We start from the raw sequence: 144179 nt of genomic DNA, 5'->3' as shown, positions 1-144179 counted from the left end.
AACATTGACGATTGCTCTGACCTGGCAGAAGACAACTTTCTATGAACTGATACTAAATTCACTCATGGAGGGTCTGAGGTTTGGTGTACTCCTGTCTGCTGAGAGCCGATCACATTCTGTTCTGTCCTACAGGTAGCCTCAGTGGCTATAGAAGTGCCTTTTCCCACCTGTGGCTGGTTTGACACCTATGGCTATTCCTGGGACTTGGCTAGATTGGTAAAGAAAAAGCAATTTATATGAGTTGTAACACTGTGCCACCAGATGGCGCTGTAGATTCCCATTTTTCTCTACCGGATTTACCTGTTTAAATTTACAACGCATTTAAATGAAAGGCTTCTTTGATGTGTCCAGATCCAGCTCGGGGCTGTGAAAGCCTTGCCATGCTAGTTCATGCACTGGTTGCTTCAAGATCGGATTACTGCAATGTGGTCTTTGTGGGGCTTCCCTCGCCCTCAATCTGGAGGCTGCAGTTAGTCCAGAATGCTGCAGCACGATTGCTGACGGGAGTGAGGCCTTGTTAGCACAAAACACACATGCTCAGAGAACTGTGCTGGTTGTCAATTTGCTACCGGGCCCATTTCAAGGTGTCACTACTGCCATATAAAGCCCTTGTCACCTTGGGACCAGTTTACCTACAGCATCACTTAACCCCACATGTGCCCACTTGACCCCTTCGAATTGGATCCACAACTACAAGTGTCATATAATACCCGGGGCACATTTGTAAGAACTCAATCATTTAGTGTGGCAGTGCCTAAACTTTGGAACTCCCTGCCTATTGAGATCAAGAAGGCACCATCGCTGTACACTTTTCGGCACCTGCTAATAACATTCTTGTTTAGACAAATCTACCCAGATGCTTAGAAAATCAGGGTGATTTTAATCTGTTTTAGCATTTTAACTTCTTTCTGTTTTAAAATATGGTTGTGAATAACTTTTATTCCAAAAAAAAAAAAAAAACCAGAAGCTTTTAGGGACAGAATTTAGGGAATTATAGGGGCAGAACTACCTAAATTTTATAGAAATTTATTTATGTATGCTACTACAGCAGCAAGAATGTTACTTGCCTAAAATGAGAAAGAAGCAGAAGTCCCAGTATAGGAAGAATGGGTATGAAAACTTGTGGAATATGCAGAAATGGCGAAACTTGCCGGAAGAATAAGAAATCAAGAGAACAAACTTTTTATAAAAGAATGGAAATGGTTTGTGGAATATTTACAGATAAATTGTAAACAGATAAAAAACATTAGCAGGATTATTGTAATAACCTTCAGTCTTATAAGAGTACAGTATATTCTGGCGTATAAGACTACTTTTTAATCCAGGAAAATCTTCTCAAAAGTCGGGGGTCGTCTTATACGCCGGGTGGAAAATCTGTGGTTGAGTATATCTCAAACTCTATATTTTAACTGGAAAAGTTGGGGGTCGTCTTATACGCCCAGTCGTCTTATACGCCGCAATATACGGTATATATTTACAGTAGATAATCAAATGAGTAAGTGAAATGAATTTGGATATGCAGAAGATATTAAAAAAAATAATTTAAGGAACCGCAGAAAGAGGGGGGAGGAAGTCAAATTTTGAAATGTTAAATTGATCGTAAAACTAATGAAAATGTATGAATTTGAAAAGTATAAATAAAAAAACTTCTTTAAAAAAAGTTTTTGTTTTTGTTTTACAATCGAGAGTTGTATACACCCTATGAAATCAATCAATCAAAAAATGGCAGCAGCAATTAGAAATATTTCGAAACAAAAAATTATAGGAGAATGGAAATATGTGGAGGAATATTTGAAGAAAGAAGGAGTAGAAACAAAATTGGTGATCTGCTTGGAATGACTGACATACAGGGAAAGGTAATTATGGATAACGAGGGATAAGTATATAAAGATATTTTGTAACAAACTTGATTTATTAAATAAAGCATAGACAAGAACTTTAGAAGGAGACACGAAGACGAACTTTAGGAACTCATTTTAACTTTTTTTTCTCTTTTTTTCCTTTTTTTCTTTTTTTGAGTTCTATTTTTACTTGATTGTGTAATTGTATGTAATGATGTGGTTGTGTAATTGTCTTTTGTAATTGTGTAATTGTCTTTTGTAATTGTGTTTGTATTATTATTTGTATTATCTTAAAGAAATTTCAATAAAAACTTGTTTTAAAAATTAAAAAAGAAATCAATCAATCAAAGCTCTGACCTAGTCATCCTGGCACTAACAGTGATAGGAGACCTGGCACCTCCCTGCCGCCAATCTCATTGTATGGAAGGACAAAGATTTCCTGAGCTTGTTCCTGACTGGTTCTTGGGGTGTCTGGAATGTCTGGGATCTAAGCTGAGCCTGAACACCACCCTACCAGTGAGTTCCTTCAAAAAACAACAACACCCCAACAACTATGCAACACTTTAACCTGGATGCTGGGGAGCAGACAATGGTATGTGAAATAAATCTTGCGAAATAAATAAATCTCATGTCTGATCCTTGCATTTACCAGCAAAGCCTCTTCTCCTTCTGCCTGTCGTATTCCTCACCCACCCTCTTTTTAAAATGTATTTCTAGACTTCGGGGAAAGGACTCGTAGCGATGGGTTTGTTTTTTATTTGCAAAAAATATATATATACTGGCAACATTTTTAAAAAACACACATAAAAATCAACATGGTGGTGAATTCCATAAAATCCACAATGAGTCAGAAATCACCAAATCTGATTAGTACATCAAAATAGCTAGATCATCTCCAGCCAAAGCCAGGATGAAGAGGTAAATCATAAATGTTAAGCAGGTTGAAGGAGCTGGGTACATTTAGCCTGGAACAGAGACTAGGAGGAGATATAATTGATATAATTATTCAATAATTATTATTGAATTATTATTATTATTATTATTATTATTATTATTATTCAAATACCTACAGGGATGTCACATGGAAGAAGAAGAAGAAGAGGAGGAGGAGGAGGAGGAGGAGGAGGAGTTTGGGTTTGATATCCCGCTTTTCACTACCCGAAGGAGTCTCAAAGCGGCTAACATTCTCCTTTCCCTTCCTCCCCCACAACAAACACTCTGTGAGGTGAGTGGGGCTGAGAGACTTCAGAGAAGTGTGACTAGCCCAAGTTCACCCAGCAGCTGCATGTGGAGGAGTGGATACGCGAACCCGGTTCCCCGGATAACGAGTCTACCGCTCTTAACCACTACACCACACTGGCTCTCCATGGAAGATGGAGCAAGCTTATTTTCACCTGCTCCGGAGGGTAGGACTTGAACCAATGGATTCAAGTTACAAGAAAGGAGAGTGCAACTAAACATGTGGAAGAAGTTTCTGAAAGTAGGAGCTGTTTGGCAGTGGAACGGACTCCCTTGGAAGGTGCTGGACTCTCCTTCCTTTGGGGTTTTTAAGCAGAGGTTGGATGGCCATCTGACATGTATGCTCTTAGTTGAGATTCTTGCCTTGTAGGAGGTTGGACTAGATGACCCTTGGGATCCTTTCCAACTCTACAATTCTATGATTCTATTTTTCTATGAACTACTGAAGCCGCATGGCCTACAGTGGCAAAGATGGGTCCAGTCCTCAGTGTAAGTGGCAGAGCATCAGTGCTGTTTGTGGACACCCAGAGGCTCTGGCTGCTATTTAATGCAGCCTCTGTTTTGCACAAAGGCAGTCCTCCCCACTCTCCTGAAAAGCAGTGAGTCAAGGTGAAATATACTCAGAGTTGAGTGTTGATTTCATGCTCTTTATTTCAGCCCATGGTAAACAGTGAGTGAGTGCTTTCCCCAAAAACCTCTGGCTATATAGACATTATTTACACAAAGGTGTGATTGGCTGATTCAACTCCCCTCCTGTAGCCTGATTGGACTGTTCCTGCAGGCCAATCAGGTTGCTGATTCACTTCCTCCTGGAGCCTTATTGGGCTGTTCCTGCAGGCCAATCAGGTTGCTGATTCACTTCCTCCTGGAGCCAGATTGGGCGGCTCCTGCAGACCAATCAGGTTGCTGCCTTCTATGATCCTACTTGCTTATTGTTCTAGGATCCTAGCTCAGTACATAACACAAGGAAATGCAGCTATGGGAGGCCCATGATTCCAGCGGCCGATTCATTTCCGATTCATAAAAAATAAACAGATAGCAAGACATATGTCTAAGCTGAGCCGCATTTACACTGTGGGAACACAGAGATGCAATAACACGCTTCAACAAGGTCAAACAACATTAGCCCCTTGATTTGTCATTATTAGTGTCACTAATTCTAGTTTCACGAGCATCGGTCAAAATATATGGAAAGCACAAAAGGGGGGGGGGATAAAAGTATCCAACTGGCATTATGTGAAAATGGCCATCTGTCTTTCCAGAAGTAAAAAAACAGCCCTGGCAAGAATTACTGGAGATCAGAACACACACACACACACACACAGGTTTTTTGTTTTTGTTTTTCATATTTTTTTTTAAAAAAACAACTTTTTATTCATTAAAAGCTGGTTATGGTTTGAAAATGGGCTTGGGAATAAATGACCGCTCATTAGAGTTGCACTTATCTGCTCCCATTTGTCTTCTACCAGGACACATCAGAGAATTACTGGCAATTACAATGATTTGATGATGCTCTTATTAATACATTTCGCTGCCGGCTGCAGTGCGGGGAAAATGTTGGCCCTGCACTTTAAGGGGAAATGGAGCAACGGGGGGGGGGGCACCAAAGGGAAGGGGTTGTGCCAGCTGAGAGACAGGAGGGCATCTGCTTTAAAGGCAGGCTATGAGCTGGTGCTAATGCCAGGTAAGTCTGCCATGAGTGTTGGTAGAGAAATGTTGGGCAACCATATCCCCAAAGCTTGGGGATTGCCCACTGACGGCAGTGAAGCCTAACAGAAAATAGCTTGCGGGGAGATTTGTTTCTTTGTGAAAAGTATTGCTATCTTACTCTTCAGCTGGAAAGACTCCTAGAGTGACTAACATATCAATAATAATAGAAATAATACTAATAAAAAGTAGCACAGTCCCTGCCCTCAAGCTTACAAGCAAAGACATGACACAAAAGGAAAAAAGGGATGAGGAGGGGAGAGGGAAACACACACACATGAGCACAAAATTCTTAATGCCACAAGGTTCTTGAAATAACCTGTTGACATAGAAACGGGCTGTGTGTGTGTGTGTGTGTGTGTGTGTGTGTGTTGGCAACCAGACCGTCCTAGGATTTGCTAACCTTACAGTACGCATCTTAGGACTTCTGGAGACTAGCTGGAATCTGCCAGCTTCTTGACCATAGTGGCAGGCAGGTTCACTGGAACTGGTGAAAGCCACGCTCAGCTCAGTTTCTATGAATTCTGATGTGAACAAGGTGGCCTTGCGTCATACCTCACAGAGGGCAGTCCTCTATTTGAAAGGTCCCTCTATTTTGAGGTACGTCTCTGAATACCAGTTGCTGGGAATCACAAGTGAGAAGAGCGCTGTTGCACTCAGATATGGCTTTCTGGCTGGGGCCACTGTGAAAACCAAATGCTGGACTAAATGTTCCATCAGCCAGCTCTTCCTACACTCACGTGTATTTGTATGCTGATGCCCCAAACAGAACTTGACTGCAACCAAGGACATGCCCTCCAACATTTCTCTGATGAAAATAAGGACATCTGATTCAACAATAGCAATAACAATTTTATAATTTATACCCACGCCCATCTGACTAGGTTTCCCCAGCCACTCTGCAAGGCTTCCTACATATATAAAAACATAACTGAACCTTAAAACTTCCCCATACAGTGCTGCCTTCAGGTGTCTTTTAAAGGTTGTATAATTGCTTATCTCCTTGGTTCGGGTGTTGCATAACTCCATGTTGTTCAGTCGTTCAGTCGTGTCCGACTCTTGAGAGTCCCATGAACTGCAAAAAGATCAAACTTATCCATCCTTAAAGAAATCAGCCCTGAGTGCTCGCTGGAAGGACAGATCCTGAAGTTGAGGCTCCAGTACTTTGGCCACCTCGTGAGAAGAGAAGACTCCCTAGAAAAGACCCTGATGTTGGGAAAGATGGAGGGCACAAGGAGAAGGGGACGACAGAGGATGAGATGGTTGGACAGTGTTCTCGAAGCATTAGTTTGGCCAAACTTTGGGAGGCAGTGAAAGATAGGCATGCCTGGCGTGCTCTGGTGCATGGGGTCACGAAGAGTCGGACACAACTGAACGACTGAACAACAACAAAAGGAAAAGCAGGACATTATGGGATCAAATAAAAAACCAGGACTGCATCTGTAAATCTGGGACTGTCTGGAAAACAGGGACACTTGGAGGATTGTAAGAATTTTATGTTTTAAAAAATTAGCACCAGCCACCATTTGAACAGATGCAAGTCCTCAGTAAATGACCCTCACAGACTGCCATGCTAGAAAAAGGTAGGCTGGAGAAGACACTTAGGGATGCTCTTGTTAATGTTCCATGAAAAGAGGTATCAGCCAGGACACTTAAGATGCACAGAGACTATCTGTACAGCACATACATTTGCAGATTAATGCAGAACAGTCTCTTCTTATTTCTCAAGAACTAGGTTTCGCTTTTGTTTCTGTGGGTGGCGTGGGATGGAGTGCAAACCCTAGCCCCAAAGAGGAACTCACATTTATTTGTTAAACCTGTGCATCGACCCTTATGTTAATTCTTCTGCAGACTGGATTTAGGCTGGCTTTTCCTGTAACTCTTTGACTGTATTAGTAGGACAGTTTGTAGACACCATCTGCATCCCCTCCTGTTTTCTCAGATAAGATTTCACCTTTGGATGTCTGATTGGAGTCCAACCGGCTGTCTGGATATGCTTGGTGCTTATGGCTCTGTGCCTAGTGAAATCAAAGGGAGCTGATAGGAGATCTCAGTCTGAAATTCAGAATTCAAACAGATTCAGATGATGGGCTGGGGGGGAATCAGTAAGAGTTGTGTGTCAATCAGTCAGTTTCCTTGATTGGTTTTGGGATTGGGGAAGGGAGAAAAGTTACCATAATTTGCATATGTGCAAGTTTTTATGAGTTTGTCAAAGAAGGAACTATAGGAGGGAAGGGAAGAGGGAAGGCAATAGAGAGCTTCTCTCAGTGGAAATCTGAAATGGCGCTGGATATTTATTTCAGACACAATAGGACGGAGACACAAGAGGACAATAAGGGACGTGGGTGGCACTGTGGTCTAAACCACAGAGCTAAGGGCTTGCCAATCAGAAGGTCAGAGGTTTGAATCCCCGCGAAGGGGTGAGCTCCCGTTGTTCGGTCCCTGCTCCTGCCAACCTAGCAGTTTGAAAGCACGTCGAAGTGCAAGTAGATAAATAGGTACCGCTCCGGCAGGAAGGTAAACGGCATTTCCACGTGCTGCTCTGGTTCGCCAGAAGCAGCTTAGTCATGCTGGCCACATGACGCGGAAGCTGGAGGCCAGCTCCCTTGGCCAGTAATGCGAGATGAGCGCCGCAACCCCAGAGTCATCCATGACTGGACCTAATGGTCAGGGGTCCCTTTACTTTTTAGATCCTCATGCCTGTCTAAGACTGCCCAGTGCCCATGCTCTGTGCATAGACCTTAAAGGGACACGGCAAAACACAAACCATGACCAGGTCAGCTCAGGGAGAAAGGAAATAGAAAACAGGGGGGACTTGTTTATTGCAGCTGAATACCATTTTTCTCCAAAGAACTCAGAGTGGTGTTCATGAGGTTATTTTATTTGTTTGTTTGTTTGTTTGTTTATGCATGCCCCACCCATTTGGCTGGGTTTCCCCAGCCACTCTGAGCGGCTCCCAACAGAACATTAAAAACACGATAAAAGATCAAACATTAAAAACTTCCCTAAACAGGGCTGCTTTCAGATGTCTTCTAAAAGTCATGATGGTTTATTTCCTTGACATCTGATGGGAGGGTGTTCCACAGGGCAGACACCACTACCAAGAAGGCCCTCTGCCTGATTCCCTGTAACTTCACTTCTTGCAGTGAGGGAACTGCCAGAAGGCCCTCGGAGCTGGACCTCAGTGTCCGGGCTGAACGCTGGGGGTGGAGACGCTCCTTCAGGTATACAGGACCAAGGCCATTTAGGGCTTTAAAGGTCAACACCAACACTTTGAATTGTGCTCGGAAATGTACTGGGAGCCAATGTAGATCTTTCAGCAGCAGTGTTATATGGTCTCAGCGGCCACTCCCAGTCACCAGTTATATCCTATATCCTCCCAGTTACCATTGGTTCACAAGCTAGGTGATACACAGGAAGCCCACAAACAGGATCTCCTATGGGTTTAACTGTTAATAGCTAGCAATAAATTACTACACTTAGGACTGCAGTGCAACTGGATGGTCAGCTGAAATCTACCTATAGGGTTGAGGGAGGGTGTGAAACCAGCCTGCCCAGTCTAAACTGGCGTGTCTGTCAGGACTCAGGGCCCCTCCAGACTGGTGGGTTTTTCCCCCATGGTGTATCCTGCACCATATCATTGATACACTCTCATACTGCATTAGTGGCAGATTTATACTGATCGGTCCACACATCATTCTGTTTGTTGTTCTGCAATGCTTCCTCACCATTATCTTGGCTATGAGTCCTGGAAGATCTGCTCCCTGCCTTGCAGACCTTTTTTTCACCTGGCCTGGGAGGGTGGAGCCTGGACTGACTCCAGCTACAAAAGCTGAAGCTACTGAACAGACTCTTAGGGTGACGTATTGCTGCTGGCGTTTTTTGTATCTTCATTTTAGATCTTCCTGTGATTTATGTGGAAATTGTTCAGATGGTTGCGTATCGTTTAATGTTTTCTTTATGTACTACTTTTGTTATGTTGTAGTTACATATGGTTTGAACTGTGAAAAAGTCACATGCAAGCTACATACAAATAAAATTACGTCTATTGTGTATGTAGGGATGATGTGCAGGATTTCAGCAGGAGGTTATGAGACCTGCACTGATTAGAAATTGAACATTATGTAGCAGGGATGGCTGGGATAGCTCAGTTAGTAAAGCATAAGACTCTTAATCTCAAGGTTGTGGGTTTGAGCCCCACATTGGCCAAAAGATTCCTGCATCGCAGGGGCTTGGACTCAATGACCCTCGTGGTCCCTTCCAGCTCTCCTCTGTTTCCATCTCCACCCCAAAGCCTTTGCAGGCACAAATGGTATTGTAAGTAGGATCACGTGTAACTCCCCCAATACCATCATGAGCACAAACCATCATGAATGCACTATAAAGAGAACATCTGAAGGGGCCACTAGAAAGTTCTGCATTCTAGGGCTGGCTGAAAAGTTGTCGAGAGGTTTCTGGCAGACAGAAGGCAGCTTTTGTGAATTTTGAGATGCTGATGTTGCTTCACGTTATGCATTGTCTGCTGAGGGCCTGCTTCTATTCCCGTTGGTATTTGCTCGATTGTACTTGTGTGAATAAAAAGAATATTACAGAGCTCAACAAGCCTCCAGTACCAAAAAGAGATTTGACCCTGTGAGAGTGCTCAAAACATCCCACTGCTCAGGGGACAGGAGAGCACAAAACAATACAGTCTGGAACTGCTGACTCATTCTTCTGAGATGACTGCATAGGGTTTTTTTTTTCTTTTTGCAAGAGATGGGGAATTTCTGCAGCAAAATAAGTAGAATGTAAGCATCCCAAAGTTATGTTAAACATCGCTGTTGGTGGTGTTTAATCCCACCAGATTTACTTAGCTCTGCTGTTTTCTCAGTTTCTCTCCCACCTTCGGCATCGTTGGCAGTTTCTGCTCAGGCAAGAGGGTCACGTCTATGCTAGTCAGCAGACTGTCTGAATCACAATTTCAGCCCTCAAAAGGATGGTCTTTCTAGGTCACAGCTAAATATACCAACCTTAAGGATGAGGATGGGAAGCTGTGTTTTTTTTTCCCCACTTCGAAAATTGCCCACAGGATGCTTGTCTTGAATTTTTAGAGAGAACAATGGTTCTCCATCTCTCTTTTTAAAAAGATGTGTTAAATGGATACTCCAGGTGCCCTGCTCTGCCAGCATGGAATATTGAAGAAGAGTTGGGGAGAACTTCAAAAGTATATACTCATTATTTAACCAGAAGGATGATCAAACCTCTGCCCAAGGTCTTGTGTCTGAAAGTGGTGTCATATTCTTTAACTCAGCACTGCCTTTCATGGTTATGGCTGGATTAAAATATATATCAAAACTGAGCCCCCATACTGAGCGAGATCTCAGATCCCATGAGCAGAATGATTGATCACACGCCACAGTGCATGCACACCATTTGAATGGCAATGCCCAACGAATATTTTATTGGGGGGGGGGGGCAAAAACCCCACGGCCGCTAGAAGTTGGCTCCTATGGATGAGATAGAGTGTGTTGGGTCAAGCCAGAAGGTCAGAAGCTGAGACAGAGTGGGACTGCTGAACTAAAGCTTAGGTCAGGGTCCATCCAAGTGCCAAGCAAACCAGGTGTAGAATTTGGACAACAATTTGCTGCCCGGGCGGAGAGAAATTCCATTGAACAAACAGTGGGCAGTATTCAAGTTTTACTCAATGAAATCAATGAACATGACTCAATGAAATCAATGAACATGACTAAGTTAGGTCCACTGATTTCAATAGTTATATTCTGACTAAAACTTGGTTGACTGCAACCCAATATCCCCAGGAGTCTGGTCAATGGGATCAAATGTTGGAGGTGGGGTTTGCTTGGGACCAGAAAGGATGTGAATCTGCAGAGCATCATGTTACAGATCTTTACCACAGGGAAAACACTGAAACCCAGAGGCCAACAGTTCAAGGTCTTCCATGGCCTCAACCATACATAAATGTCTATCTTGTTGAGAATCCAGGAAAGGTTTATTTTTTTAACCATCTACCAGTTTTTCTTTAGTCCTATGCAAATACCCCAATGCTGGCCATAACTCCTGACAACTACAGGGCATTCTCCACCCTGCAGTAGCAGTGTACAATATATGCGTCAGGCTTCCCAGTATGCGTGGAGGAACTCTGTGACCCTTTCAGGCTCCTTCAGGCATGCATGGTGCAAGGTGTGATCCTGCACCTTCTCACCCATTGTCAGGACTAATCTGAGGTGAGTTGGGAGCCAGGAGGCAGGGACCATGCGAAGAGGCCAGTGGTCAGGACTGAAGAGTAGGTCAGAACCAAATGCCAAACCAGGAGGTGGGATTGAGAAGCATGCCAAAGGTCAGGTGACCAAAGGACAACCAAGAATACAGCAACACACCAGTCCAGAATTCAGGAAGGCCTTATTGGTCCAACAAGACTTAAGTGGAACAGGAAGTCCTCTTATTGTCCTTCCTGTTCAGAAGGAGCCAACAAGCATCCTAGCTGGGCATGGTCATTGAGAACAGAAAGTTGTTCCAAAATGTAGTTCAACAGTGCCCCACATGGGCCAGGCACACCCAGGCCCCAAAGTGCCCATTTTGAGCCTCAGCACCTCTGCCCTGACCTGCATTCGCTAAACATGTAGAGAAGGTTGCCTGCGTACAAGTTCATAGGAATTCCGACAACCTCACTGATCAAATACAGTCCTCCACCAAGCTTCAGCTCCTGCATAGTGGAAACGAATGATGAGGGGTTGGCCTGGAGAATTATTCAGCACTGGGTGGCTCCTGGCCTTACAGAAGATAGATGTGGCCAAGTTAAGCGGGGCAGAAACAGGGAGAGACTGGGAAAGTGACGGGGCTCCCTCCTGCCCTGCTACTAGCCAGAATAGCCTCCGCTGGTGGAGGAAGAATGCTTCTGGGAACGTGTGGCCCTGCATGTGTTGTTTGACACCAGGTCCCATCATCCCCATCCAGCATGGCCAATGGTCAGGGATGATGGGTGTTGTGGTCCAACCACATCTGAGAAACACTAGGTTCCCCGCCTCTGGCATAGATGCTACTGAGTGTGATAAGCTAATGATCTGACTCAGTGTAAAAAAACACTTTCTACTACTGATGTTTGCTAAGCTACTTTCTAGCATGGCTTCACTTTTTATACATACATACATACCGGTACATACATACATACCGGTACATACATACATACATACATACATACATACATACATAACGAGGCTCTAGGTTCTGTTTAGAACATTCCCAGAGAAACGAAAGGCTGAGCCAAGCTAGAAGGCAGGAGTTGCTTCTAATGGAGTCAGTCAACACAAGCAACGGGAGCAGAACAGCCTTACTTCCCTGACATTTCCCAGGGAAACAAACCTGTCGAGGAGAGAACAATTTTTAATTAAAGTCCATATATCTCGTGTGTCAAGGAACGTGAGCAAACTTCTTGGTGGCTCCACGTCAGACTCCAAAGTACACACCGGTTTCACTCTCCACAAATAGACTGGAACCAGGAGGTGAGCGGCACAGACGGGTGGGTTGCTAAAAATGTGCCTGAAGTGGGAAAAAAAGTGGTTTTGCCAGTCCTCTATTGATATATGTCTCTTTCTGTGCCAAGCACAACAAACGCAGCAGAAGCAGCCGAACAGTGTGGCAAAAAACTCTTGGCATTGGCATGAACATGTATGGAGCTTTTGAGAGTTGAGGTGGCCAGTGGCTAAGAGCACAAGGCACTCTGGGAAGTCATAGCACCGGGGGGGGCAGGGAACCTGTTTCAACCTGGGGCAACCTTCCCAGGGGGCACATGCCATTGGTGGGCACAGCCAGAGACAAAACTGGGCAGGGCAGTGAATGCAAATTCTACCTTTTTACAGCATGCTAGTTTCTGTACGGATGCATGCGGCCAACTCTATCTTCCATCCAAACAAGAGGCATTACCACGTTTTCTAGGAAAGATTATTCCAGACAGGTAAAAGCACCTGGGGAGGCTGCAAAGCTGAAGCAGTGAGGGGTGTGGCCTAGGGAGAGGGTTGTGGCTTGGGGAGAGTGTCAAGGGTCACAGAGAGGCCTGGGTTTGAGGTTCCCCACCCCGATGTAGTGGTAGCGCTCATCCAATTTGCAGATGACATCTAACTGGGAGGGGTAGCTAGCAGAATAGGGATTCAAGAAGACCTTAACAGATTGGAGAACTGGGCCAAAACTAACAAAATGCATTTCAATAGGGACAATTGTAAGGTTTTACACTTAGGCAAGGAGAACCTGCTGCACAAATATAAGATCAGGGACACTTGCCTTGTCCGTAGCATGTGTGAACAGGATCTAGGGGTCTTGGTGGGCCATAAGCTTAACATGAATCAACAGTGTGGTACAGATGGGCAAGCTTGTTTTCTTCTGCTCTGGATGGTAGGGCCCAAACCAATGGCTTCAAGTTGCAAGCAATGAGATTCTGACTACATATCCAGAAGAACTTTCTGACAGTAAGAGCTGTTCAACAGTGGAATGGAATTTCCATGGGAGGTGGTGGATTCTCCTTCCCGGAATGTTTTTAAGCAGAGGTTGGTAAAAGGTAAAGGTAAAGGACCCTTCGATGGTTAAGTCCAGTCAAAGGTGACTATGGGGTGCATCGCTCATCTGGCTTTCAGGCCGAAGGAGCCATCAGCTTTCCGGGGGTTCATATAGCCAGCATGACTAAACCGCTACTGGCACAATGGGACACTGCAATGGAAGCCAGAGAGCACGGAAACACCATTTACCTTCCCGCCGCAGTGGTACATATTTATCTCCTTGCACTGGTGTGCTTTCAAACTGCTAGGTTGGCAGGAGCTGGGGCAGAGCAATGGGAGCTCACCCCATTGTGCAGATTTGAACCGCCGACTTTCTGATCAGCAAGCAGTGGTGGAGCAAGATTCCAACATGCCTGGGTGGGCACCCGCCCTCGGAAGGGGGTAGGGCAAGCGGCAGAGAACAAAGGCATCGCGCAGCCAACCCCCACCACCGCTGGTGCAACCCTCGCCTCTAGCAGAGGCTGCTGCGCCCTTCTGGCACCCCCCTCCCCAGATCTGAGCCTTCCAAGGCTGCTTGGTGTGGGGACGTGGAGCAAACAAAAGTCACCTGGCTCGGTTGCTTAACTTGTGTTTTGAAAGACACTCGCTGCTGCAGGGCACCTGTTTGTGCATGTTGTGTTTTCCTGTGGAAGGTTCCGCTTCCAACCCCCCCCCATCTCCAGTGGGAAGGAGTCATGCTTTGCCCCCCCTCCCCACGGCTCCCCAAGCCGGTGCCACCCGCCCCCCCAGTTCAGGATGCTAGTGCGGGGAGGCGGGTACACAGCACACTTGGAGCCAAGCACTGGCACGGGAGAAGCAGCCCGCCCGTCTCCCAGCTGGTTGGCCATTTTGTCACCCCCCTCATTGATGACACCCGGGGTGACCCGCACCCCCCACACCCCGCTTCCTATGCCGCTGTCAGCAAGCCCAAGAGGTTCAGTGGTTTGGATGCTTTACTGGAGATTCCTGCATTGCAGGGGGTTGGACCAGATGATTCCAACTCTACAGTTCTATGATTCTATGAATCTTCATTGGGGCCACACCAGGGGAGAAAAATGTTAAACCTCCCCTTCCTACACACTGCAGACATGACAAAAACCCATGTCCATTATCCTCCCCACCACACTGCCCAATGTAGTTTTAAGAGGTGTGTTTTGTGTCAATCCTGTCAGAGGGTGAACATATAAAGCAGAGGGCCTTCTGTGCTTGTGGAGGCTCCTGGCATCTTTTTTGAACCCTGCAAATGTACAAGAGAAGTTCTCCAGTTCATACCTGCAGCTGTCAGAGAGAGACGGACTTCCTCTTTCAATCTCTCTCCGTAAGCCAAATTTCCAAACTTTAGGCTCAAATTATGCTCAGTACTTACAGAGTCCTTGTTTTGAATCCAAATTGAGGGAAAGGAAAGCACTCGAAATCCGACAGTAGCCGCTGCTTCGTGTCTTCGGGCAAGTGGTAGATCTTCAGTGCCGCGCTGGAGCCCCGCTCGCTCAAGCAGACCTTACTAGGTCTACTCGAGAGCCGGGACGGCACGTCTGGCACCCGCTAGATCTCAGTCCTCAGGACGCTCCTCCTGAGGTTTTAACGGAGCCTGCAGCGCGGTTGTGGTCGCTCCAGACCCGAAAACACCGGAGCCCCCTCGGACCTGAGAGAGCTCCCGACTGCACGGAATAGCGCTTCACCAGAAGTTTTGGCATCGTTTTTGAACCCTGCAAATGTACAAGAGAAGTTCTCCGGTTCATACCTGCAGCTCACAGAGAGCAATGCAAAAGGCGACAAGGCGGGAGGAGTGAGCATGCTCACCCACCAGCCCTTGCCTATTAAGTGAACTTGCACTGAGAAAACCTGAAGAATATTTAAGTCACGAGCAGAAAGCCTTTTACTTGGGTCACTTCCACTTATAGCACTTCTATACCCATTTACAACACAGGCCTTCACCCAAAAAATCGTGGGAGCTGTAGTTTGTTAAGCTGGTGCAGCGAAACGGTTAGAGTGTTGGACTATGACCTGGGAGTCCAGGGTTCGAATCCTCACTCGGTCATGGAGCTCATTGGGTGACCTTGGGCCAGTGGCCATCGCTTTGCCTAACCTACTTCACAGGGTTGTTGTGAGGATGAAATAGGGAAGAAGAGGAGAGCCATGTGCAACACCACCTTGAGCTCCTTAGAAGATAAAAGGTATTAAAGGTAAAGGTAAAGGGACCCCTGACCATTAGGTCCAGTCGTGTCCGACTCTGGAGTTGCAGAGCTCATCTCGCATTAATGGCCGAGGGAGCCGGCATACAGCTTCCAGGTCATGTGGCCATCATGACAGAGCTGCTTCTGGCGAACCGGAGCAGCGCATGGAAACGCCATTTACCTTCCCGCTGGAGCGGTACCTATTTATCTACTTGCACTTTGACATGCTTTCGAACTGCTAGGTTGGCAGGAGCTGGGACCGAGCAACGGGAGCTCACTCCGTCGCAGGGAATCGAACCGCCGACTTTCTGATCAGCAAGCTCCATGCTCTGTGGTTTAACCCACAGTGCCACCCGCGTCCCTAAAGGTGGTATATAAATGTAATAAATAAACAGTAAATAATTAAGGGTGCTGGGAATTGTAACTCTGTCAGGGGTAAACATCAGTCTCCAGGATTCTTTGGGAGGAAGCTGTGAGCTTCTAAAATGCTTTACATGTAATCTGCAGATGGGAGACCTACAACATTTGAAGGGCCACTGGATTGTAGCCTTTGCCTTTTGAGCTGAGCTTTCGTTTCCCTCCTGAATCAAACAGCACCATGTTTCAAGATCACATTCGTTCCTCCTTGCCCTTCCTCCTATTTAATTTTTTTCTTTTAATTCCCAGTTGCTTGGCTGTTTGGTTAGAGATTTCCTCTCTCTCTCCGCCGCCCCCCCCCCCTTTCATTTCTTTATGGCAGATGAAAGTTAAAGAGTCCCAATTACTAACATTTTATGATAGCCTAGATTATTATGAAAGCTCTTAAGAGGTTATTAACACCTTCCCTGAACCTCATTATTTAAAAGCCTGACATGCTTAATCATTTTAACACCATTAAATTGGCATTAACAACAACCCCACGACTTGCCTTCCCCCCCAAATAAAAAACCCTGCCCAAAATGCCACACATTCGACAACAAGGTGGTGGTAATAAAATATCTCAGATAAAACCTGCAGGCACCAGGTGAATTGTAAAGCTTCCCCTTGCTCTCAAAATGGCAATTTCTGACTGCCTTCCAATAGAGAACTTTATAAACAGGGTTAAAGAAAAACTCGTGTGCCCTTTTAAAAACAATTCCCCCACCATGGTTCTTTTTCAAGAGCTACAGTGCCTGAGGAAACAGGCAGGTAGGTATCTGGCTTCAAGGAAGGAGACACAGCTTAGTGGTGGAACATATCCTTGGACTGCAGAAGGTCCCTGGTTGTACTCCAAACATATCCCACTGCAGTCAGTGAGTGAGGTGATTCTAATTGGGACCACAGCATCCTTAAAGAGTAAAAGCCCACCCCCTCTCCCCACAAACCATGGTTCTGATCCGAATCCCCCCATCATCCCCAGGGCCTGCGCGTCCATTTAGGCGAACTAGGCAATTGCCTAGGGTGCCAAAATGGAGGGGGCGCTGGCCAGGCTTGGGTGGGACGGGCTGGCCAGCCTCGTCTCGTCCACTGGGGCTGGCGGCGCGGTGCGCCAGGGCACCGACCCCCCCAGGGGCGCCCCCGCGAGCCCACCAGCATACCGGGCCCCCACGCGCCGGCGGCACATCCGCGGCCGCCCATGCTGCTCCCAGGTGGGCTGCGAGCCAGCCGCCCAGCCCCGTCTTCGAGTGCAGCGAGCGGGGGGAGCCCAGCAGCCCCGCTGGCGGCCTCCCCCCCCCACCCCCACGGGCGGGCGGGTGCTTGCACCACCCGCCCTCTCCCACGGACGCCCCAGACGCATGGGGGTGCCGGAAGGATCACCGTGCCATGGCGGCAGATGTGCCTGAGACGGCCCTGGGGCTAGGAGCAGCTTCTCTGCTGTAGCGGAGAGGTGCTGCTTGCCCCCTACACCACCACCCCGGCTCCCGCTAAAGCAGGCTTGGGCGGGCGGTGGGACGGGTGAGCAGCAGCTTCTCCGCTACAGTGGAGAAACTGCTGCTTGCCTCTCCACCACCCCCACCTCCCGCTAAAGCAGGCTTTGGCGGGGGGGGGCAGAAGGTGGTTCGCCTAGGGCATAAGAAGCCCTAGCGCCGGTCCTGATCATCCCATTCTTGATGGCTCTTTGTTGGGGTTGGGTCCACGGCTCCCTTGACCAACTACATTCTTTCTGCAGCACCCCTGTGGGGCTCAGGAACCCAGTTATGTCACCCCTTTGCCTGCAGAGCTGGCAGCCTCTCACCCTTTTCTGAACACCTGGCAACCAGCTCCTGGCAACCAGCACGCCCTGGCCATTCCCAGAGGCACCATTCGCCTGGGGAGTTTGTAGCCAGGGCTGCTGCAACAAACAGCCATGCAAGCCTTTGGGAGGCAAGAGGGCATCAGAGGAGGGAGGGAAGGAAGGAAAGAGGGACAGAGGCCAGTGTTGCCCATGGCACCCTGACCACCATTCAAGGCACGCCAGGTGCCATGGCACACTGGTTGAAAACCACTGTCCTATACTGTTCCTGATGAAAATCCCCACTGCCTTTGAGAGGAAAACTGCCTTTAGACATGCCATGGACCACTTGAACGAAATGCATAGGCCACCACTGGTTTGTGGAACCACAGTGTGCTTGAAATGTATGCTATGGGTGTGGCCCGTGCCACTGTGCAGTTCCAGTGTGCAATTTTTGTTTTGCTAAAATAAAAATGGCAGCCAGCAGCAGCTAAGGTTCACCTATGAACATTACTCCACCTCCCTACAAAAAGGACTCCCACCCCAAAGGGTAAAAATTGACACACACACACACACACAAACTGGGTCAAACTTTCAGCGTAATCTGGGATATGCAGCTATTAATCAAGCCTTCTTCCAGTAACTTTCATTCTTTTCCTGTTTGCAATGGCTCTCAATGTACACGGCTTCCTTTTGGCTTATAGGAGTGCTCAGTTGGCAAGGGACGCTGTGAATCACTTGTGATCCTACTGCAGGGTAGAAGAAGACATTCCTCAAAACGCAGGCCTGCTACTGAAAAATAGTATCTGCATGTACCTTTTTTTTTTCCTGGGACACTAGCTTTTGCAAGTAGAATGTGACAAGGCGGTACAGGGTCCAGACCAGACATCAGCAGGTGGCATCCTTGGGCAGTTGCAAAGGGTCCCGGGACCCTGGCAGGGCCAGCTAGGATCAGCAGTGTGTGAGTGACGAGCTCAGAGAACCTCGCTTAAAAGCTTGACACATGATTTCGCCAGGGAGATGACACAGTAATGGAAGTAGCTCCAGGACCGCCAGCTGGTAGCCACAGATAAATTGGCTGTTATATGTAAAGACAGAAGAGCTTGATTCCAAAAACAGGTAATCAAACATGCCTGATTGGCCCTTCATCCCCACTTAATTCTGCATCATGTCGCTTTTGGAAAGAGAAAGGCTTGGTAAAAAGCTCAGAGAGTTCACAAAGGAGGCGGCCAGATTGTTATGAAATATTCACAAGACATTTAGTTTAACTCAGTGCTAATTGAAGAACGCTGAGAGCATACGTTACTCCCACCTGCAGCAATTGTCTATCATGTCTGGGTGAGTGCCAGTCCCGCCCCGCCCCCCCCCCCCCCGGCAACTTTCCATACTTTCAAAGGAGTAGCTTGAAAACTAAATGCTGCTAAAGATCTGGAAATGCCTGGACAGAGAGTATGGAGGAATGGACACGGTTTTAGTAATGATAGGTATTGTTACAAGCACTGCTCTTTGGGCCTCACTAGAATCTAGAGCTATTCACACATTACTCATGTGTAGTGGATTCCTAGGGTGCAGCAGGAGTGGGGCCCGATGCCACATGCCAAGGCAAACACTACCTTCCATCACCCACACATTGAGTGTGGTCGTCTGCAAAGAAACAAGAGCCGTTGCTTGTACACCTGGTTTTCTTCACAGACGACTACGCCAGCATGCTCATGGCCAGAGATGGGATGCTGAAGATCAAGGCCTCATTCCAGACAGTCCTGAGTGAGAGGGGCTCAGTACAAGGCAACTCCCTGAGTTCCAGTGAGCGCAGCTGCTATCTCCCAGCTTCTATGCAGCTCTGTAGCTGAAGGTGCGTGCAAAACGACATTAGAAAGCTAGGCAAGGTCAAACAGCATCCTTCTGTGTGAGCACTGAAACTCTGAAGTCGTTGTCTTTCCATGTCCCCCTGCCCTCTGAAATAAGGTGGATGGTGGTCAGTGCAAGAGCCTTTTTGGTTTTGGCCCCTCCATTTCTCTCCAGCGATGTTCACCAGCTTTGATGTAATTTCACTGCCCAGCTAAAAACGTTTTTTTATATATGCCCAGCCATTTTATATATATATGCCCAGACATTTCAATGGTTTTTATCCATTCTGTGGAATTGTCTGAATGCCTTTAAGCAGCCACTTCTGCTGTTTTATTATTATAGTGTCTTATACATTTGCTGATTTTTATTGCTTTATTGTATGCCACTTAGGGCACTCAAAGGGTCGGGTGGGTCCAGGCTTAGTCATGCTTAAAGAAGAAATCAATGGCATTTAAGTTAGACATGTCCAACTTAAGTCCCCATTGATTTCAATGGTTCTTCTTTAAGCATGGCTAAGCCTGAGGGCCGGGGTGCAGGTGGCGCTGTGGGTTAAACCACAGAGCCTAGGGCTTGCTGATCAGAAGGTTGGCGATTCGAATCCCCACGATGGGGTGAGCTCCCATTGTTCGGTCCCTGCTCCTGCCAACCTAGCAGTTTGAAAGCACAAAGTGGAAGTAGATAGATAAATAGGTACCGCTCCGGCGGTAAGGTAAACGGCGTTTCCGTGCACTGCTCTGGTTCGCCAGAAGCGGCTGAGTCATGCTGGCCACATGACCCAGAAAAACTATCTGTGGACAAACGCTTGCTCCCTCGGCCAGTAAAGCGAGATGAGCACTACAACCCCAGAGTCGTCTGTGACTGGACTTAATGGTCAGGGGTCCGTTTACCTTTACCTTTAAGCCTGAGGGCCATGTTTTTTAAAACCGCTTCGAGGTGGCTGTTCTCACGATCAAGCAGCATATACATTTTATGAAATACAGATAATAAATAAATGCCGTTAGCAGCTATGAGGACTCCGGTTGAAAAGCAGGATATAAATCTACGAAACAAACAAGGCTACAGGTGCCACCAGAGGGATGTCTCAGTCCGTAGTAGAGCATGCAACTCTTAATCTCAGGGTTGTGGGTTCAAGCCCCATGCCGGGCAAAAGAATTCCTGCACTGTGAGGGGTTGGACTAGATGGCCCTCGTGGTCCCTTCCAACTCTGCGATTCTACGATTCTACGATTCTACTCATGGTCCTAGCAATGCTCTCCACATCATCACAACCCATGAGAAAGAGACACTGGAATAAGGAAGGTGGAAGAAAAGACATCTCTGGAATTGTTGGAATCACCTCCTTGTCAAGAAAGTGGCCTCCCATAGGAGGCTTGCAAGCATCTACCCTTGCGCATGGGATTCAGGCCACAGAAGCCACAATGGCCATGACCGTGCAGCAGAGCTAAGTATGCTGGACGAAAGCCAATGCCTTGAAGAGATTTATAAATATGCTTCTTAAACTGGGGTTTCAAGAACCAGCTATATAAATTGCCCTCTTAACAAAATTCCAGTTCAGCCGTATTCATCTGTGGAAATTTCCTGGCTTCCTTCCCTCTTGTGATTACAGGATAGCGAGTAACAGAAACTTAACCTTGGACACGCTGCCATGGCTGCTCCTTAATGAGCCTCAGGAATTGTTCAGGCTCCTCTCTCTTTATTGGGCCTGGAGGCAAACAAAAAAAGGAATTAGAAGGGATTCCACTGACAAAGTGGTCCCCCAGCGCCCCCCAAAAGGAGAATGTACCAGAAGATAACACGCTAGGAAATTGTGGCATATTTCAAAATCTTTGTAGCTAAACATTCTGCTTTGGGTTTCTTGCCAGGTATCTTGTGGTGCCAATGCAAATGTGATACAGATGTTTGCTTGATGGGATGGCAGGCACGCTGTAATTCATGTCTGCAGCAAATTATAGGACACCTCGACTTGTGTGCATGCTCTCTCTCTCTCTCTCTCCCTCTCACCCCACCTCTAACATTTATCAGTAATAACAGCATTGAGCCTCACACTCTGCTTGAACAAGGTCAGAAATATGGGACAGCAAGGGAAAAACAGCCCAATCGTAGTTTAAAGAAGAGGCAGGAATTGAAACAGCGCTGGCTCCCTGATATAAGAGGCTAAGGTATAATAATAAAATCATAGAAACAAAAAAAAGAATCGTAGAGTTGGAAGGGATCCCAAGGGTCATCAAGTCCAACCTTCTGCAATGCAGGAATCTCAGCTACAGCATCCAGGACAGATGGCCATCCAACCTCTGCTTAAACTTGCGAGGGAGACTGTTCCAGTGGAACAAATGTTTAATTGTTTTTTCCCTATGTCTTTAGCTGTTCTTATTTTTATCTGTAAGGTGTCTTGAGTCCCTGTGGGGGGTATGTGGACAACAACAACAACAACAACAACAACAACAACAACAACAACAACAACAACCTTTGAGAAGAAGCCATAGTGGGTGGTTCCCTAAACCAAATGGATGGAAGGCAGCCTGCTTTTGATGGGGTTATTCCCACTCTGAAGGAGCAGATACGCAGACTGGGAGTACTTCTGGACCCTTTGCTGCTGCTTTAGGCTCAGGGGGCCTCTGTGGCATGGTATGTCTTCCATCAGCTTCAGCTGGTGGCCCAGCTGCACAGGCGTAGCAAGCCCAAGTGGTACCCGGTGCGGAATTGTTTTTGTCACACACCCCACGCCGCCGGCAAACCCCGCAAGCAAGCTACGAAGCGAGGGGGTAACACTCTGGGTGCCCCCCCCCGCTTCACAAACCTGCTTGCCGCTCTTCCTCCCCCCCCCCACGCCGTCGCCGAAGCTGCTGCCAGCGCACTCCACTTTTGTGGGGTGGCTTTGGCGGCAGGGGGGGGAGAGGCACCCAGAGTGTCACCCCCTCCAGGGTGGCAATGGAGCCAGCAAGCACCCATCGCCCCCACCTTGCTACGCCACTGCCCAGCTGCGCCCTTATCTGAACAGGAATAGCCTAACGTTTGCTTCTATGCTCTGGTAACCTCTAGGTTAGATTAAAGTGGTACCCCGGGTTACGTACGTGATGCGTTCTGGGTCACGGTACATAAAGCGGGCGTGTGTATCATGAACGCACACAAAAAAAAACGGAAGAAGTGCGATTTGAGCATTTCTGCACATGCGCGAAGTGCGCAGAACACTTCTGCGCATCCGGGAGTTGCGCACGCTCCAGAAACACTTCCGGGTTGCGGGCGTTCGCAACTCAAACGTCCGCAACACGGGGGGTGCATAACCCGGGGTACCACTGTACTCTCTGAAGACGATTCAGAAATTTCAGCTGGTGCAGAATTCGGTGACCAGGTTGCTCACTGGGGAAAGATGGTTTGAGCACATTACACTGATCCTGACCTGACTCCACTGGCTGTCAATTAGTTTCCAGATCCAATAGTGGAGGTAAAACATAGGCATCATAGCTAGTAGCCGTTGTCCATATCCTTTCATGGAGTGCAGTGTCCAGAACCTGAACATAGTACTGCAGGTGGGGTTTGACTGGGGCAGGAGAAGGTGGAACTGTCACTCCTGGGAGACCAGGATTCAAGACTCACTCAGTCATGAAGATCACTGGGTGACCTTAAGCTATTTCTGCCCTCCCTTCCACAAGTGGGCGGGGTTTGTGGCACTGAGCAGGGGTTACCTGGGCGGATGCCACCCACCTGCTTAGGTTGGCCTCTGACCCACCCTCGGACAGGTAGGACAATGGACAGTTGGCCGGAGGTGGGGTCAAGGGCCAAAAAAAAGAGGCTGAGCCTTTCAGCCAGGCCTCTTTTGGTCTTTCTTCCTTCCAGGATCAGACTAACCTACCGCATAGGGTTGTTGTTGTTGTGAGGATAGACTGGGGAGAAGAACTCAGTTGAACTTCATTTCTTCATGCCTAGAAGCATTCTCTCTTCTCATGGAAAAGGATCAAAACTCTTTTGGTTTGGAGAATCTAGTAGGCACCTTGTCAAGCATGGTCATTCACCCCTTTGACATGCAAAGTTTCCTTAAACTGCTTTGCAAAATAGGCAGACTCACCTGAATCCAGAAGCAGATCAGATCAGGATGTAACCATTAACAAGGTTTCTCCTGTACTCACTTGCAGTTGTAACTATTGTGTCATTCATTTGCAAATTGATAGCAACAGGATAGCCAACCAGACAAAACATATATTCTATAATATAGAATATGATTAATAACCTTCAGAATGGCAAAGAGTGATTCTACAGATTATATTTCTGTAACCATGAAGACTAATACAACCTGTTTAGGATTACATAATCTAATCCATCAAATGCCACAATATACCCCACAGGTCTGCCCCCCTTGCAAGCACTGCCAACAGATAAGTTTGATGATCTGCTGGAACTTCTATACTTGGCCCAAGTTGCATTGCTCAATAGGATGCTCCAATGCTGGTCCAATTCACCCATTTGTACAGTGAAACCACCTCTCTTTCCATCACAATGCATAATTGTAAATTTGCCATCTTGCTGAAGACATGAGCAAGACTTCATAGACACTGCACGTCAATGATACATAGTGTGATAGAGCTTTATTGCATTGTATCCTCAAGGGCCGCGTTACTGTTTTTGTTGTTGTTGTTAATAATACAAACAGCACTCATTTGCAATTGGTGATAAAGGTGCAAAAAAGAATTCTGTGTGAACCCTAAAGAGCATGAAGAAAAGAGATAATATTTGTAAAAGCTCCTGTTGGAGAAGCAACCTGCTCCACTGAGTGTGGTTCATTGCTATCAAACAGGGAAAGAGAATCTCCTGTAATCCCTGACCATTGGCCAAGGTATGGGACTGATAGGAACTGGAGCCCAGCAACATCTGAAGGGCCACAAATTCCCCATTCTTTAATAATAATAATAATAATAATAATAATAATAATAATAATAAACTTTATTCATCTTAAAAATTGCACAATTACACAAAAATACAACAAATAAAAAATAAAAATAAGATTCCAACATTTCATATTCCAAACAAGAAAAAAAGAACAAATATAAAAGATAAAGAAAGAAAGTAGGTATATAAATTAGCTTACAGTGTAAGGATCTAAGAATCAATTCTATAAATACATTATCCACATTGCTCAATATTGCTATATTTCTTTGCATTATTACTTACATTGTTTCCTTGCTTTTTACTTTTTTTTACTGTCTGTAAGTCATATATCAAGGCAAAAGAAAAGAAATAAAGACTTCCACCTACCAAGCAGCACTCGCTTTTAATCCTCTACCTTAATCCATTTTTTTATCCATTCCCGCCAGAGTCTAGCAATGGCCAATGCCTGCCAGACATGATTTAGACCTACAGCAAGTCCAGGACCTGGAGGCAGGGATCCCACAGAGCTCTGGAACTGCAAGCCACACTCCCTCCTGAGCACCAAGTTAGGTTCAGGATTAGAATAACATGTACATGTTCATATAACATGTTCATCTAACATGATACTTGTGTAAATATAGGTAAAGGGACGATTGATGGAAGGGCTAACACAAAATCACAGCTAGAAGAAGTCAGAAGCCACAAAGTAAGCAGAAGTGATGTTTGGTTTGGCACATATTTAGAAGCAAACATACTTAGGTCAGACCATTAAATAAAGAAGTGATGGAGACAGGAGGTTGGTTTTTCCCTCTCAAACATCGCAGTCTGACAAATGTCTAAGCTAAAGTGCTGCGAATATGATGTCCTGGGTTCTTGCTGGGGAAATAAAGCAATAGCAAGGAAAGAGGTATCACTGGGAGAAGGCAAGATTTATGGAGTCAATCAGAAAAGACACTCCAGTTGGAATGGGTTAAAGTCAGTGGATCAATGGCTGTGGTCCAAATTAGGTAGGGTGGTATTTTTCAGCTGGAGCAACCGGCAGGGGCCACATGCAAATGGTGTGTGTGTGTGTGTGTGTAGCAAACAATGCTCAGAGCAGCAGGTGTGATTCCAGTAGGCATGCAAATGTCAGAGCTTTCTGCACAGTCACACCTACCTACCCCAGTGAAAATGCCTCTTGGGCACCTGGATGGAGGATGGGCTGTCTGTAGAAACTCATGACTTTTGCATGGCTGAAACATTTGATGTTTTACTGTGGTTTCATAACTTGTTGGAAGCCGCCCAGAGTGGCTAGGGCGGGGGTCAGCAACCTGCGGCTCCGGAGCCGCATGCGGCTCTTTTACACGGCTGCCGCGGCTCCGGGGCGGATACGCCCGCCCACTTCTCCAGCTGGCAGCGACCGCCCTCCAGCTGGCTGGCGGCCTGCCCTCCGGAGGCTGAGGGCGCTGCTCAGGGGCGTACCCAGGATCACCTGGCCTTGAACAGCGGGGCAGCGGGGCTCGGAGGCGGTGGGGGCGCAGTAGAGGTGGCGCAGCTCAGCCGAGGGCTCTGGCGGGGAGCACGCCTGAGGCGCGCACGCTCCTTCGGGAAGAGATGGAGCTGGGCGAGCGGGAGGGGGAACTTTGAAGACCCCGCCTCCGCCTCCGAAGCAGGCGCCCATGGGAGAGGCCGCCCCCCGAGCCTGCCTGGCGGGACCAACCCTGCCCAGCTCCGGGAGTCTTCCTAGCGTGGGAGGCGGCCTTGGGGCGGACAGGGGAGCTCCGGGGTCAGCGGGTATGTGGGACCCTGCGGCATCCAGAGGCAGCTGGGAGGCGGGATGGGATGGGGGCAGGAAGGGGGCCTTCAGACGCGTCCCCGCACGGGCACTGGAGGCCAGGACTCCTCGGCTGGGTCGTGGGACCACAGGGGAGGGCTGGCCGCGGTTCCTCTCGGAAGGCTGCTGGCTGCTGCGTCGAGGCGACAACGAGGTAAGCAGCTGCGGGCTGGGCCAGGGGCGGCGGGTGGCGGGCAAGGGGGGAAGCCCTCTTTTTAAAAATGGTCGAGGAAGCGGTGCCTGTTTCCCTGCCACTGCCTCCTTCGCTCCTGGTTCCGCTTGCAGCCTCAGACCGCGCTCTCGCGGGCGCGCGTCTCTCTCCGCCCCGGAGCAAGGCCGGGACGTTTTGCAGTTTTTCCTCTGTCCTGAGTGTGTGTTAGGGGAGCCTTGACAAAGCACCTGTTGGCGTGGAAGAGAGGAGTCCTAACTTGGATCTGTGTTCATGTGCAAAATCTATCGCCATTGTCATTAAGGGGGCAGGGAACTCCCCTAAAAAGGTTTGAACACTTCGAACTACTACAGCCACCTGTATGCAAGTCAGCACAAACATCACAGGCTTCTCTGGTGCAATTCTGTGCTTTATTTAGCAAGAGAGGAGGTTGGAAGAGGTGAACATAGCCTCTGGTCTGGAATATTAAGGGTAAAAGACACTAAGATTATTGTAAAAGCCAGCAGTCTTCAATTAGACATGGGACAAACATTTAACACAAGTGTGCAGTTGAGGACTCATTTTTTTTAAAAAACAACAACAAATCAAATATTTGTATGCTGTTGCAACCCACCTTGGATCAGGCTGTGACCCAGGGTGGATAAAAATGAATGATTTTTTTTTAATGGATTTTTAAAAAATTTAAATCGGATTTTTTTTTTTATTTAAATCGGATTTTTTTAAATTTAAATCGGATTTTTAAAAATAAAATGCAGTGTTATATTTGTTTTAAATGTCGCAATGGTTTTGCGGCTCCCAGTTTTTTTTTCCCTTCGGAAACGGGTCCAAGTGGCTCTTTTGGTCTTAAAGGTTGCAGACCCCTGGGCTAGGGCAACCCAGTCAGATGGGCTGCATGTTGTTGTTGTGACAACCCGGAAGGCTGCTCTTAAGGGAATGCAGCTCTCAGAGTGAAAAAGTTCCCCCACGTCCATTTGAATTTCCCACCTCCCAATTGCAATCAGTCATTTGCAGAGCACAAAGTAGCTAGAGGGAGCTGCTCTGTCTCCATAGCTCTATGACGCCGTGCCCCATTTGCTTGGCATTAATAGTTATGCTATGCACGGCGGCACTCCATTTGCCGACATCCTCCAGCGCCGGAGCACCATTCGTACTTGACTCTTTGGCTGTTTCCCCTACTCAGATGGAAAAAAAGATGTTGCAGGAACTGTCCTCCAATAAAGTTGCAATTTTAAGTAGCATATTGAGGAGGATTGTGGCCCCATAAGAAGAGTGTGTGATTCAGAAAAAGCCATTTGTTTATAGTGGGGGGTGGGGGTGGGAAGCAGAACTCTGCATTCACCCCTCAGTTTCTCACGGGGGAAATGAGACCAGCAGTGAACCAATATTATGACGCTATTGCAAGAAAATAAAACGCTGTACGTTAAAAGCGCCACACAGGAGGACAATCAATATTACAGAGATACAGATGAACACATGCTCAGATAAATCATAAACAGTTAATTAGGGTTAAAGTTAATTCATTTGGGAAACTCAAGTAACTAGGAATGTTGTATCTTTGTGGTTTAGGGCTGCACTGCATGCTTATGTTAAGTACGTTGTTTTTGGTTTTACATGATTGATGTGATGAATTTAAATAGCAGCCATGAAGTTGCAGGGGGTAAGGATCAGGACCACAGCATGGAGGGAGGGGATTCATAATCTCTCCCCCTCCTCCTGCATTGTGGTCCTGACAAAATTGTCTGACCCCCCATCCCCGCAGGAAGAACGCTGTCGTTTGCACCAATAGTTGCTGGAGAGAGAGGCTTGAGCAAAATTGCCTAATCTCATGTGATCACAGCATTCCTTATAGCTGACTGTCCAGCCTCTCTTTGAAAGCCCCTAACTATCCCAGGCAGTCAGCTCCACTACTCAACAGCTCTGTCATGAAAAAGTTCTTCCAAATATGCCAACAAAATCCCATTTTCTGGCAATCACTCCAGAGCATTTTCTCCATCATCTGTGTCTGGGGTGGGGAAACTTTGACCCTCCAGATGTCGCTGAACTACAACTCCCATCATCCCTAGCTACTTGCCTGGGGCTGATAGGAGTCACAGTTCAGCAACATCTGGGCAGCCAAAGGTCCTCCATCCCTGGCCTATGTGATAAACCTTCTTTAGATCCTAGGAGAGCTATCGTGTCACCTCTTAACTCTTCCTAACAGGCCATTCACCATCTTCGTCACCCTTGTCTGGGCACATTTCCTACAAAGGCTGCCCTGGACTTTCGACTGCTTAGGAGAGGGAAAGTGAAGCACTCGTCTAAGTTGCAACTATGTCCATTCCACATTCAGAACTGGATCATCAGTATGGGGTGTAAATGCAACATTCCTTATTTCCCTGAGGTGGGCACATACAGGGGGACATCCAGTCAGTGTAACTTCCTGTTCCACTGGTCTGGAGCTTCCTCCCCCTGCATGTGACCTGGGAGATGGACATGGCTCTGGCTGACACCTTAAAAGAGCCAAGTCATGCAGTCATTTTCTCAGTTCGACTGTTTTGTCTTTCTATCGTCTTGTTCTGTCTTCTGCTGCCATGCTGCTCTCCTGCAGCCATTTTGTTCTAGTAATGTAATTTTTCTGTCTGCTGGCTCTCAGCCAGCAGCACGAGTTCAGTCTCCCTATGAGATAAACACACTCTTTCTTTGTGTAACTATTAAGTAAAGCCTGCCTTTCAGAGATCATACCGTGAACTGAAATGTGAGTAAACTTTTTGTTACTTTACTCAGAGAGACTCTCGTGTTTTTACTCTTTTAAGAGGGATTAAAGGGGACACCAGGAAATAACCTTAACTAAGACATTCAAATGAATCTGCAAACTAGCTTCCAGCTATATTAGGGGGAATCTGCTTTGCTACATCACTTACTAGTGTGAGTGAAGGAAGGATAATATTTATTCAACATATCCTTTCATACTATCCTTAACATTCCTACAATCAGCACCGGTCCACCCACTAGACAAGGTGAAACCTTGGCCTCAGGCGGTGGATAAGAAGGAGTGGCACCCCCAGGCGTGTCCACTGCTGCCTCTCACCTGCAGAACTGCCCATTGTCTTTTTTCTGGATGGATGAGTGGCTGCTACCGGCCAACTAGCCACCACGCCCAGCCTAGCAGCACCTCCCCAGGCCTCCAGGAGCATCATGGCTCCTTTGCTAGAGCAGCAAAGTGGCAGCTGTGCTCCTAAAGAGCTGTCTTCAGCAGTTAACTCTGCTCTCAAGAAGAGCACTTCCTCAGAGAGAGGCATTGAGGGGACTTGCTTAAAACTTTGCAGTTCTCCAAGGCCACCTTGCCTTGCAGCAAAGAAGGATCTCTTGTTGCTCAGAGCAAAATGGCCCCAAAGGCAGCAGGTGGCAGAAGAGGCCAGGAGGAAGAGGAGGAAGGAAGAGGAAGTCAAGGAAGATGCTGCACAGATGGCGAGAGGTCTTCTGCCAGCCCTGCGGGTCACACATGCATGGGCAGAACTTCATGTGTGCCTGTTTAGTGTACCCTTGATGAATGGCAGCTGAATGCATGAGCTGAATCTGCTGGGGGGGGGGGAGAGAAAGAGATACCGCGAGTCAAACGCTTTGTGAGTGCATTGGTCCACTCCCACGTGCAAGTCATCACTTAAGATGGCAAGTGAAGAGGCTGAAAGGTCTTGTCACACTTCAGACTTATTTTAGGGGAAAGACTGACAGTTTTCAGAGGGGGAGAGAGGTTGAGTTCTTCCTTGTCAATGAAGAAGGATTTGGGTTTTTTTTTAAGTATTCAAGGTTTGCGGCTGCTGATCAGCACAGAATATATGCATAAAATACTGACAACGTGATAGAATACCACGTGTTCTTTGAGGAAACAGATTTAGCGAATACTGACAGGCTGCGATTGCCCCACATATGTTACATTTTCCATATTCTCCTCCTTTTACCCCCCCTCCACCTCCTCTCCTCCCCCTTCCCGCTATCACACACACACACACACACACACACACACACACACATGTTCACTGCTGGGATGAAGCTGCGTGTTTTCTGAAAACAGTCTCCAGTGCAGATGTGTTTTTGCAGCATCTACTTTGGATGATCAAGTAGTCTTGTGACAGCATAATAGCACTGGTGAAATGTCAGGCACGCTTGTGATGGGCCAATATGAAAGTCATGTTACATACACAAATCAAAATGGAAACTGGATACGATTCTTACATTCAGCATTCCTAAAATTGTAGAGTTGGGAGGGACCCCCAGGGTCATCTAGTCCAGCCCCCTGCAATTCATGACTTAAATTTTCACAGGAACACAGGAATGGACGGCTTGTTCATCTCACCTCTTATTACATTTGTTTGTTTGCATTTTTACCCCACCCGTTTCTCCAAGGACCTCAGGGCAGTGGGCATGGTTCTCCCCCTCCTCATTTAACCCCAGCAAAAACAACCCTGTGAGGTAGGTTAGGCTGAGAGGCAGTGACCTGCCCAAGGTCACCAAATTGTGCTTCATGACCCAGCGGGGATTTGAACCCTGGTCTCCCAGGTCCTCGTCCGTCTCTTTAACCACTACACCACGCTGGCTCTCTGACTGGCAGCAGTTTTCTGGAGTCTCAAGCAGAGGACTTTCCCCTCACCTGATTGTTTTAACTGTACATTTCAGGGATTGAAACTGGGAGTTGACATGAGCTGTAGTCTCTCACAGCACCACTCAGAACTATTTAGACATCTCTGAAGATACTGTCACCCAATTTGGTGTGATGGTCCCTGAGATCAAGAAGCAGGCTTTGGTCTATATTTGGATACCATTGGGTGCCATTTTGAATCAAGATGTCAGGCTTCAGGGAATCGGATTCCACACACACACACCCCGCCCCTTGGCAGTAGATAAGCAGAACAAAGGGAAAGGAGTGTTCTTACCAGTTAGAAACTTTAATGATCACAGCGAGAGAAGAAAGAATCTCTTCTTAGGAATGGGGGTGCTCCCAATTAAGAGTTCCACCCACTTCCTCCCTAGTCACCCATGTCACTACTGCATCTTGTAACCTGAGCTCATAATCCATGTGCTTTCTGTTCCACCACCTTATCAGTTCTGCTTATCCTTGGGCTGGGTGGAGGAATGCTTTCCAGAGACAGTGAATCTGTTAACCCTCTCTCCCCCAGTGTTTCTTCTCCTAGCTGTTCCCCATCCAGTATTTCCCAGCTTCTGCCTTCTGAACTATGTACCTCTGCAAACCACTGTTCCAAATCTATACTTTCCTCCTGCTCCTGGGAAGATTCGGGATCCTGATCATGAGCGGGGGTGGGGAGGCTCCCACCATTCCTCCTCAGTGCAGCCCTCCTGAGCACGGTCCCTGACACAAGGTTGTGGACTGAACCTCTCAAGTCAGAGCTGGCTGTGTACCAGATTCAGCCAAAGTCCGAATCCCAAACTGAATCACAGCAATTTAGGTTTATCCAGGGTTGAGAAAACCCTGGTTGGGTCACCTGTAGCCCTTCTACAAAGACTAGAAAGCTCAGAATATGGGGCTTTCTGCTGATCCTGGGCTTATCTGAAGCAGAGTCCCTATGGCTGTTGGACGACACCTTGTACGCCTCCTTCCGACAACTCCTGTAGCCAAGCTGGTGCCTAGGCTTGCTCCTCAGTGAGGTCACCTAAGTGCTGCAAACAGCAAAAACAAAGGCAGGAGGCAGCAGTTAGGATCTCCTCTACCTGCTCCCTTGGAAGGCTTGAATGCAACCACCTGTCCGTGTGTTATAATAAAGCCCTGTGTTTGCCCACTGTTGTCTGTTCTAACTTGTAGCAGCTTTTTATTTAAGTTGGCTCCCCCTACCTCCCTGACTCTGACCTGGGATTTATTGTTCATGGAGATGCCAGGGATTGAACCTGGGATCTTGTGCCCGGGCTCTTCCCAGTACATTTCCCACCACAGACCCCACCCCGATACCAACGTTCATACAATTCTGCTCTTTGTTGGAATTCCAAATAAGACTACCTTGGTTAATTCCACAAGTGCTCTCTCTGAAGTCGGGTCTGCGATGGAAACACTTCGTTCTTTTTGCTTACATCCATCATCCCACTGCTCCAGGCAATACAGTAGTTGGACAGCATTTGTTGTTCATTAGAAAGATTTTCTCTTTCTTGTCTGATGCAGGCCCACTGCTGCACATTCATTAGGGGACTGGAATGTAGTCCAAATATTTCACCGCACTGGTGAGGCAGATGGTTGAAAAGAATTTTGCAAACTGCATTCCCAAAAGGAGAAGGGGGGGAAACCCCAGGTACCTTCAGTATGATGTATTTCATTCCTTTAATATCCCTTTTGGAGTTTTAACTTCACAGCTGGAGCAGATGTAACAATGATGTCCCCTGGGGGGGGAGGGGAGAAGGCATCTGTTAGAAATCATCCCATCACAGCCTGGCTTGCACTACCAAAAAGAGAAACAAGGTCCTCGAGAAGACGGTTCTCTCCTGTAGTAGCTCTCCCAGGTAAAGCATCTAGATCAAGGGAAGTAATAGTACCACTGTATTCCGCTCTGGTCAGACCTCACCTGGAATACTGTGTCCAGTTCTGGGCACCTCAGTTCAAGAAGGATACTGACAAGCTGGAACGTGTCCAGAGGAGGGCAACCAAAATGGTCAAAGGCCTGGAAACGATGCCTTATGAGGAACGGCTTAGGGAACTGGGTATGTTTAGCCTGGAGAAGAGAAGGTTAAGGGGTGATATGATAGCCATGTTCAAATATATCAAAGGATGTCATATAGAGGAGGGTGAAAGGTTGTTTTCTGCTGCTCCAGAGAAGCGGACACGGGGCAATGGATTCAAACTACAAGAAAGAAGATTCCACCTAAACATTAGGAAGAACTTCCTGACAGTAAGAGCTGTCCGACAGTGGAATTTGCTGCCAAGGAGTGTGGTGGAGTCTCCTTCTTTGGAGGTCTTTAAGCGGAGGCTTGACAGCCATCTGTCAGGAATGCTTTGATGGTGTTTCCTGCTTGGCAGGGGGTTGGACTGGATGGCCCTTGTGGTCTCTTCCAACTCTATGATTCTATGATTCTAAAGCAAAATCAGGGCTTCCAGACTACCTGTTGACCATTGATCCTGAAATGTTTGCAACGAAGTTCACTGTAAATAGCACCAGCTGTTTACTGAAAAGCCATTCTGATCTGTTTGCATGGAGGTTATATGATGATATGATGTCACATCAAATTATGGTTATCCCACACTTTCAGGTACATTTTCCCCATCACTTTCCTTCCCACCAATAGTCTAAAAGGAGGTAGGAGCAGGTTTCCTTTGCAAGAGCCCAAATCCACTTTAATTGTGCCACCTGAATTGGGCAATGTGTATTGAATCACACCCAGTCCGGAAGCGCCTTGCATTGCTACAAATTTGCCCTGTACTAACTTTCCCCTGGATTATTCATCTCGCTGGAACATGATCAAACGTTTTCAACAAGAGACCTCAGAAAGATTGTAGCTTCAGCACAGCGGCTTTTGAGAATGGAGACGCTCATGCACAGTGTGTATCCAGCAGTGGGCCTGTGATTTCACTGTATACTGTTGACTTGCAGGCAACCACCTGCCTACATCATAAACAGGTACAGGTGCAACTGGTGCAGTTGCAGCCACTTCCGATATATACAAGAAAACAGGTTGAATTAAGATCGCTGCCTTTCACCACATCTTGCCCTTCTATTTTTGTGCTAATTACGTGAAACCACACCACAGGCTTGCACGCGCACACACCCCAAAAGCCAGAGGTGGGAGAATTCAGGCCTGGGACCAAATGCAGCCCTCCAGGCTTCTCTCTCTGGACCTCAGAACTCTTCCCAGTCCATATCCCTCACTGGGCTGAGTCTTCTTGCCTGACTAGGGGTGTCCTTTGAACTGTGATGAAGACTTCCCCTTGCCCGGATAGTAAATAGAGAGGGGTGAGAGACTGTGTGTAGAAATTAGCTGCATGCAGAAAGGGGGGGATCTTCTTCGTATTCTTCTTTTTTTGCTCTACTCAATTTTGCCCCTGCACACCAATGACATGTGGTCCTTAGAAGCCTGCCCAAAATTAAATGTGGCCCTCTGGATGAAAATGGTTCTCCATCCCTGCCAGAAGCACTTCCCTGCCCAGGTCCTACATCACTTTGCCATTTTTGCATTCTCCTGCAAGCACCAGAAACAGGTATGTTGTTGTTCAGTCGTTCAGTCGTGTCCGACTCTTTGTGACCCCATGGACCAGAGCACGCCAGGCACACCTATCCTTCACTGCCTCCCACAGTCTGGCCAAACTCATGCTAGTAGTTCGAGAACACTGTCCAACCATCTCATCCTCTGTCGTCCCCTTCTCCTTGTGCCCTCAATCTTTCCCAACATCAGGGTCTTTTCTAGGGAGTCTTCTCTTCTCATGAGGTGGCCAAAGTACTGGAGCCTCAACTTCAGGATCTGTCCTTCCAGTGAGCACTCAGGGCTGATTTCTTTAAGGATGGATAAGTTTGATCTTTCTGCAGTTCATGAGACTCTTGAGAGTCCCGTGGACTGCAAAAAGATCAAACTTATCCACCCTTAAAGAAAAACAGGTATATTCAGTCCCAAATGGGCTACAGTACATGGGTGCTAGGCTGGGCTTAGTAAGGATGTTTGTAAGTTGAGTCAGACCAATCTATGTGTGCACCAAACATCTCACTAATATTTCTGCTGTGAATAATTTAGACCAGTGGTTTTAAACCTTTTTTTGTCATGGATCCCTTTGAGAATCTTTAAAGACAGACAGACAGACAGATAGATAGAGTGCTTTTTTCTGGGGGGCTATGGGGGTACGCATACCCCTAAACATTTTGTGAATCTTTGTACTTTTTCCCATTTACTGTATTTATTTTCCCCAAATTGAACTATAAAATGGTGATTTTCTTAAGTCAAAATAAGAGTATCTCTAAACATTTTTTAAAGGGGGGGCACTGGATACATACTTATTCATAGCTATACAAAAATACAAATCCATTACAAAGTATCTTTTTAATAATAAAAACTAAGATAAAACAGCTCCTTAGTCTAAAAAAGAGAACAAAGTAAGAAAGAAGAAGAGACCAGAAAAAGAGAGACCGAAAAAGAGAGAAGGAGAGAAGAGGGAAATAAAGGAAGAACTAAAGAAAAACAGAAAAGAGTAAAAGGGCTTCCAGTTCTCTGTTCTGCAGCTACATATAATATTCATTCCTTAAAATCCAACCATTCTATCATCTATAAACCAGTATCATTTCAGTCTTCAAATCCTGATATTGCCGGTTCATTTTCTTTTGTGCAAAAAGTCCATTTAAAAATTCCAATCCTTAACAAATGTCAGTAATGATTTATCTCTAATTAAACATGTTGGGAAAATCCTTTGAGAACCAGTGTGGTGTAGTGGTTAAGAGCGGTAGACTCATAATCTGGGGAACTGGGTTCACGTCTCCACTCCTCCACATGCAGCTGCTGGGTGAACTTGGGCTAGTCACACTTCTCTGAAGTCTCTCAGCCCCACTCACCTCACAGAGTGTTTGTTGTAGGGAAAGGAGAATGTTAGCCGCTTTGAGACTCCTTCGGGTAGTGAAAAGCGGGATATCAAATCCAAATCCAAACTCCTGATGGATGCTATGGGACCCCCTTACCAGATTTTTTGTCACAATTTTCAAAGTAAGAGGAAGATGTGAGTGTGTGTTTGTGTCCACAGTTCACAGACCCCCCTGATGCCTGTCCGTGGTTAAGAACCACCCGTTTAAGACATATTTTACCCACATCAGTAGAGCAGGAGACTCTTAATCTCAGGGTTGTGAGTTTGAGCCCCATGTTGGCAAAAAGATTATTGCATTGCAGAGGGCTGGACTAGATGACCCTTGGGGGTCCCTTCCAACTCTACAGTTCTACAGTTCTATGATTTAGTCACCCATTTATATCTCAGCATGAGCAAATGGCTGAGTAATATGAGCAAATGAATAATAGATATAACAGATTTATCACAATTATTTCATATCGAGACTACCCCCCCCCCCCCACCCCCCAATTGCTTGGGGAAATAGATTTTACATTATAATCAAGTGCTGGCCTCAGGTTCACCCTGTGAGGTGAATGGTGCAATTCTAGGTAAAGGTAAAGGTGCCCCTGACCATTAGGTCCAGTCGTGTCCGACTCTGGGGTTGCGGTGCTCATCTCGCTCTATAGGCCGAGGGAGCCGGCGTTTGTCCACAGACAGCTTCCGGGTCATGTGGCCAGCATGACTAAGGCGCTTCTGGCGAACCAGAGCAGCACACGGAAACGCCGTTTACCTTCCCGCCGGAGCGGTCCCTATTTATCTACTTGCACTTGACGTGCTTTCGAACTGCTAGGTGCAATTCTAGCATGTGTTTATAAACAAACAATAAATAAATTGTCAGGATTGTTATGTTAATTACATGTATTCTGAAATCTCCCCTCCCCCCCCCCAAAAAAAACAGAACTCGGGATTAAGTTCTGAATTGTTTTAACATTGGCTCTGAGAGAGTGTAGGAACATATTCGTTTCCTTGGAAACATTGGCAATGTATTAGCTGTATCAAATATACAAAAAGAGATTTCCAGAAGTAAAGCCTTCTGGCCTCAGACAATGCTATATTTTTTTATTTTTTATTTTGAAAACCAGATGAATGTGTACCTTCTGAAACGAAGTCACTATCCCCCTCCACTCGGTGAGCTCTCCTCATCCTTGAAAAACAATCACTTGTTATTTGAAGATGATTTAAACAAAACAAAAGCCAGAAAGAAAAGAAAAGAAGAAGTTCTAAGAAATGGTGGGGTGGGGCCTTCAACCCAAGTCCTTGATTCCAAAAGTTTATTGCAATGTGACTTTGAAAAGATTTGAAAATGCTCAAGATATTTTGCTGCCCGAGAAAAGGCAGTGCTCTCCACCTGCTGCACCCCAATTCCACATACAGACGTTCCCCAGACTGACAGTACAGTAGAGTCTTTGTTGTTGTTCAGTTGTTCAGTCGTGTCCGACTCTTTGTGACCCCATGGACCAGAGCACGCCAGGCACGCCTATCCTTCACTGCCTCCCGCAGTTTGGCCAAACTCATGTTAGTAGCTTCGAGAACACTGTCCAACCATCTCATCCTCTGTCCGTCCCCTTCTCCTTGTGCCATCAATCTTTCCCAACATCAGGGTTTTTTCTAGAAGTCTTCACTTCTCATGAGGTGGCCAAAGTCCTGGAGCCTCAACTTCAGGATCTGAAGAGTCGTACTTCCACATTGGTGATGGGACAGTGTTTTCCACCCACCAACCCAAGAGAGCGGCAGATTAAATTATTGTGTGGCAGGGCACCCCAGATGGAATTGGCACCCACAGCTCTTTGCTGCAACTCCTTGCCCTCCGGCTCCACCATGCAAGGTGGTCCCCTCTACTCTATGATACTGTCCTCTCTAAAAAGATGACTTTTATCCTTGCTGTAGCATCCCCACAATCCAGCCTGAGGTTGCCGGTAAATTACCTATATTTAGTTCAAGTCCATAAGACATTGCCTCTTTTATTACATCCTAAAAGCACCTGTTTTGGAATGATGAGAACTGCATTATTTACAATAAGGATTTGCTGATATCCTGAAAACCACTTTGATTCAGCAGAGCTATTTGTAGTTTTAATACGGTACATATGCTTATATACAATGCAATGCTTGTTCCCCACTCCCCCAAGCTTGACATTTCGGTCATTTCATCCTACACAACCAGTAAAAATTAAAGACAAGTTATTTATCTCTGGATGTTTCTGAGAAAATGGCAAAGCACATTAACCAAATGTTCCCAATGAAATATTAGGCTTTTTTCCCTGTCTCCCAAAACCAGCAGGATGAAAGATTTATGGCAGCAGCTTGGCCTGATGTTTAGTGAGGGAATCATATGCTGCTAATTCTACTTCTCTTCGTAGAAAAATATTTAAATATTGGATTTAAATATTAGAAAGTGCATACCAAAGAACAGCAGACAAGGTTGCCAGGGCAAGCCTTTGCATCCAATACACATGGCACACTCTGGCAGGAAATGTACAGGTGCAAGCAAGGGGGAAGGAAGGAAGGCTAGATAATTTAAAGGACGAGGGGGAAGCAACAGAAAAGATGGGGAGGTGGCCACTGGGTGAGGGATTGGGGCATAATATTCAGCTTTCAGATTGGGAAAGGTATAAAATGTATACAACAAGTACAAATACCTGCTGGAAATGTAAAGAAAAAGAAAGTACCCTTTATCATATGTGGTGGTCGTGTAAGGTAATAAAAGTCTTCTGGGAAATGATATATAATGAATTGAAAAAGATGTTTAAAATAACTTTTGTAAAAACAAAACAAAACAGAAGCCTTTTTATTAGGAATTGTTGGTACCAGACATCCCAAAGGAACAGAAAAGACTTTTTATGTATGAGACAACAGCCGCACAGATGCTACTAATCCCGAGATGGGAAAGAAGGAAGAGTCCCTACCAAAGAGGAATAGCAAACCAAGCTGTTGGGACTACACCAGAAAGCTCAGGAACCCAAGAAGACAAAAACTGTAAGGAAGAATGGGGAAAAAAATTATTATTTATTTAGGAGACCACCGTAAGCAGGATGAAAACATTAGCAGGATTCTAATAACACTTGTAATGTAACAAACACTATGGACAGATACAAAATATAGATTATGAAATAATATGCAGTTGAAAATGTTGACAATAGGACCCAGGAAGGGGATGGTGGGAAGTCCTGAAATTCAGAGAAATCTCTTTAAATGGATATGTATTTGGTATTGTTATAACTCAGGCTTCCTCAAACTCGTCCCTCCAGATGTTTTGGGGCTCCAACTCCCATGATCCCTAGCTAGCAGGACCAGTGGTGAGGGATAATGGGAACTGTCGTCTCAAAAAATCTGGAGGGCCGAATACTTTACACTTGTAAAATAAAAAAAGAAAGATGGGAAGGTGGGCATCAGAGAATGGCTGTGTTCACATGTCACACCAAACCAAATGAAGGCTTAGCACAACACACTGGCCTCCAATGAGATTTCAGCTGCTTTGCTCCTTCCTCAGGCTTCTTAGGCCAGCGTGGCAGCCAGGGCTGGCCAACTCCATGCAGCCATGTGAGGCAGCGGCCTCAGGGCAGCAGGCTCCGGACATCTGGGAGGGGCAGCAGATCCAGCGTCTGAGGAATGCGCTGCTCGCCACTTCCTGTGCTTGTCGGACGCCTCCTCCTTGTCTGCTGTGCATTTGCCCACCACTGTGTACCCACCACCACCACCACTGGGTGGCAAATGCACATGCAGCAGATGCATGGGCACGCAATGGAGGATGGTGGCGGCATTTCCCTGTTTTCCCTCCAGCAGCAAAACATCCTGGGCTGGCCCCTGGTGGCAGCTAAGCCACAGCTTGGTGCAGCCTGTCGTCCATAACCCAGGGACACAGTTCAGGTCTTAACCATGCTCTGCAGCCAAGGTTTGTCCTGTGGCTATAGGTCATGTTTAAGCAGCAGAGGATCCTGGGTTCAGATGACACTCCAAGGCAATTTTGGCTTAGCCGTCTTCTCTCGTCAACTCCAGTCCACCCAATCTTCCACTTGGTGGATTTCAATATCACCCGCCAGTCTGTTGGTGTCAGGCTTAAGTGAAGATGGAGAGGGGTGGTGGTAGTGGAGCAGTGACTATCACTGTGAGCCGGGCGTGGTGGATCCAAGGGAAGGGATGTTGCTCAGTGGCAGAGAAGCTGCTTCGCCTGTACAGGGTCCCCGGTTCCATCCCTGGCACTTCCACATACAAGGAAGAATGCCAATGAAATAAAGATATACCCCACGTGGGGCCAGTTATTATAACTACTTAATTCCTGAATCTAGGTCACAGGTCACAGGCTCACACCCTGTTCATATCTTGAATGTGCCCTTAAGACAGGATTTGTGAGGAAAGAGACACTGGGGAGGTTTCCCACTTTGACCTTGCAGAGAAATATTTGAGGTCAATTTGTTCAGGACCTAATCTGTGGGGTTTCAGACATGTGGTTTATATATACAGTTATGTGTGTATATATATATATATATATATATATATATATATATATGACCTTAAAATTCTTATAACACTAAAATTGTAGAGTTGCTAGGGACCCCAAGGGTCTTCTAATCCAACCCCCTGCAATACAGTAATCTCACCTAAAGCATCCATGACAGATGGCCATCCAACCTCTGCTTAAAAACCTCCAAGGAGAGTCCATGTAACCCAATTGTCCGTCTAACTTTGTCCCTGACCAGAAGAGCAGCTCTCCAGGGTCTCCAGCAGGGTCCCGTCCCCACCATCTCCAGCTACCTGATTCTTCTCACTGGAGATGCCAGAGATTGAATCTACGCCCTTCTGCCTGCAGAGCAAATGCTTCAGCAGTAACAGTCCCTTCCCTTTCATATCACATCACCTCCTCTTTTCAACAAGGGGGGGGGGGGTCACACACACAATGCATTGGAAGAACTTGAGGATATCCGACGAAGCTGAATTTTGAAGAGGATTCAAGACAGAGGAGAGAGAGGGGGAAATTTAGTTAAACTAGACTCCCACAGGAGGCAGCAACAGCCATCAATTTGGGATGAGGCAAATTTATGGGGGAATAGGCTATGCTCTGCCTCCAACATCAGAGCACAGAGGGCAAAGTGAGCTTGAGCTTTCACAGGAGAGGAATCTTCTGGTTGTCTATGGTGAGAACAGGATGCTGGGCTAGAGGGGGCTATTGGCCTGTTCCTGCTGCAGGCTCTTATGTTAAAACAAACGCCTTGCATCTCACAAGGAAACCTATGAGATGAAAGGCAGGGTGAAATATTTTTTTCAAATGTATACATAAAATGGAAATATCATACATTTTGAATGGGGAGGACCCTTAGATGGGGAGCATCAGTATGGTAGGTGGACTGGTGTAATTGTATCCCTGGCGTCACCCACACTATTGGGGTGTGTATGTTTGTGATTTACTCTGACACACGAGAGAGAGGGGGGGGGGGACAACGTGGCCAAATGCAAAAAGAAAGCAATGCTCCTGAACCTTGAGCAGTTAGTTCTGCAGAAGGGGGGATTCCGCCAGGTCTAGCTTGCCATGCAAACGACACCTGCTGCAAAGGCCCCCCCTGCTACACAGACCATTAAAAGGCGCAGCAGCCCTGACTTCTTTTGTAGCTGGTGGTGCACCTTAAGAGAGAAAAGTGATCGACGTATTTAAAGAAGGTCAACGGTGTTCCCTTTCGAATTGAATAAAGGGAAGGCAAGAAGATCCACCCGTGCGCTGAAATTCACGCGCCAGCTGGGAAACAGTCGTAGCTTTGGGGGGAAATCATTGCCGCCGCCCCCCCCCCTCACTCTCTTGCAGAGCAAACAAAAGCGAGAATGCAGCTTCTGCATGCACGTAAAAGCAAAGCGCTGCGGCCTGGCCCTTTAACGTGCCTGGCTGTCGGGGGGCAGGGAAAAAAAGAGAGAGAGAGAGAGAGAGAGAGAGAGAGAGAGAGAGAGAGAGAGAGAGAGAGAGAGAGAGACCGGGAAGCTGTTTGTTCCTTTGTGATAGCATCGGGTCAACCTGAGGTTAGCAGACCCCCCCCTTCCCCCCCTTTTTTTTACAACCGTTCTGATTGCCTGGGTAATGAATTGTGTCTGCCTCTATAGACGCCCCCCCCCTCCCGTCTCCCTCCTCGACCACGTGGCTTGCAAAATCCCCGCATCCAGACAGCTGAGTCCTTCCATTCTCCGGCGGTGCTGATTAGTTCCCTTTGCTGCTCGTGCAGTAGGGGGGGGGGAGCGGTGCGGGGGAGAGAACCTTCCACCTGAAAGATCTGAACTTTCGATTGGCGGAGGGGGGCCCCCGGGGGCGGGCAGAGAAGGTGTTATTTGCATGTCCAGACGGAAAAGCCCCGTCTGCGATATCTGAACCACGTCTGGAATCCACCGCTGCGCCGTCTCTGGAGACGCCTTAAAGTGACAGACGACATTGTGGTCCGCTTCCTCCTTCTCCCCTCGCCGCCGCCGCCGCCGCCACCCCCCCCCCCCTTGGATACGGAGAGAGCCCTAATTATATGGTGCAAAGTGGAGCCATCTCACTGTTTACCTTGCGCTATTTCCTCTCCAGGTATTTAGGAGGAGACAGCAGGAAACTGCGCGCTAAGCACCCAAAGATAAGGCTGTTTTGTTTGGAGTCGGCTTGCTTTTGTTTGGGGCGGGATGTGTGTCTTTGCTACCCCCTCGAGAGCAGCGTGAACTCCGAATAGCCCCTCGGGCTGCAAATCTAGGGCCGATGCAAAAAACAACGAGGAGTTGCAGGAGGCCGTTTGCAGCCGTGCAAGCTGAACTTAACTCTCGCACCTTTCCTGCGCTTAAATTAATAACTCCCAGAGGAGTAGGAGGAGCGCGGTGCTCCGTGAGCTGCCCTCTGAAAAGCTGCCCCAGACAATTGCAAAGAGAAGCGAGCCCCGCAGTTCCCCCCCCCCGCCACCCTTTCTCTTTGGCGCTTGGCTTGCAAAGCCGAGGCTGTTAATTAAAGCAGGAGGCAAAGGTGTGTGCGACAAGTACCTGTTGCCAATTTGGGACCTTGTTTTCCTCTCTCCTCTTTTACAAAGAGAATTTCACAGCTGAAGGGGGGAAGAGCAGCCTACCTACAGCGATAATGGATCCCTGTTGAAAATAGCTGTAGCGGCGTGTATTTTAATATGTTAGCAAATGGGAGTGACTCAGAAGTGCCACCGTTTTTCATTTTCTGAGAGTGCTGCAAGGTTGGGACAAGAAGGCTTTCCATAGATGCACGTTCACCCTCTCTGCAGCTGCACCTCTTTAATATGATGCAGTCGGGTTATTTGTCCACCTACCGCAGCACTGTCTGCACGGACAGCAGCTTTCCAGGGTCTCCCATCTTTCCCACCTCCTTAAGAAGCTGCCTTATACCAACACGGAGACCAATGCTTCATCTAGCTTAGTATTGTCAACACTGACTGGCAGCCACTCTCCAGAATTTCAGGCAGGGGGTCTCTCCCAGTCCTACCAGGAGATGACAGGATTTGAAACTTGGGCCTTCTGCAGGCAAAGCGGATGCCCTGCCACTGAGCTGAGCCGCTAAAGTCCCATCTGCCCTGTGCATTTGAAGCACTATCACGCCATTTTAAGCAGCCGTGGTCCCCACCACCACCACCCCAAAGAATCCTGGGAACTGTAGTTTAAGGGTGCCGAGGATCATTAGGAGACAAAAACCTTGGATCTGCCAAGGGCAGTCTCCATTGTGGTAGCAGGGCGGTCTTCTCCATCACCTCCTATCTGATCAGCTTTCAATGCAAGCTAAATCCCACCCCCACACTTCCAGCCAGATAAAGGCAAGCTGCAGTTAATGAGGAAAAGCGGTTCAGGCTGCCAGACCAAACTAGGAAGAACAGGGTTTATAGCAGGGATGTGGGGAAAAGTACAGCTCTCCAGCTGGTGTTGGGACTACAACTCCAAGCAGCCAACATGGACAGTAATCTGACTGACAGCACTCAGGCCAGCACTGCAGCCTTGATGTCACCCTTGCCCTCTAGGGCTTTATCTGACTGGCTGGTGGAAGATCCAGAGTTCTGGTTTGAGCCACACTCCCCTCAGCACCATAATCAGACAATTTGTCTCTCCCAGTTTGCCTTTCTTTCTGACCTCCACCTAAATGCTCTTAGATTAGTCCCTCTTCCATTTCCCCTTTTCTAGGGTCCCACTCCTCAGGCTTCTCCTACTCCAGGGGTCAGCAAACCTTTTCAGCAGGGGGCCGGTCCACTGTCCCTCAGACCTTGTGGGGGGCCGGACTATATTTTGGGGGGAAAAATGAACGAATTCCTATGCCCCACAAATAACCCAGAGATGCAATTTAAATAAAAGGACACATTCTACTCATGTAAAAACACGCTGATTCCCGGACCGTCCGCAGGCCGGATTTAGAAGGCGATTGGGTCGCATCTGGCCCTGCGCCTGGGGACCCCTGTTCTACTCTCTTTCCTGCATTGCAGGGGGGTTGACTAGATGACCCTCAGGGATCCCTTCTAACTACAATTATATGATTCTCCCTAGAGTTTAAGCTGTTCTGCCACAATTAAAGACTCTTCTGTTTCCTCTGCCCAACTCTGACACCAAAGCAGCTTACCCAATCGCTTCCAGAGACTTCACTGTTTGCACAAAATCCATCCGTGCATTGCACTACAGGTACCGCTGGGAGATTAGATAGGGCTGCTGTATTTCCGGGTTTCCCCTGGACATATCTGTCAGAAATAGCAACCCTGTGGAATTTCTGAAAATCGCAAAAATGTCCGGAAAAACGTAGATGTACGGCAACCCATGTCTGAAGTGCTGATTTATTTTTTTGGCGAATTTCCTTAAAAATAGCTCAAAATCTTCTGTTTTTGTTGTGGAAAGGTTAGCACTGTTTTTTGAAATGCTTGTTCCTGTGTTTAAAATAACGAGACCTAGGGCATCGGATCAGAACAGAAGCCAGAGTGATGCACTGTGGACTCAATATCTAATAGCACCTTTTTTGTTGAGGGGGAGGGAATCTCTCCCTGCCCCTTCTAAGAGCAGCTCCACACGCCAGCATAAGCTGCTCCTGAAACTTGGAGGAGACTCTTGAGAGTCCCATGGACTGCAAAAAGATCAAACTTAGCCATCCTTAAAGAAATCAGCCCTGAGTGCTCACTGGAAGGGCAGATCCTGAAGTTGAGGCTCCAGTACTTTGGCCACCTCATGAGAAGAGAAGACTCCCTAGAAAAGACCCCAATGTTGGGAAAGAAGGAGGGCACAAGGAGAAGGGGGCGACAGAGGATGAGATGGTTGGACAGTGTTCTCGAAGCGACTGGCATGAGTTTGGCCAAATTGTGGGAGGCAGTGGAGGATAGGGGTTCCTGGGGTGCTCTGGTCCATGGGGTCACGAAGAGTCGGACACAACTGAACAACAACAACAACAAAACAAGCAGCACCAACAGTAACAGAAACAAAAAGCCAGAAACCTCACTGTGTACACAAACCCTTCTCCACACATAACTGGGGGGCTAAGTTCAATATGTTTTAGAATAAGACACAGAGAATTTTTTCCTGTTGTGGTGCATAGGGGGAACTAAGGTTTTTTTAACAGTGCAATACAAGACAGACTTTTGACTCCAAGAGGAGTAGGAAAAAAAACCTGTGTACTTAAGACAGGGTTACTGGCATGACTGCAGTTGTGTATTTGGAGGGCAAGAGATTAGAAATATGACAAGGATAGTAATGAATCATTCACGATCCTCTGATGGCCTTTATGGTTTCACAGGAAGCATCTAGAGTGGCTTTTTAAATATTCATTCTTAATTTGTGGTGCAGATGTGTCGGTGGATCTAAAGCCTAGATCTGGCAGTTCCACTTTAAACGGAGATAGAATTAAAACCCTGAATTTTGTAGACACGGCGGCAGGGGAAGAAGGCATCCGCTTTCAGTTGACAACCGTATTTAGTGAGAGATTGCTACCCGTGTGATGAAATAGTACAGGGGTCAGCACTCCTTACCACTTACTGGTCATTAGATGGGTGAAATTGGTTACTTTTCTCTCTCTGGAGAACTAGATAGGACTGAAGGAGGAAGTTGAGAAAAGTGACACTCTTTTCGTATTCCCTCAACCTCTATGGGCTCCTCAAAGCTCAGTTGAATTCTACTGCATCTGGCTTTTACCCAGAACCCTTGGAAAACCAAAGTCTGCAGACACACTTCCTCTCTTCCTGTCTCTTAGGAAGGGGAGGTGGTTAATTGGGGGGGGAGGGGAAATGGCCAGAAGGGGCAGTGTGCATGGCATTCCTCCCAAAATCCATATATGCCCATGGACCTAAAAATGTTGGTGAACCTTGGAATACTGTAATGTGCAACACATGGGGCTACCCTTGAAGACTGTTCAGAAACTGCACTGTAATAGAACGCTGCTGCCTAGCTATTGGTGAATGCCAGAAAGTCTGAGCACATTACTCCAATCTTGTATTGTCTGCACCACTTGCCTGTGTGTTTCTGGGCCCAATTCAACGTGCTGGTTATTTTCCAGTTAAACAGCTGAAGTCTAAGTTACCTAAAGGACCATCTGACCCCATACCACTTTCCTTGTGCCCTAAGGTCAATGTCAGATGGCCTCTTTCGGTTCCTCCCTGTGAAAATTATCGGGTTGGCAGACATGCAAAATTGGACCTTTGTGGTGACCCTGAGGCTCTTGCTTCCAACAGAGATGATGCTGGCACTGTCTCTTAGATCCTTTTAAAAGGCTCTTAAAACTTTAGTGCCTCACTTTGATTTTTAATGGAGGGCCGTACTTAGGTTTGCTGGACCTGTCTTAAGAACTTCTGGTGCTGGCTTATTGTCCATTGCATTGTATTTTGTATTGCTACTTTGTATTGCTTTATGTAGATGGATTAGAGATGGCCATTAGGTCCAGTTGTGGACGATTCTGGGGTTGTGCGCTCATCTTGCTCTATATGCCAAGGGAGCCAGCATTTGTCCACAGACAGCTTCCGGGTCATGTGGCCAGCACGACAAAGTCGCTTCTGGTGAACCGGAGCAGTGCATGGAAACGCCGTTTACCTTCCCACCGGAGTGGTACCTATTTATCTACTTGCACTTGACGTGCTTTCGAACTGCTAGGTGGGCAGGAGTTGGAACCGAACAACAGGAGCTCACCCCGTCACACAGATTCGAACCGCTGACCTTCTGATCGGCAAACCCTAGGCTCTGTAGATTAAGTGGTATATAAACCCTGATAAATAAATGTATACATGCTGGCCACATGACCCGGAAGCTGTCTGCGGACAAACGCCGGCTCCCTCGGCCAGTAAAGCAAGATGAGCGCCGCAACCCCAGAGTTGGTCAGGGGTCCCTTTACCTTTACATTTAACACCTGCCTCTTCCACTCTAGGCAAGAAAATGGAGGGAAAGCACAGAGGTGCAGCAGATTCTGAAATATGGCACTTTCACACCACCAGTCTGTCCAACTGTTCTGTGTTTGGACGAGTGAGCTGTCTGAGATTGCTGCCTGCCAGTATCTGCTACCCAATGACTGTCCCACCACACCTGACAGAAGCACAGGAAATGTGTGTTTATCTTTCTTTGATGTCATAAAACAGCCCCTTCTTGAAATATTTCATCATCTTCCCAAGTCCAAACGTAGCAAAATTAGTCAAGAAGCGTTTTTTAACAGACCAGCTATCTGAAATCACTTATTGTCAAGATTTCTTACCTAAACCAGAGATTCTCCAACCTCTCCCTCTGCCCACAGACCAGTTGAAAATTGCTGAGGGTCTCGCCTGACCACTTAATGGTTTTTCTGCTTGTTGCAGCAATTGTAATGCGCTGGTGTAGATGCCGTATGACTTACAATAATGATACAAACATTAAAACCAATATTTAAAAAATCAACACAAAATGAAGACCTAAAACCACATTCATAACGCACAAACACATATAAAGGTAACACAACACAAACCACTAAAAGAATTAAGGGCCAAAAATCTGGGTAAAAAGAAGCATAGATTCTTTAATTTGTCTTGTGCCTAAAAATAGATAGATGGTTCCAGACATGCCTCCCTGTTGACAGCATTCCAGAAGTGAGGAGCCACCACTAAAAAGACCCATTCGGATCTTGTCACCCTCTGCATCTCCCTTGGTGGAAGATCACAGAGAAGGGCCTCAGATGGCGAATGCTGGGTCCAGGTTGGTTCATGCGGAAGAAATGTGGTCCTTAAAAGAAAAGGAAAAGGAGCTAAACCAACGCTTCCCTGCTGCCACCTGAAAATTGAGGGATCAGGGCAATGTGGGACGGGTAGAAAGTGGGGCAGGCGAAGAAGGTGTAAGGCAGCCATGGGCAGTGCCGGATTTACGTATAAACGAAACAAGCTATAGCTTAGCGTCCCACTTTCTTGGGGCCCCCCAAAAAAATTAAAGGAAGAAAAAAACCTGGATGTACATTTCCAAAATAGGGGATAAATAAACAAATAAAACAAAACCTACATACAGCAACAGTGGCAAATGGCTTTAGATACCTACTAGGTCCATACATTACCATACAGCATATCTTCAATACAAAAAACAGTGACAATTTGTTGTTGACAAAGGACAGCTGGACATATAAAGGGCCCCATTACCTTCAGTAACTTAGGGCCTCATCAAACCTAAATCCGGCCCTGGCCATGGGCAAAAGAAGAAGAAGAAGAAGAAGAAGAAGAAGAAGAAGAAGAAGAAGAAGAAGAGTTTGGATTTGATATCCCGCTTTTCACTACCCGAAGGAGTCTCAAAGTGGCTAACATTCTCCTTTCCCTTCCTCCCCCTCAACAAACAGTCTGTGAGGTGAGTGGGGCCGAGAGACTTCAGAGAAGTGTGACTAGCCCAAGGTCACCCAGCAGCTGCATGTGGAGGAGCGGAGACACGAACCCGGTTCACCAGATTATGAGTCTGCCGCTCTTAACCACTACACCAAACTGGCTCAAAAGGAAGCATAGTAACATTGGTGGGGTGACCAGGGTGGAGCACGAGCTCCTCTCAAACATAGCTGTGCTCCTGTTATTGTATTTTTCCTCTGCAGAGGTTGATGAAGCAGGAGGGAGGCTATATCTCAGTGGAAGTGCATCTGGGTTCAATCTCCAAATAAGACTGGGAAATGCTCCTGCTGGAACCTCTGGGTTGCCACTGATTTAGGAGAAAGAGAGGGGCCTGTAGCGTGACCCGGACCTGTTTCACGCGTAATAGCAACAAGGGCCCGCACAGAAGACGGAGAGGCCTCCTCGGTGGTTAATGGCAAGGTTAGCGTAAGTAGGTCACCGTTTAATGGTTTCCGATGAAACGTGAGCAAATGTGGAGGGACTTCCGGCGGCGACGCAATCGCCGGGTGGTCGAGGGCTGCTTCGGGTCCGAAGCGCCCTGTCCATCCCGGGGGTCAGGAGCCCCGCTACCGCAAAGCGGGGCTCCGGTTGGGGTGCGGGAAGAGCGTCCCGCACCCTGGGCTCCCCGGCAGCGCCCGCGGAGGCTCCGAACCCTTCCCTCGCTCCCCCTGTAAAGGGGGAGTGGGGGTGAAGGGACAACCGGAGCCGGGCTTCGGGGACATGCCCCAACCGGGATGCAAATGCGGCGACAGAGCCCGCGGTGAGCGTCTAAGTTCTACCTGTGAAGAATGGAGCTAAAGGAACCCGGTGGTCGTGAGTAAAGAATTTGAGTGAAATCGTGCTTTTGGGACGATCCGGGGGGAAGGAGAAGGGCAGCCTGCCTCCCTCCCTTCGAGCTCAAGAATCTAACCAATCTGAGTGATTACTGCTACAGAACTGGCTATAATGTATTTAAAATTGACACATGAGACTGGCAAATTTTTCTTTCGGGAAGCTAATTAGAGGAAAATATCTCCATTTAAAGTTGCGGTATTTGCGCTCCAGCTCAGGAAAATGGCGACGAACAAAGAGGGGAGTAGAAATATGACACCCACTTCCTCCTCCTCTGCCAGTATGTTGGGCTTCGTCCTTGAACTAGTATTGAACTCTGGACTAACGGATGAACAGAGACTCACTGCCTTGAAGGTGGAACTGCTTTGTAGAAAAGTCAAAGTCTTGTGTGGGGGTCTGAAATGGAACCAATTGCCCACAGAGGAGGCTTTCAAAACTTTTGACACTTTGGAAGAATGCCTTGCCAAGGAGCTGAGAGGATTGATGAGTGAGCTACTTCGGAGAAGAAATTCGCTTTCTGGGGGTGGCAGCCCCAAGGCGACGTCAAGATTTTTTATATCCAGTCCCCGAGGTGTGAGCTCGGGGGCCAGGGACAGAGAATTAAGGTATTTACAAGAAGAAAAGGAATGTCACAAAGAACCGAAGAAGCTGAGAGATGATGAGATGGATACCTCTGAACTCGTGGCAAGGAGAGGTTTGGACTGTGCCTGGATCTGTGGACGTTTGGAGAGGGAAGCTACATGGAAGTTTAGTGTTGAAACCACCAGGAGAAGAATAATGGACAGAGGGGGTGTGGGGTGAAGCAATAAGTAAAACTTAAGGTGGCCTGATATGGTAAACTGAAATTGGAGGGTGAATACTGTCAACAATTTTCTGTTATATTTTTTATTTGAACATGAAAGGAGATATTTCTAGTTATCATGTTATCAGCAGCAATCTTAAGGATAGAAGAGATAGATTTGATCGAATGAGCTGTGAAGATCAGTGAGGTGGAGTATAAGTAAAGTAAATTTAAGTGGATTAAGTTTATGGAATAAGAGGATTGAGATCAAGATGTAGAGATGTATTTTTAGTAAAATGTTGAAGATATAATTGACTGTAATTATACAACTGAATTTAATTTCTTTTTTCTTTTTTAGGAGAAATGGTTATAAAATAGATTTAGGATATAAACTCGAAGGTGAAAAGGCAGGGGAAGTCAACAGTCAAGATATGGAAATAGAATTTTTTTTTTTTCTAGAAAGATGCAATAAGAAAACTTGACATTGTTTGTATTTGTTCTATGTGTTTTGCATTTGTTTAATTGTAGGTGTGGGTGTGGGTATATGTTGTTATAGAAAAATGCCAATAAATTCTTATAAAAAAAAAAAAAAAGAAACGTGAGCAAATGTGTCTTGTTAACACGGTGACTTATTTATGACCCAGCCCTATACTGTAAGTGTGAAGACATGTGCTGGTGGTATATGAATTAATATGGTTTGGATTTAGCTCAGAACATGATTGCTCTCAGGTTCTGGCCTCGGGCTCTCTGGGCAGCCAATTGCTCTAAACTGCAAGCACAGCTGAGAGGTGATGTGTCGGGTCAAAGCCAAGGATGAAGGGCAGGGAGGGGGGAAGGACAGGGTACAGGGGGGGGGTTGCATACAATAGAGCAGTATGCTGTAGCTCAGAGGAACAGCACCTGCTTTGAACACAGAAGGTCGTGGGTTCAATTTGCCCCTACAGATCTAAGACCAGTCAGTGTCTAGACCAGGCATCCCCAAACTCGGCCCTCCAGATGTTTTGAGACTACAACTCCCATCATCCCTGACCAATGGTCCTGTTAGCTAGGGATGATGGGAGTTGTAGTCCCAAAACATCTGGAGGGCCGAGTTTGGGGATGCCTGGTATAGACAATACTGAGCGAGATAGACCAATGGTACAGTTCAGTATAATTGGTGGCAATGGTCACAGAGGACAAGCCTGAAGAAACCATTGTGGGGAGCTGTCCCCAAACTGCAACAAATCCCCGTTCCCATTGTTCTTGGTATATTTTCAACATGGCTTCCAAGGAAAGAATGAGTAGTCCTGGGAAGTGGAGAACCAATGCAGAAAGAAAACACCAGCTTCCGTCTCTTGTCATGGGGATGTTTTTGGGGTGGGGGGACCCAGTGCCATAGCTACGAGGGGACTACCTGGATTTTTTGGCCCCGGGATGACGCCACAGGGAAAACAAAATGTGACGTTGCCTCTGAGATAAGAGTCCCTTTTGTAGGGACCCTTAATCAAGAAGAAGGATCTCAAAGAACAGGGGCAGCACATTCCATTCTGCTGCCTGAGGCGAAACAGGGAGAGGCTGCACCACCCTGGCAAAACTTCCTTTACCTTGCCAGAAGCTGCTGCCGCCACCCGTCTACTCCGCGTCTTGTGTTTCCGCCACTTGAGGCAGCTGCCTCAGCCTGCCTCATGCCCAGGCCGGCCACGTCAGTGAGGAATAGCAGGGGCCATGGACCAGGGACGTCTTAGCCATTGAGGCTACTGGCGCAAGGCGCCATGGCCTGAGGAGGGCACCTGCGCCCTCCAGCCCTGCCGGCAGCCCCGCTCTCACCCACCTCTTCTCAGGCTGCGGACGTGGGGAGGCTGTCAACGAGCCTCCCATCGGCGCTGCAGCCAGGGCTCCATCCCCACCCGCCCCTCCGTGCCCTCCGGCTGCCCACTGCGCCTGGCCCTGCCCGGCGGAGCGTGAGGGGCCCCGGAGGGATCTTCGCGCCAGGGCGCCGGATTTACTTAAGACGGCCCTGGCCACAGAAGGGCACCACTGAGGCTCCCAGCCTCTATGTTTATGTACACAAATGTGGGGGGGAGGATTTATTTTAGGGGGGCAGGCTTTATGCTGGGGGGGGGGCAGAACCAAGCTATCTGCGACGCAATTGGTCAGTTCAGTGTTTTGATTTAGTTACTTGATTTGGGGAGAGCAGCTGCCCCCTCTGCCCATGGTGGTGTGTGCGAAACTGGGTCTCTGACCCAGGTGACATAAAGCCTAGTTTTTCCCCAGGGGAGGGGGACAGACCCTGCTACTTAAAGCACCTGAGGTTCTGGCATACTGCAGGGCTGACCCTACCATTAGGCAAGGTGCAGCAACCACCTCAGGCAGCAGAAACTGAGGTATGGTGAGGAGCTGTTGGGAGGACAGAGTTGTGCGCTCCTGTTTACAATGCTCTATTGTCCGCCTGAATTGAGTATGCCCAGTTAACCAGAGACGCTCTCAAGACCTATCATTGCCTGAGCCAGAGGATCCAAATATACCCCAACCATTTTAATGACGAATCTTTCCACGTTCCCTGGATGGCTCCAAGTTTTAGTTATTGTGTATTGTACCCACTTTCTCTGCATCGTGCATAATTTTAGTCACCTCCTCTTTCTCAGCCTTTTCTCTAAGTGAGAAAAGCTCCAATACGTTGCCGCCTTTCAAGTCTCTTCAGCCCTGTGATCAGTTTGGTTGCCATTTTTTCGAACTCTGCTCACGGATTGGTTTTTTCTAGAAACATGGATGGAATTTGCCTAATGAACCCCATCAAGCGGAAGCCCCGTGCAAAGGCTTCTGCTTGTGCAAAAGAGCATTTCCCCCTCAGTTGGCTTGCCTGGGGGAGGGGGGTGTCAGGAAAACCCCTAAAACTGAGCAGGTGGCCGGGGGGGGGCATCATTCAGTCTGGAAAGCTGATATGCTTACACAGAGTATTTGTAATAGTGTGGCACTTAAGTTCACTCATAAACGACAATTTTAAAGACAATAAATTTCAAATTGAAACATTTCCCATTTTTTAAAAAAAATTCAAACCTAGATTCCAAATTGGCATACTTGCATTGACAAATTTATGTCCCATTAATTCTCAGCGTCCATAAACTGGGAATGAATTGGCATAGAGTTGGTGGATGTGAGTGCCAACATTTTGCCTTAACTGCGAACAGTTGCTTTCGATTCCATCGGCGTTCAGCTTTGCGGCAGAGGGATGGTGGAGGAACATCACCTGAGAGTCCGTTAAGAGTCACCTAGTAAGTTTCCCTCTTCGCTCTCTAGCCCTAAGATAATTCACAACCTTTCAGCTGCTAAGCTTCTTAAATCACATTTGTTCTCTGTGATACAAGACTTTTCGTCTCATCCCCACCGGATTATCAAGTATTGTTGAAGCTGGGCATAGACTGTCAGGTGGCAAAAGTGTGAAGATTAAACAATCTTCTGGAAGTCTGTTCATGTTCAAAAAAGCCTTTTCATCAGCAAGAGCCAGTTTCCAAACAAACTTGGGAGACGGTTAGAAACTTGTTTAATACTATTTTTAAATCCCATTTTCCACGGAAGGCAATGAAAGTTCACACTTAACATTAAGAAAGACCATGCTTGGTGCTTCATAATTTCCGTAGGCTTGCAAGTAATTTTTGGTTTTTTCCATGCCATTTCATTATGAGCCCTTTGAAAAAATAAATCACCTTGTACTTTTGCACATTTGGCATTGTTGGTTCTCTTGGGGAGAAGGAGCAAGATAAAGACCCTTTAACTATTTGCAAGCAGCAAATCATAGCTATGAAGAATTATGGAGGAACCATTCCCTTCTTTTTACAAGAGAACCCAAAGCTGTCTTTTTATCTCTGAGTAACAGGATTTGCCAAGTATTTTAGCAGCTTGTTCACACTGCTATGGCTGAGCTTGCATTAGCATTTTTTTATTATTATTATACCGTACATGCCTTTCTTCACACAGGTTTATTTCTCAGCTTAGGGTGGACGGAAATAATTTTGGACTAAATCTTAGTGCAAAGATAGGCATCATTTATGGGGTTATTTTGTCCCCAGTGCACTTGTCTGCTAAGAGCAAGCTAACTGTGGTTTGCTGTTTATTTATTTATTTTTTTTAAAAAAAAAACTTGCAAAGAAGAGGCTGGATCTCTCTACGGTCTTTCTCTCCCCATGTCTCCAACCAGCAATCTGTGGCTGTCACCAGGCTGTCACACAGCTCTAACACACACACACACACACACACACACACACACACACACACACAGAGAGAGCGAGAGAGAGAGAGAGCGCGCGCATTTTGGGATCCCATGCCAGTTTCCCATGCGGCATTCCTCTCTACCAGTGGAGGCCTGAACTTTATCCTCCAGGTATTGATATTGGGGTGAGGGTTGAGATGCAACCCTCTAACAACGTAACAAACCTATCCTATTAAACGTTTAAGCCAGGGGTAGGAAACCAGACAGCCTCTGCTGCTGGACTCTTTAACCTCCATCAGCCCCTGCCAGCATGACCACTGGTCAGCATAGCTGTCAACCTTTCCCCTTTTTTTGCATTTATTATAGCAGTGGGGAACAGCTATGCTGGTCAGGGATGATGGGAGTTGTAGTCCATCAACATCCAGAGACCGCCTTGTCATGTGACTTCCCTGACCAACCTGCATATTACACAGAATGAACTGGTAGCCTGAGGCAGTAGAATTCTGGACTGTACCACCTTAAAAAAAAACTGTAGGTGGGAGTTTGCATTTTTTTAAATGCACACTTATTTTCACCACCATATTATATATGTCTGCACAGAAGTAAGCCTTATTGAGACCAATGGGGCTCATTTTCAGGTGAGTAAGGGACTGGATCCTTAAAAAAAAAAAACCTCCTCACATATAGTAAATATCAGAAAAAAATGTTATGAATACTAAATTAATAATACTATTAATAATTGTTTTTTATTTGTACCCCACCCATCTGACTGGATTGCCCCAGCCACTCTGGGTGGCTTCCAACAAAATGTAAAAACACAGTAAAAGGTAGCGGTGGTTGTTACTTATCCTGCTTTTCCCAGGGCATCCTATATATTTTGCAAGTTTGTTTGTCTATTCCTTATGCATTTAGGCAACCATTAAGATAATTGTAACCGAATTTTGCATAATGGTTCCTGAGATCAAGAGCAGGTTTCTGTCTTAAGTTTTGATACAAATCGACCCCATTAGCAGGTTTCTGTCTTAAGTTTTGATACAAATGGACCCCATTTTGAATGAAGATGACAGGCTGAACCTTTCAAAACAGTACTGGTTTTTTTTGGGGGGGGGTTAGGGGTTTCTTAGTTTTCAAAGCAATGTTGGGCATGTGGCTGCTAGTTATAAATGAAACAATATAATCAAACCATTATAAACTTTCAGACCACTCAAAACAATTCATAACACACGCAGGGAGATTCAAAAATATAACATCTCATCTGTTCATCTCAGAATTCTACCACTCCAGTCTATCCCCTTGAATTTTAAGTTCATATATAAAAATAAATAAATGTTCATAACTGTATATATAAACCACGTGTCTGAAACCCCACAGATTAGGTCCTGAACAAACTCACCTCAAATATTTCTCTGCAAGGTCAAAATGGGAAACCTCCCCATTGTCTCTTTCCTCACAAATCCTGTCTTAAGGGTACATTCAAGATATGAACAGGGTGTGAGCCTGTGACCTGTGACGTAGATTCAGGAATTAAGTAGTTATAATAACAAAAGAGTAGTCAAAACCCAGATAATGCAATCAGATAACTTGCTGGACAGGAGATAAATAACGCACTAAGATTTCTGTTCTAGACTGCCTTTTCTGTGATGCACATATGATGTTTCTGGGGGTGGTCTTGGACTCCAGGGTGGGCAATTTAAGATGTCTATATAAGGGCAGGCACACCTTTGTTCTGGGTCCCTCCTCCTCCCCCCTGTGTGTGTGGGGAGCACCCTGTTGCAACACCTTGTAATAAAGATCAGGCTTAACTAGCTGCCTTGTTTTTCACTAGAATTCTGGTCTGGTCTCTGTCATTTTACTAGCCGGTAAGGGCTTCCAATTGTGGTCTGTTGGAGGTCTGGGCTCCCTCCCGGAGAAGGACCCCTTTTAATTCTTATTACACCCTCATTCTACTTCAGGCATAGATTGGCTCTCACATATTACCCAAAGTGCTGTAGAGTGACCCAGCGCTGTTGACAACAGCTGGACTATAGCACATCACTTGTGCTAGATAGGAGTTTCCGGTGTGCTAGCTGGCCACTGTGAATTAAATTTAACATTCCTTCTGATATTTGCCAGCCAGCCAGCCATATCTACATAGTTGGCCCATTGCTAACTGTCTTAGAAAACAGATCTCTCAATGAGTATCAAGCTCTTGGAACTCTGAACATTTGACTTGCATGATGGTTGTGAGTTATTGTATGACAAAAAAATGCATACATTTATGGCATCCAAATATGAAAATGTGATCCCTAGGCTACAGAGAAATGCATACTTTATAATTTGAAGAGCTTAAAATTCTTTTTGAAAGATGTGCCATTTTAGGAGGTCCTCTTGCCCTCATTAATTATACTCTGGTGTCTTGTAAGGGGCATTACGCAAGTTGTTACAGCAAAGAGTCATGCGGCAGCATAAAACTAATGCACATCCCGTGACGTGAGCTTTCATTCAGCTTTTCACTCAACTCAGTCTTGATGCGAAACATAGGAAGCTGCCTTATACCAAATCAGATTAATGATTGGCAGTAGCACTACAGAGTTTCAGGCAGAGGTCTCTCTCAGCCCTACCAGCGACTGAATCCCAGGGATTGAACCTGAGACCTTCTGCATGCAAAGCCAGTACTTTGAATTGGACCCAGAAACTAATTGGCAGCCTGTGCAGTCCAGCCAGGATTAGTGTAATATGCTCTTCCAGACTGTCTTGCCCGAGTGAGCAACCTGGCTGCTGAATTCTGCAGCAGCTGAAGTTTCCCAACCATCTTCAGAGGCAGTGTTGCATTAATTGAATACACATTGCTTCCCCCAAAAGAACCCTGGGAATGGTAGTTTCCCCATCACAAGCACTACAATCTCTAGCGCCTTTAGCAAACCGAAGTTCCCAAGATCCTTTGGAGGAAGGCCTGTGCTTTAAACATGTGTTGAATATGTATTTTAAATGTATGGTGTGGGTTTTTTTTTCGTGGGGGTGGGGGGAGAAAGATACAGGACCTGCATTCAGTTAAAGGGTGCAAAAGGAACAGCTAGAGGTGAGCAGGATCATGCTCTAGTTACCTCTTCCTTGGATTACTGCAATGCGCTCTATGTGGGGCTGAAGGTGACTCGGAAACTACAACTAATCCAGAATGCGGCAGCTAGACTGGTGACTGGGAGCGGCCGCCGAGACCACATAACACCCGTCTTGAAAGACCTACATTGGCTCCCAGTACGTTTCTGAGCACAATTCAAAGTGTTGGTGCTGACCTTGAAAGCCCTAAACGGCCTTGGTCCAGTATACCTGAAGGAGTGTCTCCACCCCCATCGTCCAGCCCGGACACTGAGGTCCAGCACAGAGGGCCTTCTGGCGGTTCCCTCACTGCGAGAAGCAAAACTACAGGGAACCAGGCAGAGGGCCTTCTCGGTAGTGGCACACACCCTGTGGAATGTCCTCCCACCAGATGTCAAAGAGAAAAACAACTACCAGACTTTTAGAAGACATCTGAAGGCAGCCCTGTTTAGGGAAGCTTTTAATGTTTAATAAATTACTGTATTTTAATATTCTGGTGGAAGCCACCCAGAGTGGCTGGGGAAACCCAGCCAGATGGGCGGGGTATAAATTATTATTATTATTAAAGCTTTTATAAGGACAAGTGCAAATGGATCCGCGGGGGACAGGTCGCTAGTGCAGTATTTATCTCCCCACCCCACCCTGTTTCTTCTGCACCTGTCCTTTTTTTATTACTGAAAGGGTCGTGATGCCTGTTGACTTGCCACAACTGAAGCTCTTTCGGGACTGCTTTCCCCTTCCCCTCCCTTGCAAACTAAACCCAGCCGACGGAGGTTGCCCATCCGAAGAGCCTCGTTTGCTACTGCTGCAATAGCCGTAGCCCCATACCCATTTCCCAGAAGGTAAGCTCAAGGGAACTGACTTCTGAGAAGACACGAATAGGATGTATAGGAGCAATGTCGCTCTAAGACACGCACAGGCTCGCTCACTCTAGGTCAGTCCCGATGGAAACCAGCTTCATTAACATAAACTACGAAGCGGTGCAAAAAAAAACCCCAAAAAACAAAAACCCCGACTTTGCAGAGAACCCCCAATTCCGGGCATCGTCAGCTCTTGCAAACCGCTCACATCACTTAGCATCTATTAACTTTCCCTCCTTGACGCCGGGGGTGAGCGCTTGGAGCACCAGGAGCGGCTTAAGAAAGCTTCGTCCGCCGTGCACAAATAAGGACCTTATCGCTGCTCTACCGGCGAGGAGCCCATCTCCCTCTGTCGGTTCCTCGGAGCCTCGCAGAGGCACCTTCGGAAGGGGAAAAGCTCGGGGCGCGTTTGCCTTTAAGAGGCGGGGCGCCGAGCCTGGGGAGGAGGGCGGGGCTGAAAGGCAAACGCCTCCTGCGATTGGGTAGCAGGCCCAGTGGCTCCCGCGTCTCCTCCCTCCCTCTCTGTCTCTGCCAACCTCCCCCGCCCGCCCTCGCCTCTTCCCTTACGGCTCTCTCCGGCCCCTCCCCTCGCTCTGCGCTGCTCGCGCCCCGCCCGCTGGAAAGGGCAGCACCAGTCTAGCGCTGACGTCACCCCGTCTGTCTGCTCTTCCCCCCTCCTCTTTCCCCTATGAAACTGGATCTCCTTGGACTTGAATGAGGAGCAAAGGACGGGGGGGGGGGGGTTGGAGGAGGAGGAGCAGCAGCAGGAGGAGGAGGAGTGCGGGGGGGGGGGAGAAGAGGAGGAGGAGGAGGGAGTTACTAAGATCTTGCCTGGGCAGGCGAGAGAAAGAGGGAGGCACACAGCGAGAGAAACAAAGTAGCAAGTCCCTTTCCCACCCGGCTCTGTCCGCGAACTTCTGGGGCTGGGGGGCAATGGAGGGGAGGGGGCCAGCCGCAGAGCTGAGAGCTGAGATCTCCTCTCTCTAGTGCTCCTCATTTCCCCCCCTAAACTTGAATCCCTCCCCCCTTGCACCCTGTGAAAATTATTTTTGGAGGGTGCGTGTCCCCCCCACCCCACCCCCATTCCTTCCTTCCTCTCCAAAGGTTATTTTTTTTAATCAATTATATTTGCCCCCCCTCCCATTCCCTCCCCCCCCCACTCTTCTTCTTCCGCCGCCAAACCCCTCGAAGGAAGATCCCGTCTTTATGTTGTGCTGCCCGGAGAGACCCCTGAAGTCTTCCCGTCCTTTGTTTCTCCGCTTCTTTTTAAATGTATAACTTGATGGGTCTCAACAGCACAACCGGAGCCAGCCAGCCCAATGTCTCCTGTACATGCAACTGCAAACGGTCTTTGTTTCAGAGTATGGAGATCAGTAAGTACTACTTCTTTCCATTCCGTGTCTCTTTCTGTATTTGCATGTGTGCAAAAACTCTCCTCCTGTCGCCTTGTTCGGGGCCGAAGAGAGGAGAAGCGGCGTCTCGGGCTCTCCTCGCTCGGCTTTGCTGGGTCGTTGCGTTCCCAAACGCGCCGCCTTCTCTAGGCTTTGGGCAATTATTTCATTTCGCGTTGCAAAAAAATCGAAGGGTTGGGTTGTTGTGTTTTTTTAAAAAACTAGACCAAGATATTTTAAGACTTGCGGGTATGTTCTGTTTCCCCACTTAGCGTGTGTGTGTGTTCGGGTGCCCCAAAGTTTTATTTTCCTTTATTCAATTGCAAAAAAAGAGGACCCCCCCTCGTAATGTGCTTCCCTGCACAATTTTTCAGCTTCCCAAAAATGCGATTTGGAGACACTCTCCCAGGGACCTAAAAAGAGTTGCTTTTCTCGAGTCCCGGAGTTCGCTCGCTTTTGGCTTCTTTCCTCCAGGATCTGAACTTCAACTCGACACCTTTTCCTCCCGTCTTAACGCTGCCCCTTCTCCTTTTGCCGGCGGCGGGACGGGACGGTGCGAGGCTCCCGGGGAGGGGAAGGGGACGCCGGCTGGAATGGGGTTAGGGGGATGGGCGGCCGGCGAGAGACCCGAAAGGAGACCCGGGGAGCCGCTGCAATATTGATCCGCGCGTTCCGCGTGCGTTAAGCCCACCTCCGGAGTGGTGCGGAGCCCGGGGGGGTTGGAGAGAGAGAGCGAGCGGCGAGCGGGTGAGCAGCCTCTTCTCCGGCTTTGGCGGCGCGGCCGGGTCTCCCCTTCGGAGAGAGGCGAAGGGGCCGGGGAGGAGCGAAGCGGCCGCGCGATCCCAGCCAGTGAGCTCCATCGCCCCTAGGAGCTTTTGTCTGCTTCCTAAGCCAGACGGTGAAACAGCCTGTTCAGGCTATTTAAAGCACATGCTCGGCTGGAGAATCCAGCAAGCAACCCCGGGAGCCCTTTCCTCCCAGAACAACACACCGACGCGCTCCGCTTTTTTTATGATCGCCGCCGTGGCTGCCCTGCGGTTTATTGCCCTGCTGCAATCCGCTGCAGATCGGGACCCCCCTTTCTCCCCTTCTCCCCCATCACACACAAGCTCCTCACATCCCCATTTCTCTTCTCCAACCCCCCTAAGCTTTGAGCCCGTTTCCTTCCTCCGGTTGCATTTGTGCATTTCGCACCCGCCTTTTGCAACGATTCAGAAGGCTCTTTCGGGAGACCCTTTTAAAAGGAAGGAAGGAAAAAACAAGATTAGACCATATCATAATTGGGGGGGGGGGCGGTCAAAGCGGTTGTGCATTGTAGCTAAAGCGAGCTCCCGTGTCGAGTAGCAGTCTACCTCTGGCTACCAGGTGCTTGTGTTCTGCATGCGAGTTTCCCAGAGAGAGAGGGTAAACTGTACGTGGTTGGAAACAGAATACTGGGGGGGGGGTGGCGGCGTGGGTTTAAGATCGACCTTTTTGGTCTGATCCAGGGCGCAGAACTCTTATACCTGTTCTGGCTCCAAAATGTTTAATCGGCTGCTGCTGCTCTGATGCCTTTTGAACCTCAGCAGAGGACGGTGGTGAATTAGCAACGTTACTGGAACGGTGCAGTGGCACACCCCGCCATGAAATTACAGGATAATAGTTCAGCAATTAAGTTGTCTCATCACCTAGTCCTCTGTGTGTGTGTGTGTGTGTGTGTGTGTGGTAAGAATGCAAATGTTATGTCCAGCGAACTAGAATTTGTGCCTATAAATAGTAATCGCTAGGTCTGAGAAGTAGATTACAGCTCTGTCTAGCCTTTAGAAAGGCTAAGTCAGACAAAGTTGCCTCCCCCCCCCACTCCCTGAGTGTCTGTAAAGCTGGCTAACTGAATGTATTGTCTAAGAGCTAGTGATACCAAATGAAATAGCCTGATTTCTGCCTCTGTATTTATGGGCTAGGTATCTTAAAGTACCTCAGACACACACACACACACACACACACACACACACAGATGGCAGTTTTCAAAAGAATCTCTTTATAATGTGCCTGGGTGGGAGAAACGAACTAAATCGCTAAGCAGTAAAATACAGTTACAGGTGAAAACAAAATCGAAAATACAGTCGGGGATTGTCCTTACCACTCCGCAATGTTACACTTAAGAACTAAACTCTCTGATGTTGGGAGATGCCTGGGGCCGGAATATTTTTGATAGTTCCACTTATTGTGATGATTACCAGCTACTCTTCTGTTGTTGTTGTTGTTTTTGGCAAGTTTTGTTTTTTTAAAAATAAGAAATCACAGAACTTGTTCAAAAGATCCAAGCAGGAAATGATCCTGATATCCTCATTACTGGTGAATGTGCTGGTGCCCTTGGTGGTAAGCTAGCTAGACTCCCAGACAGAGCAGATCGTTTCCCTAATAATGATTGTGGGAGGGGTCTTTCTCCTCCTATTGGAGGTGTAGGCTGAAACGATTTCCGTAAATGAAAAAGATCAATGTCCATAGAAAATTTGATTATCTCTCTTAATACCGCAGCAATTAAGATGGGTTCTCTACCGCCCACCTCCCAAATCTCATTCCTGATCTTTAAACTGTGGGTTTGGACTATTCACCTGCTAGAAAATTCCCAACTCATTAAAAAAAATGTGTGGGACTTAAGTCTACTGTGTAACAGGATGCCAGATTTCCATGTCCCTCAATGCATGGTTTCTTCTTCTTTCTGTCTCAAATTCATCACTTTTATTTTCAGTCCCTTATTCTCTCAGCTAATCAGCCATAATGATGTTTTGGCTGACATGGAGGCAGTCTTGTTAATTTAGTTGTCTGCTAATCCAAATAGAATTCATTTCTCACCTCTGAAGTAGTGATACTCAGGGCAATTTGACCCGCAAGGGTTAGCATCAGTACTAACTGCTTTCAAAATACAAAATATATACATTCTTTAGTTCTTTAGAGGCCAAAGTGAAATGAGGAAGGGAATAATCCCAGCAAACTTATTTTGATATGCAGTTTCTTTAAAAATGTTTGTGTAGGAATTAAATCACATGAGACAATTTCTCATTTTTGTTGTTTGCTATTAACCTATCCATTCTCAAAGAAATCAGCCCTGAGTACTCACTAGAAGGACAGATCCTGAAGTTGAGGCTCCAGTACTTTGGCCACCTCATGAGAAGAGAAGAATCCCTAGAAAAGACCCTGATGTTGGGAAAGATGGAGGGCACAAGGAGAAGGGGACGACAGAGGATGAGATGGTTGGACAGTGTTCTTGAAGCTACTAACATGAGTTTGGCCAAACTGCGAGAGGCAGTGAAGGATAGGCGTGCCTGGCGTACTCTGGTCCATGGGGTCACGAAGAGTCGGACACGACTGAACGACTGAACAACAACATTAACCCTAGTCTGGCTCAAAAGGAAAAGTCTTATTTTAAAAACTTAACATGTTCTATCTAGATATTCAGACTGTTCAGAAACCCAACAGTTCTATGTGTTACGGATTTTTTTAAAAAAATTTAGGGCTAGAATCTGCTTTAATTTTAAACTGTATGGGACTTTGCCTCTGGGAGTTATTGGCAAAATATAAGTGGGCTGAAATTTGTACATACTGTATTCCATGCTTGCTTGGAAGTAAGCCCCATCAAAATCATTTGGACCTACTTCCAAGTATTTTGCATCAATCTTAAAATCTTGTAAAGTATGTTACAGTGGTTAGGCTATGGTCTTCCTAACAAAGCAAATTTCCTTTTTTAATAACAGTTTTATACAGTTGTATAGAAGGTAATGGGACCACTACCTATTAATACCAATATATTAGAATATCTGGCTTTTTCTGCTATTTCTGGGCTCCTAACAGCAGCATATACTACTTGAGAGTTTAACTGATTAGGTCCGAAAATTCTTCAGCTATATTTTGCTATTTTGAGAAACCTTGCATGCTTCTCTGCACTTGGAACTCAAACAGGACTTAAACATAGATTCCATATAAACCCAAACATTCATATATTTTAGTACAAAGCTGTTTTGGCTGATTATCTTAACGTTATTATTACTGAATCTAATCTATCTTGATTGGAGCAAACTCCATACTGCAGATAATATGGGTAATTTTTTTGTGATTCTCTCATTCGACACAAAAAACGAGTGGACTTCCAAACCCATCTTCCCCACCTACATCTGAGAAAGTAAAACTTTTTTTTTTAAAAAAAAAACTTGATAGGCACTGGAAAAAGTATAGAAATAGGTATAACAAAAAGGGGGGGGGATAAGAATCTGCTCTCGACCTTCTGCTGGAAGAGAAAGTCTCATATGACACACAGGAAAAGTTTCCTGTTTGGAACAATTTGTTCTCTTTTAAATGATTCCTTGGCACTTTGAAGTTAGGGCTCAGTTTACAATGTTATTCAATATATGAATTTTCAATATTCCTTTTGCTTTTTGTAGAGGTGAATTACCGGTAGTCTGTGGGTAAAAAAAAAAAAAAGCTATGAATAATGAGGTTAGGGAGTGTCTGCTTTACTCAACAGTACTATGCACTTACTTGAGAGTAAGCCCTATGAATAACCAGTGGGACCTCCGGGGAATAAAAGTGCATAGAGTTGAGCTGCACACTGGCTCTCTTAAGAAGAGTGCAACCACTTACTCAGAAGTGAGCCTCATTGACTTCAATGGGACTTACTCCCAGGTAAGTATGAACAAGAGTGCAGCCTTAAAGAAGCACTGCCTGCTTCTAACACGGCTTCCTAAATAATAATAATAATAATAATAAATTTATTATTTATACCCTGCCCCTCTGGCTGGGTTTCCCCAGCCACTCTGGGCGGCTTCCAACAGAATGTTAAAATACAATAATCTATTAAACATTAAAAGCTTCCCTAAACAGGGCTGCTTTCAGATGTTTTCTAAAAGTCTGGTAGTTGTTTTTCTCTTTGACATCTGGTGGGAGGGCGTTCCACAGGGCGGGTGCCACTACCGAGAAGGCCCTCTGCCTGGTTCCCTGTAGCTTTGCTTCTCGCAGCGAGGGAACCGCCAGAAGGCCCTCGGTGCTGGACCTCAGTGTCCGGGCAGAATGATAGGGGTGGAGATGCTCCTTCAGGTATACTGGACCAAGGCCGTTTATCACAATGACAATATCATCTGATACTGTGGAACCCAAGCTCTTAAAAACTTTTAACTCTTCTTGAACTAGTGATTAATGTGTATGTGTCTCTTTAGGGACTGAAATACCTACCCCAGTAGAGGATTTTTGTACCTGTCGTCTTCCACCTGTTTGATGTTTAAATGCATGTAGTCATTGGTACCCCCCTTTTTTTTTTACCCCAGATCAATTAATCTAAAATACTCCTACGCCCAGGTTTCTTATACCACCTCGAAGGAGAATTAAAACCCCTTCCCCACTCTTAGGCATTCATTGGAAAGAGTAGTGAAAAGGCTACTTGATTCCTTGTAAAGCTAAGAGCCCAAGTGTGTTAAGAGGTAACTGAGCCACGCTGAATAATCCTGGGCATGAATTATCTTGCTGCAAGCACATATCAATGAGATGCTGATCTGTAATTCTGCAAACTGATGGAAGGTGGAGGATTCCACAATGGGGAATGAAATAATTCTTTTAAAAATTCTCATCTTTACCATATATGCATGTTAATCCACACTTAGGTTAATTTTGAAGATTTTTGTTGGGGGGGATCTTTGCCTACAAAATCTGATTAGAAATAGAGGAGGAACTCGGTTCTTGCACTTCAGCCCTGGATTAGGATTACAAAGTGTCTGTTTTCTGCCTTCCTCTCTCTCTCTCTCTCTCTCTCCCCCTCCCCCTCTTCCAAGTTCAAAGTCTTGACTCCTCTGACCCACCGTAGCAACCATTCACTGTGACACTCTCTGAGACAGCCAGACATCCCCGATGTGGTCCTAATCAGTCAGACGAAGTGAAATGAGGTCAAGGGAGATCGCACTGTTGGCTGCGTTTTGTAAATAACAAATCATTCGGATCGGCAGAGTAACGTCGCACTCTTCATTCATCTGCTGTGATCATTTCTATAAAACAGTTAATTCTGCTCGGTGTTGTCAATGGGTTTGTTTTCTCGGGGTTAAAGAAGCCTGTGTGTTGTTGAAAGGTAGCTTGTGAGGCCTGGATAAAGTAGAGCTGCAAATCTAAGAATTTAGCCTTTCTGCGTTCTGCCTTGGTTTCTCTGGGTGGTATTGGAGACTTCCGCCCTTTTTAAGAGCTTCAGGTTTTGGTAACAGGTGGTCCTGTCCATCTGGGTACCCCAATGTGATGTTGCCTGAGGATACTGAGGGGCAGGGAGGCATCCTATACTCTTTATGTGCTGATGTAATGTATGCAGGTGCAAATTCAGAAGAATTAAATGACAGTGCTCATGATATAAAGCAGGGATGAAGGAACCTGTGGCTCTGCAGGTACTGGACTCCATCTCCCATCAGCCCCTGCCAGCATGGCCAATGGCCCGGGGTGATGGGAGTTGTAGTTGAGCAACATCCAAAGGGCCGCAGGTTCCCCACCCCTGGCATAAAGGAACTACAGTAACTGTATCCCAAACTGTTGTCTTCATTCATACTTTTCCCATTTCATTGTAGCTCCTTTGGGATATTACACTAGAAGCATACAGCCCAATAACTGGATGATTGGTCCAAAACAGAAGTGAAATTCAGTTTCGCCCTTTGCCTTCCCCATCCCAAAGTACTTCCGCTCCCTTGTGTTTTGGCCTCGCCAGGGTTGCCAGGACACCATGTCACAGTGATAGGAGAAGCTCAAATGGTTCAATTTCCTTCTCAGGTCTAGACAGGAGACTTGCTGTGTTCCCCACAGTCCTCGGCCCCTTTTTGCCTACTCACATCCTTCATATCAGTAATATGCACAGCTCCAATTCTATTTTCATCTGAGCTCTTCCTTTTTTAAGTTCCATGTTGCCACCACTCCTTGCTTTCTCTGGTTCCTGCTTTCCAAAGCATTCTTTCCATTGTCCCATTTCCTTTAGCTGCTCTGTCTCTTACGCAGCCTCCCTAACACTCCTCTCCCTCTCTTGCTCACAGAATAAGGCCCCTCCTGATCGTAAGCATTCTGACATCCCTTCAGACCTCCCTCTCTGCCCCTTCTTTTTAAAGTCCCATTTCTCCTCTATTCTTTTCTGCAGCCTCCCTTCTTCACCGACCCTCCTTTCTCACCTCTGACCTCTATCTCCCTTGGCTTTTTCTGTGTCCTGGGACCTCTTCCTGGTCTTCTACCCTGAGAGGTTTTAACCTAAAATGACAATGTTCCCTTCTCTCACAGAAGCTGGTTCAGTTTCTAGAGCAACTGAACACGCCGTGCAGCTTCACCAGCTCAGCCTTTTGGTGCTGGTAGCTTCACCGCCACAAACACAATAGAATATAAATTGGTTCTCTTAATAGAGTAGGGAGAATACAGTCTCAATCATTGCTGTCTTTCCAAAATCTCAGGAAGCAAGCCATATATAGGCAACGCTATTCTGACAACCATTCTGCATTTAGTGAATGCATATGGGTCGATCTGAATAGGACTCAAGCTTGATTTAATTAAAGAGGAGGATCCAGGGCTCAGTTCCCTGACATGTGGGCATGGGTGATGATGCATGTTTAGAAACACATGTTGATTGTGTTCACACACTAGGGAGTTATTTTAAATGGAGTCTGAATAAGCAGTCCATGTAATTCATTGGCCTCATTTAGACATAACTCTGTGGCTTAGCAATATATGAATAAGCCACCTTCTCCTGATATGGCCATGAGAGGGAGATCAGAGACTTCCGTTTTAACTAACTGCAGTTTAGTGTTATGACTGAACCTAGGCAAACTGTGGTTAGTCTTGGCTTTGGTTTACAGAAACAACCAAACTTCAAACCGTGGTTTATGAAGCTGACTTGTTTCAATAAACTGGGAGTGGTTAATCTGTGCCTTTCCAAAAGCTATTGGACCACAGCTCTCATCATCCCTGACCATTGGTCATACCTAACCATAGTTTAGGCCAGGGGTCAGCAAACTTTTTAAGCAGGTGGCCAGTCCACTATCCCTCCGACCTTGTGGTGGGCCAGACTATATTTTGAAGAGAGAAAAAATGAACGAATTCCTACGCCCCACAAATAACCCAGAGATGCATTTTAAATAAAAGCACACATTCTACTCACGTAAAAACACGCTGATTCCCTGACTGTCCGCGGGGCGCATTTAGAAGGCGATTGGGCTGCATCTGGCCCCCGGGCCTTAGTTTGGGGACCCCTGGTTTAGGCCATACTGGATCACAGCCTCAGATGTAACGCTAAACTTTGGCCAATTGAAAATGGAAGCAAAAGCTTCCTATCTCTGTCTCTGTAGCCACACAGACGGAAAGAAGGGTGGAGTGCCCTACCATAGTTTAGCATTATGTCGTAACAAGGCCAGTGACATTGCTGGGTTACGTGAACTGCTTTGGCATTTAGCGTTGTATCCAAATTAGGCTATTGTGTTTCAGAGCAAAGCCTTACAGCTTCTCAAGGTCTCACTACATACATAGAGTTGTGCTTAGGGTATTCTGTGTTGCTTGTAATATCCTGAGATAGCTGTTCTGGAGCAGATGCACATCAGCAGTTTTTCTGTGGTCAAATATTAATTTCTTCCTCAAGACCTCAAGCAATGTCTTTATACCTTTGCACTCTCTCTCTCTTCAAGTGTGCTTGCTGTTTTGATTAGCAGGAAGCAGGAAGTTGAAGGGTTGCTAACCTGAGGGACCTGTCTAGGCGAATAGGCCCAGGGTGCTTTTTAGAGAGAGCACCATACATTAAATTCCCCTCGATACACACGTGCCTATAGTGGTAGATCTTCAGTGGGTTCCTGAACATATATGTAGTATATATCGAAGAGACTCGTGAATTGCTAGCTAGTTGATAGCAGTTCAGGCTCCACTGAAATCTATGGGGATCTGCTATGGGCTGCAATGGGGTCAGAAACAAATCCCATACCAGACATTAGCTGTGTGGAAGTAAAAAACAAGTCAATATTGCTGAAAACAACTGTATCAAAGAACTGGATATATTCCAGCCTGTGCCACAAATACTCATTCAGGCAAAAAAAGAGAAGAAATCCTTATTACAAATTTTCAACTCCCGGGATGAGATTGATCTGCAGCAGACCGATAGTACAACTTTCAGTCTTCGATTTGTCTCCTAACTTGCTTAAAGCGTTCCAAATTTAAGTCCTGCTTATTGGACTTGGACTAAGTCATTTCTGGAAATGAGACACTGGGCCGGAGACACTGAGATTGATTCTGATGGGTTTTTGTGGGACAGCTCATAACAACCAAAGGGGAATACAGACAGTTGGGAAAGATGGAGGGCACAAGGAGAAGGGGACAACAGAGGATGAGATGGTTGGACAGTGTTCTTGAAGCGACTGGCATGAGTTTGGCCAAACTGCAGGAGGCAGTGGAGGATAGGGGTGCCTGGCGTGCTCTGGTCCATGGGGTCACGAAGAGTCGGACAACAACAATTTATTGGGGTGGGGTGGGGAATACCCAAATTTGCATATACATGGGGGAACTGTACGCATCAGAGGTTAGGAATAGCACATACCGGTAGCAGGGATGTGTCGAAATGCTTTTCACTGCAGTCAACGGCACACCTGACCAGCATCACACATGGTCATGAGCACAGCCTGGTAAGTTGTCAGTTGTCGGGCAAATGATAAGCTATACTTCTTATCCAAGTTGTGGTTTTAGATAGGGATAGTGTTGTCTCAAAAGATTAACCCAACAGTGAAATAGTTGTGCTTTGGAATAATCCACTGGAAATGAAGCCGAGTTAGTTTATCAGACTGAGGCTGAGCTTAGTAACCAACCACCACCATCCAAGTTTTTGGTTTTCTTTCTGTCTTTTTGTTCAGTGTTCTGTCTCTATTTTGTTCTGTTTGTGCTTCTCTGAAAGGCACATGTGCCTCTGGCCTTCGGAATGGAACATAGCCTGACTTGGTATATACCGTATCTATCCATTTAGCCTAGTATTGTCTATCCTGACCGGCAACAGCTCCAGCTCCTTCCTTCATGCTTCCTGATCCTCTTATCTGGTGTACCTGTTACCGGGTTCCTTCGTGTTCCAATAATCTTCTGAGTTCCTTCTGCCCTGCTTGACCATTGCACAGTTTTTCACCTACATCAGGAGCACACACCCCCCTTTTGGCTCATCTGCATCAGAATTCAGGGTCAGTTCCCATAAAAAGGAATCCCATTCCCTTGCCGGGACATCTTGTGCTTTATTTCTATGGCTTCTCAAGGGCAGTAGTTTGTATGTTGCTGTTGCTGATGTTACATTGTTCAGCGCTCACATATTTCAGCATGCACCCTCGTCGCTTGATGATTGCAACAAGTAGGGACGGCTTACATGCGTAGACATCTGTCAGTGACGAAACAAGACAAGCTGAGCATCCGTACATCACCTCGGGCCAAACGCCTTTCCAATAGAGGCATCTCACATAGTTTAACTGCAGTGTATAGCACTGAGTAATCAAAAGGCATAAGGAAGTATGCACTTCTGTCAACCAATCAACTTTTATCACACAGTTAAGAGACCTTCTAGGTGCATGTATGTGTGAGTCAAGCCTAAGGCTACTGTGGTTGAAAGTGGTTTGGATAGCTCTTTGATTAGTAATTTGGTTCTAAACACCTTTATATGCATTTCCCATGACACACTGTCTGTAAAAAATATATATGTAAAGTTAAGGTGTTAGTATGAGTGTGCCTGCAGATTTGCAGAATGTGTGGTTGATAACGAATGGTATTGCAGGTTTTTGCAAATACCCCAGTCTGCCTTCTAGGTTGATACCCGTTTGAGCATTGTGATGTTTACATACGAACAGGACCTGAGCACAAGAGCATCCCCCCTCCTAGAGTTTCCAGCAACTGGTGCAGGCAGCGACTGTTTTACGCGTGTCCGATGTGTGGACGACTGCTCACACGCTCATCACGCCAAACCCAGAAGTGACCCGGAAACATCACAAAAAGGGGCGGAACAGGGTGGGGTGGAATGGGGTGTTTGCAGGCTTTTTCAGTGGTTTTTCAAATATACACAAATATATATTTGGATAACGGCATTACGATATCTGCAGTTTAATTTATTGGTAGCATTCTAGGGGGGGGGAGTGGGAGAGTGTATTCAGCCCTGTCCCCCTGTCACTATCATCCTCTATGAATGTCTGGACTGGGGGGGGGGTGAAAGTCTGAAGCAGGGAATGTCTTGTACTCCTGGAGGCTCCCTGCAAGTTTTGGATCCCTGGAAGATCTGTTTTCAAAATCACACGGGGGCCTCCACGTAAATGAGGCTCCCTGGTTCAGAATCCTCTTCAACTTGCGGAGGTTCAAGGAAACAGAAGTTTAGCAAAGTCATCCCCGCTTTCCTCTATATGACTCATGTGGAGAATAAATGCCCGAAGAGGGCTACTGTCTGCTATGAACATTAAGTGTAATGGTTGCTTGTCATTGTAATTTAGTTTCTTGGACAATGTTATTGGTTGGAATAAGCCTTCTGGGTGTGAATACTGTTAACATTTAGAAGAAGCTAAGACAGCAGTTTACAGGGCAAGTTTACAGGTTACAGGTTAAAATTTAGAAGCTAAGACAGCAGTTTACAGGGCAAGTTTACAGGTTACAGGTTAAAATTTAGAAGCTAAGACAGCAGCTTACAGGGCAAGTTTCATTTCTTTTCTTTTTAAGGATTGGTTTCCCCCCAGTAATTGCACTTATTTCTGAAATATTCCTTAATAGCACAAGGGCAGAAGTTTTAGGATCCTGTTCTATGGACTCACCTTGACATTATGCTTTGCGAGCCAAATTGCCTCTGGCCAGGTTGCAGAATTGGTTAACAAGGATTTCCTTTCAGTGGAAAAAGAACCATTGGACTATGTGTGCGCTCATATGAGTTGTGTGTATATGGAGTTTTTCTTTTCTTTTCTGTTTAAAAACAACACTGTGGTTTTAGCTAGCTTACAGCACAATCTGAACCGAAGATCCACCAGGAAGAGAGAGTTTGAATTTGGAAGTTCTTGGGTTATCACGGCTGAGCCAGGACTAGATGGGCATAAGTCCCTCAGCTGGGTCTCAGCTGGCAGAACTTTGCGGGCGTAAGTCCCCCAAAAGGGGGCATGGCAGGGATTGGGGAAGGAGAGACATGGGTCTATTCCAAACCCTGTTCAGCTTGGTCATATGGCCTGCAGCCCAGGCCTCTAAAACCTGAACCTACAATCACTTGCCATTTCAGCCAGCAGCAGCCTCTCCCAGAGGTTCCTGAACAGAGTTTGGAACAGGGCAACTTATACCAATGTAAACCACACTGCCTAAGTTACTTTGCCATCTTAATACTCAGGATTGCTGTGTTAGTTGCTTACACGGCCCTAAGTCACTCTTGCTTTCCACAGAGATATCCACAGCTGTGGGGCAAGAGAAAACTAGTTCACAGGCACGAGACAAGGATGGAGCACATTCAAGAGATATTTCCAGAAACAACAGCACTTGAATGTACTGTATATCTTCTTTTTGTCACTGGACCCCCTATACGGTCTAGGGAGAAATATGTACATGGCCAATATAAGAAGTGTGAAGTATTCCCAGAACCACAACTAACAGTCACATTGGTGCGACCTTCTCTGGTCCAACTTATTAAAAAGTTTCCTCTGTGTCATTTTATTTGTGACGGCCAATTCACAGAGGGAAGTGGTCACTTCATGCTGCAGTCAGCAAGTGATGTGCAAGGTGCAACAGGGGTGTTACCTTGCTGAAAAGTACAGTATCCAGATCTCCTGCCACAACCAAGGGAGCGTTTATTGCATGCTGAAAAGTCCCCATCAAGTTGCTCTAAGACTTTGGAACAAGACCCGATGTAAGGCCTCATATGTGGCTTGTATTTAGCATATGGGCAATCAAAAGCCCACTGTTACAATACCCACTCTTCTCCCTATTGTTCTCTGGACATGGAAGTTTTGTATTGTCCACACGTGGAACAAGCATTTGTTTGCCTAACCCTTTCTGGAGACGTCCAGGCAAATGGCTGTCCTATCACATCTTCCGGCAGTGAATCCTGCAAGTTAATTACACATTGCACGAAAGTAGCAGCCCTTCGCCTCTTTTGCCTCTGGTCATCCATTTCACTGAAAACCACAAACCTCTTTCCACTTTCGCTGCAATCTACACCATGCCTGATTTTATAAACCTATATTGCATCTCTAACTGAACGCTCAAAATGCTTTAGCCACAGAGCCTAGGGCTTGCCAATCAGAAGGTCGGCGGTTCGAATCCCTGTGACGGGGTGAGCTCCCGTTGCTCGGTCCCAGCTCCTGCCCACCTAGCAGTTTGCAAGCACGTCAAAGTGCAAGTAGGTAAATAGGTACTGCTCCGGCAGGAAGGTAAACGGCATTTCCGTGCACTGCTCTGGTTTGCCAGAAGCAGCTTAGTCATTCTGGCCACATGACCTGGAAGCTGTACGCCGGCTCCCTCAGCCTATAGAGCGAGATGAGTGCCGCAACCCCAGAGTCGTCTGCGACTGGACCTAATGGTCAGGGGTCCCTTTACCTTTACCTTTTTTCTTTGCATAGGGAAGATGCTCCTGCCCCCTTGATTATCTTGGTTGCGCTCCTCTGCATCCCAGCTGTTGGAGATGGGGCAACCAGAACTGCATGCCCCTGAATCACTCCAGCCACCCAGTCAACAGATTTGCTCTGCTACCTCCTGCCCCAACACACACATGATTTCTAGTAATAAATCAGCAGCTCGTGAATCAACTGTGATTAGCATTGTGCAAAGAGCATGAGTAATTTCTTTGTTCTCTCTCTCCCCCCCCTTTTCTTTTATAAAACTTTGTGATTGCTGTCTGCAGAAGGCCAAAGGTATGGCCTTATGGAAAGCATGATTCATTTATTGGTTTGTCTGTCGACTAGTTATCTTTCAGTAATTCCAGAAAGCTGCTACTAGCCAAGAATGAATCATCCATGGCTAAGTGCACTAACAAACGGGGTCATGCTCATCTGCAGAAACTTTTGAAATCTATTTATGGTGCCGGGGAAAGAGGTGGGCGTATGAATGATGATGGAAGAGGTGCCAATTACCCTTACGAATAAACCAGTTAGGTAATGCCAACCGTTACATAAATCTCTTTTTATGGATGTTGCTAGTGATCTCTGGAAGGATAACTTTCAAATGTGATTGTATCTACTTGATGTATCTTTCCAAAGTGCTTTTGATTAATTTCCTTTGTTGGGGAATAGCTAAATTTCTAGCTTCATTGTGCCCACAGAGGAGTCTGCTAACTGAGACCTTCTGTTTACCGGTATATTCCTTACGAAAGACACACGTTGACTGTTGGGAACCAGTGTTAGAAACTCAGATATATAAGCTAAGCACCGAATGCCAACTTAAACCTGGCCTACGGTCGCCACAACAGAATGCCCAGGAGCCTTTTCCCCCCTGCAAATTTTATTTTTCTTCGTTTCATTTATATGCCTCTTTATACCCAGAATAGAACAAATTCGAGCTTCAAGGAAAATATTTCAGATCCTTCTCTAAATGATACTTTGCTTTCCCCATATTTATTTACCTAGTTAATTTATATAGCTGCCCCGTATCAGAAGTATGTTAGGAAGCCAGTGTGGTGTAGTGGTTAGAGTGTTGGACTAGGACCTGGGAGATCAGGGTTCAAATCCCCACCCAGTCATGAAGGTCACCTTGGGCCAGTCACAGCTTCTAACCTACCTCACAAGGTCATTGTATGGTGTGTGAACCATGTACTATTTAAATACAATCCAGCTTGGCATCCAGAGATCTCCAAGTGGTCCCAGTTGGACCCGTGTCAGTCGCACGACTCGCCTGGCTAATTTGGAACCGTATCGGGGCAAAAAGAACTGTGAAAGTGTAATGTTCATACAACAATATGCATCTCTATCTTGAAGACCAAGGACTCATGTATGCAGGGCCCGGAGTGCACAAAAACATCTGCCCATGCCATGCAGCATTTTACTTTAAAGTGCCATAATCAATAGGCCTGTTCCCATGGCTGGTATCCAGAGTAGACACACTGAAATTAATGGACCTAAGTTAGTCATGTTTATTCATTTTAATGGGCCTGTTCTATGTAGGAGTAGTACTTGGTACAACCATAAGGGTTCCCAGCCAATGTGGCATGGACCATATCATACCCTCCAACATTTCTCCGATGAAGATGGGAACGCCCTATTCTATTATTATTATTATTATTATTATTATTATTATTATTATTATTATTAATTACCTGCCCATCTGACTGGGTTGCCCCAGCCACTCTGGGCGGCTTCCAACATAATTAAACATTAAACAATAAAAATGGTCCCTATACCGGGCTGCCTTCAGGTATCTTCTGAGGGTTATATATTCTATAGTTACTAATCTCATTGGCTTGGGACTCGCATACCGGTATATACCAGTGGAGCACTGTGCAATTTTAATGTCCTGTGTAAGATCCTGCACACGACGGCACTATTCATGCACCCAACACCTTGCAGTCTTGAAATACACATTGTTTGGAGTTGCTGCCAGAGTTGGATTTTTCATTTGGTATCTCTCCAAAGGAATATGTATGCCCTGCTGGGTTTTAATGGGCTCTTAGGCTAGCCTACAATTCCAAAGAAGGCAGCCGTGCCTTAGAAATGTTATCATGCTAAGCAAACCCAAACAAGATTTTGCCTCGTCATGCCTGGTCCTACTTCCACAATGGCCTATGTGGCAACAGCTCTGTCTAGACGCTTTAATTACTTTCTGTTTCTCTTTGTTTTTCTCTTGCTTACTGGAAACAGCTAGCTCATATACCCTTTGTAGATCACACCTGCCTCACCGGACTGATATGACAAGGAAAACCTGCCCTTTGCTACAGTTGCTGTGTAGTTGCCAAAACTATATACTGTAGTGCCCTCCCAGATGCTGTAAGCCCATAATTAAAGCTAGTTGTGGTTCCAGCTTGTGCAAGCTCAACTGCCATTATTGGCCGGCTATCAGTATCAACCATGAGTAATTTTGGACTCACAGCTGTCCATGGAGGCACAGGTCAGTTCTGTGTCCAGGGCGGCTGTCTACCAGCTCCATCTGGTACGTCGGCTGAGACCCTACCCTACACTGTCTCTCAAGAGTGGTCCATGCACTGGTTATCACCTGCTTTGACTATTGCAATGTGCTGTATGTGGGGCTACCCTTGAAGGTGACTTGGAAACCGCAACTAATCCAGAATGCAGCAGGTGGATGGGTGACCGGGAGCAGCCGCCGGGACCATATAACACCGGTCCTGAAAGACCTACATTGGCTTCCAGTATATTTCTAAGCACAAATCAAAGAGTTGGTGTGGACCTTTAAAGCCCTAAACGGCCTTGGCCCTGTATACTTGAAGGAGCATCTCCACCCCCATCGTTCAGCCCAGATGCTGAGGTCCAGCTCCAAAGACCTTTTGGCAGTTCCCTCAATACGAGACGTGAAGCTACTGGGAACCAGGCAGAGGGCCTTCTCGGTAGTGGCACCCACCCTGTGAAACGCCCTCCCATCAGATATCAAGGAAACAGACAACTATCTGATTTTTAGAAGACATCTGAAGGTAGCCCTGTATAGGGAAGATTGTAATGTTTGATGTTTTATTGTATTTCTAATATTCTGTAGGGCTAGGTAGAGCGACCCCTCCCCCCTGTCCAAATATCCTTCAGCATGGTGGAGCAGGGCTTTGTTGACCACTATGCCACACATTGGACTTATTTGCTATTAGTTGGGGAATGCAACGTAGACGCAGGGAGTGGAACTAACTAATACTCCAGAGTGCTTGTGCCTCTTCCATTCCTGCCACACCTGTTCCACATTCCACGCTCCGTTGCAGAGACTAGATGCCTGTGAATGTCCACTAACAGTTAGTCATGGGCCTTTGGGTTTTCTTCCAAACATTCCTTTGGTCTGGGCTGACAGAGGCGAGGCCCTAAGCTGTGGGTGGGTTTCGCTTGAATTTGCAGGGAAACCCTCAATGTAGTCGGTTGCGATGTCTTCAGCGGAGGCAGTTCTGCTATGTTATTTCTCCCTGCTCAGAATATGACGTGGTCTTGGTTAGACTGAGCCTCCTGGAAATCAGTGGAATGAAGATACACCCTTTTGAAATACCCACCAGCACCTCCTATGGTGCCCCCAGTAAATATCCCCCCCAAAAAAATCCACAATACATGAGACACTGTTTGCTCTTCCCTTGTGTATCAGGGTGGGGGGAGAGCTGCTGCTTCCCCTGGAAGAACCACCATCCCCACTTTAAAAAAATTGTATGTTTCTGGCATTTGAAAAAATTGAGGTAGGAGACAAAACGTGCAGCCCTTTTTCTTCTCTGTTTTGTGAGAGACTTGCTTTGTCCCAGTTGTTTGTGCAGAGTATTGAACGCCCACCCTTCTGTTCTGAGGTGCAAGGAGGAGAGGTAGAAGGAGCCTATCTCTCTCCCCCTTCCTCCCTCTGTGTGTGCAACCATAGCTGTGGCTGAGGTAGATCCCTTCCCATCGATGGAGGGGCCCTGCTTGCAACCTTTTTATGGACCTGCCTCCCCCCCCCCCGCTCTTCTTAGACGTGAAAGCCATTTTGTGTGGGGACAGGATGCCCTGGATTTGGGTGAGAAGATGCTGGAGGGTATGCAAAGGTAAAACTCACATACATCGCTCCACCCACATTGCCTCTGGTCCCACCCGCCACTAGCATGTGGCCCTCAGACTGGAAAAGCCCCCTATGGTAGACAGATGGCACATTTGCAGGAACAGATCTCTCCTCTCTTTGGTACTTGCAACTCCTGCCTTTCAAGCTGACTTCTTCGTTCTGTAAAATTAAACATGCACCTTGAACCCTGGCTGGTGGTGAATGCTTATGGTAGCAACCGTCGTGACTAGTGAAAGCCCATCCTTTTCTTCCGTGCTGTGAGACTTTACTGCTTGGCAAGGTGCATGTGCTTTATTCTGAAAAGCCTTTTGAAGGAAGTGTGTGTCATCTCCTATTTTGCTGTAGGCCGAGTCAGAATCTGAGTGTGCTTTTTGACTACCCGTCTAGGAATTTTTACTGAAGTCTCCTGCATAGTCTAACCGTGTGCAAATACAATTCTCATTTGAAGTCTTTAAAACACACACACACACACACACACACACACACACACACACAAAAACATCACCCCCCCCCCCGTTTGTTCAATTCTGCCCCTACTCCCATCCCTTTGGACTGTGAATAAAACCCTTTTCTTTGGAAGAAGGGAGACTGACCAAGGCAGGCCTTCCGTGTCCCATTGATACTATGAGTAAGCACACAGTCATCAACCTCAAAACTTCTTACTGAACCATATGTGAAGAAGTTTGGACAACTTCTGAAAAAGTTGAAGGTGAGGCCCACAAAGCTTGTTGCAGCTGGTGTGCCTCCGGGGATCCTTGTGAGATCTAGCAAAAGAAGCGTTGATTTGTATTCAAGTGGTTGGAGTAAGGCTGTACACAAAGTTCGTGGTTTTATTGAAATTGTTTATGAAACAGCATTTTATTAGCTATTTCGTTCCCTCATCAAAGCATGCAAGATTTTTTGTATGCAAAGCAGATGGATGCTCTACCACTTCCTGTTGAACTTGATCTACAGTCCATACATTTTCTTTTTTTTTTTAAAAAAAATATTTTTAAAAGGTCAACTTCCCCTACACAATGTTTTGTTTCCTCACTGTGGTTTCTTCAACCAGAATCTTGCTCGCTAGGATGAGCTTTGCCAGAACTGAGATGTCAAAAGCACACTGCAAATTTAATTTAGATAAGCGGAATAAGTTTACTGGAAAGCATGTTGGTCAAAAGAAGCAGAGCTCTTCAAAAGCCCTGCAATCTCAGCAGGAAATGCTTTGGCAAAAACCCATATGCGTTTTCAGCTTCTGTGCAGGTCTTGTGTGATCTGGAAGATATGCTTTGCAAGAGGTTAACTACACATTAAGATTAGAACTGGCAAACTGAGCAGAACACAAAGCTGAAGAACTGATTTGTCTTATAATATTATGCTATGAAGAATTCTATTCCTGTTGCTTTTCACGGATATCTGTTTTTAGAAATAAGAGTTATACAAGTAGATATAATAAAATGTGAGCAATTTGTTAAAAGAAGAGACTTTGCTTCCAAGTGGGAACTTCAAATTCAGGGAAGAAGGGATGGAGAGCCTGTGGTCCTCCGGGTGTTGTTGAACTACAGCTCCCAATCACTGTTCGAAATTAGCCAGGCGCCAGGCGCATTTTGCACCTGGCTATCAGCCCCCTGTGACTGTGAAGATGCCTGGGCGCCAGGATGGCATCTGACATCTCCACCATCTGGAGATGCATATCTGGGGTCCATTGGACTGTTTCCACACACTGATACTGCATCCTGTTATCAGTTATGTATTATTCGCACAAATGAATTTCAGGGATCAAAATGCTTTTTCTGTGCAGCCTGAGCAGGAGCAGTGAACAGCCGTGTAGCTACCAGTAATTGTTGTAACTTGTCTTCATTTACCCCACCCCGCTGCCCTACTCACAGTTGTGAAGTATATTCTTACGTTATGAATGGTCGGTGTCACTATTAAGGAAAAGAGGTAGGAACAGGCCAATATATATGTGGACTGTCCCTGGATCAAGTGACTTTTCTTCTTTAAGTTCTCAAGATTGTCATCTGAATGTTGTCAGTCCATCATTTGAAAAGTAAGACTTTGAGCCATCTTGCCCCCAAATGGTGACTAGACATTCTGTTTTGGCGATTGTAACCTTAGTTTAAGGAGCCATTTGGTGCATAGCTTATATATCTTGAGTTTCTTGCACTGCTCCCATGATCCATGACCATTGGCCTAACTGACTGAGGCTAATGAATTGGCATTCAGCAACATTTGGAAGGCCAGAAGTTCCCAATTCTTAATTCTCAGTTATGGTTTCAGCAAGCGGTAGAAGGGCCTTGCCTCAACATAGTCCAATCTATGCTCTTTTTCTTCCTCTTTCGCCAAGAACAGGCATTTTGCTCTCATTTTCTTCATCCTTTAATGGTCAGCCGCTTTGATCAAATCATAATTCCCCCACCATTTTAAAGCTGGAGTTGCTCCATTAAAACAACAACAACAACAACAACACAACAAATTCAGTAAGATCTGTGCTATGAGTCTTTCTAAACCGAAAAGATGCGCTAAGAATTGCTTTGATATCCTATTCTGGGTTTGGAGTTATTTTCAATGCAGGAAAGTGGAGAAACTGCTTGCAGATGCTGATGAACATATTTTGGCCATTTTGTCATGCATTTTATTGCTCCAGTGGAATATCTTGCAAGGGCGGCCCCACCTTTTTTGTCATCTTTTCCCATACAGATTCATGTGGAAAACATAAATTCCCAGCCTTTTTTATTTTATTTTTGTGGGGTGGGGCTCTGCACAACTTAGAAACTAGGATACTTCTCCGGTGTCATAATGAAGCACTTGCTGATCCAGATTCCATGCATCACCATGGGAAAATAGACTCCCTGCATTACAGTAACACTCACTGAATCCTGGTCTACTCTCAAGGTACTGCTTAGGTCTGGGTTTCCCATTTTGCCTGTGGCAAATTAATAGGTGAACTTGGACTTGAAAATGCAGGTTGGGTCTCTCCTTGGCCATGAAGCTTGTTGAATGGCTTTGGGGAAGTCCCTTTCTCTCAGTATTGCAGGGTTGTTCTGCCCTGAACTCCTTGAAGGAAGAGCGATGTATTTTGGGTGGCATTGGTTTCCTCACAATTGTAGAAGTATAACACACATGGCAGGCACTAGGGATATGGCTTTCTCAGTGGTGGCCCCACACCTTTGGAACTCCCAGGGAGATGCATATGGAAGTTGGATCAGTTAATGTTTTCAGGAAAGCTTTCTTGCCACTGCTGGTCTTCCTTGTGTGAAGGGCCATAGCGCTGTGTCAGAGCACATGTTTTGCATGCAAATGATTCCAGGTTCAACCCCTAGTGTCTCCAGGTAGAGCAGGTAAAGGTTTCCACCTTAAAATCCAGGAGATCCGCAGCTGCTGGCTCTGAGTGGCCCAATACTGAGCTGGATGGACCAACATTAAAAGGCAGCTTGCCATGTTCCAGTTCAGCAACATAACCAAGAACTGTACTGAGAGGGGTGGTTGGCTGTTGTCTGCTTGAAGTCTCTGCTTGAAGACATCTGTTGGGGATGCCTTAGATTCAGATCTCTGTCAACATGAATTGAGTTGGACAGGATGTGGTCTTCAAGGCTCCCTTCAACTCTATAACTCTACAATCGATTTCACTGATTCTGTGCTCGTTTCCAGGGAAGTAAATTCAAGATGTTGTAGCTTTGCATATGACGTATTTTGCTTAAAATGCAATGGTTGTATGCTGTGAACATGGTCTAGGTATTCTTTTGCATGAGTTCAGTTGTGTATATGGTGACCCGCTTTGGGTTGGAAGGTTTGGTAGCAGAAATGTGACGGAGAACAGAAACAGAAATAAAAATACTTGTTAGAAATAACAATACTGGGACGCTACCACTGATGCTAAAACTGAGAACAGGAAATGCTTCTGCATGTGCAACTGATGGCGATGACAAATTAGCTCTTGGAAATATTAGGCCGTAGTTGACCCCATTAACGTGGAAAACCATAGGACTCTTGCCCTGTGATGTTCATATGGTTTTCATGGATCATACCACTTCCGCTCACGTGATGAAATTTGGGGCGGTATTCTGGCACACAGGTTCCCCCCACTCTTTCCATGGGTGAATTGTGGGGGGACAGAAGTGCCTATGGACATAAAAGGTGTCTGATGACCTCTGCTATTGTGTCGCACCACATTCAAGGTGTGAATGAAATTTAGCATGACCTGGTGGAATATTGATTAAAAAAACGCACTGTTCCATAGTGCAAGAGGAAGTGCAGTGTGAAAGGAATGTTAGAAACCAGGGCAGAAGCACTAGCATTATAACCAGGAAATTTTACACAATGATCTCCTTGCCTCAGTGCACCTAAGTCTCTGCCCCTGCCTTTCTCTCTGCATCCCAGTTTGGGCCCAGTGCATAGAACATCCAAGGAACTTTGTGCATTTTTCCTATTGTAAGGAAAGGATTTTGGAATTGGCTGAATCAAAGTTTCCGGTATTAATCCATTCCTCGGACTTCAGCTGAAAAGACCGCTTAACTATACTATCAGGATCATACCTACTTTGCATTGAGTCTTACTGAAGTAAAAGGCCATTCTCTGAGTTACCAAGTTTTGAATTAGTCTCTGTTTGTCCTGGTCTTTCTTTGCAAAGCACTTGATGAAAGGCAAAAGAAGCACCCTTTTCTAATAGCGCTGGATCTTTTCCTTTCCCTCCCAGGAACATTTATCTATTTAATATTTACTTAATTACCCAATTCTCTAAGCAGCGCGCATAAAAATTACAGAAAGCACATAGTGGATAAAATTAAGATTAATCACAAAAATATAAAACTTCCTTAAAATGCCTGTTGAAATAGAGAAGCCTTTGTCAAACTCCTGAAGTTCAACAGAGACGAGGTCTGTCTGGTCTCAGCTTCCCTCCTGCCATGCCACAAAAGTCCCACACAAGTTATCTCGCCATCTTCTAAGAAATGGGATCATGTTGTCCATGAATTTAGAACTTGCTGATTTCAAAAGTCATCTGATGAAATAGGCTGTGGGCCCACACAAACGCACACCCTTTATAAAATGAGGAGCGTAGATGTGTTTTGCTGCTTGCCCTTCGTTCTCAATGGGGGTGGTGGCTCAGGTTGCAATGGAATATCTATGGGTCGATTTCTGTTGCCGTAGTTGGCATTAGAAAGTTTAAGCAAATTGACTGCCCCCCCCCGCCTCTGATTAGTAGGTTATCAAGGGCAAGGGACGGTAATAAACTTGTTGGCATTGATCTTAGTGGTATTTTTCACTTCTGTCGTGGCATTCGTGATAAATGGTCCAAGGTCCTGCATTTAAATAAAGATTTATCGGAGGCACGAAGTCTAGTGTTAACATGCTATTCGGTGGAAGTTCACGTGCTTTGTTTTTGTGCATCCCAGAAGATAATGTTCTAATGCGTGCTCTGCATGTTCACTTTATTTGCAACCTGTCTCAAAAGCGGTCCTGTACATCAGGGTTAAAAAACAAACAAACTGGCAGCTCCTCTGAAACAAGACTTTGAGGGTGCCAGGCTGATAATTCACAGGAAGTCTGTGGAGCATTGTCATTTTTTTCCTGAAAAAGAGAAAAGGTTGTGTTTGTGTTTTTGGGTCCTCCATCTATTTAAATCCTTCTGATTAAATTGTATTTATTTATTTTATTAATTAATACTTCATCCATACCATATTTGTATTTACCGGTACTTCTGAGATTTCTTACCAGCTTTTCACCATAAGACCCCCAGGGCAGGTTACAGCAATACAATATACAGTACTAGAATTATAAAAACAAATGAAAACAGTGAAGAGTGTTCCAAATGGAGCAGAGCAGTATAAATTCAGCAAAAGGGGTGGGTTCCACATAATAAAATGCCTTAACTATTTATTGCCAGAATAAAGAGGTGCATTTTCAGCATATATGCCAGGCTTACCTCCATGGGTACCGATTTTTGAGTATGCAAAGCACTTGAGAACCCCTCACCTAGGGGCTACATCTTCCTCAAAGGAAGAAGGTTCAACATCTTTCCATTTGCCTAACAGCCAAATTGGACTCTGTCTCCTATCCTTGCAACTCCCAGTCCTTTCTCCACTGGGCTAGAAGCCTATCACTCTCTGACTGCCACCTGCCAGGTTCTTCAGCCTGCAGCACCGATCTCAGCCCAGCCAAACTGGAGGCCAAGATTATTCCAGCATAGGGAGATGAGGTATGGACAACACAGGGTTTTCCTCACTCCAACATACAATGGTCAATTGCAGTTAATGGTGGCAAAGAGAGCTTGCCAGAGAAACACACCAGCAACTGGCATGGAGACATACTTAACCAGAAAAGTTGTGAGCTGGTCTTCTGAATGCTTGCCTCCAAACTCCACTGCTTTTAATGGACTTACCTTCACCAGGAAATGGTTTTGAGGGGCAAAGCTGTAAGTTGACTGTGAAACATTTATTTACTCGCAGGAAATCCCGGTTTCATCTGCCAGAACTTCCCAGGAGGAACTTGCTTGACAATTGCCTCTCTTCTTCCTTAAACCCTAGGTTTCTAAGATCGTTATCATGGGTGTTGTGAATTTAAGCTTGGAAATATCTGTCAAATAGTGAGGTTTAATGATAAACCTCTGGGAGTTAGCAAACCTGAAGAGTTTTGGCAGGCTGGTGCCCACTTGGCAGGCTGGTGCCCACTGCTTGCCATAATTCACATTTTGTGAGTTACAGTATCTTTACAGGGCTGTTAATTTACTAAGCTGGGTTCCTTACGTCTTACGCTGGCTTGTAAATAACCCCTTCTCTAGAGACAGCGGATGAGGCAGTTTTTGTAAAGCCGAAGAGAGTTGGTTCTTCTGGTGTGCCACAAATGACATTCAATAGGTCAAGAAATGTTGAGGACTAGTAACGTCTGTGCACTTGTCTGCAAGGCCAATGCTGTTCACATGCTGATAACAAGAAAATAATTAACCTCTGTCTTTATTATGACTCATTAGCCTAGAGTTCTGTCTACACTGGCTTCTGCTAAATGAAAGAGGGATTGCCCTCTAAGTTAGCTTAGTTTTGTGACCCTTTTATCTTGAGCGAAGGAATTCTTTCTCAGCTAATTCCACTGTTGTGCATACAGAAAACCAGTAGTATTCTCACAGGGAGGAGCACATGAGCTGCTGGAAAGCAAAAGTTAGTTTCAGAAGTTGTGCTGGTGGGGTGTGTGGGAGCTCTTGCTTCTGCCCCACAGAGAGGGCTTGTGTGTATACACACACACACACACACACACACACACACACAGAGATGTATTGCTAATATTTGCAGGCAAGTGCAAAAGCTTTTGAGTGTTTAACACAGCTCTCTGAATATTGCCAAAAGATGCAATTTCAAATGTTGGGTTTTTAAAAATATTCATTTAAAAAAAGGCAACGACTGCAGAAAAAAGATGCCAGTTTCAACTCTTGGCATTCTTAGGCATGGCTGTATCTGAAGTATTAGCGAAAGGGCTGGAGAGAAGTTTGATAAGGTATGGGTAGCAAGCGATAAGTTCCTTGCCTGTGTGAATATGCAACCTTTTCCAAATACGAGCAAATGGGATATCTCTTACATGGGCTTCTCTCTCTATCTTACCCACCCACTCACAGTCCATAACAGAACAGGATGTCCTACAACACACGAGGTACTTATTTGCCAACCACGTTATAAAGAAGTTGTTGCATGTGCTGCTGAGACAGAAATAATGGGTGTGCTGACAGACGAGCTTGTTTTGTGGCGGTTTTGTTTTTCGTTCAAATGTCTTCAGGCACTGAATGTCTGGCCGCACACTTTCCCACCAGGTAAACTGGTTCGGCTAAGTATTTTGGGAGCTGCCAGAACCTAATTATGTTTCATGCTGTCCTGTATGAAGAGCTGCTATCGTCGGGCCTCATAAAATGGTTTAAAATTACCTTGGATGTGCCGTTCACACAGTTGCATGCCTGTCGCTTTCCAAGAAGACTGCTAGATGCTTGAGGCAGATCCCGGGCAATAAGTGCACTGAAGGCTTTATATGCAGCATTTTCGAGATTTCGCTAGATGCGCGTTGCCCCTTCAGTAGGGCAGCCTTCCTCAGTTTGGAGCCTTGCAGATGTTTTGGTCCACAGACCCCACCAACCCTAGCCCGCAGGAGCATACTAGGGGGAATGATTGGAGTTCTGGTCCAAAATATCAGGAGGGCACCAGGTTGGGAAAGTTTGTACAGTACTAAGAACATGGGCTTCCCTTTGAATGTCCGCAGAGAGGATGTTGGATTCTTTGACCAGTTTCTCGTTTCTGGACAACAAAGAACCCCATGCATTGTGATCTTCAGTAAGGGACCCTTGACCATTAGGTCCAGTCGTGTCCAACTCTGGGGTTGCAGTGCTCATCTTGCGTTACTGGCCGAGGGAGCCGCAGTAGAGCTTCTGGGTCATGTGGCCAGCATGACAAAGCCGCTTCTGGCGAACCAGAGCAGAGCACGGAAACGCCGTTTTACCTTCCCGCCAGAGTGGTACCTATTTACCTACTTGCACTTTGACGTGCTTTCGAACTGCTAGGTGGGCAGGAACTGGGACTGAGCAGCAGGAGCTCACCCCGTCGCGGGGATTCGAACCGCCGACCTTCTGATCAGCAAGCCCTAGGCTCTGTGGTTTAACCCACAGCGCCACCTGCGTCCTAATGCTGATCTTCAGTATTAGGTATTAAAAACATGGCAGTAGACGATGGGTCTGCAAAGAAATGTGAGATTCCAAGGATTGCTTTGCAACAAAAGGCCCTCACAGTGACATCTTCCTGAGCCAAATTATTCTTGAGAATTCCTATAGCATAAATCTGGCCTTCCTGTCTTTTCCTTATTCTGTCAGAGGGGTTTGGGGTTTTTTTGGGGGGGGGGAGTTGGCTTTGCTTCCCCACCTCCCAATTCCCCCCATTAAATGTAAGACAAAAAGGGGAGCGAGTGCACAGCATAGCAAAATAAGAAGCTTCTGAGGATTTTTTTAAAAAACCAAAAAGCTGGTTTAAGGCAGGCCTCCCTGTATCAGATAGTTATTCTTGGAGCCTTTGTTGTCTGGGTCTTGTCTGCAGCTTCATCCTGTACATTGGTAGAAGAAAAAAGCCGCTCTCTCAAATCCAAAAGTGCTTTTTTATTATTATTATTCACAAGCTTTGTTAGTATTATTGTGAGGTTTCAAGCTTCCTCCCGGGAGACTGCTCTACACATTTCCAAAAGATAACAGCATACCCCCGCAGCATTATTAGGCATTTCCAGCTTTATTTCCCAGGAACAACGGAAGAATTACAGCCCTTACAGAGATTACAGCTGTTAAGATGCGGTGGCAAGGCTGGCACCAGGGGCCAGCAACATCGGGCACCTGCCCGAGGCTTAAGACACCAGTGCCCTGGTCTTCCTCCTGCTCCCTGTTCACCTGCACACTGCAGTTTCATTGCAGTAACTGACCTTTAGGAGCCGCAACTTTGTACCACCCTTCTACATGCCAGCAGGGCTTGGACCTTAGAGCAAAGCTTTGAGAAAAGGTTCAGTGGAATAACGCAATGTGATGCATGCAGAAGGTTGCATGTTCTGTGTCTGGGACCTCCAGTATCCCTGCTTGCAGGTTAAGATACAGTCATACCTCTGGATGCGTTAGCTGCGGGTTGCGTTCGTCACAGGATACGAACGCGCCAATCCCGGAAGCACCGGAACGGGTTACTTCCAGGTTCGGCGCTTCGGTTTAAGAACAGCCCTGTTTACGAACTATTCGGTTTACGAACTCCGCAAAAACGGAAGTGGTGTCCTGGTTTGCGAACTTTACCTAGGTGTAAGAACGGAAGCCGAATGGCAGAAGGGCACTGGCGGCGGGAGGCCACTGTGCCCTCCAAATTGGGTGACGGGTGGCCAGTCTGCCACAAGTGGCACAGGCAGCAAGAGTTTGTGGTACTCCTGGATGGGCGGTGTGTGTGTGTGTGTGTGTGCGTGTGCGCGCGTGTGTGTGTGTGTTGAGGCACATGCACACAACTCTTTTGTGCCCTACACGTAGTCCTCCCTAAGCTTTGCAAGGACAAAGCTTCATCGTATTTTGACAAAGCCCAAGCATCTGTCTCCTGCCTGCAACTTCCAGTGTGTGTTCCTTGGAGGTCTTTAAGCAGAGGCTGGATGGTCATCTGTCATGGATGCTTTAGCTGAGATTCCTGCAGTGCAGGGGGTTGGACGAGATGAACCTTGTGGTTCCTTCCAACTCTACGATTCTGTAATACTAGGACTAGGCTGTTTGCACAATTAACAGTCTTTAACACGTGAAATTGCAAAATAGGATCGGATATTTTTAATGTAGGGATTCGAAGAATAAGAAAGACAAGTTAATAGTGAGCAACCTTTTGCTGCATCCTGTCTTAGTTTTGCAGCATTTGCTTAATGAAAGTAAACTCCAGTTATATCAGCAGGGTATGCCGATTGGCTGCAGTCCTCCTAGGCCCAGGGGTCAGCAACCTTTTTCAGCCGTGGTCTGGTCCACCATCCCTCAGACCATGTGTTGGACCAGACTATATTTTGAAAAAAATAATAAAAATGAACGAATTCCTATGCCCCACAAATAACCCAGAGATGCATTTTAAATAAAAGCACACATTCTACTCATGTAAAAATACCAGGCAGGCCCCACAAATAACCCAGAGATGCATTTTAAATAAAGGGACACATTCTACTCATGTAAAAACACGCTGATTCCCGGACCGTCCGTGGGCCGGATTGAGAAGGCGATTGGGCCGCATCTGGCCCACGGGCCTTAGGTTGCCTACCGGTGTCCTAGGCTCATGATTCCAGGGGAGGATGTGAAATATACCTCTTGTCTTGTAACAACCTGTTCTGAAAGAAACCTAAATTGCTCATTAGGAAAGTTCCCCAAAGTATTACAATTCAGCACCCAGGGTGCATTATGGAAGGAGGCAGGTTCAAATTCCTTTCAGCCGGATGAATTGTGGCACAAAGCATGTTCAGATGATGCTTATGCAGCCTGATTCTATCTTTGTCTGTTTACTGGGGAGGAGGTTCCACTAAAATCAGTGGGACTCCTTCCCTCTGCAAAAGAGAGAGAGAGAGAGAGAGAGAGAGAGAGAGAGAGATGGCGAGAATCATCTGAACGTCATACAGCCCTTCTTTCAGAACAACAACAAAAAAAGAGCAGTAATTCTTGAAGATGTTTTGTCTGGTGCGCTGCTGTCTCCATAGTGAAGGGCCAGTATTGTCTCTGCACACTCTGGGCTCTCAGAATGGTTTTAAGTGCAAAAGTCAGCACAGTTTGGTTCTCTCGTTACACTGTGTACTGCAAAATTTTCATTCTAAAATGATGAAACTGGATCGGGCATAGTCTTTAACTTTTCCCAGTCTCCATGCAGGCTATTTTCCAAGTTGTTTTCTGCTTCCCTCCTGTTCCACCCCCACCCCACCCCACCCCACCCCACCCCACCCCAGAAAAGTATATGCCAGCCTCTGTTCTCTGAAGCAAGCCATGTATCTCGATAATACAGTACTTGCCTTCTCCTGCATTCAGACTGGAGGTCTAGACACTTTTTCTACCTTTTGTTCGGAGGGGTCACGGGGTTAGGATAGTGTTCCCAGCCAATTTTCTCTCTCCCGATCGGTGGATGTTTTCTCACAATAGGGGGTTGTGCTTGGGAAATGAAGCCAGGGCTCGTCCGCGGAGAGCAGGCCCCGCTTCTTAAGCACGCTCAATTTTTATAATTACCAAGGCAGCTCCCGAAGAGAAACGTGCTTTTGAATCGCAGTCAAGATTACTCCCACTCCAGTTCTTACATGCACAGATTCTCAGCTGACACAGTCTAAATAAAAACCTTTTACCCTATGCCAATAAGTCTCGAGCAAGCTGCCAAATAGCGTCGAGGACCAAGATACCAAAAAAAAAAAAAAAAAAAAACCCATCCACTGGTAAAACACTGCAGTCAAGTCTCAGCAACGTATGCCTCATGGAAAGGGTACAATTGACGTCCCTCTTTCCACTGCGTTCCACACACAAGATGTTCGGTCTTTTGGGAAGGGGGTGTTGTTGCAACACATTAGCAGAATTTTAAATATCTTTGTTGGATTCTAGGCAAATACAACTCCCTTAGCAACAAAGCAGAGCCAATACTTTTGCTGGTACATATTCTCCCCCCCCCCTTTTTTAATAGTAAGGCATTTATATTATTTTTAAAAGACACACACACACACACACACACACACACACACACACACACACACACACACACCATCCAAAACAGTGTTCCAGTTATTCAGACAATGCTCCAACTCTGCAATTGTTGTGATGAGGCCATCTGTTCCTCTTGTTATCGAGGTCCATGCTGACTCCATTGCTTCATCCACCAGGCTGTCAAGGAGAATAAGTCTGCAAGCCTAAGCATGCTCGTTTGGAAGTATCGATTTTAGAGTTTGCACCTTTCCAGCTGGCCCTGTAAAGAAATGCTCAGGCCCCAAATGGCTATAGCGATGGCTCTTTGGATGTGAACTCCATTTCAGATGTTGTTAGACTACATCTCCGCTCATCCCTGCCTGTTGGCCATGCTGGCTGGGACTGATGGGAGCTGGAGCCTACCAATGACATCTGAAGGGCTACGGATTCCCTGCCCCTTTTATTACCAGATACTTGGGCAAGCAACACCGGCTGACACCTTCCATCTTGTTTTGCCCATAAGCTTCCTGGGGCCAGTGGTTGGCCACTGTTGGGAACAGAATGACAGACTCCATGGACCTTTGATCTGATCCAGTGCAGATGATTCTTAGGTTCTTACAGTGGTGCTATAAAGCCCTTCCGCCCCTTTTTATGAAGAAGGGTTCGTTGGGATTTAAAATGGCTACATATGTTAAGGAAAATCCCATGTGTAGACTTCAGGACTTGCTGTTTGTAGAACGTAAAAGTGGTGGTTTTTTTGGGGGGGGGGGGAAGTCTGGCAATGTGATAATGCAAACCCTTCCAAAGGGCAGGGAAAGAAAAAAAAATCTGGTTCCATCCTTTATGGCTCCTTTTAGTAATTTCTTTCAGATAACCTACGCCTCTGTGTCAGTGCAATTAAAAGAGAAATTCTGTCTAATGAACAGTTGTAGCCCTTGGGCTATTGTGGAATGAGCAGTGAAGTTGGGAGCAGTCTTATTAAAATAATAATTAAGGAACAAGGGAGGTGGGGAAGCAAAAGAGAGGAATTATTGATGCTCATACAGTCCAATAAATGTTGATAAACAGTAGCAAGCCCAATTTGGAATTTCAGAGACAAACTTTCAGGCCTCCCGCATCACTCGTAACAACAGTTGCATGATGCAGTTTAAGACTAGAGGGTTGGAAGTTACCAATCCCACTTTTCCATCTCAGAAATAAGAGTTGTGCAATGTTTTGCATGTCTGCCTGGAAGTAATTCCAATGGTGTTCAATTTGGCTTACTCCCAGGTAGGTAGGTAGGTAAGTGTAGCTCTGCACGCTTACCATTGAGACTTAAACCTGAGAAAACATGCACAGGATTGAGCTGCATGAGTTGTATAGCATGTACAACTGGGACTAGATGTGGATGATTGTGCCGTGGACTCATTGGGTGGGCTTGGCTTGTTTGGTAAGAAATAAACCACAAGCTGTTTCACAGGTAATGCTAAGCCAACACTCTGGTTTGTTTCCTCTTGGCGTGGCCAAGGGAATAGGCCATAGGCTTAGCACGACACGTGAACCAGGCCACAGTCTCAGCCTAACGCCATAAGCATTTATGTCACAGACTATTTCTAAAGTGTACTTTGCACATTGATATGTGTTTTGTGAATTTTTCCTTGTTGTGGTATAGCAGCTCCTTGGGAGGCTTGATAGACTGCTGTGTTTGCCGCCTGCCTGGGATTGCAGGAAGGAAGGAAGGAAGGAAAAGCAACTTTGTATCTTGACAGCCCACAATACAAGGAATGGGGACAGTTGGGTTTGGTGAGATACAAGATGTCTAAGTCATACTCATTCTGAATACCGGTAGTTGTTTTGCTTTGACCAGTGTTTCCTGAAGACAACTCTTGTTCACAGCAAGAGCTAATGGTCAAAGGTGGCCGCGAGTCCTTTGGAAGACACGGTTTTGGCAACCACACCATTCTGAACTATCAGGTATATCATCAGACTGAATGATGGCTGGAGCTTTTCAGCATAAGAGACATAGGGAAGCAAGCTTATTATATGGTCCTTCTAGGTCAGCATTAGTTGGCAATGACTGGCAGCAGCCGGCCTGCGTTTCAGGCAGGGGTCCTTCCCAGCTGGGGATTGAACCCAAGACCTTCTGCATACAAAGCAAGACGCTCTGCCGCTGAACCACAGCCCTTCATCAGATTTGGTCACCTCCATTGCTCCGACACAACAGAGCAAGGGCTGTATTGTAGAATATCAACATACAGCCGAATGTAAATTTCCCACAGTGCCCCAAGAAGGGTAGTCACATGGTGCCGGACTACAGCTCCCATTAACCTCAGGCAACATTGCCAGGGAAGATGAGAGCTGTAGACTCAAGAAATCTGAGGACCACCATGTTAGCTCAATGAAATTGATCACGGAGACTTTACCCCTCAAAAACTCATTCCCACTCCCCAAAACCAAGGACCCTTTGCTGTCTCTTTTATGCACGATAAGCCTAAATCTTGTTAAGCCAGATTCTGTGTGTGTGGTTCAAGATATTTTAAGTCTTCCGCAGCTCATTAACCCTAGGAGGAGGAAGGATGTTTCCTGTACTGGCCCTGCTTTTCAAGAGTTTTTTGCATCACCCACAATTTGCCCTTTTGTTTATAAAGCTGGTGTAGTCGCTAAGATCAATTTGCTGCCTACCATTTAGAAAGTTGGCTGCTTTTTAAGTAGGCAGCTTGGAAGGCAAGATGGTGTTTCTAAGAGAGCTGAGGCATCGCTTAACTCTTTGTGTGTGTTTTAATTGCTGAGCAAATAGAAGGGGAAAGGTTCGAAGCTGCCTGTGAGTCGCTAGTGCTGAGCAATGTCATCTGTTGCTCTCCCACCCTGCTACTTTTTTATGTTGAGTCATCTCAGTATGAGTCTTGGGCACACTTGGCATGACATCATGAAATGCTCTGACAACACTGCGCCATGCAAAATGGGCAGGGATTCATGCTGGAAAACACACAGTGCAAACAGCACAGAAAACACACAACACAAACAGCACAGGAAGCAGCCTGGTTTGCCACTAGATCTGTGCATACAACACAGTTGGTTTTTTTGTGTGTTTCCCCCCATCACTATTAAGAATCTGAACGTTGCACAGTAGCCTGCAATATGTAATTCAAGAAGGTACGGTAGAAACATTCATCATTCCCGACCTAGGGTCATATATCAAATAATAGAATTGGATTAAAGTATTTTTCTCTTCCTTAATCAGCTAGCAAACGGGGCAAGGTTAGGGTGTCAAGAGAGAGCTATTTCTGACCCAGTTAAAATACACTGTACTTGGTCCTATAAACTCAGAATGAGCATGTCATGCACACATGCTCTCACATCCTTTCTCCTCCCACAAATCCTGGTTTGCAGCCAGAGATCAAACCACTGTTGTTGTTGTTTTAATTCAGACATAATGGGAAACTGTGGTTTGGCAAACCTTGCACATTTTGCATTGTGGTGCACGATAAGAGGGAGCATGCAGGCAGAGAGCACTTGCTCTTGGTTCTGTAAAGCATGGTTTATACGGCTGAGATAGTATGTCTGAACTGGGTCTTTCTCTAAAGCATGTGGATGGGCTCACTTGCACTGTCTTTCAGGAGACGCATTTATACGATGCCGATCACTTCTCTCGCTGTAGGACGCCAGTGTTTTAATTTCTTGGGTTTATCTATGAATCGCTGCCATGTGGTCCATCTGCTATATGAACAGAATCCTTTGCTTTTGCACAATTTTGGACAGTACTTGATTCGCAACAGTTCTGGACAATTGCCATACCCTCCTGGAAGTGCAGATAATAATAATATAATAATAAATTTTTATTTATACCCCGCCCTTCCCGATCCAAAAACTGGGCTCAGGGCGGCTAACAACAAATATAAGACAATGATTAAAACAACTTAAAAAAACAGCTAAAAACAGCATAAAAAACAAACACCAGTGGGATCGCCAGGATTAACTGGCCAAGGTAGTCTTGCTATGCCAGTAGGGGGACCAGGGAGGAATTTTAATGTGGGGACCCAGATGGGTTTCTTCAGAAAAGAGGGAAGGGGAAAAAGAATAGGGGATCAGGCTAGATTGAAGGGCAGGCGGAATAACTCTGTCTCACAGGCCCCGCGGAAGGAGGTCAGGTCCTGCAGGGCCCTAGTCTCATGGGACAGAGCATTCCACCAGGTCGGAGCCAACACTGAAAAAGCCCTGGCCCTTGTGGAAGATAATCTGGCTTCTTTTGGGCCCGGGACCCTTAAGCTGTTGTTATTTGTGGACCTTAAGGTCCTCTGTGGGGCATACCAGGAGAGGCGGTCCCGTAAGTACGAGGGTCCTAAGCCGCATAGGGCTTTAAAGCTCAGAACCAGCACCGGCGCTCATCATTTGCAACATTCATGCTGCTATTATTATTTTTAAAAAATCATTAATAAGTATTAATGCAAAGCTATCGATATAAATGACACTTTGTATTGTCTACAGTTCTTTATTTCCTTGTCCATGCGTGTCACGGAACTAATGACGGAGTAGACATACACAGGACCGCACAGTTGCAGAATCGCTTTGGCCACAGAGATGGCTTCCTTGACTGCTAGGGAAAGGCATTCAGAGAGATGGCGTCATGTAGGTGTCCTGAGCAGTTTAATTCATTTAAGAAACCATATAAGTTAGGAGGAGACCTTGAGGTTAGTTGATGATAGGACTGCCAGCTTCTTTCACAGCCCCTGCTCCTGTGCTTTGTAACTGCTGCTGTAGACATTGGCAGTTGATGATAATGCTCTCTCTACTGGGGGCAGGAGGGGCCTGCAGAGGCTCCAGATTTCTGCATATCAAGCCACTGTTAAAGTTACAAGAGCAGGTCAGAGGCCCCCCCCCCAAAAAACCCCCCCATCATTTCGAGATCCCAGCTACCCAGCATTCTGGAGGGAGTAAAGGTCACGGGAAGGGACATAAGAGCAATACAGTGCTGAAAAGCTAAGGAGGGGCAACCCTACAGAATACAGTACATAAATAAACCACAAATGATATACCGGTAATATTGTCAAATCGTAAATTAAGGAGCACATTTGCAAGTTATTTTTTTTACAGCATCTTTTTATTTTCTGTAATGAATTGCAAGCATACCTGTGTCCACTGTGGGAGCATAATAATAATAATAACAATAACAATAATATATTATTTTTTAAAAATATACAAGTTAGAATATTTGTTGTTTTTGAAAGCACAGGGCTGTTTCAGGTATCCCCCCCCCCTTTTTTGGCATCCTGAACCATGTACTTTTGAAAGGAAGGTGGTCTCAGGACCCCAGAATGGCTTATTTTCTTTTGAAGGCCACCTGACAAATGGTAGTCATCAGAGAAATGCAATGCTTCCTCTTTAAATGGCCACTCTCTCTGTCAGCGCATCTTGTGGGGCTGAAATGCCCTTTGTTATCACAGTCTAGACAGGACGCAGCCGGAATATTTGATTGTGTGTGTGTGTGTGTGTGTGCGCGTGTGTGAAGGTGCAGGCAGAGGGAGGGTGAAGTAGACAACTAGACAAGGGTTAGGTGAATTTGACTGGCTTCATCTACGAATGGATTGCAGTGATTTCTCTCTCCTCCCCACTTCTTATCTGGCAAATTCTGCCTGCCCTCTTTGCTTATTTTAAAGGTGGAAGGGGTGAAAAGCCAATCCTGTGTGTTTATAAAATTGTTCCATTTCTCAGAAGGAGACATTAGCGCACTGCATCCTGCCTCCCTTTAATTGCCCTTTTTATGACTGTCTAGACATCATCCAGATACGTGTTTGCAGTGAAAAGACGTATCCCCTCCTTCTGGTTATATGATATAGTCCGAACCCTTTTCACTCATTCTCTTTTAACCCACTCCCTGGTGTTGTTGTTTTTTAAGAATGGATTTTATCCCTGTATGCCCTTCCCAAGCAACCGTATTATTGGTACTGTGCATCAATGGACGCTTCAGTTGTCTTTTTGGGTGCCCCCGCAGGCTGTGTTTTCCTGGTGAGGGGCTTTCTTCTCCCCCACCCCCAAACTTTTGGAGGGGATATAGAGCTTGGAAAAAAGGGCTCTCGTTTGGAGTTACTTAAGCAGATCACATTTCTAAAGCTGTGTTTATATTCAAACATAGCCACTTCTTTGTAACCTCCCCTCTTCTCCTCCTTTGCTTTCATTTTTGTGTGGCTGGTGAGAAGAATACAACTCCTGACCAGGTTTTAAGAATGGAGACAACAAGGAACTGTGAATGGGCTTGGGAGGGTTTTAGTTATGCAAATGAGCTGCATTAATTAGCTGTGTTGCCATAGCTGCTACTTTATTGTTTAAGAAGGGGGGGGGGGTTGGGCAGGCTGTGCTATGCCCAATTCTGCACCTCCAAAAAGAGGGGGGTATCACCCTTATGCCAAAATTGCCCAGGTCATGAATGTTGTGGTTTTCCTCTGCCACGACTGAATGTGTGAAATGAAGAGGTTTATAAGGGAAAAGAGATTTAATTGATACCATAGTCATCTTAAGAGAGAATATTAAGATATCCTGGAAGCTTGTTAGCAGCAAAGCTAAGGTTACATGTTACATTTGTGAAGGCTGGTGGGGTGAAGAGAGGGGATGGGTCCAGCTCTCTTAGTCTGCCATAAAAGAGGGGGGGCCCTCTGCTTTCTTTTCTTTCCCTCCTTGTGGGCGACTGGGGAGGGAGAGCTATTGTTGGTGTTGACCTTGCGGAAAAGCCATAAATATTTGCCTCCGCCCCCTCACCCCAACCCACCCACCCGCCTTCTGGTTTATGGTGAAAGAGGACTCCGAGGCAATGGAAATAGGAGCAACAAGGAAGCCAAATTCATGGGCGTCCATGTGAAAGAAGTGCCCCGTCTCTGCCTTTAGCAGGCATTTGATGCGACACAAGTATTGACAACTGAATTTTGGTATAATATTCCCGCTTGGAAGAGAAACCTTTGGGCTTGAGGGTAGGATGACGCTTGACCTTACAGAACTCTTTTTTAAAAAACAACAACAACATTTGTGTTCTGGGCTTATTGTTGCAGCCAGACAGCACCCAAGGTGGTTTAATTTCACCTTGGCAAATAGCTGCTCGCAAACCTTGAGCCTAGAGACAATGTGCGGGGTGGTGGGGGTGGGGGGAGAGGATTTATAAAGGGGAAATTGGTGGGAGGAAAGAGAGGGTGCTTGATCCTTTCTGGATCCACCAACACGCCCCTGCAAATCCCCCCAATGATGGTCATTCCCTCCTACCCAGAGTCAAGTGTACCTTGGAGCCTAGTTTGGGGGAAAGGGTGTTATCTTCAGAGAGACTTGGGGGCAGTGAAAGTGTTAAGCATCTTCTCCCAATTCTGATTATTTGATCCCTGACACCTCCAGTATAAAAAGAAAGAAAGGAAATCAGGTAGCGGGTGAAATGAAGTACTTCTGCCCGAAACCTTGCAGATTCGCTGCCTGTCAGAGTAAACAGTATTGGCCCAGATGGACAAATATTGTGGCCTGGAATAAGGCAGCTTCCTTATCATGTTCACAATTTGGCTGTGCAAAATCACGTTTCTTTCATTTTGATGCTGGATAAGGTCCCCACCACCCTTCCACACACACACTCCACATCAAAATGGCTGCTGTTTGGGGAAAGGCTGTGGCTCATCTGCCTTGCATGCAGCAGGTCCCAGGTTCAAATTCTGTTGTGTCTAGGTAGGCCTGGGAATATTCCCTGTCCAAACTCCTGGAAAGTTGCTGCTGGTCAGTGTAGTAGATCAATACTGAGCAAGATTGCTTACAGTTCTGTGATTCTAATTCTGTGATCTGTAGTTCTGTGTGAGGAATAAGGGTGTCCTTATTATCTTATCTTAGCACCCTTTAACAAACTACATTTCCCAGGATTCTTTGCAGTGAGGGAGCCATTACTGTTTCAAAGTGGTATGATACTGCTTTAAATGCATAGTGCAGATGGGGCCTAGGCAGAACACTTCCCCTTGATACCTGGATTTCTTTATGGAGGGAGGTTTTCATATGGAGGAACATTCAATTCTATGAGCACCATGTTCCCCACCTCAGTGGGAACTTGGTCTTCGATCTGCAGCCATGCTGTGATCTGTGTGCCACGCCAGAAAGACCAAGAAAATGCAGGCCTGAAGGTTCCCAGAGCTAACCTTGAATTATTTACCCCCCCCCCCAACATCATATGATATGCTCAGAGGGACATTCATGGGTCTTCTCCCTCACCTTTTATCCACCTTGTAAGGTGTGCTGCCAACAGGTGGTTCTTGGTGGGGTGTGATGGCAAGCTAGTACCAGATTGCAAGAGGCAAGTTTCCCTCCATGACCTCTCCTGGCTCAGTGCATCCTTGTTGGATATACAACAGCAGAGATCATTCAGGGTTAATTCTGTTTTTTGGTCTGCATGTCAACGAGGAAGACAGTTGAGACTTGACAGTCAATGGAGCAGGAGAGAAAAGTTGTTCTGAACGTGGTTTACCTTGGGATGTCATGTCAAATATGTCTCCCTGTTCTCAGCTGGGCCTTAGACTCAACAAATCATATAACTGTTGGGAAAGGGTCACGAGAGTCGTCTAGTCCAACCCCCTTCAGTGTAGGAATCTTAAATATGATTCTTCCCAAGTTATACATTGCCCTTGTTCAATTTGTCATCAGTAAAGTATTACCGGTACTCTGCTAATACTGTTAGTATTCTCTGCTAATATTCCTCACCACAGCTGTGCTGTTCTTTGCCTTTCTCTCTGGCCCCGATCCGCAACACTTCCTGAGGGGCCAAGCGAGGAGCAAGTTGCTGTTGCTTTGCCTTGGTCCTCTTGCAGCTTCTTTGAAGGCGGAGAGGCAGAAACAGTGAGGCCCAGAAACATGAGCAGGCCCAGAAGGCTCCAGGGATTGGCAATGGAGCCCTTCCTTTGGCATGGGCCTTGAGAGGTGCCCATGGAAGCACGCCCCTAATACCCACCTTTTAGAAGCCACCCTGCTGGAGGCAAGGGGGCTGGTCAGTGCAAAATTGTGGCTTGGTTTCTGAAGGGTTTTCTGGCAATGAAACTATAAAGTTACTGCATCAGCCATCAAAGACAAGTGCTTTCAGAAGTGCATTTTTAAAATGTATATGAAAGCGTATAAACTTGGGACAAGGTGTTAGAAAGAAAGAAAGAAAGAAAGAAAGAAAGAAAGAAAGAAAGAAAGAAGTGGGAATTCTACCCAACTGATAGCTCTGATGTTCTGCAGCAGTAGGAAGCTCTCCCAAGGAACTGGGTTTGCTTTCCTTCTCTCTCTCTCTTTATCATTTGGGGAACCCAGAGCATACAGTTTGCCGGTGAGACAGATGTGGTCGGGCAACAACAAACATCCATTTCTATAACTAGAAGCAAATTTAGTAATTGCCTCTTTCAGTAGGACTTGATCAAGCAGGAAATGAAATTCCTAAATGGCAGTTAGCAGAAGTATCCTATAGCTAAACGAAGAAAAAGAAAAAGAGCGAAGCACGCTTTCTGGTCTCGTGAGTTTCGGGCGGCTTGGGGGCTGGGGAAGAAGGCTGCCTTCTGCAAACCATGCAAGCATAGCCCCAGCCTCTTATGGCATTTTATTTTATTACTATTTAATTGAAAGCAAAAATAAAAAAATGTCATTGACTTTGGAGAATGGATTCTGATGCCCCGCTTACGGATTCCATGCACTATTGAAGAGCTTCTGCCGGGGCTGTTATTTCTTATTTATTTTAAGAAATTTCTCTACTGCAACATGTTGGCAAATTTACATCTGTGTTTCTTCTACTTAGCTGATCTCACCCTAATATTCTGATCCTGCTTGGGCTATTCCCTGTTTGCGTGAAGAGCTATTAGGTGATAGAATTACCTAGAACAGTTCTCGAGGGCACAACTGTACACTGGGTCTCGAACTGGTGACTTGAGCGACATCCAAAAGGGGATTTGGCCTGTGCTGCACCAACCCAGGGCTTGGTGGTTGTTGTTTTTTTTAATGGGCAACCAGATACAAAAAGAACTCTTGGGCAGTTAAAAAATACATGTCTTGCAAAACTTGTACAGTCATACCTCAGCTCCCAAATGCCTTGGGAGTCGAACGTTCTGGCTCCTGAACGATTGAAAACCGGAAGTGAGTGTCCCGGTTTTCGAACGTTCTTTTGGAAGCCAAGCGTCCAACGGGGCTTCCGTGGCTTCCGATTGGCCGCAGGAACTTCCTGCAGCCAATCCGAAGCTGTGCTTTGGGAGTAGAACGTTTCAGAAGTCCAACGGACTTCTGGAACGGATTCTGTTCGACTTCTGAGGTACGACTGTTCTATCCTGGGTAATGTGAAAAGTAAATTAAGTGCTCCAGGCTCCCTTAGAACCCACATGCGCCCTGGCCAAGAACAGACCTCCATTGCTTCACTCTGCAGAGTGCTCACCAGTATTTCTAAGGGAAATGTAGCACTCTCTTCGAGACATTAATGATGTCAAATGCCCAGTTTGGAAATTTTTCTCCCACTCTTATAGGCTTCTGAATGCCTTGGGATATGAAAGCACACATGAAGAAAATGCACAGGTGTCCTGTAGGGGGATGTTCAAAAGTTTCCATTTAAAAAAAAAACACCTGCCAACACCTGGCTTTGGACATAGGAGTGAACTTCAGGGGGGCAGCCAAGGATGTCTCCTTGCACCTATAAACTGAAGACTGTCACTTGATGCTTCCTCCCTGACTCCTACTATGCCTTCCAGGTAAGGCATATTTGCAGGAAACATAACTAGGAGACTTGCACTTGTTGAATGCGGACTTTCCGTGTCTAGTTCCGCCCTTAGTTGAAAAGGAGCCACGTCTGAGAGCAGAACCTGTACTAAACTGACCACAGGCCTCCAGCCCAAGGATTGGCAGACCAGGTTGGGTGAAAGTTTCCTGCATTTCAGGGGGTTGGGCAAGATTATCCTCGCGGCCCCTTCCAACTCTACAATTCTATGCTTCTAGCTCTTTCTGATGTCCCAGGCAAGCAGAAAGAAGTGGCTGAGCCTGTGGTGTGCTACCACGCATGGCTGGTGGACGGCATTGTGCATGGTTTTTTGTGTGTGCATGTGTGTTAAAAGTAAAGGACCACTGGATGGTTAAGTCCAGTCAAAAGCGACTGTGGGGTTGTGGTGCTCATCTTGCTTTCAGGCCAAGGGAGCCGGCATTTGTCCACAGGCAGCTTTCCAGATCATGTGACCAGCATTACTAAACCGCTTCTGGTGCGACGGAACACCGTGACGGAAACCGGAGCGCACAGAAATGCCATTTACCTTCCCACCACAGTGGTACCTGTTTTATCTATTTGCACTGGCGTGCTTTCGAATTGCTAGGTTGGCAAGAGCTGGGACAGAGCAACGGGAGCTCACACCACCGTTGCGGGGATTCGAACTGCTGACCTTCTGATCGGCAAGCCCAAGAGGATCAGGGAGCGCCACCCGCGTCTCCGTGTTATGGAGGGCTGGGCTACGTACAGTATAAGGAACTTTTGAAGGTGCTCCTTGACCCAGCCCTACCAACCCCTGAATTTTAGGTCAGCCTTAATGCTTCATGTCTTTGCATCTTAGCCTTTGGCTTCTGCCTTCTGAAATCTCTCTTTGGTTTTGGCTTTGCATTTCCTTTCTCTTCAATGAAAATTTTGCATGAAGGGAGGGCTGGGGAAAAAAACCCAACCATTGTCATTTACAAATGACTGAACATTCTTCCCCACCCAGCCCCTAACCGAAGCACTCCTGTTTTTATAATGGAAGTATTTGCAAAACCGAATACCATAGCCTGACCTTTTGTCATAGTAAAATTTATCACTGTTGTGGAGAGTTCCAACCAGATGTATGTACGTGTGTGTCAGTGTGTAAACATTATGGAAATGCGAAAGGTGGTGAGCTATAGGCCTTGCAAACAGAGCACTGAAGCTTTTTGCAGTCATTTGATCCAAATAAAATTGATTGTTATGCTATGCACTGCTGCTCCTTGGTGGATGTATGAGTTGTGCTTATGACAGATCAACAGAGTTGTCTGCATTTTTGGACTCTCCTCAAGGGTGTTTATTTATATTTTGTTAAATTTGTAGGATGACCTCCTGACCTGCACCACTGCTGCTGACCTTGATGGCTGGGTGCATGAAAAGCAGCGCTAGAAATTAGCCAGGCGCCAGGCACATTGCGCAACAATTTTGCAGGAAAGCAAAAAAAATTTGCAGGAAAGCAAAATGAAATATTTTCCTTGAAGCTTGAATTCGTTTTATTCTGGATTGTGTTATTTGATGTCTTAATGTGTTGTAAATCACTTTGAGATTTGTTCTTTAAAACTTAAAGTGGTGAAGAAATAATAATAATAATAATAATAATTATTATTATTATTCCACTTGCGCAAGGCGGGGAGGACAGCACCCAGACATTCGTAGCTGCTAGGTTTAAGGTGCCTTTTGATGATTTGATTATATACCTGAGTTTCTAACAGTGCGGAAAAGGTCTGGCAGTGTGTGTGTGTGTGTGTGTGATCCCCAAAAGCAGGTTACTCCTCTAGACACCTTAAAATATTTTAGGTTGGACTGAAAGAACTGCGAGTGGAAGGAGAATTGCCGCCCGTGCTGTTCTACAAACACCTGCACATGCAAGAATTTGCACTTTATAATAGCTAGTTCTCATTGTCTGGTTGCACCACAAGCTGTGCGGGCACTTGTGCAAGCTCTCGAGAGAGAGCAGAGTAATGTCAGTGGATTTAATTTTTCTTTTCTTGGGCAACGTCGTAGTGTGAGATGTGAAAGCAGCTCTTGTGCCAAGACAAGACTTCTCGCCTGCTTGCAAAAGGGCGCCCTTGGATCTGACCCATTTTGATACTGCTTTGTGCTACTTAGCGTTGAAGCTGAGGATAAAGGTGAAATATGTGGCAGGCTAAAGTTGACATGGATGTTGCCTGCAAGATCCAGAGGTTAGGAGACAGGATCCCATCTGTCCCTGCTTGTCGTTCATTCCTACAAAAACCCACATAGATTTGATTTATGATGTTGCGACGGTTTTCTCTTGTCACAAATATTCTTCCATGGAAGAAAACCATTACAGAAGAGACCGGCCTCCGTAGATTTTTGTTTCATCCAATACCTGTATTTGAATGCTCTTAGGAGTTACAGTTACCTGCTGTGTGTGTGTGTGTGTGTGTTTCTGTGTTTCTGTGTTTCTGTGTTTCTGTTTCCTACTGCTGTTTAACATTTCAGAAGCGCAGAACAGTCTGTGAACATCATAATCCTCAAAGCACCCTATACTTTGAAGTCATCCTATTGATGTAGCTGTGCTACCATTAAATGAGGACTTCCAAGAGTTGTGACCTAAGGGACTTGACCTCAAGTCAACTACGGGGCAGGTAGCGAAAATGAAGCAGGACCTTGGAAAAGGAAGAGAAGGTGCATAGGACAGGAGAAGAGGCCAAGCAATTATGGGTTCCTAACTGCACAGAGCCAACTTTTAAATATATACAGACCCAGTGTGGTACAGTGGTTAAGAGTGGTAGACTCGTAATCTGGTGAACCAGGTTCGCTTCCCCACTCCTCCACATGCAGCTGCTGGGTGACCTTGGGCTAGTCACACTTCTTTGAAGTCTCTCAGCCCCACTCACCTCACAGAGTGTTTGTTGGGGAGGAAGGGAAAGGAGAATGTTAGCCGCTTTGAGACTCCTTCGGGTAGTGATAAAGCGGGATATCAAATCCAAACTCTTCTTCTTCTTCTTCTCTTCTCTTGAGGCGCGTTGCTTCTCCTAATTCCCAGTACTGGTCCTTTAAGGGCCTTTACATTTCTGCTGCCTCTTTCGGTTTATGTAATCAAGAAAGCGGCCTTATTACATTTTTAAACTTCATCCTTTGCCTCTTCCTTTTATGCACATGCGATGGGATTGCAAGATCAGCACTGCTAGCGGAAGCTCCAAGAGCTTGTTTGATGTTCCACCACCACCAAAGAAATAAAGAGAAAAAAGGAAGGCGGGGAAGAGAGAAACACCTGGGGTTGCAGCAAAGAAGGGAGCGAGATCCGGTGCCACACAAGTGGAAAGCTGAGATTGAAATAGAATTTGGGACAGTTCTCACCAGTGTTCACGTCCTCTTTTGTGAGTCACACTGCAAATGCAGCTCTAAGGATATCAGAGGTGTTTTGGGTTTTTTTGGTGGTGGTGGGGAGGTGCTAAGCAACATGCTGAAAAAAGAAAATAAGGCAATTTGAACTATGAGGGCACTCGCTGTGGATTTCTGAATTCTTTAATTCCAAGACCTTGGGGAAAAAAACCAGATTGTAGCTGGGGATGTGTTTGTGTGTGTCTCACTGAAAACAGAAAGCTAGCAAAGTTAGGGGGAAAGGTTCTAGTTCACTTCTTGCTGTGCTAGTTTTCTATTTGCAGGAAGCATGGGGGGGGGGGGGGGAAAGAGCATTGAAAACATGAAAAATGACAACAACAAGCCAAACAAACCTTGCCTGCCCACCTGCACCAGCGTTCTTCATGGAAATAGTCCCTTGGACCACCCCAGAACTTCACACACACACACCCCCACACACACACACCCCTGACACAGTCAAGAGCACTTTCTTCCCTATCACCACTAGGATTAAGACCATGCATCTCTAAAATAAGGCCACAGCAAGTCCTGGCTTTTAGTTTTAGGCTTTGCTGCCCATGACTAATGCGACAGCAAATGGTTGACCAATAATGTTTTTCGTCCGGCTTGCATGAGAGGTAGTTTACAACACAGAAACTTCTTCAGCCTAAGCCCTCTCTTTTGGTCGGTGGAGGCTGTGAGATCTTTGGAAACGGCACAATGTTTCATTGCTCTGATATATATATTTTTTGAACTGTGTTTGAGGACACCCTGAAATTCTGCAGAAGCCTATCAGGGACTCCTTGATGGCAAAACTGGCAGTATTGGACCAGTGTTCCTGAAAGACAGCTAGCCTGCAATCACCAGTGTAATCCCTGAAATGTGGAGTTGCAAGTGACCGTTAGCTGTGTTCTAAGCCACGTTCTCTGTATAAGGCCCTAGCCTGCCCCCCAGAAAAACCCTGGACCTTAGAACATAGATACATAAATAAATAAATACATAATTTTCTTTGTATGCCACCTTTCCACAGTTCAAACCACGCTCAAGGCAGCTTGCAACACAGGGGAAAAAAACCCCCACATAACTACAACATAACGAAAGTAGCGATAAACAACAAATAAAACATTTTTAAAAGGCGCAAACAGACCTTACAATTTCCACGCAAGTCAAAACAAGGTCTAAAATTAAGATGCAAGACGAAAACAAAAGCCAACAGCCACAACCCCACCCAACAAAACCCACTGAACTACTCAGCCCAGGAGCCTCTGCAGTTTGCAATGCTGGAGTTCTGTGGTGAGCATTGGGAGGGTCAGCGGTGGATGTAGAAGAGTTAGAATTGGTGTAGTCAAGGTTCCCCGGGCGTGAAAAGTTTGAAAAGCAATGTCTCCGGCAGTTCAAGGTTTTGTTGTTATCGGAGCAGCGCGACCAGTTCTGCTGCCGCACTGGGTGCTGCTGAGCCTAGGGGACGTCACAGGGCAATGCAACTATGACCTAGTGAATTGAACCTAACAGAAGGAGAGGGGGGAAGGAGAGGAAACTGAATTTTGGCCTCACACACAAGGCACCACTGAAATCAGAAAGACCAAGGTCCGCCCCCTGTTGTTATTTATTTCTTTATTTATCTGTTGCAAAATTCTATGCTGAGTAACCATTCACCGAGCAACTTCCTAATGTGGTCTCCACAGAGTTCCAATGCTCAGCATGGTAGGTAGATGCCGATGTGCCTAATTTACCAGTACATGGTTTATTCCAGTTGTGAAATTGGCACAAGCTCTCGCCCTTCACCAACCTGGTGCTCTCGTTTAGGGCTGGTGGAAGCTGCACTTTACTGATGGACAACAGAAGGGCGCTTTCCCAAGAGAGCCAGTGTGGTGTAGTGGGTCAGGGTTCCCGGGCTAGGAACTGGGAGACCAGGGTTCAAATCCCCACTCGGTCATGAAAATCACTGGGTGACCACGGGCCAATCGCTCACTCTCAGCCTAACCTAGTTTTGTTGTGAGGATAACATGGCGATGAGAACTATGCAACTCACCTTGAGATCCTTGGAGGAAAGGTGGCATATAAATGCAACAAATAAATTAGTTTGCCTAGAGCAGTTTTCTCCAAATTTGGTGCCCTCCAGATCAGTGGTCTCCAAAATATCTTGGAAGGCACCAAGTTGGACTCACAAATGTTCCTGACCGAGCTTTTTGCTGCCATGTAGTTCGTATCTCTCCCACCCTGCGACTCATGTATATTTTGTGAATCTTCCTTTAATCCTTTTATCCCTCTGCTTTTCTCTCCTCTCTGCTAACTATCCAGCATAATCTTTGGAATTCAACACAGGTGTTTGTGCTTAGCTGAGAAGCTCTAGCATTCAACTTTACCCCCACCCAGGATAGCTTCCAGCAATGCAGTCAGCAAAGGGGAAAAAAATCATACTGGTGCTGAGCTGATTTAGGATTACATTCTGCAGATACCTTTTGGAAAGAAACATCCTCTGAGGGTGCACCATTGGGAGGGGGAAACAGGACACTGCAGGTTTCTTCCTGGTTTTCTGTTTTGTCTCATGGGATGCTCTACAAGTCTGTGCAAAGTGCCGTTTGCATCTGTGTTCCCAGAGAGACCAGTCCCTCTCCCCCCTATTCTGCACAAACACACACACACGTATGCATGGATCTCAGCCAGTGTTGCCAGTTAGGGAAACCGCATACCTCATGCAGAACAGTATCGTGGCATTGTTAGATGGTGAAATGCCTTTTGAACGCTTAGGTGGAAATGTCTGGCAAGCTGAAAGCCCAGTTGGAAACTGGATTGATATCCCAGTGATCAGGAGTTACGCTAAATAATATTTAGAGCCCTGTGAAAAGTACATAGAACTGAAGAAGGAAGTTGGAAGAGTGATATTCTTTCCCACTTCCTCTTTCACCTCTACTGTGTTTTTCAAGGCTCATATTAATTATTGTGTCCACACCCCTTGGAAAGGTGTGAAGAACTTGCTGCGCATGCAATTTCTCTCTCCCTCTGGTACCTGCAGGGGAAAAGGCTTATTCACACAAGCGAGAAAAGAAGACCACGGGGTTGGAGCTCACGGCACTCACTCAAAACTCCAAATGTGCCTACAGGCCTAAAAATGTTCGAGGCTAAGCCCTGAAAACCCAACTCTCTGTCCTTATCATCTCTATATGGCCTGATCCTCTGTTTTTGCTGCTCCTTCCTACTAACTTCATTGGCATCCTGGACCCCGATTGCTTTTTCTCACTGCTCTTTCCCAAGCCAGTTAGATCTGGTCTGCTGATGATATAATAATTGGAGAAATAGTTGCAGTTCCATAACACCGCTACCCAGTTTCCATTTCCTATGCCCAGTTTTGCCTCCATCTTGCTAAAATTTTGCCTTAGGAACACTGGGAAGTTGCTACAAATTTCCATATTTATTAGGCAAGCCTCGTTCCTTGTAAAAAGTGACTCATTTCCTGGTTTTTTCAAAACCTTTCCCCAGATGAAAATAGGCCGTGCTCGGTTTGTGATAGGCAGGACGACTCCTGGAGAGAGCGGAGCAATGAGCCACACGGTGCGAAACAGTTTGCTTCAGGGGCCTGTAAAAGCCCACTGAAAATATGAGGAAGGTACAGACATGTCTTAAGAGGATGCCAGCATGGTTAATGGGCAGAGTCAGTGAAGCTACAGAAGGCAAGAAGCCTTAGTTTAAAAGGTGGGCATCTTTCATAAATGAGAACAGAAAGAAACTCTGGCAAAACCACTGTGAATTGACAATAAGGCAAGCCATTTTTGGAAGAGGATTTAATTGATTTAATCAATGAATAAAAAGCAATCAATTAAAATGCCTTGATGTATGTCAAACTGGGGACAGAGGCAATCAGGCCATGAGACAAGAAATATGTTTGAAGGAGGACAGGGTGGCAGTGAAGAAGCTAAATGAATTTGTTGCATCGCTTTTTGCTGTGGGAGATGTTGGACAGATGCTCACTCCTGAAGAACTTATTTTGGAGAAGGCATCTGAACAACCTAGTCAAATTGCAGTCACATGGAGTGAAATATCAGGACTGACAAGCCAATTCACAAGTTTCTGATAGGGGTGACGCATACCCAAGAGCTCTTAAAAGAACGCCAACATGAGATTATCCATTTGTTTGCTTGTTTTCTTTAAAAATGCAGCTTGTCACTGACTTTACCACAAGGACTGGGAGGTAAAACAGTACATGCAAGCCCGATCCTATTATTGCCTACTCTTGCAGGTGCGATAAAATAGCAAAAAAACTTATATGTGCATGCTCCCTTCTCAGCTGATGTGCTGTGACTGGGAAGCCTGTGTGGTGCAGAGGCTTTTTCAGTTTGTTCATTTGCAGGGAATGAAAGGAGTGGCAGGATCTGCCCCTGAGCTAGCTGTGTCCATTAGGGTGGCTGTAGGGTGCCCTGCATATCTGAAATATTATAATGGATGTGTATAAGTTGGTGGTGGGACTGCTGCTGAAATCCTCCCCTAAACACAGACACACACATGCTCTAATTCTTCCAGAACAGCCTGAAAATGGCTGAAGTTCTTGGATCAGGGAGACTTGGGCTGGGTTCTGATCCATATTCCCATGGTGCTGTGGAGGGAACTGTAGCTCAGATTTAAAGCAGCTGCTGTAGACGGTCCCAGATTCAATTTCTGGCATCTCTTGAGTAGAGCTGGGGAACTCCCCATCCTGAGTTCCTTAGACCAGGCATGTCCAACAGGTAGATTGTGATCTACCGGTAGATCACTGGACATCTGTGGTACATCACTGGCCGCCCTCAAAGAAGCTCAACATCTTAAAAGGTTAAGGTACCCCTGACCGTCAGGTCCAGTCACGGACGACTCTAGGGTTGCGCGCTCATCTTGCTCTATAGGCCGAGGGAGCTGGCATTTGTCATGTGGCCAGCATGACGAAGGCACTTCTGGCAAACCAGAGCAGCGCACGGAAACGCCGTTTACCTTCCCGCCGGAGTGGTACCTATTTATCTACTTGCACTCTGACGTGCTTTCAAACTGCTGGGTGGGCAGGAGCTGGGACCAAACAACAGGAGCTCACCCCGTTGCGGGGATTCGAACCGCCGACCTTCTGATCGGCAAGCCCAAGAGGCTCAGTGGTTTAGACCACAGCGCCAAACATCTTAGGCTCCCCTAAAAAAAGCTCAACAACTACTATGACCTGAACCCCCCAAAAGGGGGTAGATCACTGCCAGTTTTTAACTCTGTAAGTAGATCGCAGTCTCTTGGGAGTTGGACCCCCCTGCCTTAGACGAAGGGTGAGAAGTAATATTTGAGAGAGAGAGGGGGAAACATATTTTTTCCATTCTTTATGTCTACGAAAGCTCGATGGCTACAGCATTTGAAAGCGCCTGGCTCCCCCTTGCAAAGTTATTCCTTTAAATGTCTGCTTCAATTTGGCTTGCGATTCTAAAGAAGCAGGTCTTCATTCAAATCAGGAGGAAACCTTGGCTAGGCTTGCGCTTGGAGCAGAGATAAATGGAATTGCATGCCCGGTGCAAGTCAGCCGCATGGGGGTTGCTGGTGAGAATGACAATGAGTTTCGCTCTGCCTTGTCACACAGATTGCATTGACTAACAAGATTAGATTTTCATAAATTTGAGACACTGCCCCCTCCCTCATATCTTTGTGGGCAGCCAGGAGTCCAGACATGGATGTGTCTCGCACATATTTGGTTGTTAGCCAGCAAGGGTGTGTGTCTGAGAGAAGAGGGAGGAGAGAGATTTAGTAGGGCAGCTTTTTTTTTTTGCTTTTTTTTTTTTTAAAAAAAAAAGATGGTTCATGGAAGAGTGCACAGGTTTCTAGGAAGTTTGGGTTTCTCTGGATTTCCAGAAATCCCGTGGTTATTTTTGTTTAAAAGTAATTAAGGGAGCTAGCATTGAAACAAACCATTCCCTTCCAGTGTGTAGCTCGAATATTGAAACATGGTAATGATCTCCAGAAATTGAAATGCAACTACTCTGACTTCTCTTCCGAAAGACCATAAAATGGCCCACAAAACTTCTTATGTGCAAGAATTCCAAAGTTTCCAGAGATTCTAAAATAAAAGAACTGAGATTATATTCAAATACATTTTTTTAAATAATAAAAATCAAATTCTCAAAATGTGAAATATAGGTTTCGTTTCCTAATCTTTGTGAAAATTCACCGAAATTAGAACTTGGTAACATTTTTTGGGGTGGGGACATTTTCCGTGCTTTTGTGCGGATTCAGCGAATGTTCCCTGGTTTGTCAAACTGAGTTAAGAGTAACTGTGCTTTTGGCAAGTCCTCTTATAAGATACAGTTAAACAGCGGTTGTGACGTTACAAATATACGATGAAAAATTCTGTCTGCTGTGGCATATATCCATTGTTCGATACTGTCAATACTGTTGGGATGTTAAATACCGTCTAATGTTGGCTCCTTCTGCATGTCAGCTCTCAGAGTCTTATCAGATGTAGACTGCCCTCAAAACAAAAGTTTGTTTCGATTTTGGGATATATTGTGTGCCGAGTGCTAATGTTAAGTGGCAACACCTAACTGATACCCATAAACCAAGGGCCACATTCCCTTATGGGCTGCCTTTCAGGGGGCCACATAGTGGGCAGGCCAGAGGCAACAACGAGCAGAGCAACAAAAGGGAATGTTTTAACCTTTATAGGGTGAGCTAGTCCCCTATGCACATGTCTATCCAGGCAAGCAAAGAAGTATCTCTGGATTTCAAGGACAGGTGCTCAAGGAGGGTGCCAAGTAAGGAGTGCAGCCTAGGAAGAGTCTTAAGGATCAGACAGAGACGTCTGGAGAGGTGTATTAATCGGCAGGGCCTGAGGTTTCCCATCCCTGCCATAAACCACGAGCAGGGGTAGGCAACCTAAGGCCCGTGGGCCAGATGCGGCCCAATCGCCTTCTCAATCTGGCCCACAGACGATCTGGGAATCAGCATGTTTTTACATGAGTAAAATGTGTCCTTTTATTTAAAATGCATCTCTGGGTTATTTGTGGGGCATAGGAATTTGTTCAGTTTCCCCCAAAAAATATAGTCCGGTTCGCCACATGGTCCGAGGGATGCTGACAAGGCTCAGTGACCTGTCACTGAGTTTTCACTCAGTCCTTGAAACTGATAGCGCTTATGGGAGTGTGTGTGTGTGTGTGTTTAGTGGGGATATTTATCTGTAAAAGCAATCTTTGCATTGCTCCCCATTCACGCTGCCCGGATTCCCAAAGCGTCTGTGTTTGTCTAGACAGAAAATACAAAGAAGCAGGTTGTGTCACTCCAACACAGTGTCTGAACCTGCCTCTGAAATGTATTCAGGACTAAAAAAAAAAATTATGCTAAATTAAATTAGTGTGACCTTACTTTGCATTTCGAAGCCACATTTGTCCGTCGCGAAAAGCTTGGTGCATCCATCATTCTTCCCTGGGGAGAATTACAAAGAGGAAAAAAATGGAATGAGGTCTCCTCTAATTGAAAAGTGACAATGATTAGGAAGCCCAATACAAAAATGCATATATATGAAAAATACATAAATAGGCATGATAAATCTGTGTACGTAGTTTGTTTCCTTTCCTCAAAGGATTTTTTTTTGGGGGGGCACTGTTATTGGGTTACTAGCACTTACCATAGTAGTAATATATTGATCAGAGATTAGATTTTGAGGGGTTCCTCTCCCCAAACAGGTCTGACTAGTGGACTGAATTGACCCAGTGAATTCAGCTCCTCTTTACGCCTTCTCAAAAACAAATACTTCGTGAACATGAAATGCAGGAAAATACATCCATGAGCTCCTTAAGCTTTCATGTACCACTCTATCCAAGTGAGAAGGGCCTCTTGTATAGCAAAGGCATCAATATGCCTACTCCAGTTTGCTGACCCCTGGCCTACTCTGTATTTGCACTGATTCTAAATCATAGAGGTGGAGCTAGAGGATCACTTTTGGGGAGGGCGGGAAGGTGCCTGGCCTCCTGCGAGTTCTCAGCTTCTAATGAAGCTCACCTGTGCGTGTGAGTTAAAAGCTATTGATGCATAAGATGTTGATTGGTTATAGAAAATGAACCCCTTCTCCCCGGTCGCATGATAATTGCATAACCCCAGTCTAATACCCCAGAGGGCAGGATCACACTTCAAAATGACCTTAACAGATTGGAGAACTGGGCCAAAGCAAACAAGATGAATTCTAACAGGGAGAAATGTAAAGTACTACACTTGGGCAAAAAAAATGAAAGGCACAAATACAGGATGGGTGACACCTGGCTTGAGAGCAGTACATGTGAAAAGGATCTAGGAGTCTTGGTAGACCATAAACTTGACATGAGTCAACAGTGTGATGCAGCAGCTAAAAAAAGCCAATGCAATTCTGGGCTGCATCAATAGGAGCATAGCATCTAGATCAAGGGAAGTAATAGTACCACTGTATTCCGCTCTGGTCAGAACTCACCTGGAATACTGTGTCCAGTTCTGGGCACCACAGTTCAAGAAGGATACTGACAAGCTGGAACGTGTCCAGAGGAGGGCAACCAAAATGGTCAAAGGCCTGGAAACGATGCCTTATGAGGAACGGCTTAGGGAGCTGGGTATTTTTAGCCTGGAGAAGAATGTATGATAGCCATGTTCAAATATATAAAAGGATGTCATCTAGAGGAGGGAGAAAGGTTGTTTTCTGCTGCTCCAGAGAAGCGGACACGGGGCAATGGATTCAAACTACAAGAAAGAAGATTCCACCTAAACATTAGGAAGAACTTCCTGACAGTAAGAGCTGTTCGACAGTGGAATTTACTGCCAAGGAGTGTGGTGGAGTCTCCTTCTTTGGAGGTCTTTAAGCGGAGGCTTGACAGCCATCTGTCAGGAATGCTTTGATGGTGTTTCCTGCTTGGCAGGGGGTTGGACTAGATGGCCCTTGTGTTTTCTTCCAACTCTATGATTCTATGATTCTAAATGGAAGGAAGAAGAAGTGAAGGGGACAGATACCCAATGATAACTCAGGGACAGAAACTTTATCACCCAAGGTTATGGGTATGATGCTAATCAGTGCTCCCAAGCCACCTGAATCTTCAAGGTTCCTCCTTGTATGATAGGGCTGGGCGAGAGACATCTTTCTGTACCATTAAGATGATTTAATGATCTTTTAATAAATTGATTGATTAGCTGGTAGTATGTTTGTTTTGACGCCTGATTTAATGGCTTTTGCATTACGTGCTCCTGTATAAAATCACAGCAATTATCTGACTGTGATTTTATTAATTCATTTGCCAACATTTCTACTCTGATCTTTTAACTCTAAAAGAGTTTCTCGGGCAGGCAAATATTAAAAACCAACAATTCCAAAACAATAACCATCTCAGTAAAACAAAAGAACAGCAGGGCATGTTAACAATGTTAAAAACACTCTTTGAAACACACACACACACACACACACAACCCCAACATACTAGTCAGATTGGACGATATCAAAATACCTAAAATTCATTGACCAAAATACAAAACAAAACCCCCAAACCATCTTCATCTAGTGCCCAAACAATAAGTTGGTGCCAGGTGAACCTTTCTGAGGATGGGGCACCATCACTGAAATGTCCCTGTCTGGGAATCAGATGGAAATGGGACCTTAAGAAGGGATTCAGAAGACATTTTGGGGGTCCAGGCAGAAAATATATATAGAGAGAAACAAACCAATATTTGTGTATTCCCACCTCATTTCCAGATTCTAGGGAAATGTATATTAAAGCTGTGGGACTTCCCAGCTGCTGGGTCCCAATAATCAACTTATATTGACGTTGCTTATTCTCTTTCATAAGGCACATATTGCTCTACACTGACAAATGTTTTGTGGGGGGGGGGCACATAATGAAATACCTGGGAATATGCATCTGAAATTAGATTAGTTCTTCTCTCCCCGAGCAGAGGGGCTCTTTTGTTTCCCTTGACTTTCTTTCTGACATTAAAAAGAGAGAGAGAGACACTCAAGGTAATGTACAAATCAGATGTACGGCGTTACAAATGTCATCGAACGAATGAACAAAACAGGCGCTTTTGTGGGAGAGGGGCAGAAAGAATGCCTGGCCCTGCTTTTGGAGGGGCGTTTTCTGCCCTGCGGTAAATCTTAAAACGCACAGACTCCCCCCTCACTCACTCACTCACTCACACACACGCTGGCTGCCTCCAGCCCCACGTCCACACATGCGCTGCGCAAAATTGCATCGGCGGGAACCCTTTTCTGCTCTGGAAGACGAGCGCTCCTAAAACAGGGCTGGTGCAGGGAGGAAGATTGCGGGGCAGGGGTTGTGCAGGACAGGCTTGGGGTGGGCGGGGGGAGGCAAGCAATTCCATGGGCTCCTCTGTGAACTTCTCCCGGGCCCCCTGCAACTCTCCCCACCACAGAGCGGCCTCTTCTCAGGCTCGTGATGTGACTGTCAAAAGCTGCCTGCTTGAACTCCACCCTTGAGGCTCCCTTGTCTGTCTGCCAGAGTGCTTAAAGCTGTCTAGGATTCAGCCAACCGTACCCAGGGTGAAAGCAGTTAACACAAGGACAAGAGGATTGCCCGTCCCCCCACCCCCAAAGCTGGGCTGCTCTTACCTTTAACCCCTTATGGCTGCAGCCAAACAAAAAGGGCCCAGCGCCTCCTGCTTCCCCCCCCCCACCTCCTGGTTGTGCAGGGAAGGCTTTCTTTACAAAGGGAGCCCTTGAATGCCCCCTCTCTCGTCCGTCCCCCCACAACATTCAAATGAGGTGGAGGACCCTGCGTCTGACGGGCCTTTGTTGCTACCCTTCTCCCCTCGCCTCTCTGCCACAACCTCCTCAGAGCCACGTTTTTCTGGACATGTATCTCATTACAATACAAAGAAAAGCCCCCCTGCTCCTCTCCTCCACCCCTCATTTTTTGGGTTTTTTGTTTTTTTAAAAGGCCTCTGTTTATTTACAGGCTCTCCAGACAATTCCCTGTGGCGAGGATTGAGATGGTTGGGACAATATGCAAACCATGTGTGTTTTTGTGTGTGTGTGTGTGTGTGTGTGTGAACACACACACACACACACACACACACACACGCATGCATGCTCTGCGCTCGCTGAATGGAGGGATTGGAGCTTTCCTTTCTCCCTTTTTGCTTCAAGCACCGAAAGCCAGCAAGAGTGGGAAGCAGCAGGGAGCCAGAGAGGAGAGTTTGGATACTGTTGCTGGGTAAATTTCTATCCTCCAGCCCCCACTAAAAAAAATTTGGTTCCAATGAAACCCTCGCTGGCAGCGTTTGCTCTCATAGTTGTTGAAGGCATTGTGGAAACCGGTAAATAAGGCTGGTTTGATTTGTGTGGTGCGTTAAGGTTGTGCTAATTTATCTTTTGTTGTTGTTGTTGTTGTTTAGTGGGGGGGGATATGCGGGAAAGGGCAAGCCACCCCCCAAAATTTGGAAAGGGTGGGTGCAGAGGAACAACGGGGAGCATGGCACGGTACCCAGTTGCTGGGCATTTTTCTTACTGCTTTTCTTCTTTAAGCAAAGTGCCTCTCGGGTTTGTTGTAGGTTTTCTGAGTTCAAGGGTTTTGGCGAAGGACGAGTTTTGTCGGTTGCGTTTGACATATTGACTAGCAACCTTCCCTGCAGAGAACAAGGACACTTGTCATCAAGAACCTTGGTTTGAGTAATCCCCCAGGGTTGATTGCTACAGTGCTTTCTACGTGGGGCTGCCCTTGAAGACTGGCGTCAAATTTAGGGAGCTGGCTGCTGGCAGAAGAGGGTTGGCAGAAGGTGGCAGAAGTATCACTCACACACACACACACACACACACTTTTTTTTAATTCAGCGGCTGTGCTAGCTTCCTAATGATTCCCAAATGCAGTTCAATGTGTGTCTGAGGCCTGCTCAGAACCCCATATCCAGGTCCAAACCTGAGGATGCCCAGCCCCATTCAATACTTGTTGTGCCCCCAGCCACTGGGCAAGTAGGAAGGTGTCACTACCAACCACAGTGAACCAACCACAATGAGATGGGTGGGAATTCTGCTCCACCACCATCCCCACTGACTTCCTTTCACAGTGGGGATACATCATACAGAGATCCGTAATAGTAGTGCGACTAGTTTTATTTTAGACTTGGGAAGGGTGCGGGGCAGAGCCCTTGAACTTGACACAGATCACCCGGTAGTGGCTGGGCAACAGATGGAGCTACCTGAACTGCTCACAGTCTTCCCTCGCAGTGGCGAGATGGATTGTGCTGCATATACATGTTGTTGTTTAGTCGTGTCCGACTCTTCGTGACCCCATGGACCAGAGCACGCCAGGCCCTCCTGTCTTCCACTGCCTCCCGCAGTTTGGTCAGACTCATGTTGGTAGCTTCGAGAACACTGTCCAACCATCTCGTCCTCTGTCGTCCCCTTCTCCTCGTGCCCTCACAAAGCGGCAAATGCACATTTTGCTCAAATCTGCCCCCTTTTTTGTTTCATTTTGTAAGTCTCATATAAGCCACACACACACACACACACACACACACACACCGTCCCTTGTTTCTCGTAGCCAGGCCTGCTTATTTACCACATCTGTATCCTGCTTTTCCTCCTAGGAGCTTAAGGCAGTGTGCATGATTCCCCCTCCAAACATGGTTTTATCCTCACAACAACCCTGAGAGGTAGGAATCTAGCGCCAAGCGCCTTCTGGAGGTTCCCCTCACTGCGAGAAGTGAAGTTACAGGGAGCCAGGCAGAGGGCCTTTTCGGTAGTGGCGCCTGCCCTGTGGAACACCCTTCCAGCAGATGTCAAGTAGATAAAGAACTATATAGCCTTTAGAAGACACCTGTAGAGAGAAGTTTACAATGTTTTAATGTTTTATTATGTTTTTCTATATGCTGGAAGTCACCCAAAGTGGCTGGGGTAACCCAGACAGATGTACAGGGTACTATTATTAGTATTATTATTATTATTATTATTATTATTATTATTCGTAAGACAGCAACTGGCCCCAGATCACCCAATGGGCTTTAAGGTTGGTTTGAAACTGGGTCTCCGCAGTCCTACGTAGCTTGACACTTTAACCAAGGACCACATTCCTCTGTGGGATAATCTGTGGAGGGTCATATGTTAATAGTTGTAGGGCCAAAGTGATTGCTAGATGAGTCCACCAGTGCTCTTACCACTAAGCCACACAGCTGGGTGGCCTAAACCCCACAAACTGAGCACATCACTGCAGCTCGAGGCTTTATTCTTTCATGTCTTTTTATTTGGCCAATCGCGTTGTGGTTTTTTTTTAAAAAAAAGTTGTTTTATTGCTGAAACTGGTTATGGGAGATCATGATTTTTATACAGTTGCTGTTTTATTGTTCTAATTTGTAAGCTGATTTGAGGCGTATGCTATGATACGGAAAGCAGGTTGTAAATAAATAATTTCATATAATAAAATAATACCATATCCTCCCCCTCCACTTCTCTCTCTCTTTCTCCACACACACACACACACACACACCCTGCATTCAGCTGACAAGGCCAGATCAGGGAATATTGTTGAACCCGAACTAATTAATTCAAAGTTAAGCAAGCAAATAAAAGTTTTTACAAGGGTCTGGTTCGTGGTTATAGAAGTTCTTTGGGGCACCCTTGGGAAGAAATGCAGGAAATGTAATACTGGGGGGAATATCTAGTGGCTGGCGGAGCAGCTGCGGCTCAGCAGACTGCTCCAATGTAACTGGCAGGACTGGGTGGTTTGCCTGGCATTTTGTTTGCTTATGCTGGCGCTGAACCATGTGTGGAAGCCAGAAGGAACTCTCACCAATCCTCTTATCCTTTCCCACCCACCCACCCCACTAAATTCAGCACTTAGCAACCAATTGCATAAAATAAATCATAGAATCATAGAACTATGGAGTTGCAAGGGACCTTTAGAGTCATCTAGTCTCCCTCCCAACTACCCGATCCAAGGGCTTGCTTCTTTCTTGGCTAAAAACACCGTTGGAACTCAGAGCAGATTTTGGAGTGAAGAACCCCCGTCTCCCCCCCCTTCTTTTTAAAAGAATCATTTCCATGGCTGCTTGTCTCTGAACATAGTTTCGGATAAAAACAGTCTGCAGTGGTGTTCGATGCCTTCTCGAAAAGTGCTCCTCGCCACCCCAATGCCGATTTCTCCTTACCCGTTTAAATAGACACACTCAGCCTCCAGGTTTCAAATCTTCTAAACACCTGGCTCTCTAAATCCCCACTGGCTGCAGCGACTCAGTGACTTGAAGAGGAAGTGTGCTCTCTGGGCATGCTTATATAGGATTGCCATATTTCAGGAAGTAAAAATCCGGAAACAAAAGTTATTTGGCTTTTTTTGGGGGGGGGGGAAATGACATCATCATTTTGAGCTTTTGGGGGGAATTCACCCCCACCTCCAAAAAAGGGAGAGCAAAGAGTGATCATAGAATCATAGAGTTGGAAGAGACCACAAGGGCCATCCAGTCCAACCCCCTGCCATATTCTAACACACACTTCCTTGTTCAGTTGGCAAAAAAAAAAAACCGGACGTTTTGCAGATTTTTTGAAATCCCCCCCTGGAAGCTAATTTCGCCGTTGAAATCCTGGGAAATTCCTGGTGTGCGGCAACCCTAGCTTATGTGTCCCAGAACATGCGTGACACAATCTCACCTAATAATGAGATGTGAGAGAATTTAGTTAGCTTGAGTTATAGGAGCATCAGAAAAAGTCTGCTGAACCAAGCCGGTACCCCATTTGTCTTCCACACTGTGGCTCCCACCAACTGGTATTCAGAAGCTTGCTGCCTCCATCAGTGGAGGCAGAGAATAGCCATCATGCTTAGTAGCCATGGATAGCCTTATGCCCGTAAATTTGTCTTATCTTCTTTTAAAAGCCACCCAGGGAGCACTCAAATTCATCCCACAAACCCCTTTCATCATTTTTTAGCCAAATCCCCCCCCAAAAAGGACCAGGTCATTTCTTCCTCCTCCATTCCGTGATTTTAAGCACTGCATTTCAAAAGACACCCCACCCTCCTAGTTTCCCAAGCAAGAAAATGGTAAAGTTCAGCGCTATTATTCTCTTACACCTGAGCTTGCACAAGTGTAGGTAGAAGGCATTTGATGTTCCCCTGGATGAAAATGCACCAAGTGGGAAGAAATTTATCCATTACTCTGTTCCTGTGACTGCAGTTTGTTTTCACTGTACTGATTTTTGGATTGCTTTAACCCACCCTGGGACCAGATGAATCAGTAAATAAATACATCAGTAAATAAATAAACAGATGCATTCTCTTACATGCCCCAGGCTCATCTGGCCGTCACCTTCAAGCTGGGGACAGCTTTTGTGAATCCCTGGAAAATTGAGACATTGGGGGGGGGCTGGGATTGGGCCTATGGGGGGGGCTATTCGTCCCCCACCTGCAACCTCTGTCCAAATAGAAGTTTGGGGTGGGATGGGTGATTCACAGTGGGCATGCAAGGGAAAACTACTGTATATTCTGGCTTATAAGACTACTTTTTAATCCAGGAAAATATTCTCAAAAGTCGGGGGTCGTCTTATACGCCGGGTGGAGAATCTGCGGTCAAGTATATCTCAAACTCTATATTTTAACTGGAAAAGTTGGGGGTCGTCTTATACGCCCAGTCGTCTTATACGCCGGAAAATATGGTACCTGTTTAATGTAATAAGGGGTCTCCCTAAGTATCTGTTTTCTGAGCCCTGGCCCTGATGAATTTGTGGCTCCGTTTCTTCCCGAGAAAGGTTCCTAAGTCTGGCAAATGTAGCCCATGAGAGAAAGGCTGGCTCCTCCTTTCTGCCCAAAGCACAGGTGAGCATTTTTCTCTTGCAGCTTCTTTTTATTTATTTTTTGCAACCTTAATCTCTTGGCCGGCAGACAGAAAAGCGAGCTATGCAGTAGTGGCATTGCGCTGTCTGCTTGGGAGCGTACATCCCTCCCTGGGCTAAGCTGTTTGGGAATAATAGTCTCTATCAAATGACTGTGTTGTGTCTCTGGGATCAAATTCTATCCCTTCCAAAACCACGCCACCCTCCAAGCAAAGTGTGGGGAACTGTATCCTCGAGCTCGTGGAGCTATTCCTGCCAAAGCTGCCTTCTCTCTCTCTCTCTCTCTCTCTAGTTTTAACTAGTAGCCTGTTGTTGCTTGCTCTTGTTTATTTGGTGGCTTGGATTGCATTTCTTCCTCTTCTCAACCCCCCCCCCTTTTGTGTGCAATACACTTTTGTGCCAACTCAAGCCATTCAAGCTGCCACTGCCAGCTGGCTGAACTGAGCACTGAATTAAATTACGTCTGGAAGTCTGGTATGCGGATGCCACTGGGAATGGTTTGGAATCAGCGTAGGTTAAGAAAAGCCTGCGCGCTTTGTGTGTCTTGTGTGTTTCTATCAGCTGTGCGTCAGTCAATGGGTTTGCGCAGCGTCAATGGGAAGTTTGTGTCTGAGAAATGGCATGCGGGGTGGGGTGGGGAGTTGGGGGGCGGGGTCAGAAGGGGGTGCAAGGTATGTTTCTCGAAACTTTATTGCGGTTGACAAATGTTTCCCTGAGAGGTATTTTAAAAACTTTTCTGCAGACTGGCTTTTTAGTAAGGGGGCAAGGTTTTTTAAGGACTACCGTATTTTTCGCTCCATAGGGCGCACCGGACCATAGGGCGCACCTCGTTTTTAGAGGAGGAAACAAGAAAAAAAAATATTTTTCTGGTTTTCCTCCTCTAAAAGCCCTGTTTTTTTGAGGATCAGCTAAAGGTTTTGCAGCTTTTTTGCAAAGGGAAAAGCCCTGGTTTTTTTTGAGGATCAGCTAAGAGTTTCGCAGCTTTTTTTGCAAAGGGGAAAAAGCAAAGAGGAAAAGCCCCGTTTAAGGGGTTCAACTCACATTTCTGCAGCTTCTAAAGGAAAGGGAGCCTTTTCTACAGTTTCCAGACCTTCTGGCAGCAAATATGGCGCCCATTGTTGATTGCATTCCAACTTGTCTTGCAAAAACACCTATACTCAAGCTTCTGGCCATATGCAATTTCCTTTACCATGCCAATGATCAGTGCCAGCTCCAGGTTTTGGAGAGCTCTCATATAAGATGTCCTCAATGGACTCTCCTTCCTGAGTAGGTCTGTCTCCTCAGTGTTGCCTCCAAAAATCCCCAAGGGGGCACCTTTTGACAACAGTCTTGCAGATGACAAATTATTTTTTTTTTAAAAAAAACTCCTTACCTGATGTCCAGTGTGGTGTAGTGGTTAAGAGCGGTAGACTCGTAATCTGGTGAACCGGGTTCGCGTCTCCGCTCCTCCACACGCAGCTGCTGGGTGACCTTGGCCAAGTCACACTTCTTTGAAGTTTCTCAACCCCACTCACCTCACAGAGTGTTTGTTGTGGGGGAGGAAGGGAAAGGAGAATGTTATCCGCTTTGAGACTCTTTCGGGTAGTGATAAAGCAGGATATCAAATCCAAACTCCTCTTCTTCTTCTACCAACTGTGCTTGGAAATGAACTGATAAGTGCTCTCACCTGGTTTAGGTGAGATGAAGGATGGTTGCCAGAGGACACCTGACCTGCTTCCTCACCTGCCTTGTTTCCTGGTTGTTTCAGAAGACAGAGTGACACCCGCCTGTCATTGCAATCTAGGCAACAGCTTTGTGGCGCTTTCTCTTGCACTGGAGTACCCATGAGGCGGTGTGAGACCTCCGCATACCTTCCGTACAAATAACACTCTCCAGCAGAGCTCTTTAGAGTCCTCGCTTATGATGCGAATCCATGCATTTCCTTTGACAGAAATTAATTACACGTTGGCAGGCAGGAGCCTATGCAAGACCAGTTTGGCTGAATGATTGCTACTGCCCCATTGAGCCCAGGGCAAGTCTCTATAGGGCTCTAACAAGCCATGTACTATGCCAACACTGCTTTCTGCAGCCAAGATTGCAGATTATGAAAAATAGTTAGGGGCCACAGAACATAGTGTGCATCTTACTAGATGCCCATTGCTTAGTCACAGTGGTTATTGTGTGTTGTAGAGAAACTGGCTTATATATCTGCTGACTTTTGAGATGGCATGGAGTGTGCAGCTGATGGGTTTGGGGCATTCTTTGTTTGTGGCATATTTAGTTTTAGGTGTTCAGTTTTCTTTTGCCTGGCTAAGGAATACCGGTAACTGTACCAAAACTGAACTGACTGGATCTTCTTGGAGCCAGGTTGTAACATGGTTAGTATTGCATTGCATCTCTTTTCCTTTATGCGGATGCCTAGGCGTTGACAAATGCCAAATCCACCATTAGAACCAAGTCCAGTGCCAAGTCCAGACCCTGGTCCACGTAGCTCATTTCCATCTTGCAGTAACCGGCAGGGGCTCATCAGAGTTTTGCACACGGGTGTTCCCCAGCCGTGCCTAGAGAAGGCAGAGATTGAACCCGAGACCTTGTGTGTGTGTGCAAAAGCATTTGCTCCACCACCGAGCTACGGCCCTGCCGCAAATGTTGGCGGCACCTGCGCTTCTCCTCTTGCTTGGTGAAACACAGCATCACTTTTAGTAGCTTTTTCTTGATTTGGTGCCTTTTCCTCCCAGGATCTCAAAATAAGCATTTGTTTTTCTTCTTGTCTCCTTTTCCCTGCAGCGGAGTTGGAGTTTGTACAGATAATCATAATCGTGGTGGTGATGATGGTCATGGTGGTCGTCATCACGTGTCTGCTGAATCACTACAAACTCTCCGCACGGTCCTTCATCAATCGGCACAGTCAAGGACGGAGGAGAGAGGAGAACCTATCATCAGTAAGTAGCCCATGTGTGCCTCCCCGAACTCTTTCCTGCTTCTCTGCCTGGTTCATGTTGTTTGCTGTGCTCCCCAGCTGACCCTGGGTGCTTTCGGAGCTACCATGGTGGGAGGACTTCGACTTGGTTTTTATATCCCTCCCAATCTCACCTGGAGCGGTCCATAAATAAATATAGGTGGGCTGATAGTCTTGCAAACTTTTCTAATGTCCACTAGTGTGGCCAGTCTATCTGGCAATGGTGTCATGTGCAGCTGGGACCTGTGATACTCCTAAAAAGTTTTAGGACCCATGAGTTTGTCTGTGGCCTAATATCAGGCCTGTGGCCCTCCCCAGTTCTCCCATGATGCTTTGCTGTCTGTTCCCTAGCTTAGTAGAGTAGATGCAAAACTGTACTATACTGTACACTAGGGAAGTTGTGGCACTTCCCTCTACCCCAGTCCTGGTGGTATTGTTGTTGTTGTTGTTGTTGTTGTTGTTACTATTATTATTAAATGTATTTTTATCCCACTGTTCTATAGGAAAGCCCCCCAAATTAGATAGATAGGTAACAAAATCCAAAGCAACAATGCATTGTTTTAAGATAACAGCTGAAAATCATACCCCGCAGTATAATTCTACTTAATGATTTTTCGGCCCATGGTAGCAATTGCAAGCCTATGGAATTCAAACTGCAATAGGAGACTATATGGCGGACACAAGAAACAAAAGAAGCCATAAAAAATACAATTTAAAACCAATGTGAATATTCAGAGCAATTGGATGTGTCATCTCAAGAGGTTCCCCACCCATGCTCTGGGCAAACCTGGTGCTGAAATGTGCCTGCAAAGCTATGCATTCCTGGCTAGGGCAATATTTCGTTACTTTACAACAGGGACGGGCTTTTAGTCTTTCAAATTGCAGTTGCGCCCTGCGCGGGACCAAAATTTGGTGCCCTCTACACGTCTCACCTTCCGTTCTGCTCAGTTCACTATGTCATAGTTGTGGCACCCCCAAGGCTCATCGCCCAGTGTGGCAGAACCCATCGCGCTGCCCTAAATACTTCTCTGTTTATGGCAGAGGTAGCCAACACGGCGCCCTTCAGATGTGGGTCCCCATCAGCCCCAACCAATATGGCCAACAGTCAGGGGTGGTGGAAGCTGTAGCAACACAATGCATTCTGAGAGCCAGTGTGGTGCAAGGGTTAGAGTGTTGGACTAGGACCCGGGAGACCAGGGTTCAAATCCCCATGAAGCTCACTAAGTGGCCTTGGGTCAATCCCTGCCTCTCAGCCTAATTTACAGGGTTGCTGTGGGGATTAAATAAAGAGGTGGGGGGCCATTTCCACCACCTTGAGCTCCTGGGTGCAAAAAGGTGGGATATAAATGCAATAACATTTAAATAACTATGCAAACCAACGTCTGCTGGGTACCACATTGACGATCCCTGCCCTGTAGCATTTAGTATTATTTGTATTCCTATTTGAAGTGGAATCTCACATGGGCTTTTCACTCATTCCCTGACCAGGGAAAAGTTGTGACTACTATGGGGGCAAAAGCCATGCAACAGGTCTTGCCCATGTGGAACGGTCCTTCGCATGCATACTGCAGCCGCTTAACTTCCCATCAGAGGGCAGCATCCTCAGCAGGCCTGCTACCCAAACATTGTACCTTCAGGCCAGAAAACCTCTTCCTGGTGAAACCACCTAGTCTAGCCTGTGCAGTGGGATGCGGGTCTAAACCACAGAGCCTAGGGCTTGCCGATCGGAAGGTCAGCGGTTCGAATCCCCATGACGGCCTGAGCTCCCATTGCTCTGTCCCAGCTCCTGCCAACCTAGCAGTTCGAAAGCACACCAGTGCAAGTAGATAAATAGGTACTGCTGCGTCGGGAAGGTAAACAGCATTTCCGTGCGCTCTGGTTTCCGCCATGGTGTCCCGGAAAGCTGTCTGTGGACGAATGCTGGCTCCCTCGGCCCGAAAGCCAGATGAGTGCCACAACCCCATAGTCACCTTTGACTGGACTTAACGGTCCAGGGGTCCTTTACCTTTTACCTGACCTTGCTGCAAATGGAGGCGGTAGACTGAGGCGATACTGTGGCCTGCTTTATTCCAAACAGCAAGCGGGGATTACCATTTTTGAAAGCTCACCGATAATTACTCTGCAAGATCAAACCAAGCACATCAGGGAACAAAAATACTAGTCTATCCCGCACCCAGCTGTGTGGGAAAGCTTCCCTCACACACACACACACACACACACACACACACAGTTTTTCAGCATATGCAGATCTAGCCACAGAATATAAAGCTGAAGGAGCTTATTTGTCATGTGTCACTCCAAAGTGCAAAATCTGAAAGTAATGAAGGAGTTGCGACTTGGTTTCAGTCTCTCTCCATTAAATAAAGGCAGTGCCTGCTTATGTTGGGTGCAGTCCTATAAGGGGCAGCAAAGCTCCCCCTAGTGGGTAAAACCAATAGCACGTGGCTTTACAGCTCAGATTATTTTATTTAGGTGGACGTATATGAACCTAAAGTGTGAATGAGTTGTGAAGTGTGAATGCACCATTCAAGCACGCTTTGTCAGGGAGACATGACTGGCTGCAACTCCCTCCCAACTCCTGTTGGCATGGCCACTAAGTCTGGGGTGATGGGAGTTGGAATCCTGTAGCATCTAGAGGTCCAAAGCTTAGCTGCTGCATTGCATTTAGAAGTCTCACATCCTTATGTCTTCAGCTGGGTCAAAAATCAAGTGTGGGCTGTTTAACAAGCAGCCTTGAAAATGAGCATGGCATCCAGATGGACTACCAGAGTCTTAGGAGTCTAGCAGCATAGCTGACTGGAAAACAGAGCAGCAGGGCTGGCCCTCCCATTAGTCAAGAGAGGCAGATGCAGAGGGGCAGGGAATGGTAATGCTGAGGGACAGGGCTGTGTGTGGCCTGCCCTGCACCCACTGAGTTTACCCTGGTGCTCTCAGCTGCCTTGTTGCCATTGTTGAAGAAATCTCCACCTGCAGGTTGGGTTGCCTTTTGTACATGGAAGGTGGGGGAGACCGTCTTGCACTGCAGCAGCTTATCTTGGGCAGAAACAGCAACTGAGACCTGCAACCAGTAGCAGGGGCACAAAGTATGCCCTGGAAGTATGATTTTAGGCAGCCTTCAAATAACGCCTGCAGGGCACCATGTTGCCTAAAGAAAGAAAACGAGGCAACCAGTTGCTTTGAGCACAGATGGGCCCAGGAGGGCCATTTCCCCCCAGCCCCCAATCTCGATTTCTGGGCGTAATTTTATTTGATAAGACGAGACTGAAAATCCATTAATAAATGAAGAGGCATTCTCTTGACCTATTTTGCTTTTCAGCTGTGAAGAGTTTAAGGCTGGCTCTGGACATTTTAACCTGGATCCGTTTGTCCAGAATAAAAGCCATTTAGGGTTGAAAAGTAGATGCTTCAAAGCGTCAGCTTTGGGGCTGCAGGACAGCTTGCCTCCATCCACCTCTTTCTCCGCAGAAGTGTTCAGACACCAGCGTGAAGACTTTGGAGCGGCAGATGGCATAATGCAATGACATTGCCCACTGCTAAATTAAATATAAACCAGTGAGCATAAGGTGATGATACACTCACCACTTAGTAAATATGCCCTATGGGATGATGAAAAAATAAGCTCCCGCTTCGCTCCTCTGCCCAGTGTTGTAAACTGTTATCAAGCAGACCTCTAAGCCAAGTGGAATCCCATGTGTGCAACGCTGCCCTTGCGCACAGCACACAGACGCTGCTGTAACGCATTTGTCCTCAACTGGTGGTTTGGGATCTGCTGCTGGGACACAGCCTGACCTAAGCAGCTCGGCCACTATACAAATAGAGGGTACAAAAATTAATAAATTAGTGGGTTCCCGCAACGGCATGTGCGGATGAAAGGCGGGTGCTCTGTTTGCAAAGATTAAGGACGACTACTCCAAGGGGCTGTTTGCAGCAATTCCTTGCCCCCTTCTGAGCAACAGGTCTCATCCTCCCATCTTGTATGAAAATTAAGTGTTGCCATTCGGGACCAGTTGCCAACCCCTGTTGAAAGGCTGGCGCAAGCCAATTCCAGGGCTTGTGGCCACTTCTTAGGGCAAGCTAATCCTTGAGCATGAAAAGATGCAACCATAAAACCACAGTTGTTAGCACTGGTTTATCTCGAGAGACAATGAAGTGCACCTCCCTGGGGACAAGTCAAATTGCTGGAGGATCACAGCGCCTACTGTGGCTGCAAACTTGCTCCTCCCTCATTGCTTTTGCTGTGTCAGCAGCACCAAGTTGACCTCTCTGGGGGCACAAGCCTGGACTGTGTGTATGGAGGTCCTGGGCTACCCAGACAAGACTCCTCTCTTGGCCTCGTTGATGTGGTCCAAAGGAAAGCAGAGCAAGACGTTTGGCTCTACTATATAAGAGTGGGGAACCTCTGGCCTCCCAAAATGTTGCTGCCCCTAACTCCCATCTGCCCCATAGACCCCAGCCAGGGACTGTAGTCAACAGGTCCCCCATCTCTGACCTAACCATTCTATGCAAATTACATAAAGGTAAAGGTAAAGGGACCCCTGACCATTAGGTCCAGTCGTGTCGGACTCTGGGGTTGCGGCGCTCATCTCACGTTACTGGCCGAGGGAGCCAGCGTACAGCTTATGGGTCATGTGGCCAGCATGACAAAGCCGCTTCTGGCGAACCAGAGCAGCGCATGGAAACGCCGTTTACCTTCCCGCCGGAGCGGTACCTATTTATCTACAGTGGTGCCTCGCAAGACGAAATAAATTCGTTCCACGAGTGCTATCGTATAGTGGAAATTTCGTCTTGCGAAGCACCCTTTCGCTAACGAATGCCTTTCGTCTAGCGAGGCATTCGTCTAGCGAGGTACCACTGTACTTGCACTTTTGACGTGCTTTTGAACTGCTAGGTGGGCAGGAGCTGGGACCAAGCAACGGGAGCTCACCCCATCGCGGGGATTCGAACCGCCGACCTTCTGATCAGCAAGCCCTAGGCTCTGTGGTTTACTCAGAAGCAAGCCCCCACTGGCTTCAGTAGAATTTGCTCTCAAGTAAGGGTGCAATAGTCCTGTGACTTTAGAGACCGAGTGAGGAACCAGGAAGTCCCCATTTCAGCTCTTGTCTCTGCCATGGAACTCACTGTGGAGATAACAGCACTACCCTGTCTTCTGAAGCGCTGCTGGAAAGCATATTAAGTTCTTTGGACTTGTAAAGCCTTTTCTTAATTCCAAGTTTCCTTATGCAACTGCTGCCCCTGGCAAGGGAAGTTGCAACCTAGGTGGGTTGAGGTTTGCACCATCATTTTTTAAAAAACAAACAAACTGGGAAATCTCACCACAAAGTTTTTTTAAAAATGTGTATCTATAATTCTGTCATGGTTGTTTGTTCTTTAAATGAAACCTTACCAAGGAAGCGAGAGAGAGAGAGAGAGAGAGAGAGAGAGAGAGAGAGAGAGAGAACACAACAGAATAAATAACATTTCCCTGCAAGCTTAACAATGCCCTTTTGATTTTATCTCTGTTGCTACCATCTGGAGATGCATTTATATGTGTGCCTCTTAATTTTTCTTTAGTTTGTTTTTTGTGCTTTCTGACTTAAAAGTAGACTGTAAGATGCAAGGGCACTATGAAATACTAAACAAGTTTCCTAGCTACACACAGCAGCCTCCTGAAATATGGCCGGTTTATTAGTTACATCACCCGAACGGCGCAAGTCAATTAATATTCCATATGAAACTGGCATTGGTTATCTTTCACTCCAGAGTAGCCTCGTATCTTATGTGTGACATTTTTGAGACAAGATTTGCCATGAAAACAGAAGGAAGGGGGAAGCATCTGGAGCAACATCTCATTTCCCAATAAATCACTTCTGGCCTCTTCTTCTGGTTGCAGCATGCCTTGTTTGCAGAGCTGGGAACAAAAATACAATGGTGCAGAGTGGATTTGTTAACTCCATGGCTTGAGGAGCCCCCTTTCAGCTCAAGGGCTGCAACCCCTGGGGGCGGCAATCCCTTGCAGGCTGCATAGTAATGGTTGGTGCAGACAGAAGCAAACGTGTGCAGAGCGATGGATCTGACTATAGTAGGCCACGCTCCAGTCACACTAAAGCCCAAAGGTTCTTGAGCCACCTCCTGTGAATTTCACTTCTTCTGTTGAACCCATGCTTGCATTACCCCCCCCCCCGACCCCTGCCAAAAAGGATCTTTGTGAAAATAAGTATTGCATTGGGCTTTCTGGGCAACTTCCCCATCACCTTTAAGCTGAATTTGATAGTATTCCATGGCCTCTGTTTCCAAGCAGGCATCCCTCCCCAATCTGGTTTCTTTTTGGCTGCTGGCATTCCAAGGGGCAGCAAGCCAAAGCAAGGCGAAATTGGAATAGATGGCTCAGCCAAAAATTTAGAGAGGTCACCAGACAAGCTATGGTTCTCTCAACTTCTCTCCCCCGTGCAAACTCCTGCTACTTAAGATACTGCCTGCCTGCCTGATGCTGGTTCATGTAGCTCCGTAATGCCTATCTGCTTGCAGCAGATTTTCAGTTTTTAGTCATGGTCCTTTTGCAGCCCTATTTGGCGATGCTAAGGATGGATGGAACTTGGTGCTACTCACACACTAAACAGTGTGCTCTTCCAGTGAGATACGGTACTTTCCCCAATACGAGGACCATCTTATTTAATAGGAAGTTATCATACTGCTTTTGCCTCCCAAGGCTGTTAAGCATCACTGACATAATGTACAAAATGCATTTTAAGCTCTGACATTTGCACCCTGGCTTTGCCGCCTGCCACTGGAAGGCTGTGCCTCCTGTCTCTCAAGAAGAACACCTACTCTCAGCCTAACCTACCCGACAGGGGTGTTGTTTGAACGAAACAGGGGAGGAGCATATGGCAAAGGGGAGACCAACCTTGCTCTGTCAACCGACCACTGAAGAAACAGCTGTTTTCTTCTTCCCTCCTCAGTCTTTTTCCTTTTGTATCATGCCTGTTAGGTTGTGAGCCAGCAGGTAGCAATTGTGCTATATATTTTTTGGTAATAACGACTATTTTTTTCTTATTCTTAAGTATTTACATAATACATCCCTAAGTACATCATAAATTTTCATTCTTATATTTCTGTGACTTCCCATAACCCTCGATAATAATTTATTTCTTATACCCCGCCCATCCAAGCTTCCTGAAACAGGCTGCCTTCAGATGTCTGTGAGAAGTTATATAGTTGTTTAACTCTTTGACATCTGCCGGGAGGGGATTCCACAGAGCAGGTGCGGCTACCAAAAAGGTCTTCTGCCTGGTTCCCTGAAGTTTCACTTTTCCAGGCCATATAACCTGAATAGCTCAGTTGGGTAGAGGGTGGTGCTGATAACACCAGGGTTGCAGGTTCGATCCCCAAATGGGACAGCTGCATATTCCTGTATTGCAGGAGTTTGGACTGGTTGAGCATCAGGGTTCCTTCCAACTCCACGATTCTATGATTCTAATGAGGGTTCCTGCAAAAGACCCTCAGAGCTTGGGCCCCAGTGCCCAGGCTGAACGATGGGGGTGGAGACGCTCCTTCAGATCATACATGTGCAGCTCTTAGAAACTGTTAGGCTCTTTGGAAGTTGCCGTTGTTACTAGCAATCGTTAATAAGTTTGAGTAGGGTGGGGGAGCGGCACCGCCCAGTAGGAATTATCCAACCTTTTCCTGTTCTTTCCCATTTTAGGAAGGAAGCTTGTGGCCTTCAGAAAGCACAGTGTCGGGAAATGGAGTAACAGAGGTAAGTAGCATGGTGTCAGGGCTGGAGTCAGAGGCAAGTCAGCACAGTTGCCAGTGAAGTTTACTCTTTATGCAAGGAAATGGCATATAGCTAGCAACCCTTCACAATTCCCAACACCACTTTCTTGCAGTTGCCAAGACTGAAGGTTACCCCCCCCACCTTCTACCCTATCTAAGGCTCCACATTTCCCAGATGTTTCCCAAGCAGCCTCAAACTGTGTCTGTGCACCTCTGGTCTCTGTTCTGCCCTCCTTGTTACCCACGATGTTCTTTGAGACCAGGGGAGAGGGGAGCTTGTCACAGTAGAAGAGGGAGTCCTTGGGTTCTGCAGCAGCCTCTTTATCTATCCCCTCTCCTCTGCTTCAGCCTCGGAGTCTGAACTGCTGTCTGTCACTGGCTCTCCCTGCTCACTAAACCCTGTTGCCCCTTCAGCACCCAGCCCCTCCTCCCAATCTTCTCCCTCTGATCTCTCCTCATTGTCCTACCACCAACCCCCAGGCTCTGAGCCTTCCTTCTCTGGGGCTTCACCCAGCCTGTGCCCGACACACGGACGAAACTTAGCACATAGGCCAGCTTTCGTGGAATCGCACATGGAACGCGACGCTTACGCCCGTCTCCCTTCTTGTCTCCAGCAGCAAGTCTACACACCAAGGCCTACGGACCGGCTTGCCGTCCCGTCCTTCTTGCAGAGGGACCGCTTCAACAGATTCCAGCCGACATACCCTTACATGCAGCACGAGATCGACCTGCCGCCCACCATCTCTCTGTCGGACGGGGAGGAGCCCCCGCCTTACCAGGGCCCGTGCACACTGCAGCTCCGAGACCCGGAGCAGCAAATGGAACTCAACAGGGAGTCAGTCCGGGCGCCTCCCAACCGAACCATCTTTGACAGCGACCTGATAGACAGCTCGGTGTACGGGGGGCCCCGGCCTCCCAGCAGCAACTCTGGCATCAGCGCCACCTGCTACGGGAGCAGCGGCCGGATGGAAGGGCCGCCCCCCACGTACAGCGAGGTGATCGGTCACTTCCCCGGCTCGACCTTTTACCAGCACCAACAGAACAGCGGCGGGGTGACCACCATACTGGAGGGGGGCAGGCTCCACCCTTCGTCGCAGTTCGGCAGCCTTGAGAGCACAACAGTGTGGAACAAAGAGAAGGAAAAGCAAAAAGGGCACCCCTTTTAAAAGAGAGAGAGAGAGAGAGAAAGAGAATATTAAACACTCTGCACTTGTTAACTGGGGTGGGGTGGGGGGGTCGGGGGGAAGATATCGAGAGGCGGAGACGCTGTGTATGAAACACAACGCCCTTCTCCATATAAATATTTACATGTTTATGTTTGGTCTCAATGCACAAGCCAACCAAGCTTGCAAAACATTTCTTTGTTGAGTTCTGTCTAGAAGGGTTTTTTTTGGGGGGGGTAATGTGTTCTGTTTTGTTTTTTTAAGAGAAAAATACCCAATCCCTTTTCCCTGCCTCCCCCGCACCCCACCTGCCACCTTTTGCGCCTCCCCCACCCCAAACCCCCATTTTCTTTCTAGTTGAGCTGCGTGTGTCTGGCGCTACAATATTTTTGTTGTTGTTGTTTATTTCACTTAACTTTAAAAGACAAAAATATTTGCACAAAAACATTTGTTTAAAGATCTGCAATATATATATATATAAAAAATATAAATATAAATATATATTAAAAAAATAAGAGAAACTGTATGTGTGTTGGGGAAGCAGGTATTTTTATATTAGAAGAGACTATTGATGAGGGGGGGGAAAGAAGAAGAAGAAAAGTTTTTGTTGTGTTTTTTCTGAACTAGAATTTAAAAAAAAAATGGCAATTTTTTGTGAGGCAACTCAAAAGAGCATGTATTACATTGTAAAAAAAAAGCGAAACAAAAAAACAAACAAAAAAAGCAGGGGTTTAGAGTTATTTATATAAATGTTGAAATTTTGCACTATTTTTTAATATAAATGTGTCAGTGCTTGTGTTGGTCAAAAGCCTCTTGTCACATCTACCACAAAACTGTTAAGGGAAACATGTGTATAACAGGGCAATTCTCTATGCTTCTACTCAGAAGTAAGCTCCAGTGAGTCGAATGGGACTTACTCCTAGGTAAATGTCTATAGGGTTGCAGCGGAAATGAGGACTAAAAAAGAGAAATTGAAGGAGGGAATGCCTGTAAAACTAAAGCCGCAGACCAGTAAGGAACATCATGTGAAGACTGCATCTTGTACATTTTTCTATTTTCATATTTTTGCTCTCCAGAGTCACTCGACCATGTCTCAAACCTGATAATCACATCTATGACACCTGACTACAGGTGTCGTCAAGATACCTGACTGCAGAATGTACTCGGAACTGTATCCGTTCTGAAGGGTTTTTAATGCATGTGTATAAACTACCCTCTTTCTTTTCTGGTATGGTAGGATTTCGACTTAAAGATGAAAGAGGTCATTTATACATTCATGTATACACCTTTTTGAACCTGGACATAGTTTCCCTTCTATTTGCACTCAGGCGTCTGTTCCCAGGGATGTTAAGTCAGCGCAAGATTCCACTCTTGTACATTCCCTTGGAAATAAAGACTTAAAAAAAAAAAATCAACAAATAAAATCTTGACTGTGCATTTCTTTGGCCATTTATGGTTATTGGAAGCATGACAATTATTATTTTTTTGCAAAGTTTGGAGCTTGCCCCCTACAAAGAGTTAGCACTGCATGATTTCACAGTTGCCCTGGTACGAGATTTGTCTGGGTCTCATTGATTTGGAGATAGCTACACATATTGTACAGGCCCTGCCTGCGAATGGCCAAAATTTAAATGGGTGGGGAACCCCTATTTTGAGCAAAGCTAAGCAGAGCACAGACATTGTGTTCTTTAAACAGAGTTTTGCAAAGCCCAAGACCTTGAGAGAGCAATTTAAACGGCCCCTTCTACTGCTACCATCTCACTAATTTCAGGATGACTATAAAAGCATAAGTGGTCATTAAAATGCCTGCTTTTTCATGATCAGGTGATGACTTCTAATTGTTAGGGTTATATCCCCCCCCCCAAACCAATCTGGCTCTCTTTGTCAGTTAAGGCAATAAAAGCAGGGAGATCCCACAAACCTGCCTTCTAATGCTCTGTAGAAACCCGGGTTGGGACAGCTCCATTTTCCATGAAGTTTTTGAACAAACTCTTAAAAGAAGGTTGACCAGATGGGGAAGAATAAGCTCCCTGTGCACTTAATACTTGTCTAAATGAAGAGGAGGGCTGAGCAGGTGCAGTTTGCTCTGTCGGGGCAAGAATAAGGAGCCACTGACATCCCTTCTATTTGCACAAGTATTAACATTGCAAGAGTCTTGTCTTCCTTTGCTCCCAATTTTTTGGGCCTGCAGAACTACCCACTCGCCCCAAGCCAAATGCCACTCCCCAGCTATGTGGTGAGCCAAGCGAATAAAAACTCTCAGCCGGTTTCCTCAACCACCACCGCCCTGGTGAAATCAAACATTCGTGTCTCGGGGACTGCATTCATCTTGGTGCCAGTTGTGCAAAGTCTGCCGGAGCCTATGACTTGTGAAAGGGAAGCGTATGCAGTTCTGTTGAACCCATGTCATCAGTCTTGGGCATAGGTGGGCAAAAAAAAAAAAGGCCCGGGGGCTGGATCTGACCCAATCGCCTTCTAAATCCAGCCTGTGGACGGTCTGGGAATCAGTGTGTTTTTACATGAGAAGAATGTGGGCTTTTATTTAAAATGCATCTCTGGGTTATTTGTGGGGCATAGGAATTCGTTCATTCCCCCCCCCAAAAAAATAGTCCAGCCCCCCACAAGGTCTGAGGGACAGTGGACCGGTCCCCTGCTGAAAAAGTTTGCTCACCCCTGGTCTTGGGATTCAATCCATCCATATGCCCCACCTGCAGACTGAAAGACTGAGGGCAGCCAGCTTGGCAGGCCTTGCCCAGCTTCCTCTGGTCATTAACTGTTTTATTTATTCTAGCTAAAGATGTTCTGATTGTGAGGGGGGCTGGGGCTGGGAGTGGGTTGTGGACAAATGTAGATGGAAACATGTTGACTCCTGTGATGTACTAAAGGCTAAAGAGTTGTGCTCAATGCTTTAGAAGCAAAAACCTTTACCTCTTCCGAAAGTTGGCCTTCACTCAAAAACGTTACCATTGCAACATCCTTTCGTGTCGAGGTTCTGCTCGCTAATCCTTCTTCGAAACAAATCAGCTCATGTCATCATTATCTTTTCTTTTTTTAAGTGTTGTCTCGTTCTGTTGTTTCATAAAGCATTTTGTCTTACAACGCTATATTGTTTACATTTTTTTATATTGTATAAAAATGATCTGATCAGTTGCTTTAACCCTCATGGTGAATTTGTACGTGACTGTGCGAGAGAGAGAGAGAGAGAGAGAGAGAGAGAGAGAGAGAGAGAGAGAGTGAGAGACGTAAATTATGGAGAGAAAGGGGAAGAAATAGATACATGTGTAAGGGGACGAAACCCCTTTTCCTATCTTGTGCGTAGATTTTAATCTATTGCTGCAAAGGTTGCCAACTCTACGGAAACGAACCAGCCTGGCCTGTTCTTCTGTCTTTAACAGTAGCACAGTGGTGAGAAATTAGCAAGTGGAGCTTCCCTCCCCGCCCCCAACTCTACAGAGACACAAACATGATCGCCTGCTGGTGTGTGCGTGTCATATCTGCACAGACCATGGAGGACAGGTTTAGCAGTGGCTATTAGGCATGACATGCAGTATGCTACTAAATATCATTTGATAGGAAGGAGAGGGCGGCTGCCTTCACACCCTGCTTGTGGGATTCGTGAAGGCATCTGATTTGGTCACTTTGGGAAGCTGGACGAGGCGGAACAGGTTCTGCTCTTTTGGTCTCGTGTTCTTAGCTGCTGATAAAAGGCACAGCTGCAATGGCCAGTTGAAAAGGTTGGCAACCTTCACGCCTGCACAGTTCCACCAAGGGGTGGGTGGATGCAAGAGCTCCATGTTGGAGTACAGTAATAGGGAATGGTTAGAAGAGGGAACTGTACCAAGTGACCATTTTTTTATTTTTACGAGGAGGTGTAACTTTGCTTTCTGCCAGATGCTAACTAGTAAGGTAACATAAATGAAAGATATAAAGGCAATAACTCTTGTTTTTATGCGACTTTTCTATTACTTGAAGAAGAAAAAAAATAAGGGGGTGGGTGGGAGAAACAGCAATCCTGCAGCCAACCAGAGAACAGTTTTAAAAGTTCTGACCATTTGCAAAACTATTTATATATATCTTAAAGAGGACAACAGAGACAACTAAGAGATGAACTTGAAGTTTTCACCATTTTTAAGGAATTTTTGTGCTTTTTTTGGATGTTGCCTAGTGATAGGTTCCTGGACCTTTATTATTATTATTATTATTATTATTATTATTATTATTATTATTATCAGCATCGTAACCTGCCTTTCCCGCCCATAGCTCCTTGACGATAGCTTTACGACACCTGCAATTGACCTTTTTTTTTAAAAGTGAACTGAAAGGAATAAATATCGCTTCCTACGAAAGGTACAAAGTATATGAATTTATAGAAGTTCTTTTTTAAAAAAGAAAAAAAAGTATCTTTCCTTTATGTAACATGTCTATTTAGTGCCTTATTAAAAAGAAACAGTAAGCCTCCCTTTCTGAATAAATAAATTAGAAAAGGGGGGGGGGAGGGAGGAATCCAATCATTGCTAGTGATAGGAAACTTCCAGGGTTTGGTCACTTTTCCCTTTTTTAGATCCCTGGTTTCCCTAGTTACTTCTTTGTTGTTTTTTTCCTGAAAGGGGGGGGGGGGTACCAATTCTTTGAACTTGTACCTGTGAGCCCCCCCCCGACCCAGTCTGATGTGCCTAGCTGCTCAAGGTGCTCCCCTCCTGTCTTCTGCCGCCTCTTTTCTTGGGACTGTTTGTGAGGTAACTTGAAATACATTGTATGCACATATCCTGCTCCAGTAGGTATTAAAACTGTGGTGGATATTGCAAATCGAGAATACCAACCAAAAGACGAAACTGAAATATATATATATATATCTGCCGCCCTCTTGAGCCAAAACGAGTGACTAGTAAACGTTCTGTGTTTTTTTAATTGTTTGTTGGTCGTTGTCATTTTATTTTTCTTCTCCGTTCTATGGTCTTAACTAGTGTGTTTGCTACAGAAAGAAAGAAAAAGAGAGAGAGAGATAACGAAACGAAACGAAAAATAATAATAATAATGCTTACCTCAATAGCTTTTGGGTGAATGTGCATCACATATCTGGAAACTCTTGCTGTCGTTTGCAAAACCATCACGGGGTTGGTGGTTGTTAAATGTCCTCAGAGTGCCTTGTATAAAATGGGAGGAGTCTGCTACCCTAGGGGGTGGTGTGGTGGGTAGCGGGGCAGGAGGCCCACTGCTGACCTCCACCTTCAGCTGCTTGGCTCTTGCTGCTGTTACTCCTTGCCATGTAACTGTCCCACACCTGACCACCTCCCAAGTAGGAGCAGTAGGGATGCGTTACAGCTGCCCCTCTAGCCTTGCCCCTCTCCCTCCAAGCGGCTGGGTGGTCCGGTCCCAAAGGAAGAAGGCAAACGGGGTCAGCAGCAACATTGTTGAGCAGGAGACCCCTGCTGGGGGAGGCCCACTCCCCCAAATCTCCTGTTCTGCCCCACCAAAGCAAACAAAAAACCCTAGAGCTGGCACTGGGTTGCCAACTTTGCTCCTCTGCTTTTAACAAAAGGCTCCACCCTCTTCCCTGCCTTTTATTAACAACACTTCTGTCCTCTTGTCCACTCCCATCCCTCTTTCCACCAGTCTCTGCCTGACCAAAATAGCCGTGTGTGTGTGTGTGTGTGTGTGTGTGTGTGTGTGTGTGTGTGTGTTTAATGCCACCATCCCTCTTAAGCTTTGCTAATCAACTTTTTGAATGGCCAGTTGTAGTTATCCAAGATAGAATTGGTCTAAGCAGGAGCCACTGCGAGAACTCCCTTTAACACAATGGCTCTGGTGGAGAGTGGTTTGATTCCTCCCAATTTCTGCTGCTTAATACCAGCAAAGGAAACGATATCCCATTTGCCCGTTGTTGCCATCAAGATACAGTTCTCCAGGCATTCAGATGCGTAGTAGACACCAGTGATGTTGACAACTCATCAACTTAGATCTAGTGTTGCCACCTTTTACCTACCAGGGCTCCTGTGCCTTTTCAACCTGGGTGGGAGGCAGAAAGACCAAGCAAATGTTTTCCCCTGATAGCACTTCCATCCCAGGAAAAAGGTGTGCTTGTTGAGGTTCTGCCAGGCGTAAAGTTGTTACAGAACCAGGAGCCCCGCCAGGAGGAAAAAGTGGCAACCTTAAGTGAATTGTGCCAATAGGAACTCAGATACTAACCTGGACTGATCAAGGAGTCATTCCGCCGTTGGGGTTTCTCAGGTAGCTTTTTCACACTTGAAGTGTTTGCAGTGAGAAATATGTTTCCCCCCCTATAATTGCCCCCAGTAATAGTTTTGCAATCAGATCTGTAACATGTGTACGCTGTCATGCTGGCTGTTTAAACGAGCCAAGTTCTTAGATCAGGCATAGGCAAACTCAGCCCTCCAGATGTTTTGGGACTACAACTCCCATCATCCCTAGTTAACAGGACCAGTGGTCAGGGATGATGGGAATTGTAGTCCCAAAACATCTGGAGGGCTGAGTTTGGGGGTGCCTGTCTTAGATGGTTTCTGAATGGCAAACCTGGCTTTACCATTTGCCAGTTTTACAGAAATTCTGCTAGGAATCTTGCTAGCGTTGATGACGTAGATACACACTTGTGTGCAGCGGGTTGTATGTAGTCAGTATTAATCATAATTCGATTCTTGCCCCCAGAACTCAATGGGAGATCTATGGGACTATTGAGACATGGTTCAGGCCTTCATAAAAGCAGACCTTCATTGATCAAAGCTATGTTTTGCACCTGACTAAATGAGTGAAGAAATGGGCCCCAGAAAAGACCTCCTTAAAAAGCAAAATTTATGGGGAGAAAGCAAGGCAACACTTATAGTTGACAAACTCCTTTCTAACTGCTAGAAGTGTGAAGAGCCAGTAGATCTGGCCGTTCTTTTTGTGCTGTACTTTTTTTACAGTAGAGCAAAGAGAATTCTTAAATACCAGTTCCACCAATATATTATGTACTGAAGTATGAATGCATATTTGAAAATAATAACAGCAGGTTACAAGTGGTTCTTAGGTAGTCAAGTTTCTTTTTCATGATTCTTGCTTTCAACTCTTATAGGTGTTGAGTTTAGAAATCTGTTCCACAATTCACTTAAGAATAAGGAAGGTCATAGGTAAGAATAAAAAAAAAAATCCATATTGTTCTGAGAACATTGTTCTTTCTTTTTAGTACATCTGAATCTCTCTTCAAAATTGCACTAAATGCTATGTTTAACGGAAAGGAAAAGCTCACCCTTTTTCTCTCTCTCTTGAGTTGAATTAAAGAAGCCAGAAGTGTAGCATAAACATACTAGCCAAGAACAGACTTAATTTGTATTCTCTTGTATGATCTGTGTGGCAATCAGATATATATAGACCTAAACTTCTCCCGCGTACTACACAAAACAAAAGGGGTTGGAGAGGAAAAAACAAAAAATTCCATAAACTGCTTTTTTCAATTTTTTGCTGTAATATAGAAGCTCATGAAGGACTACATTAAAAGTCCTAATTTGCCTGCCTTATAGTCACATTTCATTGTATTTTAATATTTTCTTCAATTTCCAGTTGGATTGCTTTTGGCTTTGGAGTTCGTTATAGGCAGTCCTGTATCCTGATTTTTTTTTTTTTTGTTCAGATAAAAAAAAAAACTTATGTAAACTATAGACAGCACATGCAATGCAGTACTTATCTATATTTTGCTGTTTTAGTATGAATATGTACTCTGATGCCAATTTCCACAACTCCGTTGTAAAACGCTTCTTGTGTAACAGTAACCGATGGTGGCAATGATATGTCATTCTATTCTTTAAAAGCTGCAATACTTAAAACAATAAATTTTACAATACTTTGGATTGCTTGTTTTCACCTTTTTGCTTTGTTTAACACAAATATATCATGTCTTGGAAACTCAACACTCAGATTTTGAAAAAGGAAGGGGGAAACCCTCTGTTTTGGGTCTTTTCATTCATTTTTTTAAAAAATAGCGAAGCCTTCTCAAAAATTAACCATTTATGACAGTGTGTGTGGGTTTTTCTTCTTCAAGTAAACTAATCTCATTCCTGGAATATTTGTGTATGTGTGTGTGTGTGCTTTTGCACGCGCATGCAGATGTAGTATTTATTTTCTTTTGAACGAAAGAAATATTCCTGATTTGCGTTATTGCACCAAATGTATACATGTCACAACCCTGCCTCAAATAACTTTTTCGGATTGACTGAAGTCCTAAGCACAGATCACCTGAGACTTTCTTTTCCTCTCTGAAGCTGTGGTCGAATTGCAGTGATCACATTAAAATTTTGATTCAAAAACTCAACTGTTTGCAGGGTTTTCTTGAATGTCCTTTTGGATTTTTCTCAGACTACCTGGATATGCCTCCCATTCTATATGCAGGGTCAGTGCTGAAATAACTAAGATTGGCCTCAGAGACCTGCCTTGTGCACCTGCAGTAGGTATGACTGGGCAGGCGGGAACATGAGACAGGGCCTTTTTAGTGGTGGCTCCCTTCTTCATAAGCTACATTTGGTTCCCTTTCTCTTAGGTTTCTTTCTGCAATCTTTCTCTGATGGTTGGTGTGGTCTTAAGACTTCTTTCATTGTTAGCGTAATAGCAGATGGTGCATAGCTTGGATGTAATTATGATATAGGCTGTTTTTGTACTGCTTTCAAACATGTATAATGTGCTCGTGGTTTTAACGACTGGATTGGTAATGTTTAATTTTATTACTATTTTTGAGCCACTGATAGTTGTTGCCAAATGTTAGTTCTACTCAGGAGTAGAACCATTTAAAATTAATGGGCATGACTTGCTTGGGTCAGTTAATTTGAGTGGATCTACTCTCAGTTGAACTTGCTTGGATACAGCCCTTTGAAAGTATTTTGGTCCTGAAAAGCAGCATGAAAAATTACTTACATTTAAAAAATAAATAAAAAGTTTGCTTTGGGTGAGAGGGCATTGGAGACTTGTGGGAGTACATCTGTTCTTAGAGTAGATCTGTGGCTTGCCGTCGGTCTCCTCTAAATGTAGATCCAATCCATGGTGTCTCTGATTTGTTTACAAGTATATAAGCAGAACACAGTGGATTCCTAAAGAGTTCCAGATTCCCCGAGTGCCTCTGTTTTGGCTTTTAGCTTTTTAGCTACATCAGTTCAAACTGCAAAAAAAATTCCAAGCCGAGGCTGCATTTAATTTTTAATTTTTTAAAAAATAAATTTTTATAAGTAGAAATTTACAATCGAACAATTTGTGTAATCATTTTTGTGAGATTCTCTGAATCTCGTGCCTCTCCCCCCCCCATCCCCTATGTGGGTCCTTTTTACCATAATTAAGACTACATATCAATACATTCTCCACTATTTTCATTTTTCCAAATAATCCATAATCTTCGTTAACTTTACAAGTGATTCTTATAGTCCACCTAAAGTTTTGGTTTGCTTACAATGGTCCCCTAAGTAAATTATAAATTTTCCCCATTCCAAGTCCTTGTCTTCTTGGTTCCTGAGTCTCCCAGTTAGTTTTGCCATAGTTTTGGCATGGTCCAGCAGTTTGGATTGCCATTCTTCCCTCGTCGGGGTTATTGCTTCTTTCCATTTTTGGGCTAGTAGCATCCATGAAGCTGTTGTCGCATACATGAAAAGTCTTTTCCGGTCTTTTGGGATCTCAATACCTGTAATTCCTAATTTTTAAAAAAAGCTTCTGGTTTTGTTTTGTTTTTATTAAAAGTTATTTTAAATATTTTTAAAAGTTTATTATATACCATTTCCCACAATGATTTTGTTATCTTACATGTCCACCACATATGAAAAAGTACCTTCCTTTTCTTTACACTTCCAACAAATATTTGAACTTGCTCTATACATTTTAGATAATTTAGTAGGAGTTAAGTACCACCAATACATCATTTTCATATAATTTTCTTTCAGTGTACAACATGCTGAAAGTTTTATTTTCCAGAGCCTCTCCCAATCTGCCATTTGTATATTTTATATCCCAAATCCTTTGCCCAGTGAACTGAGGCTGCATTATGCCAAAGGCCTCAGATTCCTCCTTCTGTCTTGGTGTGAACATGGGGCTCAATCTGGCACACTCCTTTGGACTAAAACTCCCACAATCCACAGGAAGTATGTTGTGTCAAAGCAAGTGTTCTTACTCCACAATTTTCCAATGCATTTCCCCATGAAAAAGTCTGAACTTTTGGGGCAGCGGGTTTGTTGCACAAGACCACCAAAGCGACCCTAAATCAGGCAACCTCAAATTGCCAGGATGTGATTGAATCCCACCCCAAAGTAGTGGCAGTCTGGAAGAGACTCCTTGTCTGGAAGCCAGGAGAGCCACTGCCAGCCCGTGTAGACAGTATTGAGATTGATGGACCCAATCGCCTGAAGCAACTTAGCAATACAAATGCCAGCAGTTAAAACAAGACACTTCCAAACAGTTTCATATATGAAAGCAATTAAAAGAATGTCATACATGATTTCAAGAGGGTGTACGGATGAAAGAAATAAACACAAATGAACATTACGGTTGGTTTTCTTCTGCTTCTCTGTTTTTTGGTATTCAGCACCATCAAAGCATTATTTTATATGCCGTTTCCCTACCACTTAGGGGGCCCTCAAAGCAGGTTACAATAAGCAATAAATGCAAGATATATAAATCAATTTAGTAAAAGCACGATGAAACGGAAAACCAGAGGTTCTACAAACCAAAGAGGGAATCGTTATTAAACTGTATCTGATCAATAATCAAATTCTGGTTCTGGGGTCCCCAACATGGCACCACGGGCACCCCAGTGCCCTCAGTGCTGCCCCTACCCATTTTTGAGCAACCACTGAGAGACCTAAGTTTTCAAACAGCCAGGCACAAAACTCCTGCTTCTGGTTGTTTAAAATAGTAATCAACCACTGATTTTACACACACGCACACACACACACAGTTAACCCCCGGGTTATGTTACCCTCAAGTAACGTAAACTTCGGGTTGCAAAAGTGGCAAACCCAGAAGGATTTTTCCGGGTTTCGCCCCACATGCATGTGCAGAAGCGCTCTATTATGTTGCGCACAGAAGCAGCGCTTCTGGATACAGATTTTTCAGGGTGCACACAGACCCCCGGAATGAATTAAATTTGTATCCAGAGGGTCCACTGTATGCACACACACACACACACACACACACACACACTTATTATATACTTGGTTTATGCTGCTCCAAATCCCTTAAATAATAACTTCTCAACCCTTGGCTCAGATTCCGCAGTCCAAACCTCATCAAGAGCTATTTTGAAGAACACAAACCATCTCCAGGTGCCTAAAAGACTCGTATTTTGAGCCCGAGTGTTTCTCTGGGTCACAGTGACTGAACAGCTGAGTATGTGGGTCAGGCTAACACTGACATTATTTATGGGGCACCCAGCGTTGGCTGAGTGTGCCACATGGAACAAGGACAGAGGAGGTGCAACTGTTCATGCTCAGTGGCGTTTGCAATTGGCATTGGGAGAGCAACAAGCGGAGCAACGAAGTGTTGCAGTGCAAAGTGCTCCAGGCACAAGTCTGTGACACCATCCTCTCTCACCACACAGTTTGTTTTTGTTTTTTATTTCCCTCCGCAGTGGCAGGGTCATTCCCTGTTTCCTGGTATCGATCTCTTGTAGTATCTTTTAAGGAGATAACTAGGAATTCAGATGGGTGTGGTATCTGCAGGAGGCTCTTCCCTGCGGAACACAAGGATCAGTTGGGCCTTTAGGGGATGAGATGATCTTTGATGACACAATAATGGGTGCTACTCCCCAGGAATCCCCACATGCCTGGGATTGGCTTACAGGCCAAAAAGGCGAAAGGTTGAGAAACGAAGCGACTGAGTGACTGAGATCCATTTTTTATTCTATAACAGTGTTTTTCAACCACTGTTCCGCGGCACACTAGTGTGCCGCGAGATGTTGCCTGGTGTGCCGTGGGATAAATTCCAGCCAGAATATCAGCTTTGTGTTCAGCCAAACAGGCCCTGGTTGCCCACTGAATAAAGTATTTTATAATTTTTCATATTTCTGTTTACTTACTATTTCATAATAAAGTAATTATAAAATACTTTCTTTGTGTTTATTTGATTCCTATTCAAGAGAATTACTTTATATATAGTCAATATAGGCACAGAGTTAAATTTTTTAACATTTTCTAATGGTGGTGTGCCTCGTGATTTTTTTCATGAAACAAGTGTGCCTTTGCCCAAAAAAGGTTGAAAAACACTGTTCTATAATATAAAACCACAAAAGTTTATAGAGGGAAGTAGGGATGGTATGTCCTGCTATAGTCTTGTGTCCTTTAGATTTACAGCACTAATAAAGAAGCAAAAGAACTTTCCTTGGGCTGCATAAAATAAGGAAAGATGGGAGGTGCTAAAATTGTCATATTTGGGTATTTGCTTCTCTGTTTCACATTCAGAGCACAACCAATTAGCCCAGGAGAACAAGCTGTTGTTGTATTTAGGGAAGGGGGGGGAATGTAGGAATTTCAGGGTCCCCTAGTTATACTTTATATACCTAAAGTATATACCTAAACGCCCTCGGTCCTGTATACCTGAAGGAGCTTCTCCACCCCCATCGTTCAGCCCGGACACTGAGATCCAGGGCCGAGGGCCTTCTGCCGGTTCCCTCATTGCGAGAAGCAAAGCTACAGGGAACCAGGCAGAGGGCCTTCTCGGTAGTGGTGCCCGCCCTGTGGAACACTCTCCCATCTCATGTCAAAGAGATAAACAACTACCTTACATTTAGAAAATACCTGAAGGCAGCCCTGTTTAGGAAAGTTTTTAATCTGTGATATTCTAATGTATATTAATATTTGTTGGAAGCCACCCAGAGTGGCCAGGGAGACCCAGCCAGATGGGCAGGGTACAAATAATGAATTATTATTATTATTATTATTATTATTAT

The 144179-nt window shown here is 45.9% G+C and overlaps 1 protein-coding gene across 2 annotated transcripts; it reads left to right on the top strand.

The window, feature by feature from the left end:
- Window positions 1–59556: 59556 nt before the first annotated feature.
- On the top strand, window positions 59557–131304 carry PMEPA1 (prostate transmembrane protein, androgen induced 1). 2 transcript variants are annotated; one of them, XM_033153617.1, is made up of 4 exons: window positions 59557–59800; window positions 122189–122343; window positions 130039–130092; window positions 130727–131304. In XM_033153617.1, the coding sequence occupies exons 1-4, from the start codon at window positions 59698–59700 to the stop codon at window positions 131273–131275; spliced, it is 861 nt and encodes a 286-aa protein (XP_033009508.1). In that variant the 5' UTR covers window positions 59557–59697; the 3' UTR covers window positions 131276–131304. The 2 variants fall into 2 exon arrangements, with proteins under 2 accessions (XP_033009508.1, XP_033009507.1); XM_033153616.1 differs by having other exon boundaries at window positions 59558–59800; window positions 130724–131304.
- The last annotated feature ends 12875 nt before the right edge of the window (window positions 131305–144179 follow it).

This window comes from Lacerta agilis, chromosome 6 (assembly GCF_009819535.1).
Source record: "Lacerta agilis isolate rLacAgi1 chromosome 6, rLacAgi1.pri, whole genome shotgun sequence".
In the NCBI taxonomy this organism is placed as follows: Eukaryota; Metazoa; Chordata; class Lepidosauria; order Squamata; family Lacertidae; genus Lacerta; species Lacerta agilis.
This window is presented reverse-complemented; position numbering and strand designations above follow the sequence as displayed.

Bases quoted from the DNA above. Each gene is read 5' to 3' on its own strand.
- PMEPA1 (XM_033153616.1), top strand. From the start codon at position 59,698: ATGTATAACTTGATGGGTCTCAACAGCACAACCGGAGCCAGCCAGCCC. The intron at 59,801-122,188 runs GTAAGTACTACT...TTTTCCCTGCAG, and splicing joins GTTTCAGAGTATGGAGATCA to CGGAGTTGGAGTTTGTACAG. The intron at 130,093-130,723 runs GTAAGTAGCATG...TCTTGTCTCCAG, and splicing joins CGGGAAATGGAGTAACAGAG to CAGCAAGTCTACACACCAAG.